At 46.9% G+C, this 143,297-nt stretch overlaps 3 protein-coding genes across 9 annotated transcripts in view; 1 reads left to right on the top strand and 2 right to left on the bottom strand.

Moving 5' to 3' along the window:
• MALT1 (MALT1 paracaspase) overlaps positions 1-2,222 on the bottom strand; it is an 18,721-nt gene extending 16,499 nt beyond the window's left edge. Inside the window, exons 1-4 of the mRNA XM_059493118.1 lie at positions 2,090-2,222; positions 1,605-1,683; positions 1,393-1,431; positions 1-115 (exon numbers count right to left, since the gene is read on the bottom strand). The exon at positions 1-115 is cut by the window's left edge and continues 52 nt beyond it. Coding sequence (XP_059349101.1) covers positions 1-115; positions 1,393-1,431; positions 1,605-1,683; positions 2,090-2,222 — 366 coding nt within the window. The remainder of the gene's footprint in view (positions 116-1,392; positions 1,432-1,604; positions 1,684-2,089) is intronic.
• Positions 2,223-10,701: 8,479 nt separating this feature from the next.
• ALPK2 (alpha kinase 2) lies at positions 10,702-29,053 on the top strand (the record flags this gene model as incomplete). The annotated part of the gene is made up of 10 exons (XM_059493021.1): positions 10,702-12,189; positions 15,611-18,452; positions 20,369-20,516; positions 21,196-21,323; positions 21,426-21,461; positions 22,426-22,700; positions 22,820-22,908; positions 23,160-23,377; positions 24,204-24,252; positions 27,881-29,053. Coding segments are annotated over 10 exons (5,508 nt in total), but the record flags the coding sequence as incomplete, so codon positions are not given.
• Positions 29,054-53,122: 24,069 nt separating this feature from the next.
• Positions 53,123-130,656, bottom strand: NEDD4L (NEDD4 like E3 ubiquitin protein ligase). Of its 7 annotated transcripts, XM_059491931.1 has the most exons (32): positions 130,506-130,656; positions 110,520-110,593; positions 101,516-101,597; positions 98,819-98,857; positions 97,415-97,468; positions 78,902-78,952; positions 76,973-77,034; positions 76,754-76,856; positions 76,363-76,526; positions 75,334-75,466; positions 74,658-74,834; positions 73,503-73,577; positions 72,070-72,129; positions 69,349-69,480; positions 68,765-68,884; positions 67,942-68,139; positions 67,470-67,547; positions 66,117-66,171; positions 65,971-66,027; positions 62,203-62,261; positions 60,876-60,941; positions 60,179-60,408; positions 59,440-59,561; positions 58,607-58,677; positions 58,409-58,504; positions 57,293-57,366; positions 56,279-56,339; positions 55,921-55,980; positions 55,341-55,448; positions 54,930-55,026; positions 54,578-54,650; positions 53,123-53,624 (listed from the first exon to the last, which is right to left on the bottom strand). In XM_059491931.1, exons 1-32 carry the CDS (start codon positions 130,551-130,553, stop codon positions 53,522-53,524), a joined length of 2,982 nt encoding a protein of 993 aa, XP_059347914.1. In that variant the 5' UTR covers positions 130,554-130,656; the 3' UTR covers positions 53,123-53,521. The 7 variants fall into 7 exon arrangements, with proteins under 7 accessions (XP_059347914.1, XP_059347915.1, XP_059347918.1 ...); XM_059491932.1 differs by lacking the exon at positions 65,971-66,027 and having other exon boundaries at positions 130,506-130,653; XM_059491935.1 differs by lacking the exons at positions 110,520-110,593; positions 130,506-130,656 and adding an exon at positions 106,183-106,214.
• Positions 130,657-143,297: the final 12,641 nt, after the last annotated feature.

Raw genomic sequence — 143,297 nt, 5'->3', positions numbered from 1 at the left:
CTCCGTCAGCTCCACCACAGTGCAGCCCCGATCCCCCAGCAGCTTCAGGAGACTCCAGCTGGGACTGCCTTCCGGCTCCAGCACCTGCAGGGAGCACTGCTCCAAGTCCAGAGGGCTGTGGAATAATGGGAGAGAGACACGGCACACGCCTTCTCAGTACCTTTTCCTCAGAAAGGACCTGGGTAAACAATCACTTGTAGATAAATAAAAATATTTTTAAAAATAGAGATGGGAAATTCCTAGCTGATTTGGATATATTTGCAGCATTTCCTTCCAGTTTCAGGAGTTCAGAGGTTATTCAGTGATACCTCCACAGACAGAAACTGGTATTAGTGAGCTCGATGGTAAAAGAGATGCATGTACCTCACAATTCTCAGCAAATGTACTTCTATTTTTCACTTTTAAAGTGTCAGCAGAAAAAGTAGTACAGCACCTTTCATTTCCATGAGCCTAATTCAGAAGCCGTAGAGAGTGAGTCAGACTCTTAACTTCAAAGAACAGGAAGACTGATTTTAAAGTTGTTGTAAACAAGTGACTGCTGGAGCCCAGCCTAACACACCGACTGTACAGTGCAGTTAACTGTGTCTGAACTTTATAGATTCAACTTTGGTATCGTTGTCATCACGCACTTTCAATCACAGCCGATTCAATCAACACAAATAAAGAAACAATGACAGCTACCTAAAGAGAATACAAGGTTACGTATGTCCACTAAAAAGATTAACCAACGTTTCCTTCCTTAAATCCCAGTGCCACGCAAGCCTGGGGGCGAGATACCTTCAGTATGTGGTGATACCGTCACTTACCAAGCGGACTTTCAGTGTTTTAGGGGATTAGAGAGACAAACGCGCCCCGCCGCCCGCGCTCACCTCAGCCGCACCGTGCCGCGGCTCCCCGCGCGCTGCGCCAGCTCCCGCCAGCCCTTGCCGGGCGCCGCGCGGTCCAGCAGCTCGCTGAGCCTGCGGAGCAGCGGCCCGGCCAGGCAGCTGAGGGGCAGCGGCCCCGCCGCGCCGCGCTCCATGGCTGCTCGCCGGGGCGGTGCCGCCGCCCGGAAGGAAGCGCCGCGTGGGGAGTGCGGGCACCGCGGGACGGGGCGGTGAGCGGGATCCGGCTGAGGGGAGAGCGGGCACCGCGCCCTGAGGGAGCCCGGCCCTGAGGGGGGCACCGCGCCCTGAGGGAGCCCGACCCTGAGGGGGGCACCGCGCCCTGAGGGAGCCCGGCCCTGAGGGGGGCACCGCGCCCTGAGGGAGCCCGGCCCTGAGGGGGGCACCGCGCCCCGGGTACGTCGCGTCGGACACCGAGAGGGAACAGACTGGGTGCGGTTGTACCCATGTTGAAATGTGAGTGTCTAGTATCCGACTTCGAGGGCGAGACCATCTGCAGGGTCCCCACCTGGTGCTGAGAAGGTCGAACGTGGCTTTAGAGCCAGGCCTGGGGCATCAACCAGACAAAGCCCCCAGAACACTGCGGGCCGGGGTCTCGCTTTGAGGAGAAGCAGCTTTATCCAACTGCAGCCAGTACAACCATCATCACAACTCCTCTCTTCTCATTGTCACAACTTTCCCCAGCCTGCTGCCACTGTCGAAGCACGCAGTGTAAAGCACCTTGCGTCTTTATCGAGGGAGAAGAGGGGCTGCTGCGACGAGCCTCCCAAGGAGATGTTCCCATGAGTGATGGTCATCCCTGCAAATGGACAGATGATCTGAGGTGAATTCTCACCTCTCTGTTGTCATTATAGTACAAAGGTTCTATTATTACATTGCAAGGGTTGCATATTGCCAGAGATTCGTACCTCCTTGATGTTACTTGTAGGCAACTCCTCTAGGCACTGACTCTTCATTGTCCTTGTAGGAGCCAACTCAATACAGCTCCCACCAATCCACTCTTTTATAACTTCTACTTATTGGCTACAGGTGTGGCCTGTTAGCATCAGGCCTGCTCCTCATCTTCAGTAATTAACCAGCTGCAACTCTTTAGGGGATAAAATTACATTCTATACTACCTTCATTTACCCATACTGTATCCCCCTACACTCTGGTATTGCAACTTGCTCAAAGTGGACTCAAAGTGTCTAAGGAGGTAATTTTACGAGCATTTTTAATCAGTGACCAAGCATTCAGGTAGCTCAGAGAGGTGGTAGATGCCCAATCATTAGAAGTGTGCAGGATCAGGTTGGACGAGGCCTGGAGCAACTTGGTGTGGTGGAAGGTGTTTCTGCTCATGTTGGTGTAGGACTATATGACCCTTAAAGGTCCCTTCCAACCCGAACTGTTCCAATTTGAGTGTTGCTGCCTCTCATTTCTGTGGGGGTTATTTTGACTGTTAGGCTCTCAATATCCTTATTGCTATTTCTGGATGAGTGTGGCTGGAAGTGCTGTATTTACTGCTGAAGACCTGTTTCCTATCTGTATAGATAATACTGGGAGCAAGAAATATTTAGCACAGTGGTATCTTGTAACTAGTTTTAGCTGCATGTCCTTCAAAATGCTTAAGGAAAAACTTGGCACAAAAAGTTGCTTTTCAGCCTTTTCCAGATCCCTTGAGCTCAGGGCAGTTTGTGCAATTCATTCCAATTTGCCCTGTGTGAGACGTGTCTCCTTCGGTACCAAGAGTGGAAATAGTTTCTTACTACAGGATTTGCTTATTTGCCTTTGAGGGATGAGAATCATTAGGTGAATTTCTGTGTAGAGATTATGAAAATCTTTGATTTCCTCAGCTTGCTTGTTAGGTAGGCGCTGTGGATTTTCTCATGCCCAGCAGTGCTTAACTTCCAGCAAGTAAGAAATCCCAATGGGTCTAGGAGAGCAGTTAGGCACGTGCTTAAAGAAACAATCCGGTGCTTTGTTATGAAGAGCTAAGGCCAACACTTCCTCTGTCTCGAGACCATTAGGAAATTCCTACGGACTTCTATGGAAGTAGGATGTGCCCTCTCCTCACTGCCAACTCCCTGTCTGGCAGAGGTTTTCCCAGGAAGGGCCATCTGCTGCATGTAATGAAATCGTCTCTCTTAAAAGTCAAACTGTTCAGTGATCAGACTCCCTACCCCGAGGTCACACTCCAAACACCAGCGAAGCCGTCTGGCTGGCTTGCAGCTCCCAACAACGCGCACAAATTCAGCCTCCTTTGTCTCCAGCAGGGAAGCCCAGCCCAGGACCAGCCTACCCCAGAACATCCACAAAGAGCTCGAGGGTAAGTGAGGGGTCGGGGTGTTTGGACTTCGAAAATTATTTTTCTGCTTTTTTTTCTCCTGTGGGCAAATAGATGTGAATCATAAAAGTCTAATATAGGAAGAAGAGCAAGTTAGTTTTATTACCAATGCACTACATAGATATAGTGATTTATGCACTACATGGATATAGTGATTTATCCTGCTATTGACCAGGAAATGGGATTTGTTATTTCCTTCTGCTAAAGAAGAGCCATTTTTGTTTATCCTGATAGATTTGGGTTTTTCTAAACATGTTGCATTTATAATTCTGCTCACTGTTTCTGAAACTGCACTCTGCTACTATTTCCACCAAGTCTCATTAAGACAAAATTGCAAAAATTGCACAAAAGCAAGCTTCCTTCTCTAAAGAGTGTGTAAGTGATACTAGGTATCCTGAAAAACAAATTTATTAATTCTAAATGTTTATTGCATGGTCTAATACTCATTAGATAAAAAGTTCCTCCATTCTTGAGAAAAAGGTCTGGTCACTTGGTAGTAATAGACGATTCCCAGGCTTCATTAATTGCTCAGTCTGACAGGGTCAGATGCTTGACAGATGTTAAAAATAGATTAAGACAGATCAGTGTTAAGAGTTGTGCTGTGATTGCTTATTTTAATTACTCCATATTAAGGTGTTTGTTTGACCTGTGCAGAGCCAGTCATTTATTATTCTATTTAGCTGATGAATTATGGCTGAGGTGTTTTTATAGTGTGGGGCTGTTTACAGTGGGTACTGCACTAATCAAAATGTTGTCAAAAAGCCTTGGATATTGGCAGCTGAAGAACTGCAATGTATCACAGAATTTTTGGCAAGGGCATATTTTCCAGACATCTGCTTTTTGAACAGCCAGAACTTCAGTGATGTTTTTCTTACCTAGACCTAGTTAATCCAACAAATAGTGTGATAACTGGTTTTGATAATACAGCGTTTCTGTGGTTTGGTTTCTGACACTGTGCACTCTTTGACAAGTATGCTGCTCGAGGTGTTCCATTTGGTTGTGGTATCTCAAAGGACTTGGAAAAGAATAATGTGGTTATTTGTATTTGAGACAGCACTGAACCAGGCAGAACTCCTCTGAGGTGAAGAAACAAGCAGTAAATGCATCATTGTAAATCTGTGCACCCATGGGTTGTCATTACTACCCCATCAAATGTTACACTCTGTAGTAGGCTCAGTGCTGTACAAATCGTCACTATAGCCCTGTGGTGAGTAGAGTTCACAAAGTTACACTGAATCTGGAATTCTGGTTTCTTTTCTTTCGGAGGTTGTAACTTTTACAAGGTAACAGTTTAAGAATGCAACCATGATCACAACACATTTGGAAAATGTTTTTATGGTGTTCCAAGTTGGAGAGCTTGTATAGACCAGGAATGGCGGATCAGAAATTTCATGTGGAGCTAGATTCCATTAGTACTTACAGATACACTGAGCTTAAAAGATTCCCAATGTAAGTGTTGATGAAACTTTGAACCAAAAACTTTTGAAATCTTTGATTTCTGTTAAAGGAAAAGTTTGAATAGAGAACATCAGGAAAACCATTTAAACATAGCAAAACATTCATGGCAACCTTTTTGGAAAGACAAAGTTATATGTTCCAGACCATAAGTATATTGTATTTATTTCCATACAGGGCATATAATACCTCATTTAAGAAATACAAATTGGTGTGTAATGTCTGTGTTAATTGTATAACTGGAAAGACTTATGTTTTGTTTTACTTTGGAAGAAGAAAAATGTAACATTGCAAAAGACCTCTGTTGAGAGGAACCCTGCATGAGGAGTAAAAAAATATGTATGTTCCCAGATACAAAACAGTTGGCAGGGTAGGAATGGTGATTGGATGCAATTATACCTGTTGACTTCTTAGAGGAGCTAAATAAAACATATGCCAAGTTCTGTAGGGAAGCTAAGACACATTTGAGGGACATTCCAGGGAGAATGGCAATGGAAGTAGCATTAACCCTGGAGCATAGCAGCATTTAGGCAGGACACTCCGATTTCACAGGTGACAGGTTTTTTTGTTAGACATATGGGACTGTAGTTGGTCAATCTTGTGATCCTGCAGTTAGTGGAGATTCCTTTCTTTCTTTCTTTTTTTTTTTTTTTTTCAATTGTTTCTGTTCTACTTTTGCTGCTTTCTGTTCCTTTAATCAACATTTCTTATATCCTGCTGTTCATACCAGCAAGCTTTCTGGTTGGATCTGTGTACTGTATAACCATTTCTGTTCATGATCAAGACAAGTTCTCTGGTTATTGGTGGTTTGGTTTGGAAATAATTCATGTTCATCTTACATGAAGTCTAATTATACTGACAAAATATATTTATTCGTGGTTTGCCAGTAAAACATCTCTTAAAGGGATGTATGGGAATGTATAATGTATGCTCAGGGAGGTGGAGAAAGAGCTTTTGCTAAATCTAAGAACAGTAGTGGGTAGGGTGGGATGGGATGGGATGGGGTAGGATAGGATATAATTATGTTGCAAAAGAATAACTGCAGATTCCAAAGTTCAGCCTGTGGAATGGAGGCCATAGTAGGAAACTCAGCTGGCAGCTGGGGAGTTGTCTCAGACCAAAAAGCTCAGATGAAAAAAGGCAAAGCACACAAGCACTGACTCTCTAAACAGGATCTGTCTGCTGGAGAAGCACTTCAGGTGAGCAGACCGTGTGTGGCTCACATCCACATCCTCCTCAGGCGCACCTACGTGCAAAGGAGGAAGGCTTGCCTTCTTGTGTGTACAACTCCGGTGAAAGTTAATCCTTGATCACTTCAGGCAAGGGCTTCTGACAGGATTGGTGTGGCCAGCAGCAGTTCAGTTCCTGCAGCCACAGTGTTTCTGGAGCTCTCTCTCATGGTTCAGGTGTCCCAGAAGTGCCGTCAGCTCGGTGCAGAGAGCCCAGAGCGTTGGTCGATGAAAGGCTGTTTCCCAGGGTGAGCCACTGTGGCATTATCAGTGTCATTGCCCGGTGTTCTGCTGAGATAGCGCTCAGCCTCTCCCGTCCCTCTCCTCGGCCTCCTCGGGTGGGCGTGAGGCAGCTCCTTGGCAGGGCCTGCTCTGAGTGGGAGCTTTGGGGGTCACAGCTGGGCTCCATCGAGGGGGGGCATTGGCCAGGGGCTCACCGTGCCATGGGAACGCGTGGGACGGGCCCGAGCCCGGGGCTGGGGCTGCTCTGATAACGGGAGCTAGCCAGCAAGGTCAGGGACAGAGAGTGCTGCTCAAAGATAGCAGGGAATCCTACCGAAAAGGGTGTGGGCCGAGGAGGGCCCGCACACAAAACACAGATCACTCTGTGAATAGATCCTAAATAAAAGAAAAATGCTTCAGAGAGGTCATAAAGGGTATTTTCCCACTGACTCTAGAGGACATGAACCTCACAGAAAGGCACAAATTCACTTCTGGCTTGCTAAAATGCATAAGCTTCCTGTAGAAATAATCTCTGTGATTATAAAATTGCTTACAAAGAATGTGAAAAACAGAAATCACTGCTTACCGTTTTTAAAAGTTTAATGATAATAATAATAATGATAGTAATAGTATTAGGATAAAAAAGGACAATATTTCCAGTGCTGGGGGGGGGCATACAGACAATATTATCTTTATACAGTTACATCAATAAGATACATACATATTCTTGTGTTTCATGCATTATTCAAACGTTCTTTTGAACTTTCTGATGTTTTGGGAACTCCTTTGTTTGACTTCTTCATACTCCAGCTTATCTGCATGACATGCTGGGTGTCAGGTCAATATATTTTATTTCTTTTTGTGTCTCCATCCTGCTGTTTCGCATCCTCTGGTAAGATTTTAGTTTGTCCTCCTTAATTTTAACATGGTATTCTCTAATTGTCCTCCGGTGCTCTGGTTTGTGTCATGGTTACCTTATCACTTGGACAGGTTGGTCAGTGGATGGCCTTGCACTGGTTTTGGTTACACAAAAGCCTTTTTTCCACATCTTATGTTTTGCTAAGGTCTATAACACAGTACATTCATCACACTATTATTTCCATAAGTGATACATAGCTATTATATTCATTACACTGCTATTTCTATGAGCAACACAGTGCATACTTTAGCTGATAGGTTATATTAACATGCAGCTAAAACCAGTTACAATTGATACTATTTCTAAATAGTTATAATCACTAACAGCATGCTAATACTTAAATGCAAAAGCCAGTATTATCTGGTCATTTTTCACAGGAGGATTTTTGTTTTGGTAATAATTTAATAAAGTAGGAAAAATGTGATGCAAGAGAGAAAATTTAATGGCCACTTTTTAAGTTTAATCAAGTTTCTATTTTTGTTAATTTTTTTTTTTTTTGCCATTAGGAATAATCCCTCTGAAATCACCAGAAGTGGCTTTGTCACCAGAACTACCTACAAAATATAAAATAATTTAAAATTTTTTCCTTCCATGTTAAAGTGTAATTCAAAACTGTTTTGATCTCAGTTGAAATAAATTATCAAATATTGAATATATTTAATAATGTATAAAAATAAGGTTCAATTGGGAGTGATGTCATTTCAAGGAAGATAATATTGAACAGTCAAATTTTATATTTAGAATTGGAATTTCAGACAATACTTTCACTATGAAGAGTGAATAGACTTTTCACAACCAGTGTGGAATTATGACAAAGTATGAATTTTAAATGAAAAACCTCTTCTGGAAATTGACTTGAATTTGTTTTATTATATATATGCCTTACAGAAATGTTGGGTGATTGTTTTAGCCATTTTGATGCTTTTCCCAGCCATTCTTTTGTTAAATATTATTTGAAATGGATTATTTTTCACAAACCCTGATAACTTCCTGCCATCAAAGGGTTTTGGTGAAGCGGCTCCATCTGTCTCTTGCTGCCTTGTTAATCTGACTGTTGCAGGTTTGCATCAGTTCAGTATTTCTCCTCAATCACACCCAAGCACAGTTGCCAGGTTGCTGTTCTCATGCTGCTCCCAGCTTTGTTCTCCCTTAATTTCAGTTCCCAGGCACTGAGCTCAGGCAGGAGCAGACCCTGCTGAGCATGAACTTGTCTTTCATTTGCCTCAGGGGCTACCATAAAAATTCCCCATGGTTCTGATCAGTCCGAAATGGAAAATCTGTTTACAGAAGGTTCGAGAGCCAAAGCAGGCATACTTCCTGCCATGACCTGCTCAAACCTGGTGTGTGAATTCCTCCTGTGTGGCTGGGCTTCAAGTGCCTCCTGTTGTGAGCCAGGGCCTGATTCAGCAAGTAACATCATTGGTTTTCAGAGTGAGAGTTGGGACAAGCAGCCACAGCACCCTGGCATGTTCTCATGTCTTCTGCCAGCAAGTGTTCAACTCCCAGTTTATTGGGAAGTGAGTTCATTTCGGGTTACTGGTCAATAGCTGATGGTAAATTACCGTGGTCTCTCCCATTCCTCTTCCCTTTGTGAATTTCACTGTGCATCCTCTGTCACAAGTTTTCCTGATGAGCTGAGAGGGTATTGTACTAGAAGTTCTCTTTCCAGTTTATGTCTAAATTCAGTAATTGGATTTTTAAAAAATCTTAATACTTTCTACTTTCCTCCCAGATGTAAAAAAATAGTATCTCTTTGTCTTGGGTGGAAACCCATGCAGTTTTCTCCTGAAATGTTATTTTGCTTTCATTTCTGTGGTTGTGTCTGACAGTGCATGGAAACCCAATGTAATTTTCATATGGAGAAATCTTGACAAAGCAAAAATGAGAGAAGCATTGAAAGAATGCAACAGGAAACATTAGACAAATGCATATTTGCCTAATGAGGAGAGGCTGAACTCTGAAGGGTATTTCCATGGTACTGTAATACAATGGATGAGGAAAAGATTAATCCCTACTGCTCTGTTTTTGTCCTGTTAAATATATTCACTGGAGTTGAAAAGGAAAGCAGTGAGATCAGAAAGGCCGCTTTGGTTGCCCCATGTGCTGTTTGTCTGGGCTCCTTGCCGTACATGGACTCAAACTGTCTGTCACATAACTGATGTTGTGTCCTTCCTGTTCCCCACTTTTCACCACCCAGGTGACTGTGGAAGAGGTGCTGGTGGCAGGTTTCCCCAAAGGGAACTAAGGTATCTCTGTCAGCTTCGTGCTCTTTAGGGAGGGGCAGAGTGCAGCCGCTGCTGTGTCACCCGCGGGCTCCACTCCCGCTCCAGCTCTCTCCCTCCTGTGGCACCGAGCTGGGCCCTGCTCTGCAGGCAGTGCTGGGGCCGGGGCAGGGACATCGGCTGGAAACATCATTCCAGCAGAAGCAGGGAGAAGGAAAAGGAGAAGGAACAGAGGTGTCTTTAAATGACTTCATTGGATTACATGGCAAGAAAGCTTTTCCTACTGCTTTTCACCAATTCTGGAATAAATGTAGTCACTTTTTTTCAGAGCCCTTAGTCTGGCATCCTCTAGGAGGTCAAATTGACTCAAAACTGCTACAGTACTTTTCCAGTGCTACCATTTCACACCTTTTCCAAGGTGACTGATGAACCAGAGTGCTCCTAGCAGTGTACAAAAGCATCTCAAGTATCTAAAATACTAACACTTGGGAATGCTAGGGAAACAGGGGCTTTGTTACAGGAAGAGAGAAATTATTCCACATTTCTTTGGATTCAGCCAGTGGAAGCCTTTTGGTGTATCTCACTTGGATTTCATGTGAATTCAGCATTGCCACACCACCGTGCTACTGCATACCCGCTTGAGGGGAAAACTTGATATGAGCAGGAAATTGAAGCAAGCCCACCTCATTTCATGTTCTTTCAGCACAGGAATGACAAATATCAAGCCAGAGCACAAGAGAATTGCTTTAAACAGAAATTGCCCTATAAAGTCTAAGCAGGCTGGTTGTTCTGGGCATTTCTACAAACAGAGTTTGAGATTTATGTCCCTATGATGCTAATCCAAGGAATAGCCTGCTGTTGTGCCAATGTGACCACCAAAGCAGCAGGTAGCTGTAGCAGTGGTGTCCGTGTGGAAATGTACATGTCTGCAGGTTCCTGTTTGCATTTAGAAAAGGTGAAAGGCTGTGTACTAGAGCCCCTGTCGAGGTGCCACATGCGTGTGTGGGTGTGCTCAGGGTTTTGTTCTCCTAGCACAGATCACTCCAGACACTTGCAATGTGCTGCCAGTAAGTGTCATTGCATAGACAGCCGGGTTAGCGTTACTGCCTTAACGTCTGATCTTGGGTCTTAAATAATGATTTCTTATTTTGAAAGTGCTTGCAAATATGTGTCAACTGACCACCTTTTAGAAAATACCTATAGCCATTTCAGAAGTAATTCTAAGCTTTGCGTTTCTTTTACTTGCAGGTGCACAGAACAAGATCTGCACTTCATTGAGAGCTAGAATGACTTTTCTTGACCCAGAACCACATACAAAGAACAAAACTTGCGCAGAATTTGTTGTTGTCCTAAATGAACTCGTGAGAGTCTTCAGGGTAGAATGAGGAAAATGGGAAACATTTTGAACAAAGCAAGAGTTCCCCCTGTGAGGGTGAGACTGTGTTGATTTCATCAGGTTCTGACTCTTCAAAAATCATTCATTTACTGCTTGAGAAACTCAGCAAAGCAGGAGTTTTGTCTCCACTTGAGAAATCCCTCAAGACACTTGCCTAACACAGAAGACAACATGGATGGTAAGAATGTAGTTAAATCCCAGGCAACTTTTTCCTGCCTGAGGGATTTGTCAGAGGATAGTGATGACCTGCTTCATTTTAACGGTGTGGTTGATGTCACTGCTGGAAGAGCAGCGGAATACTGCAGCAGGCAGGTGCCTTCCCACCCCACAGATGTAACCACTTGTCACACAGGCAACTGTTGCCTTAACACACAAGACTCTGGATCTCCTCAGTCTCTGGCCGATGTCCAGGCATGTAAAAGGACTGGGCTGGGCAGACCTCTAAGCAGGAATTCTCTGCTGGGTGAGCAGGCAGACACTTTCCAAGGTAATCTCACTGATTTTGGAAAATATGACTCTGAAAATTCTGCTGCTGTTCTGGAGATTTATTCAGAGAAACTAACAAGCGTAAGTGATGACTTTTCTGATGATGACCTGGAGTACTTTGAATGTTCAGATGTGCTTACAGTGCATGAAGATGAAATCTGGAGAAAGAAATTAGAATTTTTACTGGAAAGCGATGAAGATGATCTAAAACTGGGTAAGGATTGTGATGGGTGTGCTTACTTCCTCAGTGAAATGCCTTGTGTGTTCCAAGTGTCAGATAACACTACGCCTATGGATACCCCCATTGGCTTCTGTGAGCATCAGTCAAAAACCAAAGGAGTAAACGTAAGGAGAGACCCCTCTATGTACAGCCAGTCAGCTCTGCAGACAGAGATGACTCTCACTGTTGGACAGCACCAAGATAAAAGTGCCATTTTGAAAGACAAAGAGAAGAATCAAGCGCCTGTTGCTTCTGCAGCCACTGGAAATGAACATCCCAGAAGTGAAGAAGAGACTAATGGAAGTGACCATCTGGCTGCAGGTTCCTCAAGGGACGGACCAAAGCCCACGGACACTGTCCCTGCCCAGGTAGATTCCTCTGCCCATGGCACAGGTGTTGCTTGCCCCGATCAGGCTTCGGGGACAAGGACAGAAACCAGCCCCGATGGGGACGTGCTGGGGGAAAGCTCACTGCTGCTGGAGGAGGGGAGGAGGAATGTGCCAGAGGAAAAAGCACGGCACGCTGTCTGTACCTTAACAGAAAGTCTGAGGAGAAACCTTTTCAAGCTGTTAAACCCTATAGAACTTTGCAGATATGTAAGTACTATAGGACAGTCTTTCCAGGATGCAGCAGCAGGTAGGGAATCCAGAGCTCCGTCTCCCAGTCAGGAAGGTGTCTGTTCAGCACAGACTCCTGAGGAAGCAGAGAGTGTGCAAATGCAGGCTGCTCTGTGTCCAACAGAAGGGGCAGATAAAGACAGTCACTGGGAAAGGAAAAGGACTCGGGGGCCGTCTGAGCAAAACCAGGTGCCAGATGAGAACATCTCGTTTGGGGTAAGTAACATCTTTATATTTTAACACAAAGAGCTGCTCTGCTGAACTCAATGCAATTTATTCCTGTTTGTCACAAAATACTGTAAAATCAAAATTACTTTGAAAGATACTATTCATGTACTTCTGAATGACAGCTACGGCTGGGAGGGAAATCTGGGTTTAGAAAAGGCCCAAGTAAAGCCTAAGCTGTTCTAATTATAGAGTGAGCCTGATAATGGTGAGAGGCACTAATGGGCCTCTGGACAGCTGGATAGAGAAATCTGATATGGAGGGTATTGCACAGGTCTTAGCAAAGTAATGCTTCTTTCAACCCAGAAAGTTTCTCAAATATCTGTTGGTATTTGAGCAGAGAATGCTTTCATTTACTTTCTTTTCAATCTATATGCAAGAAACAAAACCATCCTCCACTAATGGTGCTGGAAACCAAAACCAAATCAGCAGGGGTTTGCTCTGGTTTTGTAACAACGAAGGGAATTCAATGCAGAGAGTTCATGTTACAGAGGTGAATGGAGTTCTCTGATTTTTAAAAATAAAACAATGAAAGACTTGGATATTACAGTTGAAACATACAAACCAATTAAAAGTTAAAACCCCTGTGGTACTGTCCATGTACTTGCATATTTTACGCTGTTGGTAGAAAATGAGCTGGAGAAATCACTACAGTTGTAGAGACTGGTATGATACTCTACCAGTTTTCCTAAGTAGGAAAATTGAGTCATCATTTTTATTTCACACTGTAAGGACTCAAGATATAGAAACACTATTAAATCATGAATCATCTTATTGTCACCAGTTTTTCTAGCTTGAAGCTGTGTAGCTAATTGCACAGAAAAAAACTCCTTTGTCACAAAAAGTTTTTTCCAGTTGCACATGCTTTTCTTTGTCTGATCATTTGGGAAAAATATCTCCCAGTTCGGTAGTGTCACAGTAGAGTGACTTTATTCTCACCACTGGGGTGTCTTCAGCAGTCAGAAATCACTGAATTCTTCTTCCTGAAAAATGCTCATAGGTTTCTCTGGTTTTATGGTACATAAAATTCCAACCCCATCTGAGGAGCACATGATGTCCTTATGATGGGGAATACCCCTCACTGGAATTAACCTTCTCAGAGCTTCCTGACAGGGTGTATGGCCGTGGTTTGCCAGAGGCTGTGTTTGCTTTCTTTTCCCCAAGTCCAGTGCAATAATTTAAATCCCAGAAGCCTCTTAGCCAAGAGCAGCTGTCAGGTGCCTGGCACAAATTTCAGAGCAGCCCCTTAAAGTCTTATTGTGCCTAGTCAGTAAATCTGCATTTCCATGGCCAAAACTCTTCACTGGATAAAAAATTACTATTGGTGTACACAAAAGGATGAGAGCTGGGCACACACCAAACCCTATTTTTAAACATGTGTGTATGACAGTGAAATTCAGGTGTAGCTTCAAAATTATGTGGTCTTGAAAATGAGCCAAGCAAAAGCATCCCGCCTGAATACTGCTCCCTTTTTTGGAGCACTAGAAAAACGTGGACAGCTTCTCACAGCACCCATATAGTAAGCCAGAAACTCCTCAGAAATCTGCCTGTGTAATCTAAGAGAGGTTAGAGCAAATCTATTGCTGCACACAGGTTTCTGTAGAAGTACCCTGGGGTGCTTGCTGGAGCCCCGAGTGAGACTGCTCTGCGGGAGCAAGGGGAGGGGCTCGCAGCAAGCCCCGCAGCTGACCGCTTTGGAAGGGTGGGATATTTTCCCTGTCCATATAGGAATCGGGTCTGCTGAGGGGTACAGAGCAGCCACGGGATCACAGCACTAATGACCCAAGGATTTACACTTCCCCGTGGCACCGAGAGTTCGAACTGGAACAACCTTTGCAGTGTGTCTTGTGCAGCACCTGCTGTGCTGAGTGACTCTCCTTCCATTAGATAGTTAAAGTGCGAGGCTCCTCACTCCTTTCACGACCTCATGGCCTAGCCTCAGGTGAAATTCTTTAATTACCTGATGCTTCAGAGCAGCTTCATTAATAATAGTTCCAAGACACCAAAGGTGCCAGCTGTGTGATGTTACATAGTGTACAGAGAGCCAGGAGGCTTTTCTGGGTGTCATGAGAATCTGGTTCTGTTAGCAGTCAGCCAGCACCCTGTTCCTGTCAGAGTTCAGTGGTCAGCACCCTTGGGTCCCTGTCAGTGGTCAATGGTCAGCACTCTTGGCACAAGGTGCTGCTGTCACTCCTGGGTTACAGAGCCATTATTCTGGTTTTTTCCATATCAGAACAGCCTATTCACATAAAATCTGAGAGATACTTGGTTTGACCTTGCCAAGACAGATTTCTGTCACTTTTAGACAATTTTGAATTTTGTTATCCAAAGAGGAGAGAAGCAGAACTGACACAGGTAATTGGGCGTCCGGCTGAGATGAGAGCTCGGTGCTGCGAGGGAACAGTCCGGGCCTGAGCGGCTGTAGCTCTGTGTCAGAGCAAGTAGGGGAGTCCTGAGTGGAGTCACTGCAGCTCATGACACCGGTCCTGCTCATTCAGTGGGATCTACCCTAGGAATGACAGTTAACATCCCATTTTGTTGCCCATGTCTTAAGTTGGCTCCAGTCTTTCCTGGGAGACACACCAAGAAAAAATCCCTTAGAAAATCTGTACTGCTTTGGAGCATGGGCTCCTGACAGCTGTGCATGGTCAGCCTGTTGCTCTGTGTTGTTGGCAGATGACTCACTTTCTGGCCTTTAAAATATTATAGTTCTTCCTCTTTTTCTGTCTTTTGAGCAAGAACAGCAGGAGGCTGGCAGGATGTGCCTGTCACTCTGCAGGATAAAGCACAGCTCAGGTCTTTTGTTTCACCTGTCTAAAGCAGATGAAATAACTACAGATATTGAGGTGTTTCAGCTACTCCAGGGCAGGTGTGCCATTTAAAAGGGAGTGTCATTTTAGGGAAGGGGAATTTGAGTGGCATTGCATGAAACAGGGAAGTGGCAAGATCCACTAAGGCGGATTGCTGGAGAGCAATATAAAGTAAAAGCAGTCCCAAATGTAGTGGATTTGAGGGAGCTGAGACCCAGAGACAGTGAGTCTGTATTCTAGTCTGTATTCTAGGGATTGCTTGTTACACTCCATTTGTACAAACAGAGGGATATAAATATAACATGGGGGCTTTTCTTGCAAAGGAAAATTACCTTGCAAAACCATTTCCGCTTAAAAAACAGTGAGAAACTGTGAGGTAAAATTGATTAGCTTCATTACAAATCCTTCTCTAAGGAGCAACACTTTCAGACTCAGACCCAGGAGGTTGATTTCAATCCTTTATGTTGATAATTACAAGTCAGAAATTTGATTATTGACAAATACTAAAAAAAAAAAAAAGTTAAAAAAATGCAAGTCTTTAGGCCTGTGTCAAGCTGTAGTTCTAATTTTTAATTACATTGCTCTATTCTCCTTCTTTGAAGAGTCAAGGTGCTAATCTTAAAAGTGTTATCCAGAATTGTGAGAACCTCTGTATGGAGCCCAGCACAGAAAGGGAAGGCATCCTCAGCCCTTGTGAGAGTGCAGGCACCAGCCAGCTCTCTACTGAAAACACGCTGCAAGTGAAGAATGCAGATTTACAGACCTCTTCTCTTCACTGTGCTCCTTGTGAAAAGAGAGAAGGTTGTCACCAACAGGTCTTCTCTGGACAAGAAATTATTAGGAATGGCAAAATGTCAAAGAATAACATTTCTCCTTCTCCTCTATGGGATATGGACTCTCTTCCTGATAAACAGGAACGCTTGTGTGCTGTTCTCTCTTCTGCAAAGCTGTGTGATGAGCCAGGGGAGGGAGAGCAGAGGCCTGGGCTTGACATACATGAGAGCAGTAACCCAGATATTCTCTGCAGCCAATCAGCCAATGAGGCTGTGTCTGAAGCTAATCCCAAGTCAGTCCTGGAATCTGGAGAACCTGAGTGCAAAGGAGATGCTGATATATCTGCAGTGCATGACAAGCTGTGGAAACTTCTTCATGAAGATGACTCAGACTATCAAATCCCATTTGAAAGCAGAGGCATCCCAAGTTTAGGTACAGGGCTGACAGATATCAAAGTCACAGAACTGAACTTTGTGCAGGAGACCCGTTCCAATCGTCCTTTGCCAGTGGATTTGATAGAAGAGCAGGGGCCCATCACAGAACCAGCTCATAACCACAGAGCTGAGAAGGCCGACTGCAATGTTTCTGATATCCTACTGCAGAGAGCTGCAGCATGTGAGAGTGCATCCATAGGAAACATTTGTCTTGCACAAGTGGTAGGAACAGATGGTGTCTGTCTAAATTCTGGCACTGGGAATGACAGGGAAACACCATCCATTTGTGTTTCAGCAAGCAGTGTCCTCCTAAGTACCCAGGAGTGCTTGGAGCCGAAGCCAATGGCCACGGGCAGGAATGGATCCACTGTGGCTTGGGAAGGGAAGCCTGCTGTTAATAGTGCTGCCCAAACATGCGAAGCAGATTCTCCTCAAGGGTTACAAAGTACTCAGAGTGGTAATTTAGCATGTCCCAAAGCTGACTTATCAGATATGTCACATGGGACAGTTGGACAGTTACTTCACACTGAATATAACACACCCATTACAAATGAGTCTATACCTGGAGAAGGCTGTCATTTTACAGACTGCTATCCAGTGAGGGGAGAACTGGCTTATTTCCTTGAATTGGAAGACATTTTCCCCAGTGAAAATAACAGCCAGTTTACACATGCAGAACACTCTTCTGTTAACTCCATACATAAAAGTTGTGTAGTGAATTTACAAGAAAAAGAAAATCATTCAGGCTTGAGTGCACCAAATTTCACTAATTCTTACGGCTACCATCTTTCAAAAAATAATGGCTGTCAGGATTTTCAAATTGTTCCTAATGCACAGAAATACAGTAATGTAATGCAATTGCCTAGTTTAATTCAGATTCATGAAACCATAGCACATAAGAATCTACCCCAAAATACAGACCAACTGCCAGAAATAGCAAAACAAGAAGGGGCAGTTTCTCCCCCTTTTGGGGAGCCATTTTTAAGAGATTTTTATCTAGAAGTGCCCAGCTGTGAACCATGTAAACCAGGAGGAGAACAGACAGAGATTTGCATACCTGAGGAACACAGGGCTGAAGCTTCCTGTGACTCAGGAGTTAGTCAGGTTACAGAGAGTCAGATTGCAGCTTCCCCTTGTAATACAGCAGAACAGTATTCATTTTCTGTTGACAGCACCTTCAGGTCTGATGAAGGGTTAAAAATAGATTCTTCAAAAACTCCCACCTATGCAGCTGGAAGTGTAACATCAGCCAGCGCCCCGCTGCCCAGGGAGGCTCCAAGTGAGCACCACAGCACAGCAGGTGGGGAGGATGGAGGTGCCCAGGACTGGCTGCATTCCCAACAGCTGCTTGGAAACAAAACCCTGCCCTTCCCCACATCTATAAGCCACTCAGAGGGCCTTCCCAGTGCATCTGCAGTGGCGTGTCCTGCCACAAGAAATGAGGGAAAAACTGGAGTCAAAACCATACAAACTGGAGTCAAAGTAAACAGAAATTTAACTACATTGGAAATTTCCTGCATGCCATTGAAGGGTCTGTTCCAGAGGGTCCCTGGAGAAACCAAAGGAGAAGCAGCCTTGTGTGAAAATGACCATGAGATTCCAAGAGCTATTGAATATAACCCAGATGAAGCTGAAGCAAAGGCTCCTTTGCACACTTTGACTGGCTCCCGGGCTCCAAAACAGATTATGAATATTAACACAGAGCAGCCTTGTCCTGTCTTGATCCCTTCCAGCAAGATAGCTGAGGCTGAGAATTCAGTTAAGTCCACTGAGTATGATAAAATGGAGGAAGTCAGGACAGAAGAGAATGTGGTAAGGGGTTTAGTTAATTTGCCACCAGTTGATTCAGGGAACAACCAGCGTTTTCAAGAACAACCACCCCGCAGAAGAACTCCGTCATTCTCTTTGGCGTGGACCACTCTTGATCCATTCCCAGTCATCACAGAAAGTCAAAGAAATCAGGAAGGGTCAAAATCCTGCCAGATACCAGTGGCTGCTGCAGAGCCTGAGCCCATCAAATGTAAAGAGGACGCAACAAAGAGTGGGCATGTAGCTGCTGGAGCTAAGAAGAAATTACCACCAGCAACTCTGTCCAAAAAACCCAGGTTGGAGGAGAGGGGAAGTGTCAGCAAGGACACCAGCTGTGCTAAAAAGTCTGACAAGAGCGAGGGAGGCGTGATTCATAAAGAGGATAGAAAAGAGCAAAGGAAACTCATTTTGAAAAAAGATAGCAAAGGTAAGAGAAAATGGTTTTTCTTTTCTGTCCTTTCCCATCATTCTGGCTACAGTACAAAATTAAGATTATTGAAAGGCACTGCAGGCCTCTTTCAGATTGACTCAGTCAGCTAAAGGTGTTCTGCCCTCATGGAGCTTTATTTCCAGATTTGTTCACTTAGTAATGAGTGCTGTGTCCATGCCACAGAGATGAACCCTTTTCCCAGCTGGCAAGTATATTCAATTCATGAGCTTTTTAACCTATTTAAAATAATCACTGCCTCATTGGCCTCTTGGAGTAACTTTGCATGGAGGAACAGCATAATGGTACCACATAACTGCACACCACGTAGCAGCTGCAAGCCCACTACTTGTTCTGTTCCCAAAGGGCTTGTTCCCAGTTATGCTCCTGCATTGCAGCTCCCAGCTGCAATTCCCCCCTCTTGGTTGCCACAGGATTTATTACTAGCCAAGTGTTACTGTTAGCAGTAGGGTACCACTGATAAACAATGTTTTGTGTGCTGACTTCTGACTGGTTCTGCATTGCTTTGCCCTGCTGCAAAAATGACACGGATGAAATGAGCAATATTAAACTGACAGAGGAAACATATAATGGAAAGGAGATCTGGGTTGCTGCCAGAGTTTCTAGAAGGTTGCTAACACTGTAGCAGGATTGTGACTCCTGGGCGGATGAGGGATTTGTTGTTGCTATGGGTAGTTTGCAAGGACCAAGGTCTTATTTTTACCTTCTGACATGACATTTCATGTTCACATCATAAAATGATTTAATAGTTCAGAGCAAGACTGAACAGTGACTAAAGGTAAGCTACACATTTGTGGAGCTTTTCACACACTCAAATTACTGTGCGGTCTCATGAGACTTCTACTTTTTCTAATCACATTTAAAAAAACCCCAGACTTGTCTCTGTTCAAAGATGCATCCTTTTCCAGGGAACCAGATGTGTGGGAGGAGAGACACATTCCTTCAATGCCTGACCTGTTTCCATTGCTTGAGGCTACACTTGCAAAATGTTTTGAACATTCAGGCTGCATCAGATAACAGTGAATTTTATTCACCTGTTTCAGCTCTGCCTCAGTCTCGACTGAAGTATGTCTGTGGTGTAGAGGACAGTTGTGGCCCTTTCCCTGGCACTGTGGGAAGGCTGGTTTGGTTGCTGTGGAATATACTCAGTGTTCTTTTGCATTATTTCAGCTGCAGGAGAGAAGGCTGGCCAGGCCAGGAATCTGGAGCCATTAGTTCTATTTCTAGAGCTGTCAGGTCCTGTCTGTGTCACTTTAGCCCTGATACAGCGAGGTTCACATGCCCCAGGACTCAGGGACTGCTAGTCCAGTGGGGAGACCTGGACTGGATGGGGCCTGGAACTGGGAATGGGGAAAACCATGGCAGTGTGCCTGACCCTTTAAGTTGGGTGTTACTGGAGTAACACCAGTGCACTGTAATCTGCAGGAATGGGATCCCTGAGGGGCACATGCTACCTCGTTCAGAGTGCAACAGCTCAGAATTAACACAGTTGGAAACAAAACATCTTGCATTTTACATCTCTTGCATCGAGCAGGGATGTGTCACTTGAATGATCACGGGGCTGATCCCAACACCTTTCTCTAAGTCCATGTCAATTCCCGTTCTTTCCAAGTCCCCTCCAGCCCCCTGCCCGCACCATGCCCATGTGCAAAGACACTGGAGTGTTCTGTGAGGCAGTGAAAAGTCCTAGCAGAGGTCCAGGCTGGCAGGACCTTTTGGGACTTTCCCCCAGGCTGTGATCAGCTAAAAAATTCTACTAGTTATTAGTATTGAGACACCAGAAGTCATAATTACTTACCGGGGATTTCAGCATTTGTGTTCTTAATGTGAAATGTTAAAATGCCAAAACAATGTAATTGTCATCAAATCCTAAACTATGGTTCTTGTGTTTCAAGCTCCCAGGCTGCTGAAGAAGATCCAAGCAGAGTTATTCCCCGACTGCTCTGGAAGTATTAAGCTGTGCTGTCAGTTTGGTGACATTCATGGTGACTCCACCATTATATGGACTAAAGATTCCCAGGTACTGGCTCGGCTGCAGAGAAGGTAAGGGAATGTTTCTGAAGGACTGGGAGTTTTGGGGTAACTGCTATTCATAGGAGGCAGATCTTCTCACAGTGCATTGATATTGGTCACAGTTTGTGCTACATCACCTCTCAGCTTGTTCATAGCCAGTGTCATCCAGATTTAAAAAAAATATCAAAGAGGTTTGAACCTCATTTAACCTAGAGAAGGGTGGAAATAAAAGCTTCTTAAGGGCATTACAGCATCTACCCTTTCCATTTGAATGAAATTAGTTATTTTCCTTGTAATTCTGGTAGTTTCCTTGTAATTCTGTATTCTGATTTAAAAAGCTGTTTACAATGCTTCAAAAATGCAAAATTAAGATTATCCAGAAAAAAAAAGAAGAAAGAAAATACATTTCCATCCAAATGCTCACTTCTGAGAAAATGAAAAATTTTGTAGGAAGGATTCTTCTTAGATGTTCTTTTAAGTGGAGAGGAAAAGTTGCATGAATTGCTTAAACTTTCTATTCTGATTCTTCTTGTTTTAACTCTTCTGATTTTGATTGTTGTATTGCAATACTAAATGTAGTATCAATACATGTCATTATCTGCTGAATAATTATGCTGCGTCTTAACAAATAGTGCAGAGAGATCAAATTTATCTGTTTTTCCAGTGAAAACAGGTAAAATATGTGATAGCACAAAATGCTCTGTTGCAGTGCCCAGGATGACTCTCCCGTCTCTCTGGAAATAGCTGAAGCCAGTTACCGAGACCAGGGGATGTATTATTGCTGCTTGAATAACATGTATGGGAAGGTGACTGCTGAGTTTCATCTGACTGCTGCAGGTAAGCCCCAGTTTAGAGTTTTGATTAATAATAATGACAATGACAGTTTCCATTCAGAGTTTTTTACTACAAAATTCTTTTTTTTTTCTTGCTTCCTCCTAGTATTGGAACGTCTGTCAAGTTTACAGAGTTATGAAGGTAAATATAAAGTGAAGTAGCATTGCATGGCATCATAGAGAGACACACACATACACACACTGGCAGCTCTTTGGCACAAACACATGGTTCTTGCAGGTCAGCTGCTGTGTAACTGTATCCAGGAGCAAGGCAGGCATGGAGCTTTGGAATGCTTTCCCTGTGTGTTAGCTGGTGTTCAGTGACACCGGGCATGTGGCCTGTGCTGCAGCTAAAGATAGTGCCTTGCCAGTGGGGTTGTCATTCCTGAACAGCCTGCAGAGATCCAGGTCTTCAGTTGGCATGGTGACTTTTCTTTCTTTTCCTTGAAGAATTAGAATTAAGCATTTATTTCCTTGTGCAAAATAAATACAGGACTTTTCATGTAGCAGCACTGTATAACTTTTAATCAGAGAATTTTAGGTGGAATTAAGGAGTGTTCTAATTCTGGCCTTATCTGTGCAGTGTTTCCTCTGTGCTTTGAAGAGAAGCAATAGTGTACAGAGGCTAAACCAGAGGTAACTGCAAGGGACAGCTGAAAGGAATTCCTTGTTGTGTAGTTCTGTTCTCCTATTTATCCTCTTTACTGATGGTCCTTGAAATGTTATTATTAGAGACACCTGAAGTGCAGTTAGGATGTTTTAGTTTCTCTCAGTGCTTAACTTTTTTCCCCCTTATGATTTTTTTTGCATTTGGATTCCAATGAACATTTAAAGCGGTGAAATCCAGAGTCTTCCTTGATTTCATCTGTAACAGACTTGTTGGCTGCACTCTGGCTTCTCTCCCTATGATCCTGAGCTGCCACCTTTCTCCATACTGGCTTTAGATACAGGCAAGCAGCTGCCTCTCAGGAGCTGCTTGGGGTCCCAGCCCTCAGGAACACAATTTCTGCTTCCACTGAGCATTTTTTCCTCCTCTCTGGAGAGGTGCGTCTGCTGTCTCATGCCCACCCCTCCACGTGCCTGCAGAGATTCCTGTTGTGTTTTAGGTGTGGAAGAAATCGAATTCATGCAGCTGATGTTCAGAGAGGACCCCCTCAGCTCCAGCTACTTTGGTGGGACACTGCACGGAGCAATAATGACAGAGGGGCTGCACTTCGGTGAGGGGATGCACCGCAGAGCCTTCCGCAGCCGCGTGCTGCAGGGGCTGGCGCCCGCCTTCGCCCCCGGCCACCCCTGCGTGCTGAAGGTGCACAGCGCCCTCACCTACGGCACCAAGAGCCGCGACGAGCTGCTGCAGAAGAACTACAGCCTGGCGCTGCAGGTGAGCTGCCCCGGCCTCGGTCATCCACGCCTGTGGGCCAAAGCTGCCCTCAGATTCAAACAGATGATCTGTTGAATGTTTTGAGCAATATTCCCATAGGCATGTCTGTTGTAATACAGGAATGCTATGTCCAAAATACTGCGAGAGAGTACGCAAAGTTATATGCAGCTGAAGCTGAACCCTTGGAAGGCTTTGGAGAAGTACCAGAGTGAGTATAAATATATATTTTGTATACATATATATGCCTATGTATACCATCCTGTGCCATGGCAGCCCACTGATTGCTAGGACTAAAGAGGAAAGAGGAAACCTGGGACCAGTGTTACAGCTCTTTCAGCTTGGTTTAGAGTTGGTACCTGTTCATTCACTCTCTGAGATCACTGGCCACTTTTGTCTGTTTCTTACCCTTTTACTGAAAGAATTCTCAGGATTTTATTAGTTTCTATCCCTTAATTTCAGAATCATTCAGATTTTTCTTATTCATCGCCCTGCTAATAACATCCCCTATGCCACAGTGGAGGAGGAGCTGGTTGGGGAGTTTGTGAAATACTCTGTCAAGGATGGCAAGGAAGTGAATTTCCTGAGAAGAGACTCAGAGGCTGGCCGGAAGTGTTGCACCTTTCAGCACTGGGTGTATGAGAAGACCAATGGGAACTTGCTTGTCACTGACCTGCAAGGTGAGTTGTCTGAGTAGGGGCAATTTTTATCAAGCTTATGCTCTTGTAAGAGGGCAGTTTGGAAAAGGAAACTAAATCTTACACTCTTAATGGAGGAGTTGTTCTTTTGCATGTACCTTAGTGAATCTGGACACTCAGTATGAGCCAAATCTGCCTTTTTCTCTCACCACGCAGAGATTAATGAAATACCTGCTGAGTGAAAGACTTCAGGTGTTAATGACACCCTAGTCCTTCCCCTTTCTTTGCTTGTATTTGAATACTCACCAACAATCACTCAACAGTGGAATGCTCCACATTTGGGTCCTGGCTAGTTTTGAAGAAATATATTCCTTCAAAAAGTATAGTGAAGAAACACCCTCATGTTTGCTAAGTGCTACCTCAGCTCCCATGGGTGTGACTCCTCTTCAGTCCTGCAATATATCTGGAACAGGGGAAGAAAAACAGAAAAAGCTGGAATCTTAGGAACATCCTATACTCTTTTACATGTGAAGGCAGAAAAAATAGCAAAAAGGCATCTAAACAAGATCCCTGAAGTAATTTAAAGGAAGGAGAAAGAACAAAATCCTAGCACAGGAAACAAGCTGTGCTGTTGATCACCCTGACAGCTGCAAAATAGCGGCATGAGCCTGACTTCTAGAAACTGCTGGTGACACAGAGAACATCCTCTTCTTGACTGGGGTGCTTTAAAATGCTTTGAAAAAAATGTGACAAATAATTAAAGTGAAAAATGTGACTCAATAAATAATATTTAACACTTCCATATGTGAACATTGTCCTAGAAATTCCAGTATAAGCTAAACTCTGTGTTTTCCTTGCTGCCTTGCAGGTGTAGGGATGAAGTTAACGGATGTTGGCATAGCAACCCTGGCCAAAGGGTGAGTGAACGTGATTTCTCAGCAGCATGCTTGTCCTTTACTTCTCTGACTCTTCACAGTTAAATGTGGATGGGGGAGGGTGCACTGGAAATTCATTCTTACTTTAACTTTAGAAGAAAACAGTCCTTATCTAAGTTTTTTAACTTCTTTTTCCCGCCTGTAAAGGAAACACTTTTATTTTGTTATGAAAGAATGGGGCTACCCTGTAGATTGAGCTTTGTTTTTCCTGCCTACCTCCCTTGAAACGGGCTTGTCCAAAGGGCATTTCACAAGTGACACGAAGGGTTCTGGTGACAGCAGGTAAGGCTCCTGGTGGTCCATCAGCTGGAGGAAGGTAGGGCTGAACACACGGGGCCAGCACTGGCTGCAGTCCGGGGTAAAAGGCACCCCAGAATCACTCCTGCAGCCAGCAAAAGTGCCAGAACTTTGGGATATGTATTTGTGACACAAGCTTTTATAGAGACTCTTCTCAGTGGGATGCTGTGTTTTGGCCACTTCCCTGATAAACAAGAACAATTGTGAAGGGATTTGATGGTATCTCTCCCCTTTTTCTCTCAAAACCAGCAGTTCTGAGCCTTAACAAAAGATTATTCAGGGCATTGCTAGAGCCTGTTTTCTAGTCGTGTTGCAAAGGCTTCAGCTCTTTTGGGGAAACATCAGTGTATGTGTAAAGATCTAGACTTGTAATATTCTAACTTTAATCCACTTCTCTTAAGTTAATTAAGGCTTCTAGTTATAACACAGGCCAGCAGAGCTGTGGATAGGAGTAGGCAGTGGCTGCTGGACAGGGAAAGGGGATGGGGGTAAGTGCTTTAATTTCATATTCTCCTTTGAGAATCTGCCAGGAGAAAGAAGATCTGATCATGTGTTCAGCCTTTGTTCTAAAGACCTTGTCTGTATACCTCACAATATCATCTAAATTATTAGAGTGTTATTAATATTAAGTTATATTATATAATACCATTATTAAAAATGTGACTCTAGAATATTCTGGGAGAATCTTGAACATGTGCAGGCTGGCATCCATTCAATTAGACTGATTTACTGATTTACTCTTGCAGCTGTAGATCCAAAGTAAAATCAGTTGAAATGAATGTACATCATCCTGTTACAAACCAAAAGAGTAATAAATGTTTTATTTAGGCAACACCATTCTCAGGAATCAGAAAATTTATAAAAATGCTTCAGTGAATGTTGTCCAGCTTACTGTGGGAAATGATTCCTATAAAAACACACATTGTGTTGGGGAGGAGGAAGTGAGCACACAATGCAAGCTGTAGTAAGGATCACCTCAGGCATATAGAAAGGAAAACAATTTCCCTAAATGAACAACCTGCTGAAAATGTTGAGTATAATTTTGTTTGTTATTTAGCTAATAGTATTCCTGCAAGATGACAGATTTTTCCTGGTCCTGTATTTTGTTTGCATGCTCCTTTCCTGGAAAGAAGATCTCTGTATTAATGTCAGCAGTTGGATTTTTAATTCTGTGAACATGGGTGGGGAAAATCAACTCAGTGCCTAGAACTCCTGTGTGTTGCTGGGTCTTGCTGCTTTGGGTGTGTTCAGCCGAGCTGCTGAGAGCTAACCTGGTCCCATGAAGGGGGAACAAACCTTCTACTGGTTCTACTGAGCCAGAAATGCAGAGTGGGACTGCTGCGGCTTGCGCTGTGCTGGCAGAGGGGACACAGAACATATCTCTTCTGTACTCCAAAACGGAGTCCATGATGTGTGGAGGAAGGAATTTTGATCTTTTGTCCTCGCTTTGTGTGTTTTGCCAGGGAGCTGGAAAGCAGAGGAGCCCAAAGCAGTGGTGTGGTGAATGTGCTGCAGGAGCTGCACTGCAGTTCTGTCAGGAGAGGGCGAAGTGGATCTAGGAACGCCAGGGAAGCATTTTTAATGCGGCCACAGTGCCGCTCCTGAGCCTTAAAATCGGCTGCTCTGTAGCCTCTCTGGGGAACGGAAACAAAAACAGCACAGCACAGTGCCTGGCTCTTTGCATGCAATGTGCATGAGGGCCCAGGGATTTATCCAGGAATGGTGCACAGAAAGGAGGGAATCAGGAGCACAGTAACCCATGGTTATGGTCATTAACTGGAGTGCTGGTTGCCAAGTCTGGATCTGAAATTCTGCCTGGTTCCAGGGCACTGACAAGTTTAGCTTTCCCTTCACATGGTAACAAGAGGCATTGGGGAGTTTAAGCCTGAGGGCAAATCCAACATTTCCCTTTCAGATTTGAGGAAGATTTGGTTTGGTTTGCTGCTGGATAGAAGAAATGCTCTTGCTGAGGGCAGGTTTGTTTGCCTGTGGAATTCCTGTTTTGTGGGTGTGTCTGGTGCATCCACCAACACAACACATATCTGTGAGCTCTTGAGAGCAGCTCAGTAAAGTCTGAAGTCTCTGATTTCTCCAAGGCAGCAAGAGAACCATTGATGGCCCTGCTGGACTCCAGGATGCAGTCTTGGGGTAACAATGACATGGCTCTTCAACCTGCTTTGGTTAAACAAACACAGAGCTCACTTGGAGAGGAGGGGAAAATCCCTTCAAGGTTCACCTGCTGTTCAGAGCCAGCTGAGTGGGGTCTCCAGAGCAGGGTCTGTCTGTCAGCAGGAGCCTGACTTCTCAGAGCAGCAGTATTCTCTTTAGCACTGTGTAGTCTGCCTGAGGAAGGATATTCTCTGGATGCTGGGAATGAGCATCCTCTGTTCATTTAAGAACCAAATCTTGTTTGGTTGGCTTTGTGTAGTCACAACTCACAGTTCACCTCTGAGGACACTGGATGTCCAGCAAGCCAAGGGAACAGGGTAAAACAGGCACTGATTAAGGTTAAAAAAGGAGAGAAGCCCCCTGGCCTTTCTTTTTCCTTCTCCATCCTGAGAATTTAACCAAAAAGGCTCCTTTGAAGAGCAGGTGCACCTTTTAAAATAATCTGATGCAGCTTAAAAAGCAGGCCCTGGGAGGACTGTCAGCATCCAGAGCAGGGTGAAGAGAGGAGGGATACATGTGCCCTGTACTTCTCATGGTGGGAGGTACAGTGGGGGCTGGATGAAACTGCCTTCCTCAGGAACATTCCTTCCATCCTCCCTGAGGGGCTTGGTTCCGTGGGATCCTGTAGGCAGCCAGGGGAGGGGAACAGCGTAGCCTGGAAATGATGTACATGTTTAGATGGAAACAGCTTCTAGTTCTGAAACACCTTGTGGAGCAACCTTGTTTCTTCATGGTGGCCACCAGAACTGTTCATAGAGAATAATGTAGCATGGATTTCCTGTGTGTATGTTACTGAGAAAGGTAGCCAGCAGACAATTTTATTCCCAATTTAATGCCATGAAAGACAGTGCCAGGACCCAGCCCACAGAGCTTTGCCTCCAATGCTTTTCCCTCTTTTGTCACCATTTGTTATCTGGTTCCTCTCACCTCCCAGTGACCCAGTCTGAGTTTCTGTGGCAGTCAATGCTTCTCAAGCCAGCATGGGTAGAAGAGACTTGCTTATTGCTTTCAAGTTGCTTATGAGTCAGCAGTCATGCTCTGCCTCCCTGTGCTGAAAATGAATCTTGAATTCCCATTTGGTTTCTTTTTTGTTTTTTTTTTTGTTTTTTTTTTTGTTTTTTTTTTTTTCCCTTTGTTGCTACAGATACAAGGGGTTTAAAGGCAACTGCTCCTTTTCCTTCATTGAGCAGTTCAGAGCCCTTCACCAGTGCAATGAGTACTGTGAGATGCTGGGGCTGAAATCTCTCCGAACCACTCATCAAAAACAGAGGAAAGCAACACCCACTAAAAGCAAAAATCTGCCAAACTCATCAACAGTAAAGAAAATGGTGCCCAAGAAGGCAAGAGAACCTAGAGACTTCATTTCTTCAGAGCACTGAGTCTCACTATCCCACTTATGAAACTACTCTTGAGGACAGTGATATGCACCAGTGACCTGAGGGGATAACTTTGGTCTTTTGCCTTTTGACATTGTTTTGGAATCATCCTGATGCTGATGCCAGCAACCAAGGAAGAAGCTGATCCTCTGCTCTTGGTGCCTGAGATTTAACATTGGGACAAGGTTTTGGAAACAAACTATGCCATCTCCTGGATTTCCTTACAGGCTTCTGTAAACTGGCATTGGAGAAGAACATCTCTGTGTCTACATCCATGGCCCTGTGGTACAGCTGCTATGGAAACATCAACATATTTAAGATGCCAAGTACAAGATTTGCACAGTATTGCATATGTATGCTGGGTTATTTAGAACAAGAAGTCAGGAAAGGTGAAGTTTGGAACACACTGATGATTATTAAAGTTACCACTTCCATTGCAAATCAGAGCAAAACAAATCTTGGACTGTTCAGTGGGATTGAGGCTTCTCAGTACACTGCTGGTACCTGGCTTTTGGAAGTTCCTACAGATGATGCCTATTCTTTACAATAGCGTTCAGAAGAATTTCTGTGAGGACATTGTGACTGTTTCCCAAACAGGAGGTTTAGAACATAAGGCAAGGGGCTTGAGCATGGTGGGACGGGAACAAAGCTGAAAGCATTGGATAAATGGTGTTTCAAATAGATTTTTATCAGAATTTTGGGAAGTGTTCTGTTTGAAAAATGCCATAAGCATCTCAGCCAATTAATATTCCAAATGTATGTTGTAGTTTGGTCCCAAAGTCAGAGATGGAGTTTCACTCTATTGGCTAATTGCCTTCAGCTTTATTGTCCTGGTCAGTTCAATGAAAATCACAAGCTGACCTCTCAGAGGGAAACACAGCCCTATTAATGCCAAGGAAATCCACATTCCTAATGATGACAGTATAGTGATGATTCCTTAAGATGTCTGGTGTGCTTTACAGTGGGGATCTGGAAGTGCATGTGTGAGATATGGATTTCTCCCATATTCTGGTGCTTTGGCCTCTAAAAGAAGGAGCGGAGTCATCTTCCTGTGCACGTACTGTGGTTATTTATTCCTCAGCACAGTGGGAAGATGGACTGCCAGAGGTCCCAAACCTTCCTGACCCGATGCCTTGTCTGCCGGGAACTATTTAGTGTGATAATGGCGTTTGATAGACTGGACACAAACACCATTGTCACACTCCACAGCTCTGGGAGCAGGTCCTTAGCCTGGGAAGGAGTGTTGGAGGCACGCTGCAGACTTCAGCAGAGGGGGTTTCAAAGACCTGCAAAACAGACACAAGACCACGTTTGTGCATATTTAGATGTGGCACATCAGGGTCCTCAGAAGGAGGCGGGACACAGGATCCTGAATTGGTTTGAGGTGAATATTGTGTCTCTGCTAGCTGTGAGGATGTAAAAGCTAAATGGCTTTGAGTGGCCTTACAGACAAGGGAGATGGACAGCACCTGAGAAATAATCTATACTATTCTAGAGGCAAATTCCTGAGGAGAGGGATGAGTCATTTCTGCAAGGGCCTGTGTCTTCCTCCAAGTGGTGGAGTCAGCCCAGAATCAGCATCAGACTTTTATAGCTATGTCAGACCTGAGGAATCACAGTGCTGGGGATTATATTTGATTTTCATATACTTGTTTTTAGCATCATTTTTGAGTAGCCCACATGCAAGACAGCCAAGCTGGTCTATAGTCCTGGTCCTACTGCCCCTGTGCTATTCCGTAATGTTCTTCTGGGACACATCAGCACCTGTACATCAGAGAATTAAACTCTAGGGTCCATAGCTGTGGTGCTCATCTCTGCACAGGCTGGGTGTTTCAGAGTGTTTCTCTTGTTGTTTAGCGTGCTAGCCAAATAACATTTCTGCACACTCGCAGTCTGAGAGTCGAAAATATCCCATAAAAGATTATGTGGACTAAGGAATGGATTAAGAGCACACAAATATGCTGCACAGGGATTTGTAACCCATGGAAATTCACTTATATGCCATCATCATATCTGAATGCTGCAGAGAGGCAGAGAAAACAGAGAAGGAGGAGCACATGGAAGGGGGAAGGTTAGAAACCAGGGCTGGGGTGAACAGCAGTAGCCTTAATTATTTCTAAATACTGAAAATTGAACTTATTGAATGCCAGATTATTACAACAGTAATAATCTGGCATTCCCATCCCTGCCATGAAAGCAAGCCTAGAAATGCTCAGACATGGCTGACATCCAAGGGGTTTTCATGTCCCACTGGTTCTGTCTGTGTTTTGAGTTTGTAGTGCTGCAGTGGGACAGTGCTGAGCATTTGAACACACATACAAAACAGGCAGATGTGCAGATCCACAGGTCAGGCTCCTATGCAGTCCCAGCTATGAAGGAGATAGCTCTGAAAGAAGGAGACAAGCTCCAGCACACCCTGAGCATCACATGGCACTGGGTCTTTGGAATTAATGATGGCAAAAACCCAGTCATGCCAGAACATTCTGTCAGTAAGGATGCAGCTGTGGCCCTGAGGTTCACGGGGCTGGTTTTGGTAAATGTGCCTGTGCTGCAGCTGGTGAGAGGGAGAAATGAATGCCAAAGGGACAGAGGTGCTGTACCTGGCTTTCTAATTCACCTCAGCGTTGGTGTCTTCCCTTTCCTCAAACACATTTTACTCAGCCTACTCTCTGCAGCAGAGGGGAAGGATCATGCAAATTCCTACTAATTAAGCTCCCTGAGGAAAAGGTTGGCAATCCTGTGCAGAGCAGGAAAGCCCAGAAATCCAGGCAGAAGGACTTGACTTCACTGCAGAACATGTAAAGAGAAAGCAAAGCAGCTGATGCCACTGCAAATAAGCAATTTTTAGTCCCTCAGCTACGTGGGAGCTTCCAGCAAAGCAACAGGAATACTTCCAAGACAAAATAGCATGCAAGAAAGAGAAATGGCCACGAGTTTTTAGTATTGCAAGGGGAAATACCCCAAAAATAATAGGAAAGTTACAGGGAGAAAACAAAGCATAATCATCAGAGAAAAATCCCCCTTTTGCTTCTCTTCTGCCGGGCATCTGTGTAAAGAACATAATTGGGATGTTCCAATGCAGAGGGCATTGTAAAGAACAAATGTGTTTTCAAGAGGGTTTTTTGAGATGGGTCACAGAACCTGTCCTTCCCACATGGCCAGACCTGGAAGGGTTCCTGGTCCCCCAGAAAGTCTGTCAGCTTCCCCAGCACCCCATCTCTTAAAAACAATAAACAGGGTGGCTTACACTACCCTAACAAAAGCCTAATCTCTTTCCAAGTGCAGGTAGAGATCACTAGGTCCAAGACATTAAATCCTGTTAAATTAAACAGTTGAGCCCTGGATATGTGTGGATATTTTAGTATGCAAAGTGCTTAGTGTTGGAAATCCACCTGCACTATTTTATTTTTGTTAATCTCTTTTAGCATTTCCTTTTCCTCACATGAATTTTGCTCAGGGAGGCACTTACCATCGGAGACAACAGCCAAAGGATCCTCTGGTGTGCTGTTAGGGCTTGGCAGAACTGGGATTCTCTCGCTGGACGTTTTGCTGACTGACTGTACTTGAATCTTTGGAGTCGTGGATTCTTTTCTGAGTTCCCAGCAGTGGGCAGCTGCTGCAGGCCTCTGCTTTCTGTGGACACCTTTCCCTCTCCCTTTATGGGATCCTGAGGTTTTAAAGTAAACAATTCATTCTTGTTCTGATAAGTCATATTAAAATATTGATCTGGGGGAGGGAGATGACCCTTGCTGCACCGAGCCGGAGTCACCTTTAGTCAGACTAAAGAATGGAAAAAAGCTCAGAGACTTCAATTTTCTCTGTTCCTTCAGAGAGCACTTGTGGGGAGGGAAAAATGCAAAAGATAAGGGGGTTTCAGCTCTTTGTTTTGCTGAACCCTGAGATGAAAAGTGTTTACCCTGGCTGCATATTAATTGCTTACTTCTGCCAGTGAGACTGATTTCATCAGTTTCTCAGTGCTCATCTCATGTTCACTGCTGAGGCTTGCCAATCTTTTTTCTTTCTTTAATTTTGAGGTACTGTCTGCTTTGCCTAGTAATTTTCAGGTTTTACTTTTTCCAGCACACCTGGGAAGTAGGGGGAAAAGCCTGGCTTCAGTTGAGCCTGTCTGAACAGCACTGGCAAACCCAGGGATGGTACACACCTCCCAGGACCTCATCCAACAAAGAGACCATTGTATAAATCTCCAGTTTAGGGCCTGATGAATTTCACTTTTTAGGCCAAAATAGGATTTGAACCTGAGATCTTCTCTGAACATAAAATAAAGTCACATTTTGGGTATGAGAACATTTGCTAGTTAACTAACAGTTGTTTCATCACTTACTTCCATTACCATATGTGTTCTATTAGAACGTTTTGGAAAAGTCTGAAGTAATAGTTTGGGGGTTTAGGAAGCAAAGTTTTCAGTATAAATACTTCACAAAAGTGAGGAACCAGGTAATTTTACTGATTTTGACTGGATGTTCCGTCCAGCAGCAGAAAACCATCATGAAATCAAATTTGGAAAACATTCTGTATCTTGCCCTCTCCTCCTTACACCCTCTTGGTTACCAGCTGATGACACATCTTTTTTGCTTAAATCTGTCTTGGACTGCAGATCTGTCATGGCAAGAATAATCTATGGTTTCCTAAAATGCTGATTCCTAATCCCAGTCCTGTTATGTAAATAGTAATTCCTTGTTTGGGACTGATACATGCACACAGTGTAAAGATGACAAAAATACTACTTCTACTATTTCAGAGTCTGCCCTAGTCGTAGAACATGTTTTGGGGAAAGTAGGTATCTAAAAATGACCTGTAAAATTATATCAGCATCCTGTGTGCAAACTCCTTATGCTACTCGGAACTGCTCTGAAAGTAAAGATGTGCATTTGAAGTCTACAGAAGATATAGGACAATATGCTTAATCAGAATAAAAGAGGACAATATTAGGTCAGGAAGACCTCATATTAAAAAGAAAGCAACCAACCCAAAACCAAAATGCCACATGTTGTCCAAAACTAGCAGAAAAAACCCTAAAATATGCTACTTTTAATCACAGCAGAAACACCACTTATTTGGTGTTTGTGAGTTGTGTTTCTGGGGGAAAAAAAATCCAGTTTCCCTCAAAATGGGTCTCTGCAACTGTAGGTGAAGCACTGGTCACTCCACAGGGAGCCTGGGGAAAGTCTGGAACTGCATTGCAACATCCAGCACTGCTGCAGACTGGTTGGGGTCCAGTTCTCTGAAATTAAATGCCAAAGTATTGGGAAATTCCTGGAAAAAGAAAAGGAACTGGTTTGTTTAAATGTTACTAAAGGTGACACAGGGGCAGATAATGCAATATACATTGCACACAGACCTGAGGGCCAGATTCTTCCCTTGGAAATACATACCTATGACCCCAAGCAAAATCATCTAACTTTGAAGTGCAGTCTAACTGTGAGGCTGGCACTGCTCAGAGCAGAGGACTGACTCCTGTGATCTCCAAAAGTCCCTTCCAGCCTAAATGATTCTGTGCTTCCATGTTATATGCAGAGTTCCTGGTGAGTAAGGTGTCACTAGACAAAGGACACAATTTGATCCCTACAAAAGCTCTTTCCTCTCATTTATCTTATATACAATATGAAAGATATGTTGAGGGAAATGGAAATCACAGGGATGGTGTCTTTTCTGTGTAGAAACAGTGGAAGAACCACTTCAAAGCTGAAGGAATAACTGCAGGGACAAAAACCTGAGCTGTATCTTGTGGCTTTACTCCAGCACATAATACTCTTCAACTGATCTGGGGCTGGCTATTGCCATCTTTGGAAAAATCCTGCCACTGTCCCACCAGCTGTGGGCATGGCTCCCTTGGCTTAAAATTCCAGATTCAAAGATTTAGGCCAGAATCTTTTATGGAGAAAAATTACATATATCCAACAGTGGAACTGAATTTATCCCTTTGCTTTCTGAATGTCAGTGACTGTGCTGACTCACATCACTTTTGGATATGGCCATATAATTTTTGAGAGGACATTGCTACAGGAATTCTTGGGCTCAGAGGAGGCAAAGGTGGTGTTTATCAGCTTATCCCAGAGTACTGCAGCATTCAAAGGGCATATTTACCACAATCTCATGGACAGAGGTAAGGGCTACAAGTGCTGGAACAGCTCAGTTACCAGAGGAGAAATGCTGTGATCCTTGTCAGTCAATGGCCACTGGTTAAAGATTACCTGTGCTGGTCACTCTGATGGCTGGATGGAGAAAGATTAACTCAGAGCAGCAGAAAGTTGAGCAAAGGTCTTTAACCTGGAAGCCATGATCTCTTCTGATTTCTGCTGGGGATCAGTAAACGAAATTGATTTGAGTTTCCCAATCATCAAACTCATTACATCAGTTCTGGATCACCCTGGCATTTCCTGTAACCATTCGCCCTCTGACAAAGAGGGGTTGGGAATTATCTTCAGATTAGGAGAGTAAGGTCTGGCTGACAATGTACTCTCCATGACATTGCTTCTTCCCCAGCAAAATAGTTGTGAGCAGAATTTAAGCAATTTTGCTGCAAACAAAAGGCTAACACAAAACCCTTGTATTTACCAGTCCCTCAGGGTGACTCTCCTTGTCCCAGGAGATCTGCTGGCTGTGCAGACAGCTGTGCTGGGCGCACCAGTGTACAAAGGATGCCCTAGGGTGGCTTTGAGGGAGCACTTCCAGCTCTGTTAGTCCCCTGTCCCCTGAGCCACACATGAAGATAAGCAGCTTTATTAATTTTTTGTCTCTGCAAGTAAAACTTTTGTTTCAATCCACTTCTGAGAACTTGAGGAGACTTTGGTGACCTGCCCTCTGTCAGTCCCTAGCGCAGTCTGTGCCCGGGGCTGAGGGTGGCTCTGCTGAGGGGCACTGTGCCCTGGCCCTGTCCCTCCTCGAGCCCAGCCCCAGCAGCCAGGCCTGGGGCAGCGGGGACAGGGCTCTCGGTGCCCTTGGCTTGCTGCAGCCAGCTCTCATTGACTGCTGCTTGTCTGAATGGCAGCGCTGCAGGTTTGGGTGGGAAGGGACCTAAAAGATCATCTCCTTCCACCCTCATGGGCAGGGATGTCTGCCGCTCTCCCAGGCTGCCCCAAGCTCTGTCCAACGTGGCCTGAGACACTCCCAGGGATGGGGCAGCCACAACTTCTCTGGGCACCTATGCCAGGGCCTCATCACCCTCACAGCTGAGAATTTCTTCCCATTATCCCATCTAATCTTGCCCTCTGGAAGTGTGAAGCCATTCCTTGTGTCCTGTGAGTCCAGGCCCTTGTCCCAAATTCCCTTCCCATCCCTCCTGTGAACCCCTTAGGTACTGCAAGGTTGCTGTATTGCAGGGAACCTGCACACAGAAAGAGCAGGGGGGTGAAATACAGATCTTGAGCTCAAAATAAAGTGAGCATTGGCAGTTCCTGACCTAGCACTGGGCATTTTAACATTATGTATGAAAGGAATGGAAAGAAGAATTATTAATGTCTAGTACAGGCTGCAGAAGCAGGCGTGGGAATTTACACAGGTGTTCAGGTGTGCTGGAAGTCAGTCAGTCCTGATTAGGATCAGGTGTGGCTCAGGGAGCTTGTAACGGTTTTTTAGTCTAAAGTGATTGTCAGTGTGGTGAGGGTTTAGGAGTGCTTCTGCCAAATTGGACAAGGTAATCCATTGCATTGGATATTAAATTTACTGGATAACAACAGCTCTGGAGTTCCCGAGACTGCTCTTCTAGACTGACTTGCCTGGAGAGACTTAAAACTGACAAGTAAGTGGACTTCTGTTTGCTGTGGTTGGAATGAAGTGACTGAGGTTCCTGTACTCGGCAGTTAAAATAGGTGGTGGTGTGCCTTGGCATGTATTAGATTTGGTGAGCTTTATAGAATGATTATCTGTGGGAAATGTGCTGGATCAGAAAGAAATTACCAGAAAACTTTTTGCCTGCCTGCCAGCATCTTCATGCTCTCTGAGGATAGCTTACAAAGAAAAAAAAACTGAAATAAAACAGAGTGTGGTTAGTGAATCAGAGGTGGCCTTGTGTTTCAGTCTCTGGATTACCAAGGGTGATGGTGTCTTGATCCTGGACACTTCTACCTGTTTCCTGAAGTCTTTTTCACAACATTCTGATTTCAGGACCTGATTTCAGGAGAAAAAGAAGCTGCTATGTTTTCCCAGTCTGTCCCTGTGGGTAATCCAAAGCAACAGGTTTGAGGGGCTGGCTGTGGCTGCACAGGTGCAGCTGGTCTGTAATTACTTAGGTTGGTGCAGGTGCTGACCATCAGACATCATCAGGTGTTCAAAGATAGTTTTGAGTGAAAAGAAGGACTAAAGTGGGGAAGAAAGTGAGGCAGCAGTTTTTGTGAGAGAACAATTCCCTGTGTTCCAGGGCTTTTTCCAGATCAGCTCTTGGGAATCAGTGGGTTTGTACTGTGCTCACAGAGCTCGCAAAGGTATTTAGCTGAAGTGTAATCCCAAATACTGTGTGATGGACTAGGCTGAGGTATTCATTCATGTGCCCGCACTTCAGAACCCCCATGGATGTCTGTACCCAGCACCTGCCTCGGTGTGTGAGGAACGGGAGCAGTGCGGGCCCTGGAGTCCCTGTCCCTGGGACAGGCGGTCACTCTCTCCCTGCTGGGAGCCCTGGGCTGGAGCTCCGTGACACGGGCACGGCCCGAGGGTGGTGCAGAGTGCCGGCCGTGCCCAGGCCCCGCTCAGGCGCGCCGTGCCCGCGGGCCGTGCTGCGTTTCCAGGCGGCGCAGGGCGCTCGGGGGCTGCGAGCAGCGAGGGCAGGGCCCCCTGTGCTGCCCGGGGCTTGTGGCACCTGCCTGCTCTCGGGGCCGGGGTGACCTGCCAGGCTGCTGGCCCTGGCCCCGGCAGCGAACGCTCCTGCGGGTGAAGGGCCGATGCGTGTGCTGGCACTCGAGAACAAAGAACAGCCTCTCCTCTCGCTGTGAAAACAGACACAGTCACTAACCTGCTGCTCCGTGTCCGCCTGTGTCCCGCACACCGTGGAGGCGTCACTGGGCAAACGGGGCTGCCCGGGGCCGAGCTGGGCTTAAGAGGACACGGGTTCTTGTTGGGTGGGGAGGGGAGGAGTGCCCAGCTCTGGAAGGAAACATCTGGCTGTCTTTAACCACTAGGAACTGCGTGCACGACCTGCCTGTGTAATCACATACCAGTTCAGCTCACCAGAGCTTGAAATCTATTGCCATAGCCTCACAAGGTTTCCCAGTTACACAATGTTGTCCTCAGAATACAGTTTAAAAAATTATTTTGAGAATTCCTTTTTATGTGTTTTGTTTCTTACTGTTTCACAGTGTTAGTAGTATTAGTGTTCGAGAAAAGAACTCGTTTTCTGGTTAAATTAATTCTTTCTTTTAATGGAGAAATGAGATCCAACAGTGAAAAGTAACCTTTTTAAAAGAAACACAAAATAAGGGAGAAGGGAGGAAAATTCTGTTTGATTTCCAGCAAATGCCCACTTTAAATATCTGTGTATTGATATTCTTATTTGGAGATAATGCTAAGGTGTTTCAGTAAATTTTTTTTGGACCAAAAGTACCTGCTCTGTCAATCTATATCAGTCTCACCAGGGATTATATGGCACAGCCACTGTAGAGCCTGTTAATGCTGTATGGGACCCCTCTTTATTTTCATTAAATAGGACATAGAATGTGCCCGTTTAAAGATCAAGAAACAATTAGCGAATTTTATGTCCAAGTGAAGATTCTTAAACTATGTAATCTGCAGTTGTTTCAAGATTATTTGCTTCCAGTACTTATTCAGGGATTCAGATATTATTCTCTCTGCTTACCAAGAAAAAACCCCAAATTTTAAGTAATACTTGTAGGATTAATTCTGTATGAACTGACATTTAGAACTCACCTGCTGTTCCTAGAATACTCCTGAAAACTTGGTTTTCTTCCTCAGAAGTTTATTATGACTAGAAAAAACCAAAACACCACATATACAAATCTGAATCTTTGTCCCCAGTGGGGAGTTATTTCCTCCAGATATCAGCTGATGCTTTTCCAGCTGAGGTGAGAGCTTTCTGCCCCTCCCAGGCTGTGGAGCTGTCGCTGGCATGGATGGGGTGGCCCTGGTCCCTGCCAGAGCCTCCAGCCGCGCGTGTGGCGTGTGGGAATGGTCCCAGAGAGTGCCTGGGGCTGTGCCAGGGGCACCTGGGCTGCTCTGTGCCTGAGATGGTCTGTGCCAGGGGCACCTGGGCTGCTCTGTGCCTGAGATGGGCTGTGCCAGGGGCACCTGGGCTGCTCTGTGCCCCGAGATGGGCTGTGCCAGGAGCACCTGGGCTGGGCAGCCCGTGGCACAGGAGGGGCCGGAGCTGTTGGATCACAGCTGCTGGGGACGTGGATGGAGATCTTTGGGGCCTGGCTGAGAGGGGCTCTGGGGTGGCAGGGACACGGGTGTGGGTGTGGTGACACCTGCTGCTGGTGGCACAGCTCCCGTGTTCCCAGTGTGCCTAGTGAATTAAGGTACCATCTGCCCATGGCTGGCAGTTGGAGCTGTTTCACATATGTGAGCTGCAGCATGTCAAACATTAATCATTCCTCTCAAGCCTCTGTGGGCATGGGCCAGGGCTCTGCTTTACCCAGGTCAATGAACAAGGCTCTGGGGCCGTTTGAAACTAAGTGGTTGCGTGGCAAGATTATGTGTGTTTCACAATTCTTAAATGCTAGTAGAACATTCCTGAGTGCTAGTGGAGTGTAAAGTCCAATTTTAATTTAGGATCAGTGAGTAACTTAACTAGACATGTGTACCATACTGCTGTGACCAGCAGCCTGGCAATTCCTGAAGTTTGTTGAGGATAATTTCTCATCACAAGTGCTCAGTGAGCCAGCTAGGAAAGGTGCTCTGCCACAGGGGTTTGTGAATAGAGGACTCATGGCAGGAGTGATGGTTCTGGTCACAGTGACCATGACATGGTTTGGTTTAAATTTTCTGTGTAGTTACAAAAAGAAGAGTTGTTGCCCTAGATTTCAAATTGAAGCTGCCAGGGAGCAGTTGGCCATGTCCCCTGAGTGCTGGTCAGGTTTGACTGAAACGTGCAGAGAGGCAGTGCCATTCAGGCAGAAGCCAGGTGGGTGGGGTGGATGCCAGCTTGGCTCAACAGGGCACACTGCTCTGGGCTCTCTGGAAGCCAGGCCAGGTGCCACGGGAAGAGGAGAGCTGTGGTTTGCCAGCAGAGTGCTTGGGTCTCAGTCCAAGGGCCCGTACTGTTCAACGCTGCTACCCAGGGTCTGGGTGCAGGAGTGAGGTTGCTGAGGATGCTGAACTGGGAGGTGCTGTGGGCTCGAGGGACCAGAGGCCTCGCAGAGGGGTCTAGAGAGGTGGAACACTGGGCAGTCATCAGTGGCACGAGAATTCCTGGTGGTTTCTGCAGGGCCTGGATTTCACCCAGTATGTACTAGTGCAGCACTTATTGTGTGAATTACAGGATTTTGCTGAAAAGCATAAAGATTAATGACTGTACCTGCTGGGAGCATGGGATGGAATTCTCTCGAAGTCAGGCAGTGGCAGCCACAGGTTTGTGAGAACTGGCTGACTCACCTTTACCCCAAACTGGGAACTTTTCATCAAATTAAGTTTTCCTGAAATGCATCATTTGACAAAATACTCCTACTCTGCTGAAGTGGTAACTTTAAAAAGCTTCTATTTAATTTGTAACTGTATTTTTATTTAACTCCTGAAAGCTGGCATGATTATGGCAGTTTGAATTAATGTTGCTTTTTAAGTGTTGTTTAAAGTTGTGCTTTTGTTTACATTAAGTCTTGGGGGTTTCATGGTTGGGGTTTTTTTAAAAGTCAGCTTTAGATAGTACAATTTGAGCATAAGAACAGGAGGAAGCTGAGTGAGGGTTGCTATGAATTGCTTATGTGTGTTTGCTGAACCAGCACCTAGTGAAGTAATGGTGCTGGATTAAGTTTTTGGGTTTTTTTCCCTCAGCACTTTCTAAAGGCACCCAGTTATTTTCAGTACCAGATAAATAATGATTTTGGTGCTGTGCTACATGTCTGAACGATGCTTTACTGACAGAGAAGTTTGCAGAGCTATGCTAGTAAAGGGAGAGCTGTCCTGGCTCTCTGTGCAGGCAGGAGCTGTAGGAAGGCCTTGCGTTGCCTTGTGCCTCTCCCAGGCTGTTCCCCAGCAGCCCCTTGCCCTGCTGAGCTGAAAGGAGCTCAGGAGCTGATGTGGCACTTTCTTGGTGCCTTTCTTCTCTCGTGGTGCCAGGTGAAAGCTCTGGAAGGTGGTGTTAAGCAAACTGCGTCTGAAATGAGTGTTGTACCCAGGCATTGATAAAACATAGAAGCACAATTTATACTTACGTTATTATGACATCATTTGAGATGGTGAGCCAGCTGCTTGATTGCTGAGGAACTGTTTCAAACTTGACAATTTTCTTAAAAGCTGCCATTCACAGAAGTAACGCACTAGGTGTGGTAGGGAAAATGTTGTCACTTGTGCAAACAGGTGGCTCTCAGTTCCCTGAACTCTAGGTGGGCTGCAGAGGAAGGTAATTACTGGACTTACACTATGTTACCCCACTTTAGGCAGGTAGAAGTTATTTAATGGTTGTGCTCTGTGAAGAACCCCTTAAAACTAAATATCTGTGCTGCACCAGCCCACTAAAACATGTAGAGGTACAGCAGAGAGATATCTGCCTGTGGCATACGACTAATATTTGCCAAGTATTATCTAGTGTGCATCTCTTATCTTTTAGCTGTAGTCCAAGGGTCAAAGTTTACCTTTTGTTTAAAAACTGATTTCACAGGGAGGTCATGTCCTTTAGCTAATCCAGCAGCAATAGAGGTCTGTAAAATGGAAATTGGGTTTACCAGTACTTGGAGGAGAGCCCTGAAGCCCACATGGAAAGCCCCTGTGGCACAGAGGTGTATCCACTGACATGGCAGTATGCAGAGAGCCTGGACAAGCGACAAAGTGGAGGAAATAATTAGTCTGCTGTGGAATGTTGTGGTGTTGCCAGACCCAGCCTCAAACCAGGAGAAGATAAGCCCTGACCCTTTGCTCCTGACCCAGGCACAGCCCTTCCCAGGGTACTGGTCACTCATCCCCACCTTCCTATTTTCACTGCAAAGAGTCAGTTGAAGTTATTCCCAAATAGCTGAAACCACCAAGCACACTGGGAAAGGCAGGTTTACCACAAAATAAATGGCCACAAGAAAATCATAACATAATGTAGCAGAGGGTGTTAGTTTTTACTTCCGGTTTTCCTTTATAAAGCTATGTGCATTTTTATATAACGATCTGTAAATAGGGGCGAGGAAAATCTCTCCCTTTAGAGGCAGAGTTAAGTGATTATGCATCAAGAATTTACTCAGAATTTTAAAACTGAAGCAAGCGCAGAGTAGTTCCTGTCCACAGCAAGTTTGGTGCATTTCATTTCTATTTAAGTGGCACTGGCCTCTCTGGCCAGGGTTGTCTTTGTGTCTCAGGCACTGGGGACTGCAGTGACCAGGGCATGGACAGTCTGAAACCAGAGCAGATCTCTCTGGATCAGCAAACAACACGCTGGGGACAACTGAGGACAAGAAGGAGCAGAAACCATCAGCCTCTGGGACAAGGACTTCATTTTAATCACACAGATCATGCCTCATGTAGGGAGGCCGATCCTCAGACCCTCTTAGCACTAAAGTCCGTTTTGATCTAGTTATCCTGTCCTCCACAAAAACCACAGGAATTCAAATTGTGGGCTACCTTTACAAACTGCATTTCAGCTTTGCTAAAGCCAATCCCTGCAGGCCCCTGCTTTCCAGAGCACCAGTCCTTACTGATCTCCAGTTCCCTGGAAAACCTGCCCCAGTCCCAATGTAAGCCAGCGACAGCCGCAGCCTGGCTGAGCAGAAGTCTGGAGAGGTCAGAACCCTCTGCTGGACTGCTGTACTTGGAGTGAGATCCAGCTGCAAATGGAGCTCTGGAAACAGCCTCCAAAACGTTCTAGCATCAGACCTTTAAAATGGCTCTAAAGAGCTCCAGCACGAGTCCTTGTCCCAGCCCTGGCTCACACACACGAGAAACCAGGGGTCACACAGGCCCTGCTTGCAGAATTCCTGATCCAAACCCGCACCTTTTGTGCCCAGCGCTGAGGGAAATCTGACAGAGGATTAATGAAGTACCTTTGCAGAGAGCAGTCATCACCCCAGCCCTTCAGGCTTTGGCAAGATTTTGTAGTGAATGGACCCAAATTCAATTCTTTAATCTAAATCTCTGACAAGTCTTGTTAGAAAGATACCAGACAGTCACACAGTCCACAGAATTAAAAGCCAGCAGAAGGAATAAAGGAAGCTTTCCTAGTAATAACAGAAGTGCCTTTCTTCCGTCATCAGTCTGGGACCGTAGCACTAAATCTTTGCCAATGCTTAAACCCCTCACAGGTTTTATTTCTCAGAGCTGGGCCAGTGCTGAGCTGCTCCCATGTGCCTGCAGTGCTTTGGGGAGGGGCAGGACAACATCCCACTCCTGCCTGGATAAATGTCAAGCTCATAGGAAGTAATTTCCCTTCTCTCTCTGACCCGCAGTGCTGTGGGAAATGGTGCTGAGGTGGCGGGCACTGGGTTGGGGTCGGGTTAGGTGCTTTTCCGTGCCGTTTTCCGTCCCTACCCAAAACAGCGCCGCCCTCTTTGGAAGGACACCCAATCCGTGTCTCTGGTGCCGGGAGCTCCACTCTTCTCACCGTGCTGGCTTCTGACAGGAGCCGCTGGTGGTCACTGGTGTGGGCTGCCAGCTCCAGCTCTGCTCTGCCAGGCTGCTGCATTTACCTGTGCCGTGCCAGGACAGCAGCAACAGAGGAAACGGGCTGCCAGAGCTGGGGCCCACCAGGCTGTGTTTCCCCCTGAGGACAGTCTCCATCCTTCTCTGGAGAAGAGAATGAAAAATGGGGAAAAGGAGGCGATGAGTAGGGAAAATTGTGGGAGTAAATATTGAGAAAAGCTCCATGGTATTAAATAAATATTTTGAAGTAAAAATTAGGGAATTTGTCGAAAAGTAGGGGAATTTTGGGGGATGAAACTTAAAAAAAATCTAAGAATGAGTATTTTTGGGTAAAAAAATAAGGTAAGGAAAATTTGGGTTGTAAAACTGAAGATAGTCCCTAGAATAGATGATTGATATTTTCTTGTAAAAATGAGGAAATCAGAAGTGGAAAGATAGGGAAAATTTGGGGAGGAAAAGTAAAATAATCCTCAGAGATTCAGGAATTAACATCCTGAGGTAAATTGAGGTCATCAGTGGACATGGAGCAAAAATTTTGGGTGTAGAAATGGATGTTTTCTCCAAGATGGAGAATGAACATTGTGAGGAGAAAATAGGATTACTGGTAGTGGACAGGTAGGGAAATTTGGGGGATAAAGAGTTAATCTACATGGGGATGTTTTTGAGGGAAATTGGGCCCAGAGGTAAAAAAAAAAATCCAAAACCAATCCTGCTTCACCTCTATTTCCCAGGATAAATTCTACAAGCCGCCAGTTGAGGGACTAAAAAATCATAAAAATGGAGCCAAGAATATTAAGGCTTCTAGGAATCCCATCCAAGTGTTGTCATTGAATTTTTAACAGATCTTGAAGCTTTTGATGACAATAATGCATTTTTCTGTTGGGATTGCCATGGACTAAGTGAACCCTCAGGACTTGTTTTGCTCATTTCTCCCTGGAAAAGGATGTTGCACCTTCCGAGCCATTGGTGAAATGCTGGAAAGAGCAGTAATTTAAGGTTATTTGGAGGAGTTGTATGTATGCTGTCTTGTCAGGTGCCAGCCAGTTCTGCCTTAGGGTCATTCAAGGGGCTTAGTGTGTAAAACAGCATTAGTAGAAAAGTTGCAGCGTTCTTTTCTACTAAAAGAGCAGCATTCCCATCCTAGCGCTTTCTCGTGATCCCAAAATTGCTTAGGAGCTGAGAATATGAACATTCTGAGTTCAACCCCTAGATGGGCCAATAACTTCTCATCGTTTGACCTGATGATCCTTGGGGGTCTCTCCAATTCAGAATCTCCTCTGCTCGGGAAAAAGGGAGGTAACAGGTTCCCCTGGCATTATAAACCCAGAGGATTTTCCATTGGAGAGAACCACAGAGAAAGCAGGGGAGAGGAAGGAGAGCATCGGGTCTCAGCCGGCAGGTGTCGGATGAGCGGCCCGAGCGGGGCCCCGCTCTCACCCCGGGCGCGGTCGAGAGCGACAGAGGGGGACCGGCTCCTTCTGCCCGCGGCGCTCCAGCGCCGCTCGTTCCGCTGCGTCCCGCGGGGTGCGCGGCCTCGGGGGCCCGTGGGGGGCTCGCTGTCGCCGCGGAGGGAGCGGCGGGGCGGCGCCGTGTCCGCCAGGGGGCGCCGCGCGGGGCAGGCGGCGGGAGCGGCGGGGCCCGTGGGGTCCCCGTGTCCCAGCGCCCGCTGCCAGCCGCGATCCGGCGGCTGCTCCAGGGAACAGCGCCTCGCACACCGCCCGCCGGGGAAGAAGCGGCTCTGCCCAGCTTCCGCAGTAGGCACCGGCGGGACCAGGACCCGAATCCCCGGCCCAGATCCCGGTCCTGGCCCCGCCAGAGCGCCTCGGGCTCCGCGCAGCGCCGGGAGCGGCCCCCGCTCCGAGTGTCCGCACAGCGCCGCGCGACGGTCCCGCCACACGCCGAGATGAGCATCCACCGCAGAAAGCGGGCAGGGCGCGGATCCGCCGGGATTTAGGGGCGAGGGCGGGGCGAGGGCGGGGCGAGGGCGGGGCGAGGGCGGGGCGAGGGCGGGGCGTGGCCCCGGGGGGCGGGGCCGGCACAGGTGCGAGGGGCGGGGCCAGCACAGGTGCACGGGGCCCCAGAGCGACTGCGCGGGGCGGGGAGTCATTTGTTCCTTGGCGTTCGGTGAGCGAGGCTGCGGCCGGCCGGGCTCTGTATTTCTTTTTCCCTGTATTTTTCTACTGCATTTCTTTTCTTTTGTATTTCTTTTTCTCTATACCTCTCCTTTCTACCCTCCCTTCCTGCCCTCCTCCCCCTCCCCTTCAGTCCTCCCCTCCCTCCCCCCCCAGGCCCACCCTACTCACCCCTACCCTACCCCTCCATCCTCTCCCTCTTGCTTCCACCCTTCCGTCTCAAACACAGTAGAAATTCTCCAGGGTAGAAATCCATTTTGATTTAATTGAAATGTACATCTTTGAGTCTATGGTTAGAAAACATAACTATGTAGCTTGACTGCAAAAGCCTAAGCTCAAAGAATCTGCTTCAGTGAAAGACAGAGATAAGGAAGGTGATAAAGAGAGACAGAGAGACTGCTGTGAGAGCAAGTCAACCTGACCTAAGAATTCTTTCTGATAAAGAAGAACTAGCAGCAAATGTCACGCGAAATTCGTAAAAATGAATATGTATGAACCTATTGTGAAATTATATGCATATATATTCAAGAGGGAGATAAAAAGAGACTTGAAGTTCCCAGAGGTATGCATGTCTTTTAAAGAGCATAATGTCCACATGCGTCCAGCGCTGTAATAAACATACCAGCTTAACAACTTTCACAAAGTTGTAGAGCTTTTAGTTATCTCCGCAAAACACTTCCCTCCCCAGCCGGGCTCCTCTCTGCCCCCTCTCCCTCCTCCCCTTTCCCCCTCCCGCAGTCTCTCCGCACCTGCCCTCTGTCCTTGTCACCCTCATCTCGACTAGCCCCTCTGCCCCCCCTATTTCCAGTCTCCATCTCCTGCTCTCTCTCTCTCTTTTTCTTTCCTCGCAGCCGCGGGGCGCGGGGTGCCGGGCAATAATAAAGCCCAGAGGGCCGGAGCCCGGCGCCCCCGCCCCGCTGGGGTCCCCACACGGGGCCGGAGCCGCTCTGCGGGTCCCCCCATTGCAGTTCCAAGCACCGCCCCACACCGCCGGGGCTCCGGCTGTCCCTACATCACACTGGGGGGTCCCGGGGTGGGGGGTACAGCGGCCCCCTCGTTAGGAGGGGGTCGGGGGGGCGGTGGGGGGGGGCTTCCTCCTTAGGAGGGGGTCACGGGGGCGGTGGGGGGGTTTGGAAGGGCCCCCTCCGGAGGACGAGGTCCCGGGGGTGTCGGCGTGAGCCCCTCCGGAGGAGGGGGGCAGGGGGGCCACCCCCGTCTAGGCCCCGCCCCCTTCCCGGGGACCCCCCTCCTCCGGACCGGGGCCCGGGGGGCGGGAGGGGTGCGGGTGGTTGGGGGAGACGGGCGGGAGCGCCGTTCGTGTGTGTCTGTGTGGGGTTGTTTACGTCTGTTCACGCTGCAGAGTGACGTGTCCCCCCCTGATTCCCCCCCAGCCCACCCGAGGAGGGGGTCTCCGGGAGCGGGCCGGGGTACACCCCGTCCTGAGGAGGGGTCCGGGGGAAGGGGGCGGGGCCTGGAGGGGGGTGGCCCCCTCCGCAGGGGGCTCTCCCTAACCCCCCATCCCGGGACCCTCTCCCAAGGAGGGCGCCCCCGTGTGACGGGGGAAGCGGTTGCGCCGAATTCGGTGCCGCTCGCTGAGTTCGGCGCAGCTCGGTTCGGCTCGCTCAGTTATTTACTAGTCAATAATAATTATTATAATTAATTCTTCTGAAAGCCATCATTCTTATTATTGATTTACTACGTCAAGAATAATTGTATAGTTATTATTCATGACGTCACCATTAATTAATTATTTACTACTTTACAAGTAATTTTATAATTCATGAGTAAGTATAGCTCATTATGTTATGAATAATTAATTACTCTCATATTTAAAATTAATTATTAGTTAAAGAATAATTACTAGTAATAAAATTAATAATTAATAATTAGTAGCCGAGTGTAGCCGAACCGAGCCGAGTTTAGCCGAAGAGCCGATTGTGGCCGAGTTTAGCCGAACGAAGCCGAGTTTAGCCGAAGAGCCGATTGTGGCCGAGTGTAGCCGAACCAAGCCGAGTTTAGCCGAATGAAGCCGAGTTTAGCCGAAGAGCCGATTGTGGACGAGTTTTGCCGATTGTGGCCGAGTTTTGCCGAACTAAGCCGAAACGAGCCGAGTTCAGCCGAACCAGTCCGAGTTTAGCCGAGTGTAGCCGAAGCGAGCCGAAGAGCCCTGTGGGCGGGGCCCGGAGGCGGGCGGGGGCGGGGACAGGCGGTACCGGGGGCGCGGCTTCAGGGGCGGATCCGGCTCAGGTGTGCGGGGTCCCAGAGCGGCTGCGCAGGGCGGGGGGGAGGGAGAAGCAGAGGGGGGCACGTCACTCTGCGCCGTGAAACACGTGTAAAAAAAACACACGAACGGCCCTCCCCGTCCGGCCCCCCCACCCCACCCGCCCCCTCCCTCCCCCTCGGGCCCCGGTCCGGAGGAGGGGTCCCCGGGAGGGGCCGGGCCGGGACACGTCCGGAGGAGGGGGCCCGGGGGAGAGGGGCGGGGCCAGGAGGGGGAATGCGGATCCGGCTCAGGTGTGCAGGGTCCCAGAGCGGCTGCGCAGGGCGGGGCCGAGGTGATTTAAGGTCCAGTAACCGCCGCGGCCGCCATTTGCTCACTCTGAGCGCGCTGCGGACGGGTGCCTCCTGTCCGGGCTCCGCAGCCCCGGACAGGACGTGCTTCGGCCTCCACTTCTGTCCCCTCCTCTGCTCTTCTTTCTTCCTCCTCGTATTCCCCTTGTTTCTCTGCCTTTCCCACCTTTCCCTCTCCTCCCCAAAGCTCTCTCCTTTCCCTCCCATTTCGGCCTTGCCCTTCCCCCCCTCATTCTTCCTTTCCAATTCTCCGTATTTTCTTTCTTTCTCTCTCCTCGCCCCCCTTTCCCTCTCCTCCCTTGTCGGCCGCCCCTCCTGTTCCCCGCTGTACCGTTCCTTCCTCCTCCCCGTATTCCTGTTCTTTCTCCCCTAAACCCGACCCCCCCACTCCTTCCTGTCCTGTCCCTACCCCGCTACTCCATTCTGTCCCCTCTCTCTCCCTCCTCTATCCACTGCCCCTCTTCCCCTCCTCCCGGGCTTTCCTTCCCCTTTCGCTTTCCTCCCTGCTGTCCCTCCTCTCTTCCCGTTCTCTCCGTTCCTTCTTTCCCCTCAGCCGCGGGGCTGGGGGTGCCGGACAATAATAAAGCCCAGAGGGCCGGAGTCCGGCGCCCCCAGCCCCGCTGGAGCCCCGCTGGTGTCCCCATGCAGTTCCACGGTTGTGAACGCAGGGGGCGCCACCGGGACTCCGCTTCCCCCATCCCACGGGGCTCCTCGTTTGGAGGGGTCCCGGGGTGATGGGGAGGGGTCGGGCTTGCGGACCCCCTTGTTTGGAGGGGGTCCCGGGGTGGGGGACTCCCTCATTAGGAGGGGGTCCTGGGGGGGGGGGGGGTTAGGAAGGGCCCCCTCATTAGGAAGGGGTTCTTGGGGAGGGGGGGTTAGGAAGGGCCCCCTCATTAGGAGGGGGTCCTTGGGGGGGGGGGGGGTTAGGAAGGGCCCCCTCATTAGGAGGGGGTCCTTGGGGGGGGGGGGGGGGGGTAGGTAGGGCCCCCTCATTAGGAGGGGGTTCTTGGGGAGGGGGGGTTAGGAAGGGCCCCCTCATTAGGAGGGGGTTCTTGGGGAGGGGGGGTTAGGAAGGGCCCCCTCATTAGGAGGGGGTTCTTGGGGGGGGGGGTTAGGAAGGGCCCCCTCATTAGGAGGGGGTTCTTGGGGAGGGGGGGTTAGGAAGGGCCCCCTCATTAGGAGGGGGTCCTTGGGGGGGGGGGGGGTAGGTAGGGCCCCCTCCGGAGGAGGGGGTCCCGGGGGGGGCGGGGCGGGCCCCCTCCGGGGGAGGGGGCCCGGCGGGGAGGGGGGCGGGGCGGAGGGGGGCATTCCCCCTCCTGGCCCCGCCCCCCTCCCCCGGGGCCCCCTCCCCCGGACGGGGTCCCGGCCCGGCCCCCTCCCGGGGACCCCCTCCTCCGGACCGGGGCCCGGGGGGGGAGGGGGGGGCGGGTGGGGTGGGGGGGAAGCAGAGGGGGGCACGTCACTCCGCGCCATACGTACACGTGTAAAAAAAAAAAAACACACACACACACGAACGGCCCCCCCCGTCCGGCCCCCCCACCCCACCCGCCCCCCCTCCCCCCCCCGGGCCCCGGTCCGGAGGAGGGGTCCCCGGGAGGGGCCGGGCCAGGGCCCCGTCCGGAGGAGGGGTCCCGGGGGAGGGGGGCGGGGCCAGGAGGGGGGAATCCCCCCTCCGCCCCGCCCCCCTCCCCCGGGGCCCCCTCCCCCGGAGGGGGCCCGCCCCGCCCCCCCCGGGACCCCCTCCTCCGGAGGGGGGCCCTACCTACCTACCCCCCCCCCCCCAAGGACCCCCTCCTAATGAGGGGGCCCTTCCTAACCCCCCCCACCGCCCCCCCGACCCCCTCCTAACGAGGGGGCCGCTGTACCCCCCACCCCGGGACCCCCCAGTGTGATGTAGGGACAGCCGGAGCCCCGGCGGTGTGGGGCGGTGCTTGGAACTGCAATGGGGGGACCCGCAGAGCGGCTCCGGCCCCGTGTGGGGACCCCAGCGGGGCGGGGGCGCCGGGCTCCGGCCCTCTGGGCTTTATTATTGCCCGGCACCCCGCGCCCCGCGGCTGCGAGGAAAGAAAAAGAGAGAGAGAGAGCAAGAGAGAGCGAGAGCAGGAGATGGAGACTGGAAATAGGGGGGGCAGAGGGGCTAGTCGAGAGAGGGCAGGTGCGGAGAGACTGGGGTGTGCAGGGCAGCAGGGGCCGGGGCTGGGGGAAAGGCAGGGTGGAGAAAGGAAAGGAAGGATGGAAGGCAGGTTGAGGGGAAGGAGAAGGAAGGTGTGGGGAACAAAGTATCATGGAAAGCGGGCAGGTGGAGCTGGGGTAAGGGGGGAAGGGAGAGTGGAAGGAGAAGGAGGACTGAAGGCAGGTGGGGAGAGAGTGCGGGGGGGAAAGGGGAGCACGGAGAGGGGGCAGAGAGGAGCGCGGCTGGGGAGGGAAGGACGGGCAGAAGCAAGAGGGAGAGGATGGAGCAGTAGGGTAGGGCAATAGGGGGGGGGGGGCGGGGGGCGGCCGTAGGGGGGGAGGGAGGGGAGGGCTAGGGGGGAGAGGGAGGGGGGGGGTTTGGGGGGGGGAGGGTGTAGGGGGTGGGGGAGGGGAGGAAGGGAGGGTTGAAAGGAGAGGTATAGAGAAACAGAAATACAAAAGAGGAGAAAAAGAGACACAAAAGAAAAGAAACGCAGCAGAAAAATAAAAAGAAATATAGAGGCCGGCCGGCCGCAGCCTCACTCACCGAGCGCCGAGGAGCAAATGGCTCCGCCGGGCCCTCTCCGCGGTTTAAATCGTCCAAGCCCCGCCCCGCGCAACCGCTCTGCGGCGCCGCGCACCTGTGCACGTCTAACTCGCCACACCTGTGTTGGCCCCGCCCCTCGCACCTGTGCCAGCCCCGCCCCCCCGGGGCCCCGCCCCGCCCTCGCCCCTAAATCCCGGCGGATCCGCGCCCTGCCCGCTTTCTGCGGTGGATGCTCATCTCGGCGTGTGGCGGGACCGTCGCTCGGCGCTGTGCGGACACTCGGAGCGGGGGCCGCTCCCGGCGCTGCGCGGAGCCCGAGGCGCTCTGGCGGGGCCAGGACCGGGATCTGGGCCGGGGATTCGGGTCCTGGTCCCGCCGGTGCCTACTGCGGAAGCTGGGCAGAGCCGCTTCTTCCCCGGCGGGCGGTGTGCGAGTCCTGGGGCCGGGCGATCGAGGTGGGATCGGAGCTGGGATCGGGACCGGCATCACCGCGGGCGGGAAGAGCCGCTCCGGGGACGGGCGCTGGGACTGAGCCCGGCGCTGCCGCACCTGCTCCGGCCGGCGCGGGGCTGGGGTCCCGCCGGGGCTCCGAGGCCGCGGGGAGCCGGGGTTGCGCCGCTGCCGGGCTCGCTAGGAAGACGGCGCTTTTCCCTGGAGCAGCCGCCGGATCGCAGCTGGCAGCGGGCGGGACACGGAGACCGCCCGTGCAGCGCCTCAGGACCCCACGGGCCCCGCCGCTCCCTCCGCAGCGACAGCGAGCCCCCCACGGGCCCCCGAGGCCGCGCACCCCGCGGGACGCAGCGGAACGAGCGGCGCTGGAGCGCCGCGGGCAGAAGGAGCCGGTCCCCCTCTGTCGCTCTCGACCGCGCCCGGGGTGAGAGCGGGGCCCCGCTCGGGCCGCTCATCCGACACCTGCCGGCTGAGACCCGATGCTCTCCTTCCTCTCCCCTGCTTTCTCTGTGGCTCGCTCTACCCAAGTTTAGAGGGTGAGACACGTGGGAGGAAGGGGCAGAAAAAAAGGAATACAGGGAGAAGGAAGGAGGGCTAGGTGGGCAGGGCGGTTTTGGGGGGGGCAGAGGGACGGGGGAGAAGGAAGGGGAATACGAGGAAAGGAGTGGTAGAGGGGAGAGAGGAGCAGTGGTTTTTGGGGGGCCGAGGAATGGGAAAAAGGGGAACACGGGGAGAATGAAGGAGGGCTAGGTGGGGGGGAAGGCGCGGAGGTTTTGGGGGCAGAGGGAAGGGGGAGAAAGAAGAGGAATACGGGAAGGAGGGGGAGAGGTGGGGAAGCCGAAGCCCCCACGACTCACCTGGGAAGTCGGGACAAGGAGCTCCTACCCTCGCCGCGCTCATAGTGAGTATAATGGCCGACGGGCGATTTCCGGGGGTTAAATCACCTCGGCCCTGCCCCGCGCACCTGTGTCGGGCCCGCTCCTGAAGCCGCCTGGCCCCGCCCCTGATGCCGCCCGGGCCCTGCCTCCCGGGACTCTCCGGGGTTCCGCGTTAGACTCAGCTGTGCTTAATGTGCAGGTCAGTGGCAATATCTGGATTTATCTCTTCTATCCCCAGAACCAAGCAGTCAGTCTGGCATTCCTGTCTACTCTGATGCCAGCCACTGTCTTGTGTTCCAACTCACTCCTCAGATGGAAAAGGTCAGGCAGGAATGTTAGGAAGCATATTTAATAGAGAAGGAATCTTGAACTGCGTTCAAGTACTGCCCTAATCTTCCTCAGGACTGGGACCATAACTGCTGAATGCTACTGGCAGTGAGGCTTCTTCCCAGCTGGGTGATGCTGTATCCCAGGCTCCGCGGCGTGGCTGGATGCAGGCTGGACACGCAGGTAAGGCTAGGGCTCAAAAACTGTTGGCGGCGAGGTGAAAGTTTGTTTTGGCAAGTGGTGTCATCTTGCTTGGATGCTGGGGAGCAGGCTGGGGCAGAGCTGCAGGTCAGTGGAACCAGCCCTGCTCCAGCAGTGCTGTCACCATGTCACTGCACTGGGGCAAGCACAAATCTGTCACCTTTAATCTGCCAGAAAACAGATGCAACTCAGACATTATAGATTAGGCATGCAACATGTCATAGGTAACAAAATGAATTAGATAGCAGTGTATATTAAATAAGTTTTTGTAAGTAAAAAAAGAAATCACAGAAACAATTACTGAGGAACACGTCTGCAGGCTCCGGTCTAGAGCTGGTGGGGTTTTCTCTTACACAGCAGCAGCCAAATTCACCATGTGTAGTGGGAAGGAGTAAATCCCATTAACTTTATGTTCAAACCAGGTCTGCCTTCCTGGTGGTACAGAAAGTGCCTTCAGAGTCAGTGCTGTTAGAAATGAACAACCCCAGTGTTAATTAGGTTCATTAGCAAGTGCACACAAACAGGAGCCAGAACAGAGCTGTGTTCCAGAGTGCCAGATTTCATTTGGAATGCTTCCATTGCAAACAGGAATGCAGAAAGGATGAAAAACGAATCACTGTACAGAGAGAATGACAGGGTTCAGCATGTTCTCCTAAAAGGCTAAATGCCAGCCCTAGCCCAGATACTTTGTGGCACATGTACAGCTTGGCAGTAACGAGGCAGTTTCAGTAGAACAGAGATCTGGACATGCTGTGTCAGGGCTCTGCTGTGCCTTGACACTCTTCTAGTACTTATACAAAAATGCAACATCCAGCCCATACTTCTGGATACAGAACAACAGTGATGTGCTTAATGAAGAGAGTTGCTTTTGAGAGACAGCCTGTGGAGGTAAGGCTTCCAACAGAGCTTTCTCCTACTGTCCTGGTTTAGGAACACAAGGCTCAACGTGCTTTGAAAAAAAGTCTGGTATGAAATTAAGAAAAATGCTCATTTTTCCAAGTACATGATATTTAATTGTAATGAAATAAAATCTGAAAATGCTTAAATCAATTAAGAAGTAAACATGAGTTGTAATACTATACCTGTAAAATGATTAATCCCGTTCATTGCCATTAGAAATTGTGTAAAATATTTATTAAGGGCTTTGCCTACAGAGGCACAACATAAATAGAGTAAGTCCTGCTGAAGTGTGATCAGTTCACAACTGGTGCGGGAACATCAGCAAGGCCACCCCAGGTGCCAGCCCCAGCCTCGGGGCTCAGCCCCCGCGCTGCCGGGCTCTGCTCCAGAGCCAGCGCCGGGCAACTGCTGTGCCACAAGCCCTCGAGTCCCTCGGGCAGGTGCCAACACCAGCAGAACGTGCTCGGAGAGGGAATGGCTGCTGCCAAGTTAATCCACCCCTTCAAACCCTTGGGCATTCTCCACGGCCATGAGGAGCTTCTCCCGCAGGTCCTCGAAAGATTCATACAGAGGTAAGTCTAGGCGGTTAAAGCTGGAAGGGACAAGCAAAGGGTCACTCAATCTATGGGAAAACAGAGTTTTAAAGAACTAGAAAATATTAAATAATTAGGAGTCTTGATTAGGAATACAGCTTGTGGTCCACAGTGTTCCCTGCATGCTTCACACCTGCCCAGGGTGAGCTCTCCAGTAACTGAATGCTGCCTTCCTTTGGAAAGCTGGAAGCAGGAATTTGGTAAGAATCATTTCAGACAGGGAAAAAGCCAACAGAAAGCCCTTCACTGTAGTTAGATGATGGAAAACAATCTTTGTCAAAGGACTGATTTCTTGAAGCTCAGCAAAGATATTCTGGATTTAGTGCACAAATCCTTTCCTCTCTGGAGGGGAAAAAGATTAAACATCTAAGAGTAAATCTTCCAAAGGTAAAAGCCAGCAGAGAACTGGAACCCAAAGAGGATGGGTTGATTTTGGAGTGTGTTTGGGGTAGTATTGTTGTTTGTGTTTGGTAGGTTTTGTGCTTTTGTTTTCAGGGTTGGTTTTTTTTTTTAATTTAAGCTCATTATTCTATAGAATTATTATTTTCATAGAAAGATCCCCTAGTCTGTACTGACAGTCTATTCAGCACCATTTTTCTTTAAAAAGCCACATTTCTGAAATGTAACAGAGCAAGACAAACTTGTACTGCATGCTTTCAATGTTTGCAAAATCTATAAACCAAGGTTAAATTATTTTATAATCTTACATTTGTTTTCAATTCTTCAATGATTTATGGGCTTTTTATGGCTGTTTGGTGATGTCTGACTCGCTGTAGTTCATTACATCCACTTACTAGGATGTGGGAAATAAAAGAATATCCTTCAGTTTCGCAGTTTGTGAAGGCACTGGGGACCCACGGAATTAAATGCTGTTTGATGCAAAGCTGAGAATGGTCAGCAGCAAGGCCCTTTTGGCAGGAGCAGCTCTGGAATTCATGCTTTGGTGACTTACCAGGTGTGAGCCCGGGGCAGCTTATCAGGACTTCCCCACTGCTCTATTGTAAACAGCTGAGGACCATTTGAACCTGGGTGAAAATTAAAACCATATGAAACAGAAACTGCTGGACACTACAGAGATTGCCTCAATATTATTTTTAACGTGAAATGTTGGCATCACTTGTGGGCTGGATTCTTCACCTGTAACAGGTACATTAAAGCAACATGAATGTGGTTCTTTCTTTCCAGGCCCACTGAGCTGGTTTCAGAGCTTGCATAATGCCAAGGAGCTCAGCTCAGAGATCAGCATTTGCAGCTGAGTGCTGCGCGTGCATCAGAGGCTGGCTGGATTGCCACGAGCAGCTCACCGTAAAGTTCAGCAAATCCGTTCATAGGCACGCGTGACGTCCCGGTCACAAACTGCAGGAGCCGGATCCGTTTCTCAGCATCCATCAGCAGAACAGCCTGTTGGCAAATGGACACCGTCAGCCTCAGCCTCCTACCCTGGCCTGGACGGCCCTAAGAGCAGCCCAAAGCCAGCAGAAATCTCCTTTTGTATGAGCCACCACTCTGGCCACAATGGATTGTCTCTGCTCCAGGTGCCATCTGGGAGCTGCCCTAGCAAGAGCTACACCTGCCCTCACCTGAGTGAGATGGGAGCAGGTCCTGCCCCCAGCACAACACTCCCCATTCTTAGCAGTTTGCATGAAGAAAAATGATTGCAAAAAAGGGCAATAACTTTCACTTACAGGACCAGTCAGAGGTGGTGCCAGTCTTACCTTCCAGAACCACTGGATAACAGGATGATTTGGGCAGTAACCATTTTTGTAGATGGTGTGTTGTCTCCAGTCATTGACATCCACATCGCCAAGGCCACACATCAGTAACTGCAGGGAAACACAAGGGTGGGATGTGAAGGAGTGTGTGCTTCCCTGCACTCACGGGGTGACAAGGTGTCACTGCCCCTCAGGACTCTGACCTCCAGTCATTTATGCACACACAGGGGAGAGACAGAGCTTCTTCAGAGCACTCCAGTCACTGTAGAACGGCTGCACACTGCCACAACGTGACAGCAACTTCCACGTGTTTGGCTCAAATGTGACTGGCTGAGGCATGATGGCACTTACCCACTAAGCTACTTCCAGGCTTTCAGAGGCACACCCTCAACCACCTCCCTGAGTGCAGTTCTTTGCATGCCATGAGTAGATTTATTAATTAGGAAGAAACATCTAATTTCCAACTCTGAGCAAGGGAGCTGTGTCTGCACATTCCCGTAGGGAGAGGGATGGATGACTGAAGAGCCCAGAACATGGTGCATCTGTCACGGAACTGTCAGCTTGGGGCACCAAATTGACTCACCTCCAGTTCATTTTCATCAAAAATTTTAATCAGATCAATAGGAAGCAGCTCTGTGAATCCCTAAAAAGAAAAAGAGCAAAATTAAAACTCTCATCCCACATAAATCCTAATTAAAAACATCAATGACCAAATTACTTCAAGCTCAAATAATTAAACTTGAAAGAGAATGACCTTATTCTCATAAGACAAAGATGATATATTCTCACACAAGATAAAACTGAAAAATCATAAATGTAAGTATTCTATTTGCATTCCCTGCAAGCTCCCTGCTCCCTTTTCACAGACACCAGTGGGTAAGAAATCAGTGTTAGAAAAAAAATCCCTACTTTTGTGAAAGAAAGGAGCTAAAGAGCCTCACCTCCAGAAAGGCATTCATTTGTTTCTGCACTCTGTTGACAAACCGCCACTGGATGACCAGGCTGCAGAAAGAAACAAAACCCCATCAGAAAAACAAACTCATTAGCAGGTCTCAGCCAAGTGTTCAGGTAACTAAGCAGCCTTCACCAGCTGTTCCAATACAATGGCTGGTGACTGATGGAATTTTGAAGAAACAAACCAAAAACCCCAGTGACTATGACCAAATCACAGTGGGAATATTTTCGTCCTGTAGGTACCTAAGTGAGTAGACATTTTATTCTTCCAGAGCCCTGAGTAATTAAAAATTCCCAGCAAAGTCTGCAAGCTCTGAGGAGAGCTGTCAGGACAGCATCTCACCTATAAATAAAGAAATAAACTGCAGCGTCAAAGGGACACCTTGCTTTCATTACCAGTCACCCACAGCACAAACACCTCACAGGTGCAGGCACAAAAAATCAGTTCCAGGCATGGAATTGGTCCAGATCCAGGCACTGGAAATGAATTCCCAATTTGCATGAATGTATCAATTTCAATGTCTTTCACCTTGGAAAAGGCCCTGATTTAAAATGCCAGCAGGTGTAAGTGAATTTAGCATTTTACATCCTGGTAGGCGAAAGAACTGGGAAAGCTGAAAATAAAACCTAGTTTCAGATTTGGCCAATGTTTGCTAGGAATGCTGGCACTGGAATCCTGGCTCTGGTCTGTGACTGGCAGAGGAGGACAATGGGATGAAGGTCAGGCTGGAGAGCACCTTCTGGCTCATGTGAACTCAAGCCAGATGTTGGAGATGCACGTTTCCATGGGGGGGAATTCCAGGAGAACAAAGCATGGAATTTAAGTTACTCTTTGTTCTTATGTCTGACTGGATATAACCAATGATTAACAGTAAGTTGTTTTTTTTTTCCAGCAATATCGGATGCTCTTGTGCAGTACAAAGGACAGGAATTGCAGCAGGGTCAATTGTAAGTACAACTGCTCTTTCCTCCCCCCAGGCATGTTCCATAATGGTACTTACTCAATGTATTCCCTCTTGTTTTCATTTGTTACCATGATTTCGGACCCATTGGGCTTCAGGTCCACTTGATATGTCTGTATTTCAAAAGACCAAAAAACCTCCTGGTATTTGAGGACATTTGGGACTTTCCCCCAGAACCCACTCTCCCTGAGCAGCATTTTACAAGCAGTATCAGGAAATCATTAGTAAATTGATTTACAGTTTTGAACAATCTTGCACAACAGAACAGAAAACTGGCAGAGAGAGACTGGCCATTTACTAATAATATTATTTATAATAACAAAATGATATATTTATATAACCACTAAGTACGTACTTTACATATACAAAATTGTAATAGTTTTTATAATAAAAGAAGCTAAATCACATATTGAAACTTCCAAAGCCAACCAGTGTATTACAAAACCTCTCTATTCTGTGGCTTCGATACTCTCCCTAGTTCTCCATGTAATCCATAACCTTATGTTGCTTCAGGAGAAAGGCAGTACACACTGAAAAGTGGATCAGAATGTTTTTGACAGGACATTGAGTGCATAGTTTGAATTGCTGAAGTAAGTTTTTATAAAAAGCCCTATAGTCCCCAGATCCAGTCGTACCTGGAGCCAGGATCAAGGTCTCAGAAGTAAAAAAAGTGAAGACACAAAAAAAGGTCATAAAAGCCTCTAAGCAAATTAATTTAATGTCTACAACATTTTCATTTGTAATGGCAAAAGTCACCCATTGACTGTGACCCTTTTAAACCTGGCAGCTTCCCCCTGTCATACCAGCTGCCCCTGTGACAGGCAGGACAGAGAGGACCTCCCTGGCATCATTCTGCCACTCTCCTCTGAGAACACCTTTGACCTCAGAAGCCAAGCAGTCCCTGGGCTTGCACCATGTCCCAGCTAAACTGTGGGACAGCTTTATTCCTCCTCATTGCAAGTGTTTAACTCAGCTGCATTTCCAGCTTGTCCCAGAGATGTCACAGCTCCCTGGTGGGAATGTGGCACCCCAGTCCCAGCTGGGAACACAGCGAGGTGAAGGCTGATCAGTGCATTCACCACCACGAGACTCTGCTCAGTACTGAGGTACTTGTTGGCAAGAACCAGTTCTAAGATGTAAATAACCTTTACATACCTGTCCAAAGTTTTCCTCGTCTATGCAGAACATGAGATCCAGCTCTGTAGGGTCATTTTCCAGGATCCACTTCAGAGAGTTGTAGTATTCACTATCCTAGGGCAGATCACAATTAGGCAGTTTGAAAATGGGCAATTAGTGCAGAGTTGTAGAAACCCGTGGCCTGTGAGACCTGGCAAGGGTTAAAAGGGGTCTTACCACTGATTCCATGTCCTTCAGCGTTATGGGCTTGCCCAGCATCATCTTGTAGAAAGGTCTGATGAAGAAGCCTGTGAGAGAGAGGAGAGCGTTACATGCCCTGCTCTGCACCTGCACATTCCATAAAGGTATGACTGCTTGAGGGCACCAGCCCTGGCATTTCCTCTTATTCCTGACTGTAACAGTCCTGCAACTGCAACAGCATCAGAGCAGCTCAGGTTTAGGGAGGCACAGAAAGTCCAGTTTTTCAGTTTCTACAATTATCCACTAACTACCATACTCCAGTGACCACCCTAACATTAATGGCAGAGAGAGCTGGGGAACTGAGCTCAGGGCACACTATCCCATTTAAAATCACTGTTCCTCTCACCAAGGAGCTGCCTGAAAACCAGGCTGCTGAGCTTCCTCAGCTCAGGATTCCTCCGTTTCCTCTTCTGCACTAGGGCTCAGGAAAATCTGATCAGTAATGTCTGCCTGGTGTGAGATTTCAAAATGCAGCAGAAATTGTAATTAAATCCTTCAGCAGTAATTTTACATATCAAAATATGCTGCATTTGACCCCCCTAGTTTGGCTGCAGGTTTTCATGGAAATGACTGATACAAATTCCATGCTTTTCCTCGAGGGACAGTGCTCATGCTGGTTCTAGAGTTCTAACTTGAGTGGAGAATGGAGCAAAACTTTGTATGAAACCCACTTGTTGAGTAAGCCACTGTAATTTTGTGAATCACCATTTAAGTCTCAACAGTGCCAGTCCCAGACTGTCCCCAGGGCTCCCAAGCAGGTGCATTTCCTTCCCAAAGCCCAGTGGCAGCAGCAGCAGAGCAGGACTCACCGTCCAGCAGCTTCCCGTGGTACACGGCCAGGCCAGCCACCCGGCCAATGAACGTGAAGTACGACAGATGGTCTTCGTTACAGAGACCTGAATTAGGATTAATCTGAAGTGTATAGTTGTCCCTTTTTTGGGGAAAGAAAAAAAATAGCTAAAGAACCAAGTCTTTAAATAAGCACATACTCAGATATGTTAATAAATAATTTGTGCTCGGTGGCATGCCCCTTCAACAGCGTCATGGGGCTGTGTCCAAGTCCTTTCCAGTCCATCCCATCACGGAGCCACTGAGGGCTGAAGGGCTGCCCCAGCAGCAACCCAAACCCACTGTGAGCAAGAGATGCCCTCTCCCCTTGCACTAACGCATTGCTCCAAGATTTTAAAGCTGGGCAGCCCCCATTTCACACTTCTGGGAGAGGCCACTGCTGTGTGAATGAGCAGCTGCATTCTGAGCTTGCTCTACAGCAGTGCTGGAGCTCTGGGCAGCAGACGAAAGGGGCTCTTCTCCGACATTGGTCCCTTCACCATTACTGGCCTCAAAAACTGCAGTTTTGCTGCCCTGGATATTGTCTGAGCAATGGAAATATTTTCTGGGTTCTCAAGGAGAACTCCAGAGACTCTCTGAAGGGCAGCAGGAACAGGGCACCCCGGGAAGGAGGAGCTACTTCTGCCCAGAGCAACTTTGCCTCTTATGCAAAATGTAAAGTGTATCCCTTGAGAGTACAAATATTTAATGGACACTTACGTTGCTGAGTATTCAAAGAGACCATAGTAAGGGTTAAACATCTCCTTGGACAAGAGAAAAAACCATTCTCTGGCCACACCTCCATAGTCAAGTCCTTTTTCTGACTCAAATTCAATCCAGAGCCTGGCTTTTAGTACATCAGGTCTCTTCACAGACATGATTCTTCTGTAGGACTCCTCAAAAATGTTATTTCTGTGTAATTTCATCTCAAATCTGTTGGGTATGTCAGCCTGTTGAAAGAAGATTAGATTACCCTTGTTAGTCTCAAGAAATAAGTCTTTGGGCAAATTACTGGTTGACAACAGCCCAGTGACAGCTCAGAAACCTGGTGCTCCAGTACCCCATGGTTTTATTTCCCAGTGCTCTCCCAGTCCACAGGCTGAGAGCATGGCGGAAACTGGACCAGTTCCAGAACAGTGCTGCAGATTTCTATGGTACATATTTGATGAAAATGACAAGAAAAGTATCAAAGAAACAAAACAAAAAAGGAGAAACATTGACTGTGCTCTATTTTAAGGGCATTTGCATTTATCTAGAAAAATGTGAGTCTTAAAGACTTAGAAAAGCTTTTTGTTGAGAAACACATCAAATTCAAACTTTGCTTCATGTTTTTGGCTCCTACGTGAGCCCCTGATGAGCAGCACAATGGAGTAACCTGGCAGGTGTGTCCTGCAGCCCCCAAGCTGGTTCTACTCACAGGTTTCTTTAGCTTCTTGCGGAAATAGTCGTATTTCTGCTTGAACTCCCTGGAGTACGGCACCGCCTGTTGGGAGCAGTGGGAGGACGTGTCATTCCTGCTACTCAGCACTCTGATACCCCACAGCATTCAAAAGGGATGAACAACCCACACATGTGCTATGGGCTCCCCTAAACCCACCCATGAGGCACAGCAGCCAGGAGAGATTTAAAAATCCCACAAAATGACATCATTTTACTCTGATCATTTTACTGATGTTAATATGACTTTACTACAGCCATTAAATAATATTCCTACGTGTTTCCTTTATTTAAACACTACGTGAAATGCAATTTAAGTAATTCTGTTTGTCATGGCACCAGAAATATATTGAAAACATTCAGATGAATCCTTAGTGCCTCTGTGAAATTGATTAGCTCCTGCTTTCTCTTAAAACAAACAAAAAACCACTGTCAGTTGCTCAAGGGGACCATGATAATTTCATTTCCTTCAAACAAACTTTCTCAAATAGTCTCTCTCATTTATGCTCAGCATTTCTGGGGAGAGGCCTGTTAGCAACTTGCACAGTGCTGTGTGTGAGGATCTCCAGTTTTAAATGCCTGATAAATGAGTAAATCCCTCCAAAAGCAACTATGGTCAAAAAGTGACTATTATTGATATTATTACTAAGCAATTGGAATTTAACCTTGCAGCAGGCTCATCTGCTGTGTCCTGAAACTCTTAAAAGTCCCAAGGACTTATGCAGAATAAAAAGGTACTCTTAGTACCAGGAAACATCTTGGGATTGAAGTCTGATTACTCAGAATACCATAAAATGGCATAGACTGGCATAACCCAGCAGAAAAAGTCAAAGAATCACTCTTTGATATTTTTAAAATTTGACACTGAAGTAAAATGCTGTGTTTATTTTTTTCTAAGGCTGATATTCTGAAACCCCTGTTTATCTGCAGAAAGCAGACCCGATTTTTTGTCCTTTTTTTCCCGCACTTTGAATCTACATAGGCCCACCTCTCTCCTGCCAAATGTAAAGAGCTTTTCACTGGCCAAAGATCCCAAAATCAGTGTGTCAGCTCAGTAAAATCCTACTGTCAGTAGTGACCCAGGTCATGGGTCAATAGGAGCACTTCTCCACGACCATCCCCAAACCCTGGACAATCTGGGAAACTGCCCAGAGCTTGGTGTGACATTCCCAGCTTTTTCCAACTTAGGATGTGGACTGTCAGAGCTCCTGCTCCCCAGGCTGCCAACCCCTGATCTGGGGAGCAGGCAGGGCCTGCTGCTGTTCCAGCTGTACCCAGTCAGGATATTTCATGAAAGCAGTACTTACTGGGCCTGTGATTGCTGGGTTCTGCAGTCTGGGGTCTTCCCACTGGGTAATTTTATTATCTGCAAATAACAAAAGAAATGATCCCATGGCTTCTCTGGTACCACACCGTGAATTTCTGTTGGTTTTTTCTCCCTAGCACCGCTCAGGTCTGTCAGGGTTAGCAAAGGCTTGTGTCTCCCCACCCTCCCCAGCTCCAACACACTGTTTAGTTGAAAACATTCACTCAAAAACACAGAACTACCCCAAAACCCAGGGAACTTGCACTACTTTGATGGCAACATCTGCAGGAGTGAGTGAACATGTTCATTTGAACATGGGCTAGGATTGGAGATGCACAGCCCAACAGGTAAAGGAACCCACAACTTTTGGCAATGACACCCTAGGTTACTTGGGAAACTTTGCATAGACAGCAGAAGTATCATACTTCTAGATTTGGAGGGAATAACATTTTTCCTAGGCTCTGATTTAATGAGAGGGTAAAGGCAGGCAGAACTGTCCTGTTTTGGTGCAAGAAAATCACCCAGTTATGACCAATGGAGATGCTGGCAGTGGCACAACACAGCCCAGTTCTTTCCATCTACAGCTTTGAAGAGCACCAGGAGGGTGACAGGAAAGGTTCTACAGGACCACGGTGGGACTCCCCTTCCCTGCCTCCAGACAGCTGCTCCTCCCAAGATTCTGAACACGACAGAATCACAACAAAACAATGGTGTTGCAACAATGAGACAATGCTCCAAACCCCATCCCAGGTGCCACCTGCAATGGCGAGGTGCTGGCCACCCTTGGCCTGCCATCCCTCTGTTTGTTACAGACACTGCTCTGGGTTAGGAACTGGGTATAAGGAATCAAGATTGCATTTTCCACGTCTCTGGAACTGGAAAAGCCCTGTAAGTTTGCATCCCAAGTTGGTTTAAGAGGGACTGGGATCTGAAAGATGTCATTCAGCAAATGTTAACTGGAGAAAATTCTACATGATTGCAAGCACATTTCAAGACATTTGATCTATTAGTTAATTTAATAGTAAAATACTATTTCATTTCCCTTCACACATTGAAGCTATTTATCACTTATGGGAATGCTGGAGGGCTGCCAGCCTGAGCTCCAGAGACCCCAGAGATGCATGGAGCAGAGCTGCTGCCAAGCTGGACACCCAGCCCCACCCTTTCTCTTTTCAACCCCTACACTGGAATTCCCTTCTACAAAGTTCTCTGGTCACCTTCTTGACACCAGCAGCCACAAAACACAGTGCCAGTTTTCTGTGGAATCAGAGGTAACTCAAGTGGAAATGACTGACAGTGTGTCAGCTCTTTGCTCTCTGCACTTCAGGGTGTGTGATGACACCAACGAATCTCAGTCTAACTTTCCCTTCAGAGTCCTACAGTGACTCCATACTAAAAATGGTTTTCCAGGGCTACAAGGGTCTGGCATGAACCACTTCACCTGGAACTAGCTCAGGATTCTCTGTCCTATCCCAAGTGGATATGAATAACAAACTTATTCTTTTTGAAGAACATTTGCAAAAATTTCAAAAATTTGAGTCTTCCCACCAATACAATTCTCTGTCATAAACCAGGCTCTCAGGCCTTCGAGGATTCCCTCTTCTCCCTGCCTTTCCAATGGGGCCACTATTTCCCTGAAGTTTGGGACCCCCTGCCAGACACAGAACTCCCACAGCCAGACTTTCCCAAAGCTGATGGCATCAGAAGGGTTACTCCAGGTTGGATTTAGGCACTCCTGTCAATACATCACAGGGTGAGATAGCTCATGACCAGGTGATGGTATTTTTCATGCCCTTTTCAACCCAAATTCTGCTAATTACTCCCATTCTGAGTAACACTTTGCAATTCTCCTTCCACAGCCTCCTCCTGCACACTGCAGTGGCCATTTGCAGACTCACTCTGACTCCCCATCCCATTCCAGTGAGCCCCTCTCCCCTCTCCTGCCCTGCGGCTTCCTGCTGAACTAAGGAGCACTTCCCCCTAATTCCTTGTGTAAATCACTGATGCATATTGTGAATATCACCATGTGCAGGTGGACGTGGACAGACTCTGAGGGGAGCCCACTCAGTGTATCCATCCTCCCTGCCCATGAATCACAGGTTCAGAAAATGGTTGCAGAATGGTTGTTTTCCCTTCTGATCGCTTCCAACAGGCAGACAGCACATTCCTGGGAGGCTCCCAGGAATGGCAGCAATGTGCAGGGAACACCAGGGTGTCCAAGGAAGGCAAGCGCCCAGAGAGCCAGGGGGAGGTGTTCACTGTCACACCCAGCCCGTGGTGCCAGTAACACCAGGGTGCTGCATCAGTGCTCCTGGGCCCTGGGCACAGCACAGGGGCTGTGCTGGCTGCAGGGGACTTTGGCACTTTCTTCCAGGGATGAGAAAAACATCTCAAAAATAGGACAAGCAGCGCTGGAGAAGTATGCATCAGAGGTACAAAATGTAGCAGGGAAGCAGGACATGACCAGCAGCTGACTCTGTCACCCTTGTCCTGCTGGTTTTGTGTCCTGGCAGTGGCACAGCCCCTGGCCCTCCCTCCAGTCCCCCAGCCCAGGCACCTCAGCAGTGCTCAGGCACCAGGCTGGAACCAAAGGGACATCTGCTAGAAACAGGCAGCATTACCAAAAGCTTCCCTGAACTTTTGTGAAAAATGCTATATAAGAAGCTAAATCCACTCAGATCAAAAGAGACTAGAGGGAGAATTCAGATGCACATAAATTTTGCTTCCTAACAAATTCTTTGAGGAATTCTAATTAATGTATGACTTTAACATTCCATTTTAGAGACTAACATATTCTCAAATAGCTTTAGGAGACTGAAAAATTAAAGAGTTTTAAGACATTGGGAGGCTCAGCAGTTACACAGGTGTTTTAAATGGGACAGATTTATCCTGCGACTCCTTAGTGGCAGCAGTTTAGAATCATTGGCCATAGTTATATTTCCAGATCTCTGTTGAGAAAAACAATTACAGAAGGGATAAAGGATAATAACTCTGTACCAAAGTTTGGAAGAGAGGTTCATCAGACGCTTATCAAGTGTGTTATTTCTAATGTTTAGTTAAAAGTATTTATACCATTTCAAAACTGGTATCACTTTAAAAGCAGTCTTTTAATCATGACTTAATATTGTCATCTCTAAGGATAAGCGTGGGAGTCAGCGATACTGAGGGACAAACCTAATTCTGTCAAACATGGGTAAGTTTAGGCTTGAACTCTGTGTGCACACTCCTCTGATGGTTATGAGAGTTAGCTATGGCTGTGAAGAAATGTCTTATTATAAGAAGACCCAGCCCAGCCTTTGTGGGCTGCTTTGTTTCCAAACACCAACAAAACTCACACAGCAGTTCTGAGATGCTCTAGGAAGACAAATCTACAATGAAACATCACTTACACTAAAACTCCACTAACAGAACTGGAGAGTATTAATGGGCTGGTGCAGTTTCACATGCTCTAAATAGGAAATAAGATCAGAATCAGCACTGCCACAGACCTGAAAGCAGAGGAAAGTACTTCTCAGTGCTAATTGCTCCACTGCCTATATGTGGAGCTGTGGCTACAGGATCTTTTCTCATCTTATTTTCTATTCCTAGTTTATATTTTAATTTATTAAGTGCAAATAAGCCATGGGATCATCAACAACAACAACAACAAATCCAAAATATCAACAAGAACAAAATAAACCACAGAGAGGAAATGTTAATGCTTCACAAGTCAGAGAGGGACAAAGCTTGATGAGCCAATTAAAGCAAGCTTCCAGTGAATGTACAGTACCGTAGGAGGGCACTAAGTCTCTGGTATCAATGTCTCCACATATCAACACCTGGCTTCCTAAATGAAGAGTAAAATCACAAAGCTTTCACTTCAATACTTAATACCTCCCTTTGTCTATTTGCTCTAGTACCTGAGTGCTTACTTACTATGGTCTATATAAAATGTTCTTCCATCCAGGTGTATTCTTTCCTCCCAGCCAGGCTGGAAATGGGAAATAAAAACAAAGAAAAGAGAGAGTAAGTGAAATGGTATCAGTGTCACACAGCCTGTCACACATTGCTCACACCTACTGGACTTGTCTCAAAGATGTTTATGAGGTAGGAAACCCCAAGTGACCAGATGGATAATGGCAAGGCCACAAATCCAGGCAGACTCAGACCTAGCTCTTACATAGGTGACTGCATCCTGTGCAGGGAATATTTTTATAGTGGAAATCTCTTGCCTCAGGATTCCCACCCATCTCCTCTGTGAGGAAACAATCACAGAGAACAGATGGTCCATCTTAGTTGGAACGTTTCTGCTCCTACTTCTGAAAGCCATGTGGGTTATTTACTGTAAATATGTAACCCAGGCTCCCTGTACAGTGGGACAAGAATGTCCTAACCTAGTCCTCAGTGCTTCCCTTTTCATCCTTTCCCTTTTCTCACGTCCCAAGGGCCTGCAGTGCAGAAAGGAAAGTGGATGGCAGGCTGTAGGGACAGGTAATGCTGGCCAGCCTGGGCTGCCAGAAAATACAGAGGAGAAATTATTTCACTTCAGTCTTGTTGGAGAAACTCGTGTTAAATTCTGTAGTCATCCCAACCTCGCTCCAAACAGGAGGTTTAATTGAGGTGAAATCTGTTACTAACAATCTCTTGCTAGTGACAGGTCAGGCTACCCTGGTTTCACAGCATGTTTCGCCCCTTGCAGTTAACAGAACAGATTGTAATTGGGCCTTCAGTGCCTCAAGGGTAACACACGCCCCATATACCGGGACAACTGCAAGAGCACAGCTGTTTCCTAAAGCCAAAGAGCATTCCTGCTGCTGTGACCAGGAATGTGTCAGCTTTCACACATTACTCTCTACCTTTAAGGACTGGGAGTATTTTAAAAACAAAGCAAAGCTCTGCATTTGACATGTCTGTAAATCCCCATTATACTTTGATTACAAGTATGACAAAACTTTTGACATTCAATTGATTATTTGCTCTGCAAAAGATGGACGTTTCATTGAAAAATCAAAATTTATTCTGATTTGTTTTTCCTAAGCAGTGATTATGATTATCTAAAAGCACAGACACAGCCCAGGTAAGAGTGTACAAAGCTCAACACTTCAGTAGCACAGAAAAAGGCCATGAGTTAGGGCCTCCTGGGCTGGCTCTGGAGGGCCTGAGTGAGCCCCAGGGCACAGCAGGGCTCCAGAGGCTCCAAGAAGGGCTGCAGCAACCCATGCCCAGAATGGAGCAGAGCCCTAGCACAGGAGGTGTAGGTTAGAACACAGGCACAGCAGCATCACTTACAGGAAGAGGGCCCAAATCGTTGGGGTTCAGAGACGCTTTGGATCTCAAATGCACCGGAAACTTCAGTCGTGGATCCTCCTGGAACACAGGTATGCAACTGTAAATCCAACAGATCAAGGCAGATCTACAAAGTCAAGCACAGACTCTGGAAATCCTTCTATGTTACGGTTATTCTTTTCAGGGAATAAAACAAAACATGGCTTATTAGGATTTCTACAGTGCAATGACTTTTCCAGTGCTGAATAAACAAGGGTGATGACTCCATTAAATGTGTGCTATATTCAAGGATATGCTTCAAAACCCACAGGCCTGTTCTTAGGATGCCTGCACTCTTCTACAACCTGCTTTTACAACCACAGGCACATTTTTGGCTCTTAAAAACACAAAGACAGGTGCCATGCTGGAATAGGGGCATGCAGCAGGAAGACAGAGGTGGGACCGTGGCCCAGGGCCTCGGCTGGAGCACCCTTACCCAGGTGGTGGTCTTGGTGTTGTGGTCGATGAAGAAGGGGCGGCCGTTTGGGGCGATGCGCATCTCCCAGCCTGGGGGCAGGAAGCTCTGGGCCCCCTTGTGCTGGGGCTTGGGGGAGTTGTAGGGGGACGGCTGTGGGGACTGGGGGTTGGACAGGGTGTCCTTCACCGCCCTGCGCACCGGAGAGTCCTTCATGCCCTGCGGAGAGCAAACAGAACCATTGCACACACGGCACTCGGGGCTGCAAAACCAACCTAACCTGGCTTCACAGCAAATAGCTTTTCATTCCTCATGGAATTAATACCAGAATTAAATACTGGGACTGATTTACTACAACTTAATTACCTCTATCTGTGCCTTCTAACATGCCCAGTCCTTTGCTGTAAAGGACATGGCGTTCCGTGCCTTTCTCTGCAATAACAATGTCCCCAGTATTTACACCTGACTCTGCCCCTGCCCTGGATGTGTCCACATTTCATTTTATCACGGAAAAGACAAAAGCAGTGTTTTGCGCTTCAGGGGCAATACACCTCATTTACAAGAAAGCCTATAAGTGTAAGGCTGTGTGAGCCACAGCTCTCCAAACTCTTAAGCATGAAGAGGAAATCTGAAGAACTGGCTCTCTTCAGCACAGCCATGAGTAGCTGAGACAAGAGTTTGAACCACACTGCCACAAGTCAAACACGCACAGGCTTTGATTGCGTAGGGAGCCACTTCAGCTATTCCTTAGGCACGTGACAGGGAACATCAGTGGCCAGCATTTGGGAAGACGCTTAGGAGCGATGCAGGGAGGAGTGTGGGTACGGGAGCGGCCGGGACTCACCTCGAGCGGCGCTGACAGGGTGACGGTGGGCGAGCTCAGGCTGCGGGGCCGCCGGATCTGCGGCTCGCTCAGGTGGTTGCTGCTGCTCGTGCCCGGCCCCACCATGCCGTCCTCGGCGAGCTGTGCGGAGCAAAGCCAGGTCACAAATGCCACAAACACTGCCCACGCGCAGGACACGATCAAACTGATGGCATTGTTATCATCACTACTGTCCTGAACCAGATTTCCTTAAAGGCCAAAAAGGGTATTTAATGTAATTCCACTGGAAGGGCCAAGAGCTTACAGCTCTATTAATGGCTTGAGCCAACTTTCACATTTAATCCAAAGAACACATTTGCCTCCTTTTAAGAGCCCTTCTGCATCTCTGCAAATTCCTTCTCTTGCAGCAATCACCTTAACCCTGTGCCTTGACATAATTAAAAGTAACCAAAAACATCCCAAATTATTGCAGCTTTTTATGACTCATCTGTATTGTCATGACAATGATTAGGATATTTCCTTTCAATTTCAGCTTTCTGGAAGCTGCCCCAGCTGAATGCCCCTCAGGCAAGCCAAGTGCTGGCTCCCAGGGAGCAGCAGGGTACCTGCATGATGGGCCGTGTCCACGTTGTGGTCCGGTTGTTGTGGTTGACGTAGTAGGTCCGGCCCTTGGCGTCCTTGCGCTCCTCCCAGCCTGAAGGCAAGCCCGGCGTGGTGTGCACGTAAGCCACAGAAGGCTGCTCAGGCAAGAAATCATTGAATTCTTATTTTATAATAGATAAAACAACTTTACATTTTAAACTCTTGCTTGTAAAAAGAAAAGCAACTTGTTAACTTACACTCTTCTTAATCACAACAACCATATGGAAAAATCCAGTTTCTGATTTAATTTAATTCAGGCTCTTTATCATGTGCCTTTGAATCAAATAATTTTTTTTCTCCCAAGAGATCTTTTGGGTCAGTTTGACACAGATTCAGCAAAGAGACAAGTTTATATGCCCTCAAACATTCTATTTTGTTACACATAATGACAAAAAGCAACTCTATGTTTTAGTGAGTTTTCCTTAAAAGGCTGAAGTTTCTTCCTTTTATCAGGATGGATAAGTAAGAGTTAAATAACCACAGAGTCTAGATCTCCCAAGTCCTGCTCTCTTCATTACCCCAGGGTATCTTGATTCAGTTGCCAGAAACTGCTGAGGGGTTAGAATGTTAATCATTTTGCTCTGTCACAAATGCTGCACTCAGGGCTTCTGTGTCCCAAAGACACCAGATAAGCCCAAACTGAAGCCTCAACTTCAGCATGACAGAAACTTTTAGCAAAAGCTCCACAAGCTCCCTGTTCTAAGAGATGCATACAGGTAAGGGAAGAGTCACGTCCTGCTGCCCACAGGAACTGTCCCTGTGTGTGGCTGACGTTCTCTCGTGTCCATCCTGTCCCCAAAACACCCAAGCACGAGTTCAGAGACATGAGCTAGGAACTGGAACCAAGGGGGATGAAAGACCTGCCTAATTCAGAGGCTGAGGCACTACAAGCTTTTGCCATGAAACAAGGCAAAAGGCTCCTGCTGAAATCCAGGACACATTCTCTTCCTCCCCACTACATTCCTTGCTTCAGCAAGATAATGAACTTAATTCTTGCTCTTGCTTCATCTCTGCCAGACCTTTCCCAGAGCAGCTGCCACGGGCAGGGCAGGTGCTGTTTAAAAGCAGAGCACAGTTGACACAAGGAACTGGACAACTGTGGGGATAACGAAGAAAGGAAAGGAGAAAAGATACTGGATGGGTCAGGAAGCTGACATACTCCAATAGAGAAGAGAAAACAGAGGAAAAGAGGTGAGAACCCAAGTGCAGACTCTCCGACTCATTTCCTTCTCTCCTGGAGAGCCAAGAGCTGTTTTACCCATGTTGGTTCCCAGAGCTGGCAGGCCATGAGGAGAACACATTGCCCCAGTGGTTGTCACTCAGTTACAGCTCAGAGATGGGGAGAAGGACACTGCCTCTGGGCCTCAGCCTGGCTCCTGCTCCAAGGAGGGGGTTTGTAGGGATTCTGAAGGCAAAACCAAGGTGACCAGAGACTTTTACTGCTGACAGCTTGCTCATCTGCAAGCATCAGGTGCCCAAGGACCCAAGAGAATACATCCTTTGAAGATAAAGGATTTAGACCATGAATCCTGTGTAAGTCCCAATTCCTCCACAGATCTGGGACTCTGGGTGTAAATGCTGAACAAAGTTGGGGCGGGGGGGGGCATTAGATACTGCAGCATGGTGAGGTAAAACATCTTGGTATGGCAACACTAATGGTGAGTCAAAATATTAATATTTAGCTCTATAAAGTCTAATCAAGACAAGATGCTCTACCAAGGGAGTACCACTATCGTGCAAGTTCACCTAGCAAAATTAACTAACTACTAATGAGTCAGGCATTTTATTTAGACTTTGCTATTTGCAAGTGTGCTCCTCTGGTTCTAAAATTAAAAACCAGTGAATATAGACAATAGAATGATGCATCAACACCCAAAGTAAGATTTATTTATTTCCCAGATGCAAATAGCAATTTATAGCAATTATAGATTAAATTTCTTTCTCTGAAACACATTCTCTAGGAGGGCACTAATTCATAAAAGCCATTTATGATAGTTACTGTAAATGATTTCCGTCAAATAACTCACTTCAGACTGGCAGTTAATTAGGTTAAAGGTTCAACATATATAATTAGAATAAAGTTCAATATAGATTAAACCCACTTTCCTTGTATTACACTTTCAGCAAAGCATACCAAGAATTTTATGGAATGATCAAACTACAGTCTTTGACTGTTGCAAAACTGCTGGAAAATGAAACTGGCATTCAGTAAGACCATTAAGAGCTCTGTGCTATATCACTGTACCCCCAAGGCTCTTAAATTAAGACCAACTTAAAGAATTAAAATGAATTATTCTGGAGGAGAGTCATGGGAAAACAAGAAGACACAAGATGCAAACACAGCTACATGTACAATGATTTGATGTCTCTAATCACTGCAGCTTCCAGTACCTAAAAGAATTAGCTATTGTAGCTTTCAGGAGCCCAAGGGATTTACTTAGTGCACAGCTTTGTCATAATTCAATGTCACATCCAAGTCCCTAAACCATGCCAGTATTTGAGTACAATTGCAGTGTTTTGAGAAATGTTGAGAAAATTTGGTACAAAAATATTTAAGTTTTCATTCAATAGCTGTATTTCATTCAACACATGGCTGCTTTTTTTTTTTCAAGTTCCTCATTGTACAAGACCTAAATGTCCCCCCATTTTATCCAGAGATAGTGCTTGATAAAGAGTTTTATTACCGTTGGCTCCTCTCCCCCTGTGACAGTTGAAGAACGAGCTCTCCTAGAGGGACCATTCTGCTGTTAAATGATAATTAAAGTTACACAGATTTACTGAAGAAGGTCACGGGTTACTGTCACATCTTTAGGAGCAAGGCATCAGACACATTTGCCAAGAGAGAGCAGTTAGATGGTAACAGCAAATCTGAAAGTCATCAGTCACTGGTTACCAAGCCAGAATCCCAGAGAAGCGCTGGATTTAGGAAGAACGCGTACTGAGTTGCCAGAAGAGGAACGAACATTAGCTCAGGAAGGATGAAATGTGGTTAAGCTCAGGTAAGGTGATGTTTAGGGCAATGCTCAGTGCTGCTGTTTGAAATGAGTGTCCCTCAAGAAGCAGGAGAAAGGCCCCTCTCTTTCTCCCCAGCCCACGCCCGGGCCCTGGCTTTAGCATGCTAAACACAGCAAGAAAGCAGCCCAGCAGCCCCTGTTCCCCCTGCAGCCAGGCACAGAGCTGCACTGGGACTGTGCCCAGAGCCAGGGACAGTCCCAGTGCTTCAGCTACACTAAATAGCTGCTACAGCCAAGAGAAAACCTCTGTGGTTTCTGGAAATGTTTGCCCAAGAGCAGCAGAGAGAACAAGCGACAGACACACCAAACTTCTTTGTATGCACAGGTTTTCTATTTGCACATTCACATGGGACATATTTATAACTTTTAAAAATTAATAAAAAACTCTTGGAAGAAAAGTATAATCTTTTGAAAGATTCTTTTGCAATCTGACCAGTTTTATTCAAAAGCACATCTTGCACACTCCTATTTTAAGTGGTCTCTGTACCTACTGCTGAGAGGTGGCAGAGAGAACAAATCTGCCACCTCTGCAACCCCTGCATGTGGGCTGTAGGAGAGGTAGCCAGCACGTTCTGTCAGCTGGAGCACAGTGTGCATGGTTCTGATAGGAGAGAGAAGCTTTGTTTACAAAACATCTTTGTATCTTTTCGTGTTTGAACAATCTCCTTAAATAAACCTGCAGAAGTTGCCTCATTTTCACTACAACCAGGCAAAACACCAATCCTTTAAGATTTTAGAGAGATTTATAGATTGCAAATAAAATCAATTCATGGGCCACAGAAATATGTCTGCTATCAGTCCTGTGGCTGCTCCAGTTCCAAGTAGAGCTGGCTCTCCTGTCCTCTCCTCCCTTGGAGGAGTTTCTCCACTGAGTGCACACAGGAGTGCAGTAACCTAAATTTCCATGGTAAACAACTGAGGAGAGGGTGACTTGCTCAGTCTCCAAACATTTTCCCATCTCAGGAATGTCCTCCTTTTTAAGCTCACATGAATTTGGTTTGGGACAATCAGATGCCCACCTGGTGCCTGACTAGAGCTGGCCCAAGGCAAGGTGTTATTCAGAATGAGAGAATCCACCCAAAAAGGAAGGAGCTCTGGCTTACCAGGGATAGCTGGGACTGCTCAGCGACTGCGTCTGTCACACTGCAGGACCTCAGTCGTGAGGAAGGTTCTCTTTGCTGCAAGGAAAAAACCAGAAAGATGTCTCCACGTTAGGGTGTCTTAAAATAATGATGTTTATTCAGAAAATTCAGTAATTACAGGTACTAACCTCTGAGAGCTCAAAGTCTTAAAAATTAATTGATTTAAAAATTTGTGGTATTTCTTAAAAAACAAAAAAATCTGTTTCAATCTTCCTCTTTGCTGCTAACTTTTGAATTGGTTGTGCCTTTCCCAAGACACATCCTTCATGACTGTGAACTAGAAACAAACCCCCCCTAAAAAAGCAGACACACGTCATGTCTGACACTACAATGTAATTCCTCCCCACCAGTCCAGCTGGGCACTCCAGGGCTGAGCAGTGTTTAGGAAAACACAACACTGACATATCTGCAGTAAAACCAGTGGGTGCTACTAAAACTGCAGTTCTCAACACAAGCCCAAGTGCCTCTGCATGCAAATCCAGGAGAGCATCAAAGCTGTCACTGGCTGACCAACCTCCAGGTGACATTCCCATCAGGCAGAGCCCAGCTGCACTGGCTCTTTGGGAAAAATGCACCTAATCAAGATTCTGTTGGATGAGAACAGAGTATTTCTTATCTCTTGAACTGCAGAGGTACCTTGAGAGCATTGTACTAAGAATAAAAAATAAGAGTATGATGCTCTGTTTAATAATTACAACTATTTTTGTCATCAAAGAGACATAAAATATTCCCCCACTTGTACATGCATTATCCTGATTTTTAATGGCATCTGACTAATAGATAACACAAATAGACAGACAATTTTTTTTGTTTTCCCTTTCCTCTGGAAATTCCTAGCTTGATACCCTGGACTCTCATCTATTTTGTTTCACTAAAGGTCTAACAGTAGCAGAGTCTGAAGTTAAACTCACACAGAACTCTTGAAATCTGAACAGAGGAATTCTGTTGTCTGAGGCAGTTTGCTTGCTGGTGAAGCTGTTTTTTGGAAGGTAATTTTAACTACATGCTCAGGTTTTCCTGAGCCCAGCAGTCACTCCCCATGCACAAAGTGATTCAGGTTATGCCAAAAAAATGCACATTTCTGCACTAGAGCTTTACAGATGACAAGTTACGTACAATCAAAGAGCCGAGTTGTTCCCCATTGGAATCAGGAGTGACCTGGAGTCTTCTGCTCAGCTCCTCAGACAGCTCCTGAGGACTGGTCCGGGACACCGGAGATGCAGGAGGAGGTGGCAGTGACAAGCTCAAGGAATCCCCACTGGCACTTGCCTCCTCTGAAATGGTTTCCCAAGGCTAACAAAAGAGAAGAAACTAACTTCAGATTTTATACAGACCAAGTCTTCTTTCCCTTTGCCTTCTGTGTGATCATCTCGCTGTGCCCAACACAAACAACAGCTTCTCTTCACCCTAAATCAAGGCACTACAGAAAGCTAAAGCACAGGGCAGCTACAGCCAGTACACTTCCCTTTTTTTTAATCATTTATTCCACTGTTGTTTAGAGCAGAATATGAAAGTGTTTCTATCAGTGTATGTAAGACAAGCAATTTGGAATGATAGATGTTTCTCCCAGCATTGACATGGGACTCAGTGCTGCCCATAGGCCAGCAGGCAGCTGCAGCTGCACAGGAGCCTGGCAGTGTGCCTCTGGCTGCACTGTCTCTGTGCTGCTGGCATCTTCCCAAGCAATGTCCACAAACGCCGTGTAAAACCACGACTTTCTGTGCAGCTCACATGTGAGAAGCACAGCAGCTCAAAGTTTAGTCAGCTCCTCAAGCCCAAGGCTTGGGCTTACCTCAGGAATGTCTCCACTCTCCACAGGCTCTGGCTCCAAATCCTCGCTGATGTGGCGCCGAGAGCGGAAGCGCCTGTGAGCTGCCTCTTGGTTTATCTGTCTGATATTGTTATCTGACTCCGAGCCCACGTCGCTGCAGGGGGGGAACCCAGCATGGGAAGGAGCAAAGAGAGAACAAGGAAATAACCCAAGTTAAACTAAGCCCCCCATTTTGTCCACTGCCTTCAAAACCTTGGCAATGCTTTCGATTATAAAAAAATCATCATTCATGCATGTATCAAGCTTCATAATTAGGAGACTGTTTAATCTCTCAGTTGAAAGAAAATAAAACTGGAAGCACTTCACAAATATCACAGAACATCAGGTTGGGAAGGACCTCAGGGGTCATCTGGTTCAACCTCTGCTGGCAGGGAAACCATGGCCTAGACAAGATGACCCAGCACTCTGTGGAGCCCAACCATGAATGTGTCCAGTGCAAGGGGGATCCAGCACTTCCTTGGACATGGTTCAGCAGCGGCCTTGGCAGTGCAGGTTAAATACATGATCTCACTATAACTCCTAACACTGTCAGTTATTCACTCTGTAAAATGTAAGCTTGCCACAGCTTTCTAAAGCTAATCTTGAGAAGATATTGCCACAGAACTCTCTGACAGCACATCCTGGGAATGAAGCCTATTCACAGAGTAATAACCAGGATCTCCTCAAAGCCAATGTGTTCAACTTCATTTAAACTTAGTAGAGTTGACTTTTTTCCTTACCTCTTCAACAGTCTCTATAAACAAAGTAATTTCCTCCTGTCAAATTACTTACTGAAAAATTCCTTATCTGTCTCCTAATATTCTAGGGTGGTTTGTTAATGCACTGCCTTCCCTGGCATCCCAGAGCTCCTGGAATTTCCCAGAATACTCTGTGTCTCTGTGATCTGCTGGGGGCAAGCAAGGTCTCTTTCAGGCATAAACAAAGCACGCTTTCCTTTGTGCCTCGAGCCCCAGCCTGGCTCTCCATCCCCCCCCAGCCCCAGCTGCTTACATGAGGCTGGGCCGGTGCCACTGGGTGCTCCTGTTGTTGTGGTTCACGTAGTAGGTTCTCCCCAGGTTGTCCACCTTCTCCTCCCAGCCAGGGGGCAGCGGAGGAGGCGGCAGCTCCTCCTGACGAGACGCGGCATCGCTGGAATCCACCACGTCCCAGCCGTGCTTAGGAAGGAAGGAAAAAAGACTCTGTGGTTACAGTGTGCACCTCATTTCAATGAGAAAAGAGCTAAATCCCCAGCGGTCTGTTGAAGAGGGATCTCCAAAGGTGGCTGGGTGGTGGCTTGGTGCCAAAGAGAACCAACTGCCAACCCTGTTTCCAGGGCTTTATCCTTCAAGTGCAGCTGACTCTACAAGTTTTCTTGAATCCTTCCTTGAGGATTCAGCCTTACCTCAGAGTCATCCCTCTGATCACTATTTTCTTCCTCTTGGCCACCATTTTTGGGCATATACGCCATCTTCAGTCTCAAGAAACCCTTCACACGAGATTTGTGGCTACAAGACAAGGAGGTACATTGCATTTAAGAACACTTAAATAATTGCAAATAAAAAAATCATGAAGTAAGAAATGTTTTAAAGTCCTCAAATGTTTTAAAGGTCCTTCCTCTCACCTTCTTGGTCTGAGGAGGAAATCCTTAAATGTGTACGGCCTCTCCATGGTTGGGTCTTCAGTCTGTAAGCAGTGGAGAAAATAGCAAATTAATGGGCTTGCCCACAAGTCCAGCCATATAAAGAACATTCACACATCAGGCTGACAGATTACATCTCTGATTTCTACTGAATCCTAAGTTACCTAAAGCCTGGAATCTTGAAAACTTTCTATTCCTTGAGAATTTCAGCTTTCTTACCAAGTAAGTCACATCCTTCACATGTGCAAGCACACAGCTGCTGTGGGCACAGAACTAGGAATTTCAGATGCCAAGGGAAAAGGATGATGAATCCATACACACACTTCCCCTGCTGATTGTCTGGGGAGCCTTACTCTAAACTTAAAGCATGAGCTGTGTTACACTTGGCAGCCAAACCCCACACAGCCTCTCCTTTCACTGCCTGACCCAATGTCCGCTTTCTCTGGGAGAGACACGCTGCCCGTTTTGCTCAGAGATGGCAGATCTGAACAAGCTCACCGGAACACCATGCAGGATTCTCACTGCTGCTCAGTGCTCAGCTGGAAGGGACGTGCTCCCAGTGAGGAGTGTATTATTTACCCAAATTCTGTCCAGAGTAATTAGCTGGTATTGGAGAAAGGAGGACTTTGACAAACAAACCAGCAGGATGAGAACGCTGATTATTAATTTGTTAATAAATACATCCCAATGGCTCCTACCAAGGTAAGGAAGGATGAGTGCAGATGTACAGTGTGCTCCCACACCTTTCCAACAGGTAACTCTAGCCCTGGAACGGAGCAGAGCAGGCAGGGAAGTGTCTGCAAGGTCACAGCTACTGAAGGAAGGACTGCTCTGAGACACAGCAGCTTTGCCATGGAAAATGTCTGAGGGGCAAAGGACTCTTCCCACTCTCCCACGAGGGCTATTTAGATCATGTCTGTACACAAGGATACATAAATGGAGATACCCATACAAGCCCAGGCCAAGCAATCCTGCACAGCACAGCTGGGATGACAACAGCTCCCATGAGAAGGGAGCCAGGCATTTGTCACCACAAGGTGTTCCTGATCCTTCCCTTGTAGCTTTCCACTGTTACAGTTTATAACCCAACACGCTCCAGATCAACCATAACAGACACATCTAAACAAGCATCACAGTACAAGTCATTACAAAGCAATTTTTCTCCTACAATAACATCCATCAATAGCAAGAAGTCAAAATTGGACACAAAAAGCCAGTTATGCTCAACTGACATGTTAAGATTAACATGCAGAACATTTAAAAAATATGAACTACATTCAGCTAATGTTAGTCATCCAAAACAGTATATAATATCAGAAGTGTTTGTACCAAGGCTAATGCAATCACCGTATATACATACACATATATATTTATTCTTATTTATAAATCTATAGATAGAAGTTGCACTTAATTTAGCATCTAATTTTACAGCCCGTGCAGAATCCTGGCTGCTGGGGGGAAACCAGACAACTTTACCGAATTACAGAACCAGCTTTACCCTGAATTCCTCCATTAATTAAGAAACAGAAACAAACATTACTACCTTCAAACCAAACACCTTAAATGTCTATTGACAATAAAATGATTCAAACCCTGTGTCAAATTACTTTCAATTGATTGCTATTGAACTCTTACTATTGGCAAAGAATTCAATTGCAGCTAAAATAATGAACAGATGACATAGTTCTGGCAGCCTTTTGGCTTTTCATGCATTTGCTGAAGCAAAGCTGCTCACATGAAGCTGTTTTTGCACAGAAAGTGCATCCCTGTCCATGCACGGCTGATGCATCTCCCTGTCCCTGCACAGGTGAGGCTAGGTTGTCCACAACAGTTTATTTTAAGCTCTGCTGGGAGCACTTGCTTTAAGAGAAAGTACACAGCCCCAGGGGTTTCCAGAGATCTGGTGCTTACCGGGAGGTGACTGAGCGGCACATCCACCTGGCCCAGGAAGTCGTCTCGGGTCTGTCACACAAAAGTAAACTTACATCAGAAAAGCAAAAATAATAAATATCAATCTAGTCACAATGAGACAAAAATAAAGATGGTTGAGTACCATTATTTTAGGAAACCCTGGTTTCTACCCCAGGGTTTTTATTGTTGCCCATAATTTGTTGTTGCAATTGATTTATCTTAGCACAGTATTTCTCGTGACACTCCAAACAGGTTTCTGAGCCCACAGCACATGTGGTGGCGCTGACACATTCTGCTTGGGGGAACCATCAATGCAACCCAGAGCGCCCCAAGCACTGAGGAGCCCCAGGTGGTTTCCTGTTGAAGGGGGACAGGTCCAAGCCTTCCTTCATGGACTGACAGGCCTAACACCTACCCACGGTGGGGGCACCTCAGCCAGCAGGGTGAATTCCAGCATTTGGGGCCCTGGCTCGAGGGACACTTGGGACTCACTGGGGCAGGAACTGTCACCATCAAGCAGTTGTGTTCTTCCAAACCCTCAGGGAAGGCAGCTTCTGTTCAGATACTGTTTGTGACACCAGATATCAGCCCCAGTGATTCCCAAATAACCTGCTGCCTATTTATAACCATGCTATGCACGGAATTCCAGGAAGTGCATGCTGCTGCTGCACAGCCAAGTTTACATATTTCTCATAGCAGAGCATTAAGTTTAATATTAAAATTCATATTTTATATGATAACCTCATAAGAATTCTGTTTCTACTACAAAGATAGGATGATGTTTTGTGATCCCCACAGAATGGACACATCCTCCTGTGCTGGATGCTATGGAACAACACAAAAAGCACTACAGAGACCATGGTTTTTCCAATTTTAAGTAAAAAATAGGGAGTAGATTTTTCATTACAGAATTTTGACTGTTAATCTACTTCCTAGCAAATACTAGAAAAACCTGGTAGCATGCCCCATTTTTAGGCAATTAGCATGTTTTCCCCTTAACACTGGCAAATCCCAAGTACTCGCCACCTCCTGCTTCAGTACAGTCACTCCAGTAACAAGTACTCTGAAGAAAATACACACCTATTGCTACATCTCTTCTTGCAGCTTTTAGGTCAAGAAAAATACAACTCATGGATACAGGAAATGTTCAGGTAGGTTAGAAACAGCCTCAAAGAATCCAATTCAACAAAATATGCTTGTAGCTTACAGTGGAACTGGAAACCCCTCAGTCCCAGCCAGCTCTGTAAGCAGAATCACTTCCTCATCTAATTCTGCATGCATATGGTCACCTTTGCCAGAACTAGGGCTCTTGTAAAACTCAGTCTTTATGTAACACTTGACTGTACACATACATCTGTAAGAAAGTGGGGGAGGCTACTATATTAATATTAGTATTCAGTACTTTTGTCTGTGAAAAGAATTTTCTCTTGCAAGCCTCCACAGCTCTAAAATTTAGGCATTCTCACTTTGGGGCTTCCTGCTTCCAGCAAAGGCACCTCATGAGCCACAGGAACTTTTTCCACGGCCTTCTTTTTCCATTTCTCATTATAATGATGCTGTTTGGGGTTTGCCCTTTTTTTTTTTCTATGTTCTCTGTATTCTTCACACATATATTTGTAACTCTGTCACCTATCATATTAGTAGCTAGATATCCCAGTACTTTTCCATAGCCTTTCCCTAAGCAGAAAGACAAAACCAATTCCAGAGCTCCAAGCCCTGGGAGGTACAAGGCTCCAGTACTATCTTGGTTCTTCCTGGGAATCAAGACTGAGAACAACCCTTCAAGATATATTTTCATGGACAAAGTACAACTAGTGCTGAAGAGGGGGCTCCAGAGAAAGGGCTTAACTGGGGGGAAATTGCATCACCACTTGTCCTCCTCCTAATTGGCGCTTTTTATCAAATATGCTAATTTCCTAAAACCTATAAAGATGTACTCACCCCTGGGGGGTGTAGGCTTTTATGGACATCTTTCCACAACTACTCCTGAAGGCCTTCAAATGAAGATTACCTCCTTAATGAATTTATTTCCAGGTTGGGAAAAAAGCAACAATAACAGTGTCCGTTTTGAGAAACTTTCTCACACTAAAGTCCACAGAGCCATCCAAGGCACCAGCCTGCTCAGCTCCGTATCACAGTATCACACTGCTAACTCCTGCTCCAGTCTGATCCCCCCAGACAGTGAGTAATCCCTTCTCCACCACAAAGGTACAGGATGCAGATGCTCACCTTGAGTAGGACTTTCCCAGCCAGAAGGAGTGACCCCTCAAATGCCATTGCTCCCTCAGTATTGCTCCTGTCCCACCTGGAATGTGGCCTCTGTGTAGGCAGCAGGACAAGCACACACAGGCAGGGGTGGGGCAGGGCTCAGATGCTTTGTTAGAGTCTTACTGCAAAGCCCAAGTATAACAAAAGCTATCCCAAAATTTCCTAATTAGCCTTTAACGCTCAGAGCAATTTTACCAAGTTTCAGCATCCTCTGGTCCACCTGTTGGGTTGGTTTAGCACATTGGTTGTGGAACAGGAGAAAGTCAGACACTGTCCTATTTTCCAAGGAGCTCTCTTGAAATGAAAGGTAATCACTGCAGTGTTTTGGCAGACATAAACACCCCCCCTCCCTGTGCTCAGGAAACCCAAATCTGTCCAACCACCTCGCTCATGCATGCACTGATCCTGCGGGAAAGCAGCACCAGGCTCACACACACCAGGCATGGCAGGTGTTCATTCTGTGCACTGAATTGTGAGGGACCCCTCACACCTGCACAGACACTGCAATGAAACCTGGTCATCACTGCATCCCAAGAACAGCCAACACCTCAGCTGTCCAGTGAAAGACAATGGGAAAAACCAAGGAAACACTTCATTAAGTGTAATCAGTAGTCAGTGGCTGAAAAAGCTTCAAAAACCAACAGAACTACTTATAAATTCTAACTTGTGCCAAAAAATTAGGCTGTAATTTGGTGCCTGTCCAAGTTGCAAGCCAGGAAGAAAAGCCTGGGATAAAATTGCAGTGCCCTAAACACCCTTAGTCTCCAAAGCAGCAGAGAAAGGAAAAGCATCTATTGACACTTCAGTTCAAACCAGAATGTTTAGCTGAGCCTCGGGATTGTATACATACACATCAGCTTTACTTGGAACCACACAAAAGTATGAACAAACGGTTGCATTGATGCTCATTTCAGTCACTGAAGCTTGTTGTTTTCCAGAAGGGAAAGTGTCCATAATAACAGTTCAGCTGTTTGAGACTTGTTCATTTCAGCTCTAGAGTAAAAGGTAAATATCACCTCAGATGTGCACCCGTAAAGTAAATCAGACATTACAGCTGTTCCCATGGAACACCCCTGTATGAAACCGTGATCACCTTGGCCTGGGAAGCAGCAAGAGCCACAAACCACAGAGCCGTGGCTCACCCAAACTAAGCACTGGACAGAGGCAGTGACAAGCTGTGAACAGAGGAACAGGCCCCCGAACCCGCACTGCTGCCAGCCAGGGCTGAGGCTGGAGCACTGTGGGTACAGAGCTCTCAGAGCTGCTTTGCTTCCCTGGCCAGACACCAGGCTGGGAAATAACACTCCACCCACCCGCAGTTCCCTTGGCATTTTGAGATGATCAGATCAGGATGTTCCCAGCTTCCTGACCTGAAAATTGTAGTGTACTATTTCTGGGCACTGTTTAAAGAGATGCCACATTCCAACCTAGATATTGCTTAATTTCAGAGCAGGCAGACACGATCCCTACGGTAAATTTAACTGGTTTTTAGTGGCCTTAAAGTAAACCAGAGTTCACACCTTTCTCAGACCACAACCACGCTGTGCCGTGCTTCAGCACACAGCTATGTGCCTAAATTATTATCCAGGTGGAAACCGTGCTGAGGTTCAGAGCCCATCTTCTCTTGACATTTATTCTAAATATATTACAGCCATGTTATTTCCAAACTTTTCGAATCGCTGCCGCCCTGGTGGGTGACATGGAACGTGATGAGAGTGGCTGTGAAGGGTGCTCATGGGAACACCGTGTGGAACACCATGTGGAATGTGTGCCAGCAGGGGTTTGGTGGGAAAGAGGAGAGGGGGTCAGGGAACCCAGCCCCTGGGGACACGGCAGCTGGCTTAAACCTGCTGATCCTGACAGCTACAGGCCAAAGGCACCGTGCAAGATGGGACAAAACCACTTGGCAAGGCCAAATCCCAGGCTCTCAAGAGGGCGTTCTCACCTCCACTGAGCACTCAGCAGCCACTCTGGTACAACAGAAGTGAAAAATTAAGCACGAATCAAGCCAATTTTCCTGATGTAGTACTTAAACCCAGCACTTGAGATGTGATGTGCCTTTGCTGCCAAGTCCTGGAAAACTGCTCCAGGAGTGGTCCAGACTGTCTGGTTCAGACAGCACCACATTTCTCAGCACAAATACAAGAGTTGCACACAGCAACAGGAAAAATACAAGAGCAGAAACCACTGCTGCCTTCCAAGAGAGCTACAGGAAATCACCTGTCTCACCTGGAGAGAAAACTCTTCTGAACTGTACTTTTACCAAAGGCTTTAAAAATGAAAAGGACCCCCCCAAAAAAAAAGAGGATTTGTGTTCATTAAAGTATTGTTAATTATTAAAAAAAAAAAAAAAAAAAAAAAAAAACAAAAAAAACCTAGCAGCAAACCACAATTTTATTAATTGAAACAAAGCACATTTAACTGCTCTCAACTAACACCTTAAAGTATTAGTTAGCCATCATAGATGTCTCTCTACACCTAATGCTTATCAACTCCCTGATCTCATTCTCATGAATAAAGCTACAATGATATTTTTATGATATTCCTCTATCATTTGATTATATGATTACTAAAATTCTTAGCTGGAAAGTTTCAGCAATCTTTTTCTTTCTTTCTGAACTGTCATAAAACTCTATTTATATAAACTCTCAGAAATTCTGCCACTTGCCACTGTCACCACTTCTTTCTTAAGCCAAATATTTTCAGCAGCACTTCCCAAGCATAACTAAAATTCCACCTTTCATTTGCTAATAATGGCAACTGACTATACTTTTGCAGTGGATCTCTGCAATCTGGCTCTGATATTTTCACTGATATATTCTTAATCAAGAATATTGCACTGTAACCACAGAAAAAAAACCTAATTGATGTGTGTGGGGGTGGTTTTCCTACTCCAAATCTGTAAGTGCAGGTAGAACAAACAACACAAGTGGCTTATTTCTTAAAAAATGATTTGTTATTCCTTCCCATCAGAGTAAACAAACACTGACTTTTCCCCCAGGCAGCCCAATACAACAGTGTCAGATTACACTTTCCCTGGTGCCTTCCCTCTCAGCTTTCATTTTACGGCCCAATTGCTGCCCCGGGGTGTCAGTGCCAGGCACGGAGCACAGGGAAGGACAGGGAGCTACACGAGGCTCCCAGGGTCACACACAGCCCTCGCTCTCCGGCCTGGGACACCACAGAGCCAGGGAACACGCAGGCTGCTCCTGGGAACCAAACCTGAGCTGAGATGAAGGAATTACGTTCTGAGCTGCAGTTTCCCAGATGAGGCAGTGGTGCTCCAGAATCAGCACAGCTGAGAGACAAATGTCTCCTTCCTGGCACACATAGTAAACCACAACTGGATCAGTTCTTAAACGGATTAAGCAAATCGCAAGACATAAGCGCCAATTATTTAAATCCTGAATTATTTGTCTTGCACTGCCACTGCTTATTTAAACACAACAAAAACCCAAAAACCACTGGGCACCTCTGCCAAGATCTGGCATACTTCTGAAACCCAGTAACAGCCAAGAAAACTGTGGAAAATGTCGGGGAAAAAAGAACAAGTTAAGCCTTATCTGTTCATGACAGGAAAATGGCTTCCTACTGAGCTGCCCACTGTGACACACAGGAGGGCTGCAAACAGGAGCTGCTCCTGCTCTCAGCTACCAAAGGCTCTCTACCTGCGACGGGCAGAGCAAATGCTTGCTGCTATCACCATGGCTACATTACCAAGAGCCTCTGGAAACATGGGAATCCATTCCTCCTTAGACACTTAAAACAGGCCTGAGCTGTGAGAGGATGTGGAAAATGTACAATTGCATTAGAACAGCCTCTGTCCTATGTTCTGTAAGAAATGAAGGCATTACTGAAAAAAAACCTCTCAGAACAAAAATGAAACAATCTTCTTATGAAGCTTCATCGTAACTCCCCAAGAAACAACAGCGAGGCGCAATAGAATGGGCTCAAATTGCCGGTGCAATAGTCAGTAAGCACCACTAACTTCTAAACATTCTGCACAATAATCTGCTCTGTGGAGTAACAGAAAAGCCTGCCGTCTGTAATCCATGTAACTCCCAGAGCTGCAGCAAGGGCAGGAGCGCAGAGCCTGGACCCTGCTGACGTGGCCAGAGCAGTTCATGTCTCTGAAGGCACACGTGAGCAGGTGCCGCCTCGGCAGCTCGTGCTCAGAGCTGTGCCCAGCAAAGCCAACCTTCCCCTGCCCACACCACGCACACTCTGCCGCCACAGGAGAAGGGCACTGTGCCAAGAACGCTCTTCCAAAGAACTCTGGCTGAAACGCTTTGCTCAGAGCCCTCAAGCCACCTTCCTTACCGGAGTTTCAGAGCCAGAAAATCATGAAAGTATTTCTCACACCAAGTTTGGGAAACGTTGCTCTTCAAAAGAGCAAAGAAAGGTGTTTTATGAAGCAGCAGCAAAGTACATAGAGTACATGCAGAGCTGTGGCACACCACGTGTAACACAAACACCTGCATGCCTTTGATAGCTGAGGATTCAAAAGGTACAGAATTTCAAAAACAATGGCCTTCCAGCTGAGAAACTGTAGATGTGAGGCCAGCTTGGTAAAGCCAGCAAGTGAAACAAAGACAAGTTTACAGCAGGAGGATTGTTCCAAGGAAGGGGTCTGTGGCTTTCCAAAGCACCAACAGCTGCCTTTTACTGCTTGGAACTTGCACAGGGTCCCCCAAACGCTCTGGTGGCACTGCTGCTGCCTGGGGAGGGTGCCCAGAGCACACTGCTGCAGCCCTGACACCCAGGGACTCCCAGCAGAAGCATTCCCAGAGGGAGGGGCACCTGGGACCTGCTCCTGCAGAGCCTGGCAAGCAGGCAAGGGAGGCTGGGGAAGCTCTGCTATGCTGTCCAGCACTGAGCAGAGCAAAACCAGTATAATTAGCTGGCAAATAGTTCATTAATGCTGTCTTGCTGCAGGCACCAGGAAGCAAGCAACAGACCTCTTACTGTCTCCACTGCCATTTCTTCTCTGCATTAATCTACTTATCCACTTATTCTACCTTTTTCCTTCTGCTCAGAGAAATGTCCTACTTTCTGTTTCTTTTTCTCATCAACAGCAGTTCAGATTTTTGGATATATTCAGACTTTTGGATTCCACTATATATCTGTCATGACCAATTTTTCTGTATAAGTGCTTTCTTGGCAGAAAGCAGTTAAGCAATACAACCCTCAGAAAAGCCAAGTACTGTTAGAGTAGAAATGCTCTCCTGTGCTAGGGGGATTTATATTCCCCCTAAAGCTATTCCAGTGCTTCTAATATATCCTGAAGAACTGCAGCAACTGAGATCTGAAGGGCCTGAGATGCAGAATGTATCCAGTCCTGCAAGCATGCTGGAAGATGAGCAGCAGGATAGCTGGCTTTAACAGGAAGGTTAAAATGGTCACCTTTTAAAACACTTTCACCTCCTCCTGCAACTTGAAGGCAGCTGAGAAAGAAAAAAGATGTTCAGACTGTGACTTCTGTGGGAATTGAACAGAGACAAAACTGAAGAAATCCATAGATCCTCACCCAAAATCTGTCAAAAATGGAACTGCTGTTTAAATAAACAGCTTGAAAAACAGAGGGATTTGGGGAGCATCACTTCCAGAGGCATAAGGTGTACATATTCTGCACAGACATGCTGAGTAAGCAAAACTGTGCACTTTGGAAATTTTCTAAATAATGATTCTTCTCTATGCATCTCTTCTATGATTCTGGTCAAATTTACTGGCATTTTTCATACAAATTAGAATAATTCTCAACTCAAGAACTCTGCAGCAAAGAATTGGTCTTGAAGAACAATGAAATTTTAGTCATCCATCGCAGTGACGTAACATCCTTCATTACTGAGCACTATTCCTGAATATGCACACTGCTCATTGCAAAGCAGCACTAAAATAATACAAAATGACTCATGGCAAAGCAAAAGTCCCCAGCAGAGACACTCATTTCTGCCATTTCACCCTCCCCTTATCCACACCAGGCACTGGGCCATCAGCCACTCCCAACAGTTCAGAGCAGCCTCAAATGCCTGCAACAATCCCCACTGTAACCCGAGCGCGACAACCCAAGCTCACGGGACCAGGGACAGTTTGGAACCAAATGTTTATCTGACCCCTCCAGAACCCCCAGTAAACCCTTGTGGGCACACCAGCTCACACCCACACAAGCTGTGACTGCCCTGTGGGCACACCAGCTCACACCCACACAAGCTGTGATTGCCCTGTGGGCACACCAGCTCACACTCACACAAGCTGTGACTGCCCTGTGGGCACACCAGCTCACACTCACACAAGCTGTGACTGCCCTGTGGGCACACCAGCTCACACCCACACAAGCTGTGACTGCCCTGTGGGCACACCAGCTCACACCCACACAAGCTGTGATTGCCCTGTGGGCACACCAGCTCACACCCACACAAGCTGTGACTGCCCTGTGGGCACACCAGCTCACACCCACACAAGCTGTGACTGCCCTGTGGGCACACCAGCTCACACCCACACAAGCTGTGATTCCCCTGCCAGTGTGGTGGCTGTGTCCAGCTCACACAGTTACTGCTCCCTGTGTGCCCAGCTGAACTCCCTCTCTCTGGGGAAGCTGAGGGTGCACATCTTTACCAGCAACAGTCCAGAAAACTGCAGTTTAAGTTCACCTCAGTAATCATGTAGGATCAGGCCTTTGTTTAAAAATGACATCCCAGGACTGTAGCAGTGCTGTGAAAGCTCTGCTCTCCCCAAGAGTGTCTGAGTGCCCTACAGACTGCCAGGGATGAGCAGAGCAGCAGCCCCAGCCAGCACCTTGGTGCAGCCCTGTTACATCAGGAGCATCACCAGCCTTTTCTGGATCATGATGCAGTGCTTTAGCTATGTGGGCTGAGGTTAAACAACAGAGAAGCCGTGGCAGGGAAATCAAAGTCGTGAAAGGCTCTGCAGGCAGGGAAATGAGATTGCTGGAACGGAATCAGGGAAAGCACGCTGACATTTATTCAGCCTGAATTTTCCAAAGGTACTAAGTACGTTCTTTCAACTGGCTGATCCCAGCAGCACTTACACTCAAGAAGGCATTAGGCCTGGCAATATGTGACATCATATTTTTGCTTTAATGATTTTCCTAATGTTATGGAAAAAAGCAAGATCCACTGTAAGAGTTCTAAGGCCACTTTTCTGTGACACAAGACTTCTACTAGGTAATAATCAGAATCCTGAGGGGAAACATGGCTGTGTACTGACCAGAGGGAACAGTAAGGTACTTCATGCTTAGGCCACTGACATGCTTATTAGTGGACATTAACTACTCCTAACTTCTGCAAATTAATAATCATTTACACCTACACATGTCCAAGTACTTTTTCCTTGCTGAGACCAAGAACCTTCACACATGCTTGATTTTCAAGCAACACATTTGTTTGTAACAGAAAGGAGAGCCAAGATGATATTGACTTGTTCATGGGGATCGGTCACTAATATTTACTGCCAGATTTTTTATGGTGGATAATTTAAATTGCAGTCAGTTGAAAACCCAGTGGGTAGCTGGTAATATGAACTCTCTGGGTGAAATTTCAAGAACACAGAAAAAAGCTTGAAAAGTTTGTTCCACGCTTTATTTTTTATTTTATTTTGTTTGTATTCTGGAATTCTGCACAATGATTTGATTAGAGCAAAAACCAGAAAAGCCAGAACTCCAGCACTATTGGCTGCAAACGTCTGGTGAGAACGGCCAATCCCCATTAAATTCAGGAGCAGAACAAAAGGCAAGGAAGAGTTCTGGCCAGCTCCAAGCTCCCAGGAAGCCTCTGCAGGAGCCTGCCTGTGCTGGGAAGGGAACACACGGCGCCAACTCCCACATCAGCTCCGTGGAGAACGGAGCTGGCCCTGCCAGCCGGCGGCTCTGCATTCTTCCCTCCATCCCTCCCTCCCCTTCCCGGATCTGTTTTGGCTGCACCTGGCACAAGGAGCCCAAGTGATGTCACCTGCCCAACCAGGCCCTCTGGAACCCAGTGCTGAGACACAAACAGTGCCCAGCACAGCCAGCTCAGCACCTGGGGGCACGAGGAACCCACAGCTCTGGCTGCCATCTCCTCGCAACCTTCCCGAGCAGGGCCAGGCAACGGCACCGAGACATTTCACAGGGATCGGGTCCTACCCTGGGATAAAGGTGCACCCACTCGGGTCCTACCCTGGGATAAAGGTGCACCCACTCGGGTCCTACCCTGGGATAAAGGTGCACCCACTCGGGTCCTACCCTGGGATAAAGGTGCACCCACTCGGGTCCTACCCTGGGATAAAGGTGCACCCACTCGGGTCCTACCCTGGGATAAAGGTGCACCCACTCGGGTCCTACCCTGGGATAAAGCTGCACGCACTCGGGTCCTACCCTGGGATAAAGCTGCACCCACTCGGGTCCTACCCTGGGATAAAGGTGCACCCACTCGGGTCCTACCCTGGGATAAAGCTGCACCCACTCGGGTCCTACCCTGGGATAAAGGTGCACCTACTCAATAGGAAAGGAAAGTATTTCACATTGTTACGTACAGGCTGGCCGAAGCTGGGCAGTTGGCTAATTACACTGAATTCACAGGATCTACAAGCTTAGACAGGGACAGCAACCAAAGCCCTTACAGAAACTCTTCCCTCCCTCCTCTTTTTAACTGAACCTTCGTGAAGGGACAACAAAATACTGAAACCCCAGCACAATGCAATGTTAATTCCCTAAGGAAAAAACACTGTGAGGCTTACTGAGGGGATGGCAAGAGCAAGAGTAGATTGATTTCAGTTCCCTCACTAAATATAAAGCAGGTAAGGTTTGCTTTCCTGTAAGACATTTGCACTGGGGTGCTGCTGCAAGGCCAAAAAGATATTAAAAAATGGTGCCATCAGAGCAAAATAAATCTGTTAAGACCAGTTCCCACAGTGCAATGTTTCCTGGAAGGTTTTCCCTACTCAGCCAGTGTGCCATTCCCCACATCTGCAAACAATAGAAAATTGTATTTCACTTGCTCAGTTAAGATCAGGTATTTTTACACAGTAAATTAAAAACATGTAATAGACCTCAAATAATGTCACCGCAAATTAACTGATAACTGAAAACTTCTTTTTCATACTTCATGTGTTACTAAACCCCTTCAGAAATTGCTGGAATCCAGTCTCACCTCAGAGACAAGGCAACTGCTCAAAAATGGAAATAGAATTTATTTCATTATGCAATTTTTATGCACAGAGCTGACTCACAAAAGTATACTTAGGCCCCGGATAACATCCAAGCTAATAACTAATTATGTTTTAAATTACATGCAGGTTAATTCCTAATATTTCTTATTTTACCTGCTCTTTTTTAATGCTGTAGGTATGACAGGACATGACTCACTGGTGAGCAAAAAGGGCAAAAACAAGAAGAGACTGTGATTGCTTCTGTCTCTTACCATGTGTCTATTGATACAGAGTCAGCATCAGATTTATTTTCTAAAATAAATCCCAGGTTGAAAGGGAAGCTGCAGCTTCCCACCAAAGCACTGACAGCTCTGGACTCACACCACAGCACAAAGTGCAATTTTCATCTTATTTGAACAACTCATTCCTTTGCCTTCAGCTCTGGAAGCTTCTCCCATACACCCTTTTAATTTTTTCATTCCTTTCAGAGACAAAAACCTGGCTGGTCATAATGCCAGTTTATTTTTTCTGTACATAACTGCTGACTTTTGGAAGCTCCCAATGTCATCCTGGTATTCACTCTGGACTTCAGATGAAGACATTACATACAGTAATGTATTTTCCAATGACACTTAACCTGGAAACTAACTAAACAGGACAGATTTGGCTTTGGAATAGCTGCTGAACTAAAAGCTTCAGTTCGTGTGCCGAACTTCTGTTCTGTATATGTGTACAAAACATGCACATTCTGAAACTCATCATTACTTGACAGCTTTTCTCAAATAGAAAACCAGCTGAAGAGCACAAAAAGCAATCAACACTCTCTGCTTTCTTATCTGTAATTTTCTGTGGCCAGATCTGCAGCAAGGCAGCTCTGGCTGGCACCTGCAGCATTAAACCCATGTCAGCATTTCCATTATAAATTCTCCACTTTAGAGATTGCTGTGTACCCAAACTCACATACAGATTTTTCCATGCAGGAGCAAGGAGTTTATTACTGCTATTTAAAAAAGTGATACTATTTCCATCTCTGCTACTCCAAGTTTTATTCTGGTTTCTTCACAGAGAAGTACCAACAGATACAGTTTTCAAGGAGAAAAAGAAAAATGCCTGACACAAAATTCAGAATCCCAGGGAGCTCTGGGAATGCGGAGGGATGAGGTAAAAAGACAGCACTGCCAATTCTTGACTCTGAAAACTTGACTAAAAGTTACAGATGGGTTTCTTAATTCTGCAAGCTAATTTACACTACTTGCCATGAATTTTCTGTCTCCCACCCAGAGAGGGAGAAGAAAAAAGGTAGAATTTATTCAGGTCCTCAGTACTTGCTGCCTTGAAAACCAGCTCCTGCTCTGCCCAGGTCTGAGTGTGCCCACCTGCCCCCTCCCCAACGGCCAGAGGGCTCCAGAACAGGCCTGCAAGCTGATGGACACCAAAATCAAGAAGGGTGATTTCGGGTTGAGAAGAACTGATTTTGTCCTTAACAGAGACCCAAGGAATGGAATTCATCATCCTCTACCTGCAGCTGTCAACAAAGTCCTTATCTGCAGAGAGCAGAGGCTTTCCAGATGGCCATCTGCACTCCTTGCAGAGCAAGTGGAGAGCCAGGAAATTCACTGCACTATTCATTTGAACCATTTAAACCTCCAGCTATGGCCACATGAATTATTTCCTAGAAATGCCTGTTAGGGGTCCAGGTAGCAATCCCTGAAGCAGGAGCAATATTTATTTTAAAATTATTTCGAAGAACGGAGAGGAAGAGCTGAGCTGTGAGAAATGCAGGCTTGCCAAACCCAGAGGTGCCGCTTCTGTTTGTTTACTGAATGTAATTCAGTCCTACTCCTGCAACACTTTGTTAGGGCACGCTGGTTTTTGCTCACAAAGATGCCTTTGTCAGCTCTCTCCAGCAGTTGTCCAATACATTTTTGAAGTGTTTCCCACAAATGCAGCTCTGCACTCACAGCTCCCAATGATAAACAACAGCAGTATGTGGGATATGCACAGTGCACAGCAGACATTCTATTGCACGGCATATAAAATATCACAGCAGGCAAAAGAATTTGCAACAAGGCTTCCAAATAAAATTTTTCACAGCTTGACATGAGCGTAGCCTTTACTTAATATTTTACCCTGTCTGGTAATGAAAGACATCCTGCCTGCCCCAAAGCACTTGTCTAAAAGAGCAGATATTTGAAAGGTCACTCAGAGCAGCAGGACTGCAGACGCCCGCTCGGATGTTTGCTCTGAGATAAATCAGGCTGCAGCAGCTGCTGCTCCCAGCCCCGGCCCAGGCCCTATATCAATCACATCCACATAAACTTCTTGCACTGGGACACACCACAATTATTTTTCTTTCACACTGTCAACTATAAACCATGGCAACCTCTCCCCTCAGCTCAAGAGATCAGGTATTTCAGGCACTCCCTTACTCACATCATAGATCTTTCAAACAAACTTCTGTGGGACAGATTAAAAATGGCACCTTAACAAGTAATGTTCTGTGGTCAAAAAATGCAACTAAACTTGCACCAAAACGCTTCCAATCCCCCACACTTCCCATGGCATCCTGCCCAGTCCATCACCTCTACCCACAGTATTTCTGGATTTACTACAAGGATAAGAAACACCCCAAAAATGTTTAAGCTTCAGTTAGCTCTTTTCCTTTGAGAGTGTCTGCCCTGCAGGATGCAGTGCCACATGAGCTGGGCACCTCTGTGCCTGCCATGCTGCACAGCTGCCTCAATCCATTCCTCACGGTCACTCAAACCAAGAGCACAGAGGAACAAATTTCCTCATTCTCCTCTGGGAACACTGAAGCATGTCCTTGGGATGGGAATTGTTACTACAGGGGGGATGAAAGCAGGAACTTTGAGGGGAGATGCTTTAGGAAAATAAGAACTGCTGCACAGACCCCAGGGCACATCTCTGCAAACCTCTGCTGCCTCTGTGCTGGGTCTGACACCCCACAACTACTTACAGAACTGGCCGTAGTGGGTCCCCATGAATGGCTGATCTGAGAAAGGAGCAAGGGATAATAAAGAGGAAAGGAAAATCAGACATACTTTTTTCTGCTCCCTTTCGTGTCCTGGAACCAAACGTGTACCAGGAAGGGATTTCCTTCTATTTTATGCTTTCAAGAGCTCCCAGAAAGAAGGCTGGCAAAACACGGCATCCAAAAGCTTTTCCATGGGAAAGCTGCAGAGTCAGCCCTGGCCTTGCTGCAGGGAGCAGCTGTCCCTGTGCTGCATTTCAGTGCCTGAGAGCACAGGAGCCATGGAGCCTGAAATCTCCTCAGAGCCCGTGCCACAGCTGGAGCCAGAGCTCGCTCTGCTAAATACAGCATCCCCGAGCTGGGAACTCGAGTGGGCCGTGTTGGATTGCACAGCAAAGCAATTTAAGCAAATGACTAATCCAAACCCTTCAGTTTCGTTCCTACTTTGGGCTTTGAAAAAGTGGCTGAAAAACATTGACCATGAATCCTCACCTGCTGTAACAAAGCAAACCCAGAAGAATAATTTTGCTACCCTAACACAAAATCGAGGCAAACCCAAACAACAAGACTGTTTACTGAGTTGTGCCAAGTCACTTGCACTTGGACTTGGATCAGGACTTGTGGCATACAAAAGGCATGACATGTTTTTCACTTCCAGAAGGAAGAAAGAAAAATTACTATAAGAAATTACTAAAAAAGATTATTTTTTCCTCAGACTTCCTGGTACCTTACCTAAGTCAGTACTTTGATTGAAATCACCCTAAGATTCCCACAGTTTTAACAACTATTTCATTACAATACTTTTTTAGAAGTGTGTAGAGGTACACGTGTGTCCATTACATTTAGAAAGTGCCAAAGTATTCTGATTTTTAAAACCAGAGTGCACAAAGAGGTCTTCATGCAGTAAGATCCCAGCCCACTAAACTAACAGGAACATTTAATTTGCTATTTGAATGCTCTGATTTAAAAAAAATCTTTCCAGCTGACATAACAGTGAATTAAGAAACATGTGACAGTAAGATCTGAAAATATTACACTGGATGTAATCTTAACTGAGAGCAAAGTTACATTAGATTAGAAATAAAGCTGGTTTGTGGTTTGCTCCACAGAAAGGCAGAACATTCCAGCACTACCAATGGAAGTGCTGCAGTTGGCTGCAGCCTGGCAGCCTTTGTAAGGCAATCTGTGTTTCAGCAGCACAGCATCATACTTACTGCGGTGCCGGCTGCCGCAGGACACGGGGTGCCACGACCCTCCTTACCGACACCCTGACTTTGTTCTTCCGGCCCACGCGTGACAAGAATCCTGAAGTGCTGCTGCCTCATGTTTTGATCAGGTCTGATTTTAAACAAGCATCCCTGCCCTTGAGGCATCCGCTCTACTGAATTGCTTCTAGGTATTTCTGCCCTGTTCCCGCTGTTTCCAGGCAGCTCCGAATTCAGCCCATCACTTGTGGGGCTAATTCCTTCTGCTGGTGGCTGGACGGGGTAGGAAGTACTCCTTTCCAGCTGTATCCGAGGGTACCTGACCAATCTGTCCCCTTTTGTTCCGGTAAAGCCAAAGTTACCTCTACCTCCTGTGCCCATACTGCTTGTCTGTGGCTGCTGTAACTGGAGAACAAAGAACTTTTTCCCTGAATTTGCTGACAGATCTGGCACATGCTGCAAGGACCAGCGCCGGGGTTCAGAGGTGGGACCACTATTTGGAGCCTCAGGACCAAGGGGAAGTAGAGTAACCTGAGGCACCTCAGCACTTGAGGCCCGATGCTGAATTCTCACACCGCTTATGTTTAAACCTGAAGCCGCTTCACTTGCTTCTTCTCGTTGGGCAGTCGGCAGAGCCTCCTCGCTCTGGGGATTAGCACTACAAAACATTCTACGGTTACAGCAAACAGTTCCATCTGTCTGCTGCCCTAACTCTTCCCGCAGCCTGGGTGAAGAACTTTCAGCAGTCACCTGTGGAGCACTTGGAGAAGAGCACTTTTCAGCAGGGGATGCGTAACGCTCCCTGAAGTCTGAGAATTTCCAGGGGAGCGTCTCCTCCGGAGAGTCTGGGGCCGCGCTCTCGTCGACGCAGCCGTCGGCAGCCTTGCGCTGCAGCGAGATCTGCATGGACGAGCTCCTGGTGGGGCGTGCGTCCACGCCGTTCAGCAGCTGCGGGATAAACATGGATGTGCTCCTCTTCAAGGAGCCCGCTTCGTGCAAACCTCCATTGCTGCCATCCTCTGCTCCGTGCCGCAAGAAGGCGTGAGGGCTGCTTCTTCTTGGCAAGGTGTGGAATGCCATGAAAAAGTCATCTTCTCTCTCCCGGGCGAGGATCTCCGATTCGGGGGCTGTGTTGCTTCTCCCAGAACCAAAATGAAACCGCAGCCGATGGGCCATGGTTTTACAGAGAGGAGAAAAGGAGAGGGAGAACAGCAACAATTCAGGCACTGCCAGAAGTTAAAAACCAAAGACATGAACTCCAAGAAAAAGTGTCCCATCTGCCAAACGGTTAGCACTGCAGCCCTGGGAGCGACAGATAGCAGAAATAGCCCAAGTGGCAAGCGGCATTCCAGGCATGATTGGGCAGGAGCAGTCAGCGCTCCTACACACACGGTGACATAGGGTAGGATGGTGGGAGTCACGTGGCCTGGTTCCCCCTCTCCAATGTAAGTGTGTGTGAGGAGTTTGTTTTTTCCTTTTTTTTTTTTTTTTTTGTAATGCCAGCAAGAGCCTGAAACAGCACCTTCCCAGCTGCTCCTTTTCCATCAGGGAGGAGCGGCCCCAGCGGGAAAGCTCTCGCAGCTGACGGAGGCAGCGAACATACTCAGCACTGCTATAAATCTAAACCACATCAGATTCACAGGGCACACTTGGAGAAAGCACTTGCAGAAAAATGTAACTACAACAGAACACTTCCATTTTGTGTTAAAAGTTTAAGTCAACACCACATGCAAATGAGGAAAATTCTTTCAAGCATAACAGCTCTGGGCTGTCATGGCAGGACAGGAATAAATACAACACGGTTATGCTTTCCATTTTAACCAGGCTCATAACGCAATTAAGCAAAAATCTTTTTCCTTTAAAAATCCCCAACAGCAATATAACCTGCAGCTCCCTTTGAGCAACTACAAATTACAAAGCAATCATACATATGGCAAAGATCTCTCACACAGTAAAACCAGCAGAAACATGCAGGAGAGCAAGACAGAAAGCTCCTTTTCCAGATTTACCAGGCAGTACAGGTGAGGGAAAAGCAGAGTTGGGTGTTGCATGTCCGTTTGTACCGATTTGTCTCAGACCCTGCACAGAACTGCCTGCTCCTGGCTGGCCTCCAGAGAGGGAGTCAGCAATGCCACCACGCGTGGCACTGCCAGCATGGAGTACAGTTACACTCTGAGAGCCAGAAGAGCTCAGGAGGACAGGCAGACAGGATACACCAGAACGTGAAGCAACCACCCTAAATCAGCTCGGCTACAACAAAGATATTCAGTGCCCTGAGGGCACTCCCACGTGAAGGGTGCACACACTTCTCAGCACATACCAGAAAAGAAACTCTGGTTAACCAGAAGCGCAGCTTCATCTCAGGGCCTGGACAGCTGTTCCCTGCGAGAACCGAAAAGCCTAAACCTTGTCAACAGCTCTGAAAACCTGTATGTGGTGGGTCAGTCCTCTGCCATCTGAACTCTGCTTGCCAGCAGCTTGCTTTCAAAAGCCAGAAAATTACCAATCCCAAGAGCAATGGCAGCTCAAACTGATCAAACTGCCAGCAGCCAGCACAATCCCACAATTTTTTATATGGATTATGAGACGCAACAAAAATGTGAACAGCTTCCACACAGCAATGGTCCTGGAGATTGCCTTGTAGAAGCACAGGTGCTGGTATTACCTTATTTTTCAGCTAAAACATGTTACTCAACAACACAGTCTCTGCATCCAAAATGAGGCTCCATCACATTTACTCTGTTGAGACTTTAGTGCCCTTTTAGTCCCAGACTCAAATGGTTTTTACATCTCTATTTGTGTTTCTTGGCACACTCACGGAAACAACTGTCTGAAGACACCTCTAGGCTGTGTTGTGTTTCTATCAGCTGTGATTAGTATACCACAACTAAGACAAGCACTCACCAGTCTGTTTTCATCAAACACCTCGAACAGGAGCCGATGGTTGGTTGGGTTTACCTGTGAGAAAATCCACACGTCACTGCAAGTACAGGAGCTGGACAATAACAGTCTGGGTGCTAGTTCAGGCAGCAATCAAACCAAGGTAATTAGGACAGGACTAACAGGTCTGATGTAAATCTTTACTTGAATTGGAGCACCAGTACCTTACTGTAACTGGAAAGAGCCTGGCAGTTGACATGAAAGCTTTTATTTGCTGTGCTCAGTTACTGCATTTGCCCGGCAGAGGAGCCCAGTCCCAGGACAGACTATCAGGGCTCCCTGACTGACTGATTTACAAGGAGCAAGAGTTTTGCTGCATTTCCTTCAGAACTGCATATTCAGATATGTTTCTGACTGTCTATTGCTCACCATCTCTAGCCCGTTTAGCAAGCACCCTTGGAACACCCAGCAGAAATCTCCCAAACACATAAACCAGCAAATATATCCCCAGAAAATTATTTACTTTAACTGAAGCAGAAAGACTGACAACATTTAAAAGGACAAAATCAAACATAAAAAGAACCCTGTCAGAAAGACAAAACAGCTGCTATTAAACAAGTTTTATAGTGTTTGATCCAGTTGATCTATTTTTTCAGAAAATCTTTTCAAGCTGGGTTACTATGACCAGCATGTTTAATTAAGAAAATTTAGAAATAATATACCACAATTCTGTGGGCTGGAGATAAACTTCCCAGTTTTGAGAAAATCAGAGAACTGTGACACACAGGATAGGGTGTAAATTGCTTTACAGGTCCCATCATTTCTGAGGACATTCAAGATATTTTGACAGAGCATCTGTGAACTATACCAGAGGCTTTGCAGCAGTGTTGTGCATTCCCTTTTCCTGAGATTTTAGAGCTGCATTACTGAGAAAAGCTGTTTGGTGCACGTGTCCCAGAAGCATTCCCCATGGCACATTCCACTGGTGGCACTGCTGTCCCAGAGCTCCCCGCATCCACAGAACTCCCGGCTGAACCATCCGCCACATCCGCCCTCAGGCACTGCTCGAGATTAATGCTTGAAACCCACTGAAATTCTGCCTGACCTGCTTCTGTGGGAGCTACAGCTGCACTACAAGTCAATTGTTCTTTGGGAAAATATTGTCTGCAACTGAGTAGCAAAGTTACTGCCCTTCACAATTATATAATTGCAGGTTGGGAAACAGTTTCCAAGGAACCCGGAGCCAAGTCCTGCTGAGCATTCCATCCCCTCAGAAACACAACAGCAAGTACATCAGGGCAAGCAGGTCTTTGGAGTAAACATATAAACAAATACAAAATAAGATCAGCTGTACAATCTATTTGATAAACAGAAAACAAGATTAGCTGTGCATGTTCTAATAATGACTGCAAATAAAGAGAAACTTACTCTGAAGTAAAACTCTTCATTCCATTTAGGGTTCAGTGTCTGTAAAAGAAATAACAATATTTACATCTAATGTTTATGTTTTCTGGTGTGAATTATAAAAACATACATGCAAGTGACAGTTTTCTAGGGAAATAGAAGAGAAAGAAAAGCATGTAATAACAGAAATTGAAAAATATACTGCCAACTAGAAATTCTCTATTGAGTTAACCAAATGTGGGAGGATATTTGAGTCAGATGATCCTAAAATAGACATTAAATAAAAATAGAATTTGATGATTAAAAGACAAATCATTGAGAACCTATAGAAATAAAATCTGAGGACATTTCATTCTCAAGATTCATTTAAACCCAGACAATTTTTTTAAACTCAAAGGTAACTTTAGGGCTACAAGAATATGCTCATATTTATACTGTAAAATAAACAGAAAAAAACCAAACCAAAACAAAACAAAAAACCAAAACATAACAAAAAAGGGTTATTTCTTGGAATAGGTAAGATATTCTTCCAATGTCCTCCCAGCCCAAGGACTTTAATTTTAACAACCTGACTAAAACAAACGTGCATACAGATTGCCAGCTGAAGTGAGCTCAAACATGACATAATAAACTGACAAAAAAGAGATGAGAACTACAAACAGTAATTTGGGCAATTCAAGCTTGGGTAAGTATAAAAACAATTGGACAATATGTCCAATGTTTTTGTGCTCATGCCAAATCATTCCCTCATGCTCTCACACAGCAGAGATTTACGGGCAGAGCTGACAGGAAAAATTGGCTTTACACCCACGACAATTCTGTTCTAGCAGAGAAGGGGAATCTTGGCTGTTTATCTTACTCCTTGCTATAGATCCAAGAGATTCCTCATATGCAGGACAAGAGGGCTGATTATACTGCATCTCTCTACAAACTGGGAATACAGGAGCTCATGGCAGAGCAGGAAACACTTTTTGGAAGAAAAGACCACTGTAAAGGGCAGGTGAATCAATGACAGGAAGAGCAGGGATGGGCTTGTGGGCGCAGAGAAACTTTCAGCTGTTTTCCCTGAAGGAGCACAATGCATTCAGTAAACATAAATTACAATGAAGCAATAAGGAAAACAATGTTACATTTTAAGCACTTGTATTCATCAAATGCTACTGCTGTTGCAAGAGAGGGTATATACAATTTACCAAACAAAGCACTGGTTTAACAGAGGTTTTGAGGGCACTACGGCCCACTGATAATCCATTCATTCTGAATGCTGCTTAACCACAGAGTTCAAGGAAACCTGATGGACAAGGCAGCAGAGTCTTTGGTAAATGCCTGGTAACTCACAGAAATGTGTCCCACCTTTACAGGCCCCGCTCTTAGTGAGCTGAGTCAGAAAGTGCAAACTTATCTTAGTGCCAGCACAGGAGAAGGAACTGCAGGAATGGCTCCATACAGGACATGAGCAGAGAAAAAATAACAAACACTCAACCTCAAGAAGAGCCACATCCTAAAAAGGGCAAGTGCTGCACATATAAAGGACTGCCAGGAGTCAAGCTGAGCTAGACCTTCCTCGGGTATTCAAAAATGGGTTTTCATTCAACCCTACACAGAAAAGGAGGACGTGGAGAGAAATGATGCTCTCAATGGGGAGACTGGGCATTCCCAGAGATGGAGATATTTTTAATATTCCATATGGGAAAGGTAGAAGTCTTTGGAGCTCAGCACAGTCAAGGTGAAGAAATTGAAGAAACTGGATAATCTTTATCTGAACTTTTAAATTCCAGCAGGTATTTAAAGAACACACTGACCACTTATAGAACCGAAGCCAGCAAACAGCAAATACAGTTTTGTCTGCCTCAGAGAGAACTTTTTCAGTGGGGCATTCCAAACACAGCTCCAAAACAAAGCACAAAGCATTAATCTGACCTTATAGCTGCATTAACTATGGAGGGAGATAAATTGAAACAAAAAGCCTCAGAAATTTAACCTGGGTAGATCGTGCCACATGAAGCTGATATTCTTCTGGTAACTTTACTTTTTCAGAGTAAGGAAACAATGTGCATTTAACCCTTTTGGCTGTAATGAAGCAATTCCAGAAGCACAGTTCAGTAGGATACAGGACATGGAAAAGGTGAACAAAAAGGGGACACTGCAGTTCCTTCTGCTGTCCCAAAAGCACTCCTGCAAGGCAGGGCTGCACAAAGTTACCCATTCAACTGAGGGACACAAAAACGAGGAGAAAAATGAGAAACTTGTGAAGGGTTAGACACAGTTACAGAGCTGAAGGATGTAACTGCCAGTCAGTCATTCCTCAGATCGACTGTACTTGGTTGTTTTAAATTTCCACATTAGGAAAATACTTTGAAAATGGAAATTTTGAACAGAATGATCATTTTTGCTGAAAGTCAGATAAATGATAATTAAAACAGCATTTCTCAGTCCTTTATTTCTGCCATGTCTTCCAATGAAATATGAATTTGCAAAAAGAATCTGTGAATGGTGCAGCCAAGCTTTAGGAAACAATATGCAACATTAGGTGCTGTCTCCAGGCCAGACAAACTGAGGCGCAGGCACTTGTTCTCAGATTTTGCTTCGGAGACAAGCACATTATCCAGTTGCTAGACATGTATGTAATGGTTTTAATTAGTGCTGCATTATGTTATACAGTTGCGTTCCAGTGTTCTTAATCCTTCCAAAGCCATGGAATTACAGAGAGTATATACATACCTTTTTGATAGTTTTTGTCTGCACAAGAGCAAGTTCTCTGTTCTCATCTGCTACATACAAGGAAAGTTTCACATACGGGTCACTGTAAAAGAAGACATCAGATTTAATGGCCTACAATTGTACAGCCAAAGAGCATTGCAGAAGGAATTTTTCATGTAACTGGGTAACAACAGCACCTCCAAACACTCCTAGTGGAATTGTCTTCTAGTGACACATTGAAAATGAGTGTTTGAATGTAAAACCCTGCCCATAGCAGCAGAGATCATTCCCTGCAGCTCTGTCCCTCTCCCACACAGCTCCTGCCCATGAGCATGCCCGTGGCACTCCATTAAAACCAGGCAGGGAAAATGGGAGCCTGGAAGAGACTGGCTGCAGCTAACCCCTGGAGGCTGACACAAGTGCAACAGGAAGTATTTGGAAGCAGTGGCTATAATTGTTTTGAACCATAAAACCAAGCTGCACAGTATCAGCAGTGATTCAGACAGGGCAGAGAGTAACCTGCTGTAGTAGAAGCTGTTCCTGCCCACAGCAGAGGGCGGAACTGGATGGCCCATAAGGCCCCTTCCAACACAAACCATTCCATGGTTCTGTGCTCTAAGCTGGGAGAAAAAGCATCCTGCAGGAACAGATGAACCTCACACAGGCACAACATCAGGAGGTGGAACCAGAGCAGAGTCTCTGCTTGAAGGGGGGAAATGGGTGCCTGAGTAAAACCAGGACCCTGACCTGCTCTGGTGCTTCCCTCTCAAGGCTGCAGCACACTCTGCTGGATGGTGACCCAAGGTTTCTTGAAAGCATCAATGAGAGACACTGACAATACCACCAGACACTCAGATTTACCAACCAAGTCATTGAAATGCTGATACTTTTTGAATTTAAGGAACTATTTTGTGACAGTGTCACTACAGAACAAGCAGCGCTTGCATGTTCATTATACTGGATGTTCCATGTATTGAATACAAAATGCCACAAAGGTGACAACAATAATAAACAAGACATCTTGTGGGATTGATTATTCCTATCAGTAGATGCACACAAATGCATCTACCTAATCTGCAATTAGGTTGAGCATTAAGCAGCAATGTTTAGAAGAAAGCAAAGCATCATTGTGATTATAAAGAAATGCTGGTGCTGCTTTGAATTGCCTAATGTACCATACTAATATTTACAGGTATCCTCCCAGATTTGGGTTATCAATCCATACCTAGACAATGCTCTTTTCAGGAACCCTTAGAAATACTGCAATTTTTTAGTGCTAAAATACCCTGGAAGAATCTTCTGCCTACAGAAAATGAAAACTGTGGCACAGTGGCAAAAATTATTTTTAAAATCTTTTTCTATTCTAAAAAACTACAGAATAATCAAGTTTATTACAAATTTCAGTAAGGAAATTTTGCCTTCACTAAACAGACTACTGACATCTCTGCCTGGTCTAAAAGCGGGACAGAGTGAGTCAGACTGAGCTGAGCAGCCAAGCTCTTGGTCCTGAAGGTGAAGTTGGAGTTTACCCAAAGGACTGGATATTTGAGACTGTTTACTTACATGCATTTGTTTACTCAAAACGATCTGGAGAGCAAGGAAAGCTGACACTGCCCCAAGTGGAAGTGTCTCACACAGCCCTGCACTGCAGCCACCTGCTCTGCCCCCCCGCCCCCGGGCAGCCCACCCCCAGGGGCAGACCTGAGCTTGCAGAGGAACGCAGCACAGAAGGGGATTTAAAAGGGCATGCTGCACAAGCTTAGGAGTGAAAGTGACACTGGATGAGCAGAACGAAGCCCTTCCACTCACACAGGTAACATCGTGTATCTGACATATGGAACTAACAGTTCTGCACCTTGCTGGGAAAGCTCACTGCAGAGATCACTTGGAGGAAAAGTACTGGGCTTGCTTGGGGAAGAGGATCAAGGATTCAATGTGGAAATGTCTCAAAACAGAAAACTACAAGTAGAAAACTTTCTCTACATCAATTTTTACACTAGTAACAGTGCTAAAATGCCATCTTAATGAAACCTGCAGCACAACAAATTGGCAGTCATGGACTGCTAGGAATCTGTTGATGTAGGAAATGTCCAAGTGGAATCTACACGGTGTTCTGGTAGAATCACTGTAACACCAGAAAATGGACACAGGAAATGAACTGCATGCCTGGAGCCTGGGGACACTACAGATGGCCAGCCCATCCCCAGAGTTCCACTGGCAGCACTCAAACAGGGGCACCAACACAGGGGCACGACAGACTGAGAGACAGCTGCCCAATGCAGCGCAAGAGACGACCCAAGGGAAGCCACAGTGATAACAAACCTACATGTCGGGCAACAAAGAGAAATTTCAAAGCACCAAGTTATGTTTAACAGAGAAATGAGCCCAGTCCCCATCATACCAGTGGCTGGAGATGAAGGTGAGTTGATTTATGGACACCTATCTTAAATGCTCCTCCGTACAAAATCGAAAATTATTGAAAGCACCAAATCTCATCTATCCAAATATGATTGGCCAAAACCTGAAGAGAACATCAGCGCCTGCCAAGATCAGGAGAACCTTGAAGCTGATAAGAGCTCTCTAGAGAATAAAAGGGAATCCTAAGAAAATGATGCTAATAATCAAAGTTATATTAATCATAATCACAACTTAGTACAAAGAGAGTTTTGCAGAACAGCCATCAAAATAATCTGAGGCTTTAAGAAATCCTTTTCCTGACCTCAGGAATCCCTCAGACATCCAGAATTAGGTATTTGCCATGGTTTTGTCAACTTGCAGTATTTGGCATTTTCTTAAAGCTCATGCAACTGTAGATATATAATTATCATCTTTCATTTGAATCTCAGCATGAAAAGGCACGCTTCCAGCTCTTCTTCTGGAGGACAATAAAAGCACTGATGACTTAAAAACTCCAGCAAAAAATCTCGAGGAAGATCAGCCTCCTTTAAAAATCACATTACTTTAGAGCAGTGTGAAACTGGGGCCAATGAACAGTGTCCCATTTGTTCACTTGAGTCTGGAATCGCATTTGCTCTATACTTTTGAAACAGTTTTGAAAGCAAGTCTCAAACTAGCTTCTGCCAGTGACATGATGTATTATTTACTTATTTTAAGCTCTAAAAGAAGGGGGTGGAGAGCACAGGCACATGTAAAAGAACAATAGAACTACCAAGGCCTACATGGCTCTATTTTTATTTTAAAAGCTGAAACCGCCTCCCCACATATAAAATTTAGTAACACTTGTTATGCAAGTGCGTGAACGCCAGGCTTGTCACATGCAGGCAAACTTTGCATTTCAAAATAGCCCGACTAGTTTCCTTTGGAACAGTCTTGCACAAGATAATTTTGCTTCTGTAAGAAACACAGAACCATTCCCTTTATGCTACCCCTTTTCTGCCTCACATATCTGAAAGAATTCATCAGCAGCTCCTGTAATTCTGGCTGCAGAAACACCAGCACACTCCAACATGAAGGCAGAGAAGCCTCTTTCTCAAAGCCACATCCCAATCAGATCCTTTCCCTGGTCTTGAGGAGACCACTATTTGGCTATCAGTTAATCTTCATCCATTCCCTTTTCCCACTCCCTCACTCCATCCAGCCCAGCTGCACTCTCCTCAGTGCAGGTACACATAGAACACCCCCCTTACTGAGCCCTGAAGGCATGTGCCTTCTCATACTCCTAAGTCAGAGAAGTTGAATGTTTCAAAAATCCCCAAAATGAGCACCTTCAGATTTCTGCCAAGAACAGGGAAGACCTCAGGCTACCTCCTCCCCACAGGACTGGATGGCTGAGGGCTCTGTGCTTGCCTGCTTTGGGGGTCCCTCCACCTGTGGGCAGGTTTGGGGGCAGAGGTGCCCAGTACTCAGCACTGCAGGGACCGACCTGCTGCACAGGGACACTGGTAAACCAGCAGACTGGGGGCTGTACAGGGGAAATGTGCTTTTACACACAACATGCCTTCAAGAACACCAAACTCTCACAAACTCAGATCAGTGACATACACTGTCTTCAAAAACATTCATCTCAAGGAGTCTCCACAAAATTATGGGAGCCCTTGGATAGCAGTTAACATCGGGGCTGAAAAGCAGGTTATGCTTGACAAAAGGTAATTCTGTGAACCTGGAAATGTTTTTCAGAATCATTTATTCATACTATCATACTTAGAGGAAACTAAGGCTGTGCATGCACTTAGCTTTAAAAATTCCAAAATTTTGCTTAGTCGCTTTTAAATACAAAGAGATGAGGGAAACAAATTCCCAAAACATGCATCTTCAAAGAAGATGAGAATTATAATGAGACACTTGTAACCAAGCTTTATGGAGAGCAGTAAAAACAATGTTCTAAGGCAGAGCCTCTTACAGTCACTGTCATTTTATTCCAATAACCATTCCCCCGGTGACCTTCCCATCCTGCACAGTAAGGAGAAGTACAATAAGAATACAGAGCAATTAACTACAAGGAATACTCCAGAGCACACTGGCTGTGTTTGCTCCCTGCTTTTATTTTAGCACGAGCCTTCTGGGTTTCATCTTTCTGCCTGTACTGAGTAACAGCCATTAAGAGTTTTTCTCAAACAGAAGGAAGATTTTGACCTCACTGCCATACAAGTCTCATGTCCTGTGACACAAAGTGTCCAATACACAAGGATACAGGAACATCAGCTTCTGAAAAGAAAACAAAACCTTACCTTATCCTTCACCGAAAAGTCAAACTTGCAATCCATTGTGCTTAAGCATTCCAAAATCTCATTCTTCCATACCAAATCCCAGAGTCATTTTACAGACCTCCCATTTCCCTTCTAGTGTTTTATTTTGCAAAGAAAGGCTCACACTTCTGACTCTACAAGAAATGTAGCAAGGCTTTAGCAAAGAGCTGCTAGAGATAATGACTCACATCACAGACAGCTGTGAAGAAGTGCCTGTGGGTGAAAAAAGGAGTTAAAAATTATACCTCAAACCCCACCTCCAGTGTCTCCACCTTCCTTTACCATGTTATGTTCTAATAAGGAGTAACGAGATGGATTCCTTTTGTATTCCTGCTCTCTTGGAAGTCTCCCAGAGCATAAAGAATATTTTAATCTTCCAAAACAGATGGAAGTGTAAATATGGGTTTTTTTCCTCCCTGAGGCCATTTTTTTTTTTTTGCAAAGGTTACATGAATGCTCTAACAGAATATGCATACATCAGGCCCTGGAGCTGAGGGGCTGATGTATGCATAGATCTTCCTATGCCATTTCACACTCCCAAAATACTTTAACAAGTTCCAAAATCCAGTGGGGGTGGGGAAGGAGAGAGAGAACTCCATGACACCTGAATTCTGGAAGGGAAAAGCTCAGCACAGTAGTTCTGCCTTAAATATTTCAGACCAAAATATTTTCCTTAGATGATTTTATTGACATGCCCCTTTTTTCTTTTAAAGATATCAGATTCAGGTAATCTCACAGCTCACAGTAGACAGCAGGCAGGTGGGAAAGCCGAGGAGCTGAATACAGAAGCTTCCTTTCTTCAAGCAACAAGAAACATTTTATGTTTCTGTATTTGTACAATTTTTCCATTAAGCAACTATCTGATGAGAATTATTTTTCACTATGACATTATAACTGTCAGGAATTATTACCAAGTCCTCTTATTAAGTAGCAAGACCACATCCTCGAAAAAGCAGCATTTCTCCATTTAAAGCTCCTGAAATATATACCCAGCGCATCCTAAAGACCATAACATGTAGGAATGGGTAAAAAGCTGCTGATTTTGGTGGAAAACCTGAAAGCCTACTTTGGTCGGAAGCCAGCAGATACCGGTTGGCAGCGGAAACTCTCTGGCGCCCTCTGCTGCCGGGCACAGCCCCGGGCCAGCCCGCACCGATGTCAAGGATGCTCTGACACCCTGTGCCCACACCGGGCAGCCCAATATTCATTTCACACACCTGTAGGAGCATCAACATTACCGTTTCACAAACAAAACTATCGACTATCCAAGCATATTTCTGCTCTGCAGCCAGCAGTGACTGCACTCATCTCAGCATCTGCCCCCGGCTACTCCCTGCACCCCACAGCTTTTATGGGAGCACACTTCATTCCCCAGGGAAAGCACAAGCCACCTGTGCTTGCTGCTCTCTTTCCCTTCCCACATGTTAATAACATTTCATTTCCACTACACTGGAAAAACTTCCACCGCAAAGCAGCTAGGAAAAGGAAAAAGCAACAACAGAGTATGAACTCTCCCCTATTTGAGCAGCTGCCCTCTAGTCAAGCGGCTCCGGGAATTCAGTCCCAGATCTGTTCTACCTCCAGGACCTCCCTCGGCCAGGATGCACACAGCACTCTCCCTCTGGCACACGTGCAAGTGCTGAAGAGGCATTCAGGAGCCAGATAATGTTTTTTAATAGTTTGATTAATTTATGATAGCACCTCCCTTCAGTGGATTTGTCTCTGCTTGTCAGGGGAGCCATCAGTACCAGAAGGGAAACAGGCTGTCAGCCAATCCAGTTCCAAGGCAGCACACGTGCTGGAGGAGATAGCTCCAGATCCAGTTTTCCAATAGTTAAAACCAGACATACCATAACTCAAAGCTGACTAGAAAAGTGATAGCAGACTTAAAAGAATAAGTACAGGGTAAACATTTGCCATCTCTGTCACTTGCAAAGCCACAGCCACATGTGCTCTCCTCCCATCATGAACCACAGTGACAGAACATACATGAATTAAAGAATTCAGACACATTTCAAGCAGCCTTGCTCACAAAAGGAGTATACAGCATGACTTACAATCCTACCAGCAGCCTGGAGCCTGCCTTCCCCAGCTCCATCATGGGTTCTGAACACATGAAATCAAACCAGAAAAAGGACTTTTCAGAAAAGAGCAGGTAAAAGCAATAAATCCAGAGGCAAACCATAACTAACTCCTACGCCATTAGAAGCACAGCTCCCTGACAATGAAAACATCTGCAATTTTAACTGAAAAGCACCTTACATTTTCAACTTCCAGACAGCCACATTTTCACTTACTTCATTATTTAGAAGGCAAAATACAGTAGCCAAGGCACCCCATCAGCTGCATCTTTACAGGATACACACAATCCGAGTTCAGCCACTACCTGGATTCTTGCATGAAATTTACTAAGACACTTCAATTATGAAGTTGGAAGGAAATAAATGTCAAACATTCACACATGTAAACTGACACTAAATTCCCAATCTGCAGTTCACATAACAGACTTGAAATTTTACAGAGCAAAATATAAAGCAGGTTACAGATCCCCACTTACATCTACGCTAACCAGCCCCTTGTGCCCACCTCCTGCATAGGTGCAGATGAAATGCCCCACATTTAACCATCACCTCAGGGTGCTCACACTTACTAATCCACTCTACATTCTAGTTGCTTTGTGTCGTTGTAACTGTAATTCCATAAATTTCTGAACTATTAGGGGAATCATAGCAAACTATGAGGTTGGAAAAACCCTCCCAGATCACTGAGTCCAGCACAAGTCCATGTCCCCAAGTGCTACATCTAACTGGCTTTTAAATCCCTCCAGGATGGGGACTCCACCTCTGCCCTGGGCAGCCATGCCAGGGCTGGGCAGCCCTTTTGGGAAAGACATTTTCCCAAATACCCAACCCAAACCTCCCCTGGCACAACCTGAGCCCTCTCCTCCTGTCCTGCCCCTTGTTCCCTGGAAGCAGAGCCTGACCCCCACCTGGCAGCACTTTCCTGTCAGGGTGCTGTGGAGAGCAAGCTGGTTTCCCCTGAGAGTCACAAGGTATCCTTACTTGCTATTAAAATTATTTCTCAAGTCAAAAAGAAGCCCAAAAAATCAAACTCAAGAGCATTGAGATTTCTTTACTGTTACAATCCTCAGAAGAGAAGTACAAGTTTCTCCAGTGCTCTACACTCTAAGAGACTTTCCCTAGATGTAATCAAGAAGGAAATGGCTTTCAGACTCTGCAAGCCCACAGGCAGTGTTTTATAATGGTAAAGTTGATTAAAAGCGGGCAGAACAGCCCACTGAGATGCAAAACACAATGTACACCTTGCAGCCAATCCTTCACAGTCAGGCAGGAACACGGTTACTGTTCTGCTCCAGTCTGAAGCCCGGCACAGCTCCACCATGCAGAGGCACAGCAGCTGCTGGGGCCACAGCTCTGCAATGCCAACGTGTTTTCAAATCACTGTACATTAACTCATTTGAAAGATTCAAACAAATTTAAAAACACATATAGGGCATCTGTTATTAACTCTGTTTTTATGGAAATCCGACTGATCTTGAGACCAATTTCCTTAAAATATGTTAACGGCTGCATCAATAGGATTCAGTACTAATTACATTTGGATTTAACTTCATGCATTTTGAAAGATAAAAGTTATGTTGCTTAGGTCAGCATCAAAAACTGTTCTTCAAAACAACACATTTGGAGAAAGAAAATAAAAAAGCTTTGGCATACCATATTCTGCACACAGCTACCAAAGGAACTCTTGTTGCAAATTTCACCCAAAATACTAAAGTTGATTAAACTTTTAATTGCTGCTTTCATGTAGTTTTAAGCTAGATACACAAGCTAATGAACAATTTGTAAGCATCATTAAATAAATACAGGAAAACCCACAGGGAGGCTCATTCATACATTAAGAAATTAGTCATTTCAATAAAAGCTAAAATTGGCTACCACTAATTTCCAACAGATAAAACCCTTCTAAGTAGATTGGAACATTTGCAGTAGAGCACTTTGTCATGCTTAGGCTTAAGAGAGCAGGAACGTCAAGCCTGAATTAACCTTCAAAAAAAGAAAATTACTGGGTTTGGGTTCATTTTAGCTTCAGAAGCAGTCTGTTCCCCAGCTATTACCTGGCTGGGTTCTGCAAGCCTGGGCCCTGAGCTGCTTCCCGGGCTGGCAGAGCGGAGGGAGGGAGCGGGCAGGAGCAGCCAGAGCTGCATGACAGCTGTGCCAGTGCATGCCCAGCACCCGCAGCGCCCTGGCCCTGCCCAGCTGATCATGTTCCAAGGATCACAGGTGCTGCACAACACCCACCTGGCTCCAAAGATGTCCTTCTTGGCCAGATCGATGCCGGAAACCACCTTCACCCTGAGGATTCGAGACTCCTCCTGCAACAGAAAAGAAATGGGTTTAATGTTTATTCTCTATGCCATTAGGCAGATCAGCAGCTGGCAAGAGGTTAGCAGATAGCAGGAGTCTGTCCTAGGGAGGATTTGGAAAAGAACCACCTCTTGGAGGGCTTATCTGAGTGAGGAGTATTCTACTCCAGTCAGAGCTGTTAAGAGTTCAATAAAGGCAGAGCAGAAGTAGATAACAGTAATAACATCATAGCAATAATACTGTAACAATAATAGCAATAAAAGCAGAAGAGTATTTGCTGAACAGGGCTATTTCACATCCTGAGTGGTCCATATACCACAAATTCATTCTGCATTGACACTGAAACTCTTCAAGCACAAGGGAAATTATTCATAACATTTTAGTAATGAGAGATGTCTGCAGTGTAAAAAATCGAGGATGCACAGTTAAAAAGAAATACTTAAAATGAATTTTTTAAGCCTGTCTCACCACCTTGGTGTACGTGGAGAGCTCAAAATCAGCATTCACTGACAGATGGCAAGTCCTGCAGTTGCACATCACTGGAGCATCAGCCTGATGCTCGGTTTATCACTTCACTGCATGAAGCGCCTGAGGAACATCAGTAAAAATGGCCTTTTTCCACCTTGGTTTTTTTAACCGCGTTTTAGCAACAGGAAGAGGCCACCAAAACGAAACCTGGAAAGTCTTCTACAGAAACAGGTTCTGGAGTCCCCCGTATCAGTGATACCTTCTCTCCTCTGATAAGCCTCCCAGAGCTGCAAGATACTGGATTCAATTACAGTAACTTGAGACTCTGTTCCTTGAAGCCTGTTCAGAAAACAATTACACTTTCCCACAGGTTTCTCCCAGTCTGTTTGCTTTAGGCAGCTGATAACCAGACACAGCTTTGTGTCAGCTGTCTTGGCACGCATTTTTCCAACTGTGAGGAAGGTCAGGACCAGCCCCAGAGTAAAGCCATACCTGGGCAGCCCAACTCACCCTCTGGAAGGAGGCACAGACAGAGGATCAGAAAACAACAGGCCCATTGAACCTGTCTACAGGGCAAGTTCCACCCAACCTGGCACATGTCCTGCCTGAGGAGCTGGGCTGCAGCAAAACAACACTTGAGACAAAAATTCTTCCTGGAAACCTGGCGTTTGGTATTGTCGCCAGCAGCACTTAACACCACAAGGTACTTTCTAATTAGGGAACAGGATTTTTCCCCAAAAGAGCCCAAAGCTTACCTGAGAGGTGACAAAACAGCATGTGAAAAAGAACAATCCAATGGACTCACATTAGTGGATATTTCCTAAGTACCATGTGCCCGGTTTTCTAGAGCAGTTTTAATATACAAAAGGCAATGAACTTGCAAATTTTGATCAAGATTAATTCCCTCAATAAGAGAAGAGAGTATAGAAAATAAACAAGCAAAAACTCAGACTGTTCAGACCTCACTGAAGTAGAACTACAGGGGAAGTTGCAATAGTTATTTCTATATTAACAATAGTTGTTTCTATCTGAGTGCTACTCAGATTCCCTCTAGCAAAGTCCAACATCAACTTTACTAGAGTGGCATCTTCCTCCTCCTGAGGGCACCTCTGCATATTAACCGATTCAAAAGAAATCAAAGAAAAACACAAACAAACAATCCCCCCACCATCTTCGAAAGAGAAAAAAATGCAAGAGGAGGTCCCAGTGCTGGAGGAATCCTAACTGAGTTCTGCAAGATACAAAAGATAATGTTGTAGATGATCTAAACAGATGCTCAAAAACATACCTGAAGGGTCAGATCCACTTTAAGGATCCCAGAACCTATGACCCTGTTCCCTCCTGCCAGAAGGCTCTCAGCCTCTACTCAATATTCCAATTTAACAAGCAGAACAAGTGCTTTTGCAAATGTTTGCTCCTATTTTCAATATGCATACACATATATTTAATGTTTAAAAAAAAATTAAACCACCTCCTCAGTTAGTGATGAAGCCTACCATATGCATTAACTTTTGCTGACTCCTTGTGTCTCGATTTCGCCCTTTATTTCCAAGTGTGCTGTGTCTAGGTAAAAAAGGAGTTAAATGATTACAGCAACAGTGAGGTGATCTCACCTCATTGTCCACCAAAAAATCAGATAAAGGATTGCCTGGCTGGGCACAGCCTGAGACTCACAGAGTACCAATTACCTGATGCAGGTTTCCACCCAGCCCTCTCTGAAAAGACTCTACAAGAAAATTAGGATTTTGGTTGGTTTTTGTTATAAACCCAGGGAACAATGAGAGGATCACTAACCACAGAAAAATTCTGTGCGAGAAGACCCAGGATCCAAACCCCAAATAATAAAGGGATCCCCAGCACAAGCAGAGAATGGAATAAGGAGACAGACTGGGAGGATTAAGAAGACATGGGGATCTGACATGGCAGACAGCGAGGCTGAAGGATAACAAGCATACAGCTGGAGTCCTGATTTTCAAGTAAACAAACAAGAGGCAGCAAAGCAGGGTAACAAGGCTGATCAGAGACACAGCAGAGCTCTGAGGGACTCGAGTCAGGGAAGCAGGTACACACACGGCAGGAGCAAGGCTCCCTGGGGAGGAGCCACACGGAGGGAAATGAGGGCTTCCTCCAGCACCCTGGCTGACCACCACAGACACCCTGCTGCACTCTAACAAAGCACTTGCTTAATTAGCCCAGCCATATCTTCAAAAGGAAAGAGGTGCCAGAAGCAATGGTGCAACAGTGAGTTCCCTCAGCTGAACAGCTTCAGGTCCCACATGAACTGACACTGCCGCACACACACACAGACTCACAGTCCAGACCACAACCCAATCCACACAAAAACTGCAGAGCACAGTTTACTGGCAGTTAAGTACCCTGACTGAGACTTCCATCACTGATCAATCACCTAACAAATTCTTAAAGAGCAATTTCTCAACACAAACGCCCATCTTCTGGCAAGACTATCTGATACCCTTTGAGTCAGCAAGCAGTGGAGGCAACTGCACACTACAGGGCACAATCTTGGCATACTCCTTGCCTTCTCTGCACCCAAGAGGCCAGCACCCACCCTCATCTGCTTATCATCCCACCCCATCCTTCCATAAGCAGCTAAATTCTCCTCCTTGCAACATCACAGAGATCAGGATGCAGGAAATGGCAACCTGGGAACAGTTAAGGGGAGACAAGTCTTCAGAAGCCACTTGAGTTGCCATTTGCCAAGGGAGAACCTTTGCTTCTGCCCAGTGTTGAAACTACACAGCAGAAAGAAATTGTCTGGTGATGAGACTAAACTATATTCACCTGTGCAGGAAGCGAACACCCGACTGCAATTTTTGTGTTCCACTGAATTCCCTGTGTTTTGCAAAGCACATATCCTAAGCTGCTTTTTGAAGCACAGTTTGAAAGGGAAGTTCAGCTCACCCCACAGAGACATTTTTCTATCCATCCTATTTCAGCCTTGCCTGGAGCATACTGAGCTGGGAAGGGGCTCCAGGTGCTGCCTCTCCCTACCCTGGGTGGCTCCTGCTTCCCCAGGCCAGGCTGGGCTCAGCGCAGCCCCCGAGCTGATGCTGCAGTTCCATTCCTGCCTCGCTCAGGTTTGGCACCTACAGAGCACAACACAAGCGGGGATTCCAACAAGTGCTGTCCTGAGCACTGTGACTCAACCCACTGGCTGCTGGGAACAGAGGCTGTGTGTGCAGGTGGGGATGGCGGTGAGGCTGGCAGCGTTTTGGCAGCTCCCTGTGGACATTCCAGCAGCTGTCCCTGCCCCCAAACACAGCCTCCCCAGCTGCAGCAGCCTGCCCTGAAGGGCCTGGTTACCTATTAGTGCTGAGCTCCACTGCGCCGCACATCCACACAGACTTCTGCTTTGTCCAACCATTAACATGAAGTTTACATATTCTTGTCTTCCCAAAACATGTCAAAGGTTACAGAGTTCTCTCTGCTGAAGGAGAACCTCTACACAGTTTGTGTTCTCTTAGCTGCAGTTCACAGTGCCATTTCAGAGGACTCAGCTTATTTAGGTGGAACCAAGCTGTGGAACTGGAAGCCTACTATAGATCAAAACCCGGACTTCATCAACAGTGAACAAACCTCAATTCACCTCAGAATAGATGAAGGAAAACAGATGTATTTCCAGATTTAGCAGCCTATTATTAACATTTTGTTAGTTCTTTTGGAAAACCAAGTAATTTCAAAGACCCATTAAAGTACTGACATAAAGAAAACTTAAGTTCTCCCCCTGGATTAGTAAAATACCCTGGAGCTGGGAAGTTTAGAGAAGAGCTGTGACAGCAGAGAGAAAGAATGAGGGCCAAACACAGTGTCCCGAGCTGCTTACTCCCCCACAGGCAGGGTGAAATGCTGTAGGTTCAAAGGGTGATCCAGGAGACGCAGCTCAGCCAGCACCAGCTTCACTGACACAGAAGTGCTGTAAAACCAACCTGAACAAGCTTTGCAATACACATCTCTATGTTCTGAATGCACAGAAAAGAAAGCCACAGCAATCCAGCCTGGTGTAAGAAGGAAAGCTGCAGATGTCAACTTCCAACAGGACAAACAATCCCATGACACATGTAGCGTACGCATTAAGAGAACAGCCTGAAAATAACAATCGATGGGGGTATAAAATTAGAAAGTTGACTCGTGTAAATGAACAGACAAGTGTGAAAGGCACAACGGCTGGATCAATGCAAACCAATATTTGAACAGCTGTCACGCAGACCAGGAAGATTAAACACTTAACGTGTTTTTCCAAAGGTATACAAAAGCGTCTCCGAGTCAAGCACCCCGAGGCGGGCAGGTTCGTGCCCCTCGGCTGTGAGCCGCCCAGCCCGAGGGGGACGCCAGGCTGTCCCCCCGCAGGCACAGCACGGCCTCCGCCCCAGAGGCACCGAGAGCTGCACTTACCGCCGACCCCCGCGCCAAGAGCCCCGCCAGGCACCGCCGCTCGCCCGCCGCCTCCGCCCGCACACGCGGAAGTTCAGCAACGGCGGCAATAAATGACCATCGCCAAGGCAACGAGGGGAAAGGCCAGCGAGCTTGGGTTTCACCCGAGAGAGCTTCACCTGAGTCACGGTGGGGGAGTGTCGGTCGGGCTCAGTTTGGCTACTTTTTTCCCTTCTCTCTCTGTAGACACATTTTTGATTCCAACCCACGATAGGCGCCAGAGAGGTAAATTTCCACTAACTGCGAGGAGAGAAACCAGATCCCACTGGAATGTTACCTGCACATAGAAACTCTGTGAATCCAGTTTCATCCACTGAGCACCTCTAGTTTCATTATATCTCAAAGTTTGCAAAACACCAGATACTAAAAGATAACAGATCTTTAAGTCAGTGTTTTGATGGCAAAACAAATACAAATGGAAAAGACAACAAACCTTTAATTCAATGTTTAACTGTGGCACTTCTGGTTTCCTGAATGAAAACACACACAGAGCCCTGTGTGCTACACACTCACAATCACCCAAACACACACCGCTCAGAATTCTCCCCATTTGTGGGGGATAAATCAACCAGGATCTGCAGTTCCAAAGCCAAACCCACTGTGTGTCACCTGCTTAAAGGCCAGTGTTGGCCACAGCAAGCCTAGTAACCATGTTAGGCTTCTCCTAAATCTCCCAGCAACTGAAACCAGGTTCAGTGGCAGAAGAGTTGAACTCATTCTGACTTTGATTTGGTGGATTGAACCAATCCACTTATAGCTGAGTGAAAAAAAAGTGCTTCAGGAAGCTATTCCACATCACCCACCTGCATAGAGTATTCCCAAATTGGCTTATCCTGTTCTGAATAAGCACCTCCCTAACATCAAACAATGCTGGGCAGCCCAAGAGGGAGAATCCAAGTGGGGTGCCCTGTCTGGTGGGCTGTCACCATCACTCCCAGAAAAGGCAGCTGAGAGCACCCCAAGGAAACAGCTCCATCTCTGATCACAGTGACTTTCTAAAGGCCATAGCAACAGAATGTGGAAAGCCTCCCTGTAATTCCTGCAATATCTTACTAATCTTGAAATTGTCAGTGGCAATTTTGCCAACAGTGTTTGATAAAATCTCAGTTGTGCAATGCAAACAAAACCATGCACCAGGGCTATGACCCAAATCTCCACTCTCCTCCGCAAGTTCAGCACAGAAAACAAACTTAAAAGGTCACTTGGTTACAACTCATCTGGCTCAAGCATTAAAATCTCCTTTAAGCTTCACCACACTCCTCACCAAATCCAAGAGACATCAAACTGTGTCTTTCCCTACCCACAGAGTTCTCAACCCTCACTGCAGGATGCAATGTATTTGTAAAAACCCCATTATTTTCTCCACAGATCGCAAAATTAGAGCAACTAAACCTAAAAGCTTTTGCACAAAAGAAGGCTATGCAATTTGGATCATAAAGACCCTCCTGGCTGAAATGCATTGGTCAGTTCATGGGGCACACCTGGTCCTCCAGAGCACTCCTGGCCAAGCAAGGACTCTCACACGGAAGGAATCATAAGATGAAGCAAACACTGGTAAGTATTAAAAGAACTGCAGAATTTGGAGAACTGTGGCCTTCAAAAGCTGATGCAACAGAAAAATAGTAAATGTTTTACAATAGTGATTTAGGTCCTATTTCAGACCTCTAAAGAAAAGGAACTATATTCATGTTTTCCTTGGCTGGAATGGCACACTCAGCAGAAAAAAACACCAGGCAGAATTTCATCAAGGCACCAGTTTGTCTTAGAGGGACACTATAACGATGCTGCTCTTCCAAGGGGACAAACCAGATGAAAAGAGCACACAAAACTGGAATGAGCAAGTTGGAACTCAGACACCAGGAGTGGTGCATAGGGATCAAAGGTACCCACACATCAGTGACAGTGCATGGGACCAGGAGTCCAGACACCCAACCCAATGCCAAAAGCACACCATTAACAAACAGGCTCAAAACCACAGTGCTGCCCATCTGCATCCACACTGAACATTTACTGTGAATTTCAACAGAAAATTCCTAAAGAAAATCTGACAGAACTTCTTTTCCCTCCCTTTGGGGATACAAAAACCAAACTGATTAATTAAAAAATTAAGGTTTTATTTCAACAAGTACCCCACTTTCTGACATGCACAAACTACCATAAAACAAAGGAACAATGATTGTCTGTGTAGGATTTTGCCAGTGCCAGGGCAAAAGAACAGGACACTGGGATAAGAACAAGGCAGGTTGGTTAATTTCAAATCCTCATTATCCTCAGGTCAGGGCCCACACGGGTCCATTACTTTCCAGCAGTACTTCAAAACTTACTAAGCAAAAGAGAATCACTAAAAAGCCATGTCCCCAGTGGATGTGTGACAACCCCGTCCAGTAACAAGAAAGGGTCTGAATTCCCAATTAGCAGCCTGCAGCAAGGACTCACAGAAGGACCTGACAGGAGGACTTGCTTTCAAAGCAGCTGCTCTAGAACAACACAAAGGTTTTAACCTTTCACTAAATGAACCTCTGACATATTTATACTTTAAATATTTTTAAAGAAACATTAAACATCTTGAATTGGTATTTTTTTGATCTCATGAAATGCACTAGGCCCTAAACATTCAAGCTTTTTAAAAGTGAAAAATTATGCCTTACACTTAATAATCTCCATTTTTTTCCTGTGTGAAATAGCACACAAATCCAGTGGAACGCTGTATTTTAGACAATCAGTTCCCACAAAAATCCACCAATGTATCCAACAGCCTCCCTCAGTGCTCGGCAGACACAGCCGCTCCCCGCCCGAATTCAGCAGCGATGTCACTCTGGTTAATGCCATTCCCAGCTCGGGGCCAGGCCGGGCGGGGCTTGGAGCAACCTGGGCCAGTGGAAGGTGCGGCAGAGCACGCAAAGCTCCTGTGTCAAACAGGGCAAGTGGAGCTGCATTCACTCCCCTAGCCCAGCTAGTTGCCAACGGATTACACAAACATGTTTATGTAACCACAATCTATACTCTTGTTAGATATTTAATGATTCCAGACCATAAACCACCAGTGGCTGCACTGTTTAATGACAAAACACACATTCAATAAAACCGTAATCCAACAATAAACTGTGATTGGAGGCTCATTTCTAACCCAGATAACTGCAGGGATCGATTCCACAGCACACACCCACAGCCCAGAGCCGCACCACTGGCTGCTTCACCTGGAGAAAAACGGGACAGGGAGCTCCTTAAACAGGCTTTGCTGGAAAAAGCTTGAGAGAAGGAAAACTATGCCAACCGACATGAAAATGCCAGTGTCACTCTTAAAACCTGAAACAGCTCTGAGATTCAGTCTCAAAAGACACAAGGCTCAGGTACCCTGGGTGACGACACTCAGCCAGGCTGGGAGAAGTGTTTGCCAGAGGGAAGAGCTGGCTGCGATTACTTTGGGACACCAGAACCCACAAGTCACCTCTCCTAACAGCCCATGGAGTGTCTGATGTGAGGCAGCGCTCTTGTTACTGCTCCACGGAGGCTGGAGAAACGCATTTACTTGTGCCTCAATGGGCAAAGGGTGCTGGGGGCAGAAGCAGAGAGGCTAAAGGAGGGGGGTTGCTCAGACTGGAGAAGGCAGAAACTCCTAATTCCTATGGATCACAGCCTGACATCTGCAACGAATTCAGCCTGTACTTTTCACTTTTTAGCTATTGTAATAGCTTACCTGCGGTAGCTTTAGCTCAGAGCAGAAGTTGGGAATGTCAATTTTCAGAGACACTTCATTTTCTGACACAGTTTGTTTTGTTGCATGAATCATCCTATTATCCAACCAGAAATTAAATTAGATCTTCCAGCTCTTGGCTGCAGTTAATTATTAATGTTACTGTATGAGTTTCCAACCTCCCCTGGTGAAAAAATTCTTCCAAACACATTAACATTTCAGCGAGTGGTGTTGTCAGTCACTCCAGCAGTTCACTCCTTTGGCTTCTCTTCTTCATCTTGATTAAGTTTCTTTTTCCAAAAGAATAACAAGTCAAAGCCTCTAGCAATACCTCTTGTCCATTAAGGCTTTGCTCCCCAAGAATTTTGGGGAAGAATCACTCGATTACAGCCTCTGCCCCCCCGTACAGATTAGGGGACAAAAATCAGTCACCTAAACCAGTGAAAAGGCCAAGTCAATAGGGAAGGGATCTGTTCCCACCAGAAACATCTCGTGTCAGGCTTTTGGATCCTGGTTGTAGTCCTGGTGTTTCCAACCTACTTGCACACTATGTTCTACCACCTCCTTCTACCTCTTCCTTTCCTGCTCCATTTTTATTACAGCAGCCCTTGACAAAGCTTTGACTCTTTTTGTTCATTATAAGTATTTATTTGTCATATAAATGGATAGCCTAGGGCTAGCAGGCTCTTCCATCTGAGAACTGGTGTCTCACAAAGAACAGGAAAACTGTTCAGTTACTAATCCAGGCTTAAGGCTGACTAGATTTTGGCAACTGAGCAGGAGCAAGCACAGCCCCTCGTGGCTGGAAAGACAAATATGCCCAATGCAGGAGACTGAGTAATTCTGCTGCAGAAGCTCTCTCCTATATATACATGCATTGAAGGTGCTTTTGAAGAGGAAAAGTAGGCACTATCTTAATTTAAAGGCATTTTCTTCTTTTAATGGAATATGCTTGGTCTTTCACACACTGTAAAAGAGCAAACTCTAAAGTAAAACAAATACAGTGATAGCGATATTGAGTGCTTTTTCGGTTTGTATCTGCTTATATATTGATGTGGAAGGCTTGGAAGTGTTTCAGGGAGGGCTGGAGTGTTGCTTGCATTGGTTGTTGGATTTGGGGCGGCCATTTGTTTTGGGGGTTTTTGTTTTATGGTTTATATAATTGCTTATATTAATTGTTTATGGGAAATTCCTTCAAAATTTGTGAAATTCTATCAATAAATGGATTGTTGACAGACCAAGCTCAGAGGTTAGCTCAGTCACTTGTTCCCAAAATGGTACTTGACACTGACTAGACTCATTAAAATAGAAAAAAAAACACTCATTAAAATATTCAGCCACTCATTATCTAAAACAAAGGCTGCACTTTGTGTCCTGCCAGGCACTCTGGATGCAAACTGGGGCTCGATGCCCCAAACAAAAGGCACATTGAGAATCCATGTTTTGCAGAAGCGCTGCAATAGGGTCAGTCATTCAGCATCCCAGAGCAGGCCCTTGTCCCGGGGAAGCACAGATGCATGTTCCCCAAAGAGGCAGAACAGGACGGGAGCAGAGGGCTTAGCAATGCTGAATTCCTCAGGCAACTTACAGCCAGTGGCTCGGCTTCCACAGCAACCAGCTGTGTAAAGAAACTGTTGCTTCTACCTGCTTATTCCTGACCCTGTATCACATTGCTACCTGCAGAGATGATGAGGTACACACAGGGCTGATTGCTCCTGACACCACAAGGACTTTGAGAGGGCTCAGTCAACAACTTGGGAATAAAGAATAGGATTTTTCTTCCAAGAACACAAATGCATATTACAGTGACTGAAGTACAGTCTGACTGAAGTACACTGAAAGGCTCTTGGGGTCACACAAATTAACACAAGTCTGAAGAACAAACTCAGTTTCCTCCAGGCAGGTTTAAATGAAGTCACACCCCCCTCTAGAAATAACAAGATGATCTACACAAAGTCCAAATCTGCTGCTAAATGGTGACCGTGCTGTACAAAGCAAAGGGAGAAAACCAGCCTGGAGCTGCAGAGCCCAAACTGCAATGGCACAGAACTGCTTCCTTTAACAGGCTCCCACTGCAGATAGGCTGAGGCTCCACACCAACAAACAACCTAACATTCCATGAGATGGTATTTGTCCTGCATGCAAGCCCATACTGCAGCTGCTTATACTGAACACAGCAAAATCTGCTCCAAAGATCAGAAAACAAAAATGCTGGGAAGGAACTTGTGACACTAAGAAAAGTGCTAAAGTGGTCAGTGAAAAAACCGAAGTTGCCAGGCACAGCAACACCCTGAGGGCAACTAAATCAAACCACACACCCACACCGGGGTCAGCAGTTTGGTTTGTGAAGACTTAGTCTGTGTTAAAGCACAAGACCCAAAATATGAATGAGGGAGGCTTTTTTCTAAAAAAAAAATGACACAAGTAGGCACATATGAGAAGGTGACCACAGGACTTGAAAACACACTAGCTACGAACTCCAGCATCTTAACTCTGCAAACTTTGAGGCCAGTCACTATCAGTTGTGAAGGGCCCATGGTTTCAACAGCTTCCAAAGGCGCTCTTGTCAGGATCTTGCATGAGGAGCATGCAGGAACATGGTGACAAATGACCTGGCAGGTAATCCACACCCTGCCTGTTAACCATTTAGCACAGTCCAGTTTACAATGTTTGACTTTCAAACTACAACAGAAACTAGTTAAGACAAAACCAAAACCTGACTGCAACTTGATTTGGCGCAACCTCTAGTACAGCTGCAGGATATCCCTGGAAAAAACAACTCTGACCTTGCTCCCAGCCTGGTCAGACCTGCCCAGCACAGCACCCACAGGACAGGGGCGTCTGCTGGCCTTTGCTGCAACCACCTGTCCCATTCTGGGGTTCCAGAGTGCCACAGCCACCACCCTTGGGATGCAGCTGCCCTAAAACAGGAATAAGTAAAATCTCAGCCTCAACACAGGGGAGGAAAATGTAACATGTTCTTTATCATGCTAATCAGAACACAGAATGAGAAGGCAGCTTCTGGATAAGAGAGGTAACAGAAGCATCAGGATAATTCACTTTGTAGGAAAAAGAAAATTTGGAAAAAATATCTATAGTGCTACCTTAAAAAGAGAACAATCCATCCAGGTTCACTGCCCCTTATGTCTCCTAAAGGCCCACATCCAGCTCTGGTTTCCAGACCTTCAGCCAGCCTCCCTGATGGCCAGGGGAAGCCTGTCTCTGTTCCTGCCCAGCTCTCAGGTCGCTGCACCTCCAGGGAGAACCCAGCAGCACTGCTGGAATCCTGATGCCACAGCCAGAGAGCAGCTTCTGAGGAAGGAAAACACACCTCTGGCACTCTCAGGCTACCCGTGCCATGGGAATAGCTAGTTTTCCACGACAATGCTCTCGTCTCCTACAAGCCTCTTAGCAGCATGACTGGTAGGAGAGGATGAGCCCCAGAAGTGTGGGCGAGAAACAGCACCGGAGCCAGCCGAGGCAAGGACGGCGCAGGAGAAACCAGCCCTCCTGCCGGGCTGCAGCGGCCAGGAGGCGCTGCCGACAGAGAAGGCAGGAAGCAAGATTCATCCCACTCACTGCACGCCCAAGGCGCCCTGCTCCAACAGCAGGGACGGCAAGTCATCAGCACGGACACTGGCAGGATCCCGGCGTGTCACCGCATTGCTGGAGACAGCCTACCCTGCCCGGGAAAACCACACTGCAAGGCTCCCTCCCACAGGGAACAGAAAGGAGAAGTGCCTCCTCGGGCCACGGTAGCAAGAGTGGTGCTATTCACACACAGTCCAGGCCAGGCAGGCACAGGAATATACCTGACCCTGAGGACTCAATGTTTTTCTACAGACGCTGGAAATAAGGAATAAAATAGTAAATTACCAAACTTGACCAGATGGGCCTGAAACAAACCAAACAGCCAGCAAGGATAAATGCAGAGGTCTTTCTGGTACCCACCCAAATGTGTGCCTCCAGCACTTATCCTACTGAAACAAGCGCAGGCTGTGCAAGGAACGTGCCTCTCACTGTGGCACACAGCACCTAAGCTGCCCAACTCACCACTCCTTGGATAGGGCAGCTCTCCATCTCAAGCATCCACCCACCCAGTGGGACAGGTGTAAACTTTAGCACTAAGACTGCCTTTTAACAAAGGAGTGGGGGGAAGGCACATATGAAGATACCAAGTGAGGCAGGGAGGTGATCCTGCAGCCCTGAACTCTAAACAGTGACACCATTCCCTCAGCTATAAAATGGAGCTGCATCTACACCACTGCTGTATGCTCTCAGTTCACTAAAGCAAGGCCTGTCCAAGACAGAGCATTTTCAAGTTCTTTCAGCTCAACTGTTACAAACAATAGCCAATATTTTATAATACCTCGAACATCACTGTACCAAGAGAAGAGGTTAAAGAAGCACATCCATTGCTCATTGCTGCACAGCAAAGCTGTTGCTTTGTTCATGAGGCTGAATCAGCACAAGCACAAAGCCCAAACTCACAGTTTTGTCCACTCACCACTTCTCCCTCTTGCCACTCCCTTCACCACAAACAGCAGGAATGGTCAACTCAAGAAATATTTAAAGAAAGGTTAAAAACTCCACTTATTTGTTAGAGAATTCATCTATTTAACATTCTGCTTTTACGCAAACTTGTCAGAGACTTAATCGGGGTCAGGATTCTAGCCAAAGCTCTGGATTCAGGAGACCTACACAGCCAATGTCACAGCTCACAGCCACCAAAGAGCAGGTGCCCTACCCTCCCTTCACACACACCCTCCACCACCACCACCCCAGCTGCTCGTGCCACATACCTCTGACTTCCACCACCTTTCCAGAAGTTACTGCAATCCAACAGCCCTGCAAAGACATGGGACACTGTCTACAGGTGGTCCCAGGGTGTACGAGAGAAAGCCACATCTCTTTCAGCAGTGCAAATCCACTGATTTGGGTGGGCTTGCTCCAGAAGCCATCAGCCTCGACTTCTTCTCCTCAGGTACAAGGTGGAGGTGCAAGTAAACTGCCCTGGGATCAACCACTGACACCAGCACCAGGTGAAGGTCCTCAGCACATAATAAGCACCAGCTGAAGGTCCTCAGCACATAATAAGCACCAGCTGAAGGTCCTCAGCACCTAGCAAGCACCAGCTGAAGGTCCTCCGCACATAATAAGCACAGTACCAGGTGAAGGTCCTTAGCATATATTAAATACCAGCACCATCTGAAGGTCCTTACCACATAATAAGCACCAGGTGAAGGTCCTCAGCACATAATAAGCACAGCACCAGCTGAAGGTCCTTAGCATATATTAAATACCAGCACCAGCTGAAGGTCCTTAGCACATAACAAGCACCAGCTGAAGGTCCTTAGCACATATCAAGCACAGCACCAGCTCAAAGTCCTTAGCATATAATATTAAATATATAATATTAAATACCATATAATATTAAATATATAATATTAAACACCAGCAGCAGCTGAAGGTCATTAGCACATAATAAGCACCAGTTGAAGGTCCTTAGCACATACAAGTCCAGCCTAGAAGCTGCAGGGGTGAATTCTTCCCACAAAATCCTAAGATGTAACACCAATTCCCTTCTGACAGATAAGCTCATTCAGCACTCATAGCATGCCTGGTGATATTTTCAAAACAAACCACACAAAATCCCGTCAGAAATCTGTTAACCGTACCTCCGAGCGCAAGCTGTGCCCCGAGGGTGAGGTGCCTGCTCCTCAACAGGTGCGGGGTCACAGTCCATGTTTGCTTCCCAGGAAAATGGCCTCTGTGAGGAGCAGAGGAGAACCTCGCGTTCCCATTTCTTATTACACAGCGCCCTCCAGCGGCCCGCCCTTCACATGACACCCAAGGAACGCTTATCCCCCTTCCCTAAGGCAGCAGCGGAACCACGGGCTGCACTACCGACACACCACCCTCAGAGGACAGGACAACAGCCAGGCGAGACAGGGCATCTCTGAATGGGGGTATAGCCTAAACTAACATTCCTCAGACCCTCATATTACTACAAGCCTCCTTCAATGTCTTTACATGAATTTTATAATAAAACTAGAATTTACTTAGTGTCAGCACTAGTGACCAAAACATGCCGATAACTCATCAAAAGCTGGTTTAAAATGCAGGCTGTTATAAAAATCTATTGACCTCCTGAGAACCACAGCCTATTTTGATATTCTGCCACACAAGAAGATATGCAAGCCCTGTCATTTATGAAATGCTTCCTTACCTAGACTTTTTAATCATCATTTAAGGTTTACATGCTAGCCCTGAAGCCAGTGCACTTAGAGTCTATAAAAACAATTTGGGGTCAATAAAAAAGTCACTATTCTGAATTGCTTATGCCTAAGACACTGTCAGAGCTGTAACCAAGGGAGGCCCCTCTCACACTCAGAAGGCACAGTGAAGCTTTTATGTAACTGGAATATTCAGAGCAGAAACAACAGAGCTCTCATTTAAAGGGTCTGTGTTCAGTGGTGGTGACAAAGGGCGCATCTTCTCAAGGAACTCAAGGGTTTTTTCACATAAAGCCTCCAGGTTTCAGGAACACAGTGGGCTGGGCTGGAGCTCATGGGGCCAGGGGCGCATCCCTGGGCACACAGGCCCCCCCACGCTGCCCCTTTCCACCTCACAGCCGAGGAGCCACAGCCACCCACAAGCTGCTTCTGCAGCACATCAGTGCCCTGGTCCTTCATCCAGCACTCTTCCAGGGCCACAGCACCCTGAGCTCCAGTGCTGCTCCAGGAGCTGAGCTGGGAATGAAGGGACATAACTCTGGAACCCCTCCCCAGCACCTGTCCTGGCAGGGGCTCTGTGGGCACAGCCTGGGCTCAGGAAACATCTCTGGCCGTGCCAGCACAGCGCAGAAGCTGGGTGAGCTGCAAGGTACAGCCTCACCACGAGACCACACAACAGGAAACGTCACCCAAAATCTAACTGCAACCATCTACAACACTGACACTGCCCAAACAACTCAGCATTGACATTACTTCCAAAGCTGATGGTTTGCTTCAAATGCAAAGCAGAGAGATCCGGGCCTGAACTCCCACATGTCACTGCTGCCACCAAGTCCAGGGAGGGAGGGAAAATCGCAGCCCTTTTCCTTCCCAGTAAATCCTGCTGATAATGAGCAATAACACCTTCTTGGGGCCTTTGCAGCCCCATCTCATGGGTCTGCTAACATGATACTCGAGTACTGGGAAAGAGACACCCTCAAGGGAGATCATTCCAGAGCAACAAATCCATCAGGAACATGTAAACACGAGGCACAAAAGCCAACCTCCCACATGCCTCAGTCTGAAACAGTTTGCAGACAGTTTACCCGTCACAGCATGAGCTGCATTTCACCACAGCACCACTGCAGCAAATCCTGGCTTACTCCTTACCTTGATGCCAGATCCAGTACAGGTGAGCCTGTGCTTTCCTGTCCATAGGACTGTTTCCATCATACTCAGAGCTGGGTTTGTTTCCCTTTCCCCAAAGTGTGCCTCAGTAAAGCAAAGCACCACACAGGCTCCTGAGGTCCTGAAATCCTTTAGGATTCACTCTTCAGGCACAAGGCTTTGCCCAGCACAGCACACCAGAACAGGGATGAAAGGTTAGGCTACAGTGACTACACACAGAATTATTTATCTTGAGGCATATGGGATTGTATCTCGCACATTGAGATATTTTCAGGAACATAAGATCCTTTTGACAAATTCTAAGGCATAACAAAATGTCATCTCAGTAGGAAGCTTCTAATTCCAATTGACTCAATCACAAGTCACAGAAGTTGAACAGAACTTAAAAAGAGGTTCATATGTGAAACTGCTCTCTGCAGTTCCAGCAAGAATGCTGGAACTGCGGAGAGCAGTTTCACATATGAACCTCTTTTCCTCCTAATATTTTAAAGTATAAAAAGACAGTCTTCAAGGATCTTTTTTCTAAAGTTCCATTTTTTATTAAAGCAAACAAGTTCCAAGGAGCTGCAAGTTTTGCTTCCACCCAAGGACACTAAGAAAAGCAAAATGTTTGTGGATTTGTGTGGGCAACATCTGACTCTCAAGAAACCCAAACTGAAACAAACAAGAGGTGCACTTCATTCACAAATATTTTCCACTACAAAGAGCTATAAGTTTTTATATACACTGATATTTAGAGATTGCATGAGAGTACCTAAGCTTCCAGAGCCCGTATAAATACTATTTCGCAGAATCACAAAGAGGCTGAGGTTGGCACAAGCCTCTGAAGGTCACCTGGCCCACCCTGGCTTAAGCCAGAGCTGGCTGCCCAGGCCTGTGTCCCAATGGTCCCAAACAGTCCCATGCATTGAACTCCCAACAGCCTCTGAGCAGCCTGGCCCAGTGCTGAGGTCATCCCGACAGCGAAAAATTGGCAGGGTATGAATCTGATTTACAACTCATTTTAACTAATTAATATAAAACACTTTACAGTTCAGGTTTACAAGGAGGCTGATCTATGAACACAACATCATCTGCCATGAAAAACTGCAACGGTTGGCTCATCCCCTGTGAGTCAGTGATCCCCAAATCCCCAAAGGCCTGGTGTTCCAACACCTGTCAGAGTGCTTGGGCAAAAGGGAACCACATTGGCATGGAAGGCAGCCCGTGCGCAGGGATGAGTGCAGGCCCACAGTGTGCAGACACGCCGGCACACGCAGCCGGGCCTGCTCCACGCCTAGCACACACACCAGCTGTGCAGCGGGAGGGAAGCCTGTGCCTCTGGTCTGCAGGAGAGATTGCTGCTTCTCTCTCTGGAGAGCCACTCTGCGAGTCCGGCTCGCATGTAAATCACTGCATTTTCCAATCAGCAAATGTGCCAGCAGTGGAAGCATTGCACAAGGCCAACTCAACGCCCTCCAAAACCCATCTACAACAGATCTGCAAACTGCACTTCAAACCCAGGCAGGAACAAAGGAAATGAATAGGCTGAATATGTCCACGTATGTAACTCAGCCTATCACAGCTCTCTCACAGCTAATAGAGCTCTGCTTTCCAAAAAATGATGAGCCAAGTCCAGGCCAATGCTAGAGGAAGTCATTACCCACAGGCCAGCGTGCAAAGAGCTGTGAGCACACCTTCCTCAGCCCACCTGAGCTTTACCTTCACTAGAGCTTTCATGCAGACATCTTCCTGAGAGAGACCATCCTCCCCTCCCTCCATGCTCTCCTCTGCCCATTACTAGAGACTCAACAGTGGGTCAGGCTCTCAGGGTCATGAAACTACAGCCCAACAGGCTCTAAGTATCACCTGCACCCTTCTCCATGCCACCCCTCCCTCAGACCCTTTTCCCTCTTTCTTCCATCCTATTTCCATTTGTGGACTCCCACTGTAGTTTTAGATGGTCACTGCTCTTCCTGAGAAGTGTCCAGCATCAGCAGATGCACAGCAAAGCCGGAGACAAAGCACAGTCTGCTGTCCCTCAGGCAGTGTGGCTGTGGTCATCACTGCAGCTGTGATATTGGTCACTGCTGAGAGACCAAAGCCTTTCTTTTCTCAGCAGCTCCTTTTCTAACAGCTTGGTTTTACCTCGGGAGGTAAAACCACATCTCCCTGCCCACTGCTCCACAGGCCAAGTCCCCAGCATCTGCTGGGGCTGAGCATCATGGTAGGAACAGCCCCTGCTGTCCCAAGATCCCTCCACCTCCAAGCCAAGGTGAGAGCAGCCAGCAGATTTCTCCCTGTATCCATTTCTCTTTAGCATTCTGTGCAAGTACCAGCATATGTCGAGGCAGGAGGCAGGGACAAAAGACACAGCCAAGCGCACGCACAACAGAAAAGGCAGCAGCCCAATTCCAGCGAGATGTTCTCAGCCACCTCCCTGGGACCTGGCAGGGTGGCTCCAGGTTTCCCTTTTCCTCACAGAGCACACTTGCTAATATAAGCACAAAAGCACCTCCGACCAAATGTCTTGGAATGCCCATGCTGGGCCAGCAAACCCCACTGCCTTTAGCTGTTTCCTAAGCGTGTGCAAACCCCCCAGCAGCAGCAGGCAAGATCACCAGAGGCCCTCTGGAGCCCAGGACCGGACAGGATTACCGCAGGGCAGCCCCGGAGCAAGCAGGGCCCTGCAGATGGCCCAGCAGTGGGCCCAGCTACCTGCAGCGTGAGGCAATGCACCGGAGCCGGCCCAAAGCTGCTCGGGGACTGGTGCCAGCCACCGCTGTGCTCACGCTAAGGCTTATGGAAACAGCCCAGGGAGGAGAAGGTTCTCCTCTGCCGTTGTGCTCGCTATCTACATCACCCAATGCTCCTGCAACGCCCTCTCCTCTCCCCTACCTTCACACACACGCAGAGCATTTGCAATCACTCTGCTCTCAGCTTTATAATTTAACAACAACAGAATGACACCCCCCCCTTACCAAAACACCCACTCCTGCCCAGGAACCTCCTTCCCAATGAGAATTAAACATTACAGTCATCCAGACCCGGTGCCGCTGAAATATACCAGGTAAGAAACACTGCCAGTTTCACAAGGCAGAGGATGTTTTTAATGTTTCTTCTACACTACAGACAGACTGACACATCAGCCGTTGTGTTCAGCCGCACAAAACCGGAAGCAATGCTGTTATAATTACTATTCACGCCTGTAAAAATAAAAGATATACATGCGTTCCTAACAGCCGATACCCCGAAACCACAGCCCATAATGCAGCCTTGTCCATTGCTGATGCTCTATGACACTGGCTCCTAAGAAAAGGAGCACCTGACCAAGGCAATGAAACAAAAAGGGCATTAAGTAAGATTTTTAACATTCACCTAAAGTAAACTGGACTATTCTCCTAATGCCTGTATGATTTGTTTGATTCTGCAGAAGACATCGGCTGATAAAGCCGGCACACGGTGATTAGTTATCGCGGGTCCTACCCCGCTTATCAGCTCCATCTGCATTGGGGCCAGGCTGTGTCTGACACAGTACCCGGCGCACCGGCCCGGCGGCTGCTCCGCTCGGGCCCCGCGGCCGCTCCCCTGGGGACACCGGCAGTGCTGCGGGGAGGAGGCGGAGAGGGGCGGCCGCCCCCGCCCGCAGCACGGCCGGCCGCGGCTCTTTGTTCGCCGCCGGCCCCACCGATGCACCCGCGGGCTCTGGGCGGCCGCACCTGCCTGGGGTGCGGGCAGCGCTGCCCGACCCGGGCCGCCCCCGGGCAAGTGGCCGCTGCGGGAGGGGCGCGAAGCCCTGAGGGGCGGGTAACGCTTGCCCTCCCGGACCGACCATCGACCTTCGCCCAGCTTCCGAACCTCAGCCATGGCTCCCGCCGACGGGGCCCCGGCACACCCCAACTCAGCCCGTCCGCGCCGACCCACCTCGTCCTCCGAGAGCCCGTACACCGGTTCCGTCGCCGCGGTCGCCATGGAGCCGCTCCCGGGCCCGCCGAGCCGCCCGCGCTGCCGCCGCCTTCTCCTGCTGCTGCCGCTGGCCCGCGGGCGGCGGAAGACGCCGGGAGCCGAGCCCGGCGGAAAGGGGCCGGGGGCGGGGCCGCCGGGGGCCGCCCGCGCTGCCGCCGCCGCCGCCGCGGGCCGGGGCTGAGCGCGGCCGCAGGCACGGGGAGCGCCGGCGGGGCGGGGAGAGCGCCGGGCCGGCCCAACAGCGGCGGGCGGGGCGCGGCACAAAGCGCGGGAGGGGCCCCGCTCCGCTCCCGCACCGCCCTGAGGGATGGGCGTGAGGGCCGTGAGGGGGCGCGAGGGGCCGTGAGGAGGGGGCGCGAGGAGCCGTGAGGGCGCGCGAGAGGGGGCGCGAGGGGCTGTGAGGGGGCGCGTGAGGGGGCGCGAGGGGCTGTGAGGGGGCGCGTGAGGGGGCGCGAGGGATGCGCGCGGCGGTGGGGGGGAAGAAAGGGGGGCGCGAGGGATGCGCGCGCGAGGGATGCGCGCGGAGCTGGCGCGCGGGGGCAGCGGGCGCGTGTGGGTGGCGCCCCCCAGTGGGCGGGAGCGGCGCCGCTGGGCCCGGACTGCGAGAGCGCTCCCCGGGCGGCACCGGGCCGCGTCCCGGGACCTGTCCCCGGGCGGCACCGGGCCGCGTCCCGGGACCTGTCCCCGGGCGGGCCGTAGCCCCTGTCCCGGGCCGTGTCCCCGTGCGGGACCGGGATGCGCAGGAGCGAAGCCCCCGCTGCTGGCGGCTCTCCAGAGCAGTCAGAGGTGGTCGCTCACTGTGGCATTTCTTCCCTCCCCATCACAAGTTTTAGGGAAACAAAGCACCGTGGGCACTTGCAGTGAGGGCACTTCTGGGCGAAATCAGGTCTCGCTTTAGCTCTGCATGAGGTTTTGATTTGCCTCGTGCCCCTGAGCTGGCTCTGCCCCAGCCGTGCCCTCCCTGTGCTAATCGCCCATTTATGATCTCTCACTGTCTCCTGCCAGTACGTGGTGCTTAAGTGGAGGCTGTTGAGGGAGTTCCATGGCAGCGGTGCCCGGACACGTTTATGGTCTGCCACATTTACCTTGACGTGCACAATGTGTCACCAAAGGCACGTGGGGCTACTGGCACGGGACAGATCTGTCACCATAGCCCAGCACAGGGCGGTTCTGGGCACTTCAGACAAGTGCCACTGGCTTCAGCAGCCCGCCTCTGTGTGCTCAGGTGCTTTGAGCCTCTTTCTGTTCCACAGAGCTGAGCAGAACGGGAAAAAGGAGAGATCCCACAGCAGTCTGTAGGCCAGAAAGTGTTTTCCCAGCCTTTCCAAAGCCCTTTGTGGGGCAGGAAGGATGTGACCTCTGCCCAGGCAGCAGTGCCTCGGAGCTGATAAAGTCCAGCCTGGGGAGACATCAGCCTTTGCACTGCCCCGTCCCTGCTGGCCATAAAGCACACGTGGTGCAGGCTGGGCTGGGCAGGGCAGGGCAGGGCAGGGCAGGGGCTTCCCCAGCAGCACGGCCAGGCTGCTCCTGTTTGCCTGGCCAAGGCCAGCCCTGGGATGGTTGGAGCCCACAGGAGCACCTGGCACCGGGCTCACTCCACATTCTCTCTCCAAGATACATTCCCTTTGGTTCCTCTTTGTTCCAAGCTCAGCAGATCATTGCCAGCTCTGGATGTAGCTTTGCCCCCCTGCTTTACACTCACCTACTCGGTTGCCTTAGCAGAAGCATCTCTGCCACCTCTCATCCCCTGGATGCCAAGGATTTCAGGAGTCCTCTCATTCAGTCCACAAACACACCTCCGTTCTTTGCCTCTCATATCTGTCTGGGCTGACACCAGGAGGTGGAAACCATCAGGAACCTGCATGTTCCTATCCAAGAATGTTGGTTTCTGAAGGGCAGAATGAAAAAGAAACAGTTGTTGTAATTCAACATCTGTAACTGGACTGTAATCCCGGCACAGTAAAGATGGTGATACATGGAAATCTCAGAATCCAGATCTTTTCTGCAGCACATGTTCATGTCCCTCTGAAATCACGTCCATGGCTTTTCCCTTGCACCTCTCAGCACTGGGCTGCTGTGGTGCACATTCAGCCAGCATTCCCACCAACAGCTGCTCCCCAGGGAAAAGTACACCTGTGCAGGAGCAGGATGGAAGGATCTCTGAGGCCAGAGCAGAAAATTAGCACCACTAACAGCTCACTTGGGTTGCAAAGCTTTAGTATCAAACCCAGGCTGAAGATTGCTTGTTTGTTTGCCGGTGCATGTCACATGCATAATTCCTCTTTGGAATTGTGTTTACAGTGATAGATGGCCCTGGAGAGACGTAATTCATGTGATAATGCCGACATCAGAAATCTCCAGGTGCAGCTCGGATGATTTATAACTGGCCTCTTTATAGACCCAAGCCCCATGAATTATTTACAATTTTCTGAGACAAATAGATTTGGTGTGTCTTGGGGCTGGCGGTTCTCCATCCACCTGTGCAGGAGGGGAGCAGTGGCAGTGGGGATGCAGCAGCTGCCCCCGCTCAGCAGGGCTGGATGGCCATGGGGACATGGGGACAGTGTGGGGCGAAGGCTCCCTGGGCCACATCTGCAGGGACTGCTCCACTGCCTCCCTGGAAACTCCAGGCACCCTGAGACAGAGGTGGTGTTACCTGAGCATTGCCGTGTGTTCCTTTGGGAGCTCCAGTGAAACCCCGGTGGAACGCTGAGAGCTCAGCCTTCCCCAGCCTCGCAGCCACTCTGCCCTGCCAAAGCTCAGCCATCCCCAGCATTCGTGGCTGCTCCTTGTTCCCTGCTGGACTTAGCTGTACCAGCTGTTACCCAAACACTGAGAGATGCTACTTAGAAGGTCACTGTAACATGCCAGTAGGGAGACTTTACACTCTAAATCCCTCGTACTTTTAATCATCTACTGACAGCAGACACAAAGAGAATCCAAATAAACCATGATCTTCCCAAATACAGATGGTTTGGATTTTAGAGAATTGGCTTGAACAGATTAATAGAGCCCTGACCTAAGCAGAAAATGCTCTTTAGGAAATGAGCTGGATGCTTCCAGCTCACCAAACAGCATTATGAGAGCAAACTGCTGCCAGAGGCTGCCCAGAATGACTTGCTTTTTGCTGTTCAATTTATCATTTATTTATTCTCAACAGCTCTGGTGAAATACAAAATGGGAGTGCAGAGGTGAAAATCACCCAGACAAGGTTCCCTTTGGTTCGATGTGGCACCAGCTGCACATGGAGTTTGGTGATTCCTGTATCTTTTAAATTATTACTGCACTTCAGTGACTGCCAAGGGGTATTTAAAATGTTCTATTCACACTGTATTACTCATTCCAGTGAACTTAACAAATCATAAAAGTATAGTGGAAAGGTACAGATTTTATCTGATTGGCTCTTCTGTCGTGGTTTAAAACAGGATTTTGTGATTTCTGCAGAGGAGGAAATAAAATCTGCATCACACTGGGCTGAAATGAGGCTGTGTACAGACACACCTCAGCATCGTTCAATATTTAATGGTGTTACTTAACAATTTTTTGCTGAAAAAAGGCTTTTCCCACTGCAAAGCTTCTCGCTAGTGATGATTTTTTTCCTTCCTTCTGGAAAAATTTCATAAGAAATGTTAATATTTTATCAGGTTGCTGTTGGACTAACATAATTGCCTCTGTGTTCTCAGTATATACCTTCCTTGAAGCATTATTGAAATGGCTGGGGGCTGAGCATGGTTCAGAACACAGAAAACTAGTAAAAGATTAACTATTTAAAAATATGTCAGTATTTCATAATGTATTATTGAGAATGTCATAGAAAAAAAGCTATAAGCCAAGTTGAATCAAGCTCCCACCAAACATAAATTGTTAATTGTTGCTCAGTTCCCAGAGACAATATAACACTGCAGGCATGAGCAAGGAAAGAAAGATTAACCCTGGAGATGTCGAGAGAAGCCCTGTGTTTCTGTCAGTACTTGGCAGTTTACAGGAAAGGAAAAACCCAACATTTTGGGGCTATTTAAAGAGTAATAATAGAATTGCACGAGGTGTGGTGCCACAAGGCTTTGGACAGGGCTGCTAATTGTTCTGGAAGGCCTTTGATATAGGCAGGGGCCTGTTTTCCCGACAATTCCTTCCAGCTCAGTGTCCCACAGCATGGAAGTGTTCTGGATAGTGTGGGAGTGGAGGGGCCAGGTGCCCAGGGAGCGGTGCTGTCACAGGGCAGGGGTTTTTCTTCCGGCTCAGTGCTTAACCTGGCGATGTTTTACCTTGTTTAGCCCGTGAGCAATCCAAATGCCACGAGATTTGTTCTGTGGACTCTTCCTTTCACTTGGATTTCACATTCTGTCTGTGTTCGTGGGGATGTGTGTGGTACTGAGGGTCACAGGCAGGCATCCCTGGGGAGGACAGCAAAAGAGACAAAGAGGAAACATGAAACCTGAAGCGTGTATGAAAGTAAAGTTGCTGAGGTTCACCCAGCTGCGAGTGACACTCACCGTCTGGGTGGGTGGCAGGAGGGAGAGCATCCAGCAGACCCAGGGCTGATTGCTGGGGCTGGAGTCAGCCTCAGGAGCTTTCCACAGCTGCCATGGCAATATGGGTGCTCAGGTGAGTCACGGGGGCCTGAGTCAGGCCAGAGCCTCTAATCTTTGGGGCATCTCCCGAGCAATGCTGTCCCTCCTGTTCCACCACACACAAACCTCTGCAGGCACAGGAGCTCTCCCTAGTGCTCCCGGGGCTGCTCCCCTGAGGGAGGAAAAACCCCAGACCTAAAACACTGCTGCAATTAACACTCAGGCTCGCCATGCCTGGTCTCTTGTCTCTGGAACTGGCCAGAGTGGAAAATTACCTCCTTCTGTTGGCCTCTCTAGAATTCTGTCATTTGATTTCCCCCGGTTCTTATGGTACATAAGGAGTAAGTATCAGCTGTCCATGTTCTCCAGGGATTTGTGCTTTTACAGGCCCTTTCCTGCTGCAAATCTGCAGCACATCCAGTCCCTCCAAGATCCCCAGCTTTCCCTAACCTGTGAGAGCTTTCAAACAATCCATTTCAGTTCCAAGCATTGCCTTTGCAATCCTCATCCCCTTTTCCTGCCCTCCCAGCCCGTTACAGGGTGGCACTTTGGGAGCTAGAGCCATGACAAACACCACCCAGAGACAACAGACCTGCACCTTCCTGTAAAGCACTTTTTGGCTGTGGATTTGGTGCTTGCAGCACTGGACTACCCCCCCCAACATGGCTTTTCTTAGCTCACATCCTGCTGAAGCTGGTGTGCCACCTGAAGAGCTGTCACCACCCCAACACAGGCCACGGTTGCCTGTATTGCTCATTCTATGCAGGATTATCAATGGGAATTTGCACTAGAACCCCTCTCTGCAGACAAACTGGAGAGCTCTGGGAAGGAGCCCAGCTTTTGTAAATCCTCTATCATTCCTGCCCCAAACTGTAATCAGCACAGCCACCCCACCTATCCCACTGGAATCCCAAATCAGCATGCATATCTCCTTTCAGGGTGGAGATTTCTCCTGCACTTTGGGTTTCGTAACCCCAGTGTTTGGGTTGCAGCTGACAATCATTTCTCCTGTGTCTGCAGGGCACGGAATGGCTTCTCCCATTCCAAATGCCAGGTGCCTCACAGCAGCTTCCTGGAGGTTTACCCAAGTTAGGACAAGTCCTCCTCCTCGGGGAGGTTTTGGAAGCATGAGGATAGATATTCTCACAATGGGCTGTCCCTACTTTTAATGTCATCTTTTTAAAGGAGAATTTGTTCCCTTACCTCAAACCCAGACAGCCTCAGGATTTTTGCTTCTTGTAGAATTGAAGGCAGATCAAACTCACAGTCCCACCTAGCCATGCCTGAAGGAGAAATAGGAGTTATCCCCAAGACATGACCTTTAGAGTGTGTGACAAGCATACAATTAGTTAACAGCCAAACTGCTTCAGTGGGGTTTGGCAAGAGATGTTAGCCCCCATCTTTGTTCCTGTTCAAAAGAGAGAGGTTTGGTATCCCTCTCTCAAAAGCAGCCACGAGCTTTACCATTTCTGTGCCTTCATCTCAGTTGTGTGAATTCAGACAAAACTGACACCTGAAAACTGCTGTAAGAAGCTTTCAACCATTTCCATACAGGGCTATAAATATGTGGGGCAAAAGTGTCTTTTTGTGGTTTCCTTCATGTGATGTCCCCAGATCAAATAAAATCTTTTAGGAAATACCTGCTCTTTAATTAAACATGCTCATTAGAAGAAGGATAATAATAACCTGGAGACCCTGGAAGGTCCTTAGGCACAGAAAGCAACAGCATCCCTGTTAATGGGGTGGAAGATTTGGCTCCAAGCCCATGAAATGCTTGCCAGGCTGTGGCACCCATCCCATCAGCTCGCACTGAGGCATTTGGATACTCCTATTCAATGAGCTGCTTGGTTCCATTCGGGTTTGTGTTGGTTTTTAAGCAGAACAGGGAAGGAGAGGAGGGAACAAACTACACCAAGCAGAGGGAAACAAGAGGGATTAGTTAGAGGAGAACTGGGAGGAGAGTAGTGAGCAAAAGGGTGAGTAGGAGGAAAATCAATTGGAGCTGTAGGCGGGGAAGAGGTACATAAAGCCATGAAGATGGCACCAGATTAGAGTCGTGAGTCAAGCACTAAAGCATGAAACAAATCTCCAAAGGGTATCCCAGGCTCTTCTAATTCACACAAAAACTTGGGGAAATAACCCCTCAGCCAGAGGCCTGTTACACAAACCCATTATTCATCATGTGCAGTGAGTAGTGCTCCAAGGTGAGTCATGGAGCTGATGCACACCTCTGGGGTCAAGTGGTGGCACAGGTTCCAAATGGGCCCAAAATACAAGGGAATAATAGAATGGGATTAAGAATTGTGCAAAAATGTAAAAATTGAGATTACTTTGAAAGTAATTACTCACCCTGAAAAATGAGGAATTGGTATGGTTTATACTTACAGAGCCAGCTTAGGCTCTGAAGAGGAATCAGTTCAATCCACCCTGCCTCTGACTTACACTCATGGACATTGTTCCTCAATCAACCACATAGACAGCAGAGACACCCTGGCAAACTAAAAATGCCCAGTGCCAGATTACACAAAACTGTGATGTTTCCTCTTGCTGTAAAACCTTATCTGCCTTACTATTTATTCCTGTAAGGGTACACTTGATAGCACCCTCTAAATTTCTGGCAGCCCTGGATGAAACTCAGTGCTGAACTGGCTGAACATCATGTGGACACTGTTCTCCTGGTGCTGCCATGCTCATCTCCATCTGGTACGCTGGGAAGAGGAGCCAGAAGGATGCAGTGAGTGATGCCTCCTCTTGCCAGAAGAACCTCCAGGTAGCAGAACATGCTCTCCAGGGATGGGATCACATACCTCATGTACTCAAAGGAGCAAACTCCTTCTCTGGCACAGAAAGATCCAGAGATGAATCTTCATCAGCAAGGAAGACGTACAGATCTGTCAAAAACACCATCTGAGGCTACCTGAGGTTCAGAAGATTGGCATTTCTGTGCCAGACAAACATGTTTTGCATTTCTCTTCATAAATTCTGAGCACAGTCATTTCTGCTGACGCTCACAGGGATGGTAACACATGGCAGAGGGAAGCTGGGGACAGCACAGCTCCATCCACCCGAGTGAGGCTCCTTGGATCTTCTCTGGCAAGACAACAATTTGCAGGAGTTCTGAGAGCAAGAATAGGAAACAGTAATCAACCAGAACCTAAATGTGTTGTTTATCTGAGGGTACAAGGTGAACACTGCAGGGAGCCCGATGCCCAGCCTCCCTAAACAAGAGCCAGGAACAGTTCTCCAGGGATGTGTTAAACTACTCCAGAGTAAGGCTGGTAGCTGGCATCTGTCTGAGCCTGTGCAGCGACTTTTCTTGCGGAGTGGGAGGAGGATTAGTGGAGGGAGAAGACAGGCACGGGGAAGGTGCTGTGTGTTGCCAGAAGCTGCAGCACGTGTGGCTGCGTGGGTGGCTGCACATCCTCGGGAGTCCCCGCGGACTGCGGCGGGCGCTGCTGCCCTCCCATCAGCCAGAGCTGGGGGCTCCTCCTGCGGGCACACACCTGCAGCACAAACACACCGTGCGCTTGTTTGCTCCAAACAGCAGCGCTTCTGGAGGGGCTGCATCCATTTAACGCAGATGTGCCTACATCAAGATCGCTGGCACTTTTATAGACCAACACACACAAAGCATAAATCACATTTACCAGCAATCCAGTGCTAGGCATTTCCACTCTGCTTACTTTGGGAGTTTAATCAAATGAATGCTGTCACCATCTAACATCATTAATCAGCCATTTAAAGCAGTAATGGGGGCTTAAAGTAGGATGAGTGAGTGAATTTCTAGTTAGCACATGCTTCTCTGCATATTAATTTTAAGTCTTGAATAGAATCATAAAATATCCTGAGTTGGAAGGGATCCACAGGGATCAGCAAAGTCCAACTCCCAAAGTCCAAGGAGAGGGTGACCTCTCCTTGCCCTCGTTCTGTTTCAAATCAATCTTTGCCACAGCTCCACATGAGCTCTGCCCAGTGATTCCTTTTCTGGAATACTTTCCCTTTAATTTCAGGCCTCAAGCCACGTCTCTAGGGAACAGCATTTCAAGTTCCACAAGGCACCTTCCTTGGTGCAAAGACCAAAGGGATTTTTTTTCCTGTGTATACAGAGCCTGCGAAAAAACCATGGGAGCTCTAAGCCAGGAAAAGAGGAAAAGGATAAAAGGATGCTTTGGCAAGTTATAAATATGTATATATATATATATATATGTGTGTATATATATACATACAGTGTGGCCACTTTATTGTAATGCCTCTATTATATATATACACACATACATGTATATATAAATATATATATATATATGTATATACACATCCATAGCTATTGGTACAAGCCCAGTCATGAACACATTACATAAAATGACATTGTGAGGTGGCTAAAAGCAGCCACTTCCCTCAAAAACAAACAAACTGACTCACTTTCACATGTCCCTGGTAAAGCAGAGGGATGCTGCTCATGACGGATAAACGCGGTGGGTCCTGGGGACAGCTGCCTTGCCAGTGCCAGCAGAGCTGTGGGGTCCCTGGCAGGACGTGGCTGCTCTCCAGAGGCTCCTCACCTGTTCCTGTGTGCAGGGAGCCTTTGCTGGAAATGTATGCACAGAGCTGGGTGTTCTCCCTGCACACTGCTCCTGCCACAGCGTCGCAATAACAATCCACATAACCTGGTGTTCCTTTTGTGTCTCAGGCCGCTGCTTCCCTGCCCAGACACGCTGCCCATGTGCTGAGAGAGCAATTGTAGGGCAGAATAATCCATTAGGAGCATCTGGATGCATACCCTGCAGCCACAATCTGTCTTTGGTGTTCTTATTTTCTTCTCCTTAATTGTATTCCTTGCCTGCTGCTGTGTGAGCAGCATTTCAGTGGAATCACTTCACTAGGACATATCGCTTGGAGTTGCTTCAAAGATGATTTAATCTTTGCACAATGCTTTGAATTCATAAGTAATATTATTGCAATGCACCTTGCTGTCTCCTGGAGGATTCCCCTACTGCTGAGGATGTTCATGGAATTACAGCTAGAATTGTCTGGCAGACTGGTTTCTCCCCTCTTTTTTTGCATGCCAGCCAGTCAGGAGAACAGCAATGTGCACTATCTGGGATAACATCCCAAAGTAAACGCCCTCACAAAGGGCTCTGAGTAATGTTGTAGTAATTCCTGATCACAGAAGTGCCTCCAGGGAAACATGAGATGGATTCTCTCTTCAAACCACATAAAATAATAGCAGGGTTTTGTTGCTGCTCTAGTCAAGCCAACACACATTCCCTTCCCTCAGAAAGTATGAAAGCAGCAAATTGCCCCAAATGGGCCTGGTTTTGTGCAGACAACAATGCAAGTCATAAAATCAATAATATCCCAAAACAATCGCCCAGAGCTGAACAATGGGATCCACTGGGTGAAAGCTAAGTAGAAATAATGCTCCCTTAAGGAAAGACTCCTCACAAATCACAGAAGACAGGATGCAGCAAGGAAGAGTGACAGCCAGAAAAGCCAGAATTTTGATTTGTGGCAACACAGACTCATAGGAAGAGAAAAAAGGAAAAGAAAATAAACATTCTACTGTAAAAAGACAAACAAACAAACCCCTAAAACAAACCAAAACCAAACCAAAACCAAAACAAAACCCACCACTATAAAAAAAAAAACAAACAAAAAAGTCCAAAACAAACAAAAAAAACAACCAAACAAGAAAATGAGAACTTCCTAAGTGTACTCTGGTGGGAACATTTCCATGTTCAAAAGGGTTCAGAGACCATTCTGTGAGCAAAACTCACCTTCCCACTGAAATTCCAAGTGAGAACCTGAGAAGGAATGAAGTGTGTGAGCAGCGCAAGGCTTCAGGACTAAATCAGTCCCTCAGCTCTTCTGGGGAAAGGAAATTCAGAAAGGAAATAGGATGGAAAGAGGCACAGAACTCGGGTCAGTGACTTTCAGTTCCTCAGTCTTATCCCTCATTTCCAAATACCCTGCAAGACCGCGAGTACATTGTACTACTCTGACGCATCATCGTGCCGGCAGCATTTGTCATTTCCCAGATCCCAGGGACTGCATTCCCTGCCAGCCTACTCCTGAGTGACAGCATGTAGACCTAGCGCTTTTACAGCGTTGTTTTGGAGCCAAATGTGCTGTCAGGAGCGCAGCGAAGCTGGAGCAGCAGCAGCAGCTCGGTCCGTGCTGTCCCACAGAGCTCACGGCCGGATTCAGCGGTGTGGTTCCCCATCTGTTGGCAAAGCCAGGAGTAACACTGGAGCTCCTCAGGAACACACATTTGGATCCAGATGGAGTCAAGGGCCCCATTCTGTGTCAGCCCCTGATTTCACAGCTTGGGAAAAGGGCTATTCTCCACATGGGAAACATCCCTGCCGTGCTTGGAAGAGAGGTTTTACAGAAACATGGGCTTGTATAAAATCCATGGATTTGATGGGTCACAGCCAGAAAGAGGAATGCACAGGAAACATCTTTTGAATAGCTGGAGTAGGAAAAATCTCCACACCTGCATGTGCTTGCCATGAAGTTTGTGTTAGGATTTCTGTGTGTCTGTAAGCACGAGAGGATCCCTTATCCAGGGCATAACGAGGCACACTCCAAGTGCAGCCGCTGCTCTGTCTTTGTGGAATTCTCTGCTGGGCTGCACTAACCCCAGCTGTGGTAATTAACAATTCACTCAGAATGGAGCCTGATTTAAAGCTGAGCTCTCTCCAGCAAGTGCCAGGCGTGCAGCAGAAAGTACCGGGGCACAGAAAAGCTCCCTGGAGAAACCTGTACCCAAACACACGAGTGTCGTTCTAACGTTCCTGTTCCTAGAAGAACTTCTAAGGTCTGGCACAACATGCACCCGCCTTTAACTGATCCAGGGACCATATTCCATCCGAAATGTTCCCACCCTGCTGCGTGAGGAGGCACTCGGGCACAGGGATCCCTCTGCCAAGGGGTATCTCCGGAGCTGTGGCTGCTATTGATCTGTTGGTTCCTTCTCTCTTAGATATTGATGTTAGCAAACTGAAACTTCCCAAAGATCTCGGCTCAGCCTTCTTGACACTGAAACAGGGCTTTAGCCTAGGAAGGCCCCTAATCTATCAATTTTATCTGCAAATTTTTAATTTAAATGGGGAGGAAAAAAGGAAAAAGCAGAAACCCTCCACATTTTAATATAGAAAGGCACAATTCTTTCGGCATGCAGAATTGCCACCATTTATTTTCTGCCTACAAACTATACAAGCTGCAGCATCTGCCCTTTCCTCAAATTAGTAATTTTCAAAATTGCCATCTAAATTACTTTTGATTCCAGGTTAGCTGAAAGGTATAGAGAATTAAACTCTTTCCCCCCATTTGGATTAATTGATAGAGAAAAAAAACAGGGAGAGGATTGCTTAGAAAGACAATCTGCATTATACCCTTGTTTCTGCATATTAGGAAATGACTCAAATAAGAATGGGAATAAATAGGTGTGTTCAGAGCTGATTAAATACAGAATTACTGATATGTATAACCCTTTCTACACAGTTGTGTCCCAAACCCTGACAAAACAAGACAAACAGGAATAGAGGCTGGGAAGGAGAGAAGCAGCAGTGGGACAGAAAGGAATGTTGCTATTTTGGGGTGAAGGGGCACACGTGAAAGATGAGAGTGAGGAATAAAGAAGAGGATGGAGGAGAGAAGTCCCGAGGCAGAACTGGAAATACCTGCTGGAAGGGACCAAGAGCAGGGTCTGAGCAGGGTCTGAGCTGGATGCTCCTCCTCATGGCCCCAGTGTGGGGAACAGCTGCTGTTTCCCTCAGACACGGATCTGTACTAAGCGTAAAACTAATATTTGGGCCGGGCCATTAGTCACTGTTAAGGGGCCCTTTTATCTGCAGTGATCTCCTTCCTGACAGTGTGTTCCACAGACCAGGCTGTGCATGCAGCAGCCTTGTGAATACTGAAGTGGAAGCCAAATGTTCAGCCCTGGACAGGAATTAATGTCCTGCCCAGAGCGGGAATTGTCAAAAGCATGAGTAACCTCTGCTGCTTTGTTCAGCAAAAATGTTCCTGATTTTAATTAACTTTGGTTTTATTCTGGTGTGAGAAATTTGAGGCAGGCAGAAAAACAGAAAAGTGTTGAAGTACACAGCTGTGGAACTCAGCATCACATTTTTGGTTTAGGAAAACCAAATCTGTTTGAACAAGACTTTTCTGGCAC

The sequence above is a fragment of the Ammospiza nelsoni genome, chromosome Z, assembly GCF_027579445.1.
Source record: "Ammospiza nelsoni isolate bAmmNel1 chromosome Z, bAmmNel1.pri, whole genome shotgun sequence".
In the NCBI taxonomy this organism is placed as follows: Eukaryota; Metazoa; Chordata; class Aves; order Passeriformes; family Passerellidae; genus Ammospiza; species Ammospiza nelsoni.
This window is presented reverse-complemented; position numbering and strand designations above follow the sequence as displayed.

Coding starts and splice junctions, on each gene's coding strand:
- NEDD4L (XM_059491928.1), bottom strand. CDS start 95,686: ATGGCCCATCGGCTGCGGTTTCATTTTGGTTCTGGGAGAAGCAACACA. Junction 62,262..65,970: donor AGACTTAGTGCCCTCCTACG/GTACTGTACATT, acceptor TGTTATTTGCAG/ATAATAAAATTACCCAGTGG. Junction 55,027..55,340: donor TTATCCAGTGGTTCTGGAAG/GTAAGACTGGCA, acceptor ATTTGCCAACAG/GCTGTTCTGCTGATGGATGC.